General features: G+C 40.3%; 3 protein-coding genes across 5 annotated transcripts; all 3 read right to left on the reverse strand.

Moving 5' to 3' along the window:
* Nucleotides 1–2604: 2604 nt before the first annotated feature.
* Nucleotides 2605–48932, reverse strand: ZC3H13 (zinc finger CCCH-type containing 13; the record flags this gene model as incomplete). Its single annotated transcript, XM_079297960.1, has 20 exons — nucleotides 2605–3093; nucleotides 3644–3807; nucleotides 6826–7026; nucleotides 7622–7777; nucleotides 10864–11376; nucleotides 12345–13367; nucleotides 13777–13880; nucleotides 14555–15098; nucleotides 18188–18370; nucleotides 19336–19800; nucleotides 20805–21115; nucleotides 24153–24326; nucleotides 25684–25881; nucleotides 27165–27325; nucleotides 28039–28178; nucleotides 30367–30475; nucleotides 36596–36707; nucleotides 42068–42177; nucleotides 42614–42736; nucleotides 48579–48932. 20 exons carry the CDS (start codon nucleotides 48930–48932, stop codon nucleotides 2923–2925), a joined length of 5316 nt encoding a protein of 1771 aa, XP_079154086.1. The 3' UTR covers nucleotides 2605–2922.
* A 1114-nt stretch (nucleotides 48933–50046) lies between these two features.
* On the reverse strand, nucleotides 50047–62720 carry CPB2 (carboxypeptidase B2). Its single transcript, XM_079308192.1, has 11 exons — nucleotides 62592–62720; nucleotides 59259–59334; nucleotides 57590–57714; nucleotides 57390–57498; nucleotides 56775–56876; nucleotides 56125–56229; nucleotides 53486–53602; nucleotides 52951–53041; nucleotides 51538–51740; nucleotides 50437–50521; nucleotides 50047–50313 (listed from the first exon to the last, which is right to left on the reverse strand). Exons 1-11 carry the CDS (start codon nucleotides 62666–62668, stop codon nucleotides 50129–50131), a joined length of 1275 nt encoding a protein of 424 aa, XP_079164318.1. The 5' UTR covers nucleotides 62669–62720; the 3' UTR covers nucleotides 50047–50128.
* Nucleotides 62721–70863: 8143 nt separating this feature from the next.
* On the reverse strand, nucleotides 70864–118015 carry LCP1 (lymphocyte cytosolic protein 1). 3 transcript variants are annotated; one of them, XM_079308171.1, is made up of 17 exons: nucleotides 117911–117992; nucleotides 116863–117000; nucleotides 91072–91161; nucleotides 89120–89271; nucleotides 88296–88425; nucleotides 87315–87447; nucleotides 86612–86693; nucleotides 84432–84597; nucleotides 81307–81449; nucleotides 79136–79231; nucleotides 78482–78677; nucleotides 78243–78321; nucleotides 77929–78043; nucleotides 76954–77087; nucleotides 75859–75982; nucleotides 73708–73832; nucleotides 70864–72314 (listed from the first exon to the last, which is right to left on the reverse strand). In XM_079308171.1, exons 3-17 carry the CDS (start codon nucleotides 91136–91138, stop codon nucleotides 72182–72184), a joined length of 1875 nt encoding a protein of 624 aa, XP_079164297.1. In that variant the 5' UTR covers nucleotides 91139–91161; nucleotides 116863–117000; nucleotides 117911–117992; the 3' UTR covers nucleotides 70864–72181. The 3 variants fall into 3 exon arrangements, with proteins under 3 accessions (XP_079164297.1, XP_079164296.1, XP_079164295.1); XM_079308170.1 differs by lacking the exon at nucleotides 116863–117000 and having other exon boundaries at nucleotides 117911–118015; XM_079308169.1 differs by lacking the exons at nucleotides 116863–117000; nucleotides 117911–117992 and adding an exon at nucleotides 100497–100700.
* Nucleotides 118016–121414: the final 3399 nt, after the last annotated feature.

Genomic DNA, 121414 nt, shown 5'->3' on the forward strand with positions numbered 1-121414 from the left:
TTTAAAAGACTTTTTTTAGTAAGTGTATGTAAAATCATCAATGACACCACAAATAATAGTTAGCAAGCTAAAAATGTCCAGCAAGTGAAAAAAATAAAATGCAGTTTTGCCTGAGTCACATAGAATAAAAGAATAAAAAATGTAATGGCAGAGATTACTCACATCATTTATATTTGATATGAATACGATACACTGCTGTGTGGGCACTTAAAAAATAGAACTAAAAACAGAAATAAAAACTTCCTCATGTCTTCTTCAACAATTTTTTAAATGTAGCATAAGAACATTTTACTGAACCCTTACGTACTAGGTGCTACAGAAAGCATTATAGTAAGAAATTTCTGTATTTGAACTGCATTGCTGTTCATAGTTGAGCCTCTGCCTGAAACCAATACAACTGTCAGCAACCACAGGAGATGTGAGACAGACCTGCTGTTAGCACACTCAACATCCCACCACAGTGTGCTGGTTCCAAGTGGAGCAAAAAGGATAAGAAACTGATACAAACCAAGTTGTCAAAAAATTCAGTGGTTCCTAACTCATTTTCAACCTGAGTGAGAACAACAAAAGCAAGTTGCTCTGCAGCAACCCAGTATCAAGCTGTGGATTTCCTTTTTTGATCCTCTATGAGCTGAATTCAAAGAAACAGTTCAAGTTTAAAGCCAGGAAAAGTATAGAGGTGTACACAGAGACTTAGTCTGAGGTTTTAAAAGTCTTTCATATGGAGGACAACACAGACTACCTAAAGATACCTTACTGGTATGATCCAAAGATGTCTCACTGATTTTGTAACAAAACAATTCTTAAAAATTGAGCCCAGGCTTGACAAGTTCCAAATATGCCTCTGAAGTCTTAATAACCAGCAAAAACATCATTGGTCACTGCCTCTACAGCTGACATACAAAACCTCCTCAAACTCAGCAACTGTGAAACACCCTCAGGCTGCTGCATGAGATTAATCTACCCTGATAATTAACAGAATGTCAGATTCATCATAGAACCTCCTCAGTTGGAAGGAACTCACAGGAATCATCAGTCAGACCCCTGGCCCCACAGAGAACACCCCAGGATTCACACTATATGCCTGAAAACATTGTCCAAATGCTTCTTAAACTTTGTCATGCTAGTGCTGTGACCACTTCTCTGGGGAGCTGTTCAGTGCCCAGCCACCCTCTGGGTGAAGAACCTCTCCCTGATATCCAACCTATGCCTCTCCTGACTCACCTTTATATTGTTTCCTCTGCTCCTGAGAGATCAGTGCCTGCCCCTCCTCTTCCCCCGTGAGGATGTTGAAGACCACAATGAGGTCTCTGCTCTCCTCGAGGCTGAACAGACCAAGTGACCTCAGCTGCCCCTCCTATGGCTCCCCCTCAAGCCCCTTCACTATCCTCATTGCCCTCTTTTGGACACTCTCAAACAGTTAAATGTCTTGTTTATATTGTGGCACCCAAAACTGCCCCCAGCACTCGAGGTGCTCCAGCTCAGAGCAGAGCATAACAATCCCGTCCCTTGTCCAGCTGTGATGCTGTGTCCAAAGCAACCCAGGACAGGGCTGGCCCTCCTGGCTGCCAGGTCACTCATGTTCAATTTGCCATCGACCAGGACCCTCAGGTCCCTTTCCATGGGGCTCCTTTCCAACCTCTCATTCCTTAGTCTGTACATACATCCAGGGTTGTCCCATCCCAATTGCAGAATCTGGCACTTGCCCTTGTTGAACCTCATATGGGTGGTGACTGCCCATCTCTAATTTATAAAGGTCTCTCTTCAGGGCCCTCTGCCTTCCAGGGAATCAAGAGTTCCTCCCAATTTAGTATCATTAGCAAGCTTACTTAGCCCTTACTGAAGATGATGAAGAGCACAAGGCTGAGGATGGTGCCCTGTGGAACCCCACTAGTGAGAGGTCACCCCATTCACTGTAACCCTGTGTACCCAAAACAAGCCAGGTGCTCACCTATCGCATGATGTGCTTATGTGGATATCCTTTTTGTCCAGAAGGATATCTGAGAGACAGTATCAAAAACTTTACTGAAATTCAGGAAGATTACATCAAGTGGCCTCCCTTGGGTAAACCAGGTGGGTTACCTTGCTGTAAAAGAAAATCAGGTTTGAAAAGCAGGCTCTCACACAAAGCCCTGCTGGCTGCGACCAGTGACTGCACTGCTCTTCAGGTGTTTTTTTCAATAGGTACTATTTAGTCCTTTTTGAAAGCAGCCAGCATTTCTAAAATGCAGTTAGTCTCATAAATATAGGCACCTAAAACTGGTCATAAATAATTTCTTGAAGTGATTTTTTTTTTCTGGTTTGGTTTTATTTTTTTTTCTGTTTTTGTTGTTGTTTTTTAAACTTTCTCTTTAATCAACAAGAAAGGAAGCCTTAACTGACTGGACTAGGATTTTGTATTCAGAAATAACATTAAAGGAAATCTACGTTAAAGATGGAAAAGAGCTAGAGTTTGATCCAAATCTACACCACAGACTACTGTGATAAGAAAGGGATTTAGAAAAAAGAAGACAGACTCACAGCCATTTAACAAATTTCAGAAGTGTAATGAGGTACCAAGGTGGGGGTGGAAATACCCATTCAAAATAAGGAAAAAGATACATAGATGGTTTTCCTCAGTTTAATATCAGTTGATGTTATAAACTGCTAAACCCAAACATCTTCACATTATTACACTTGATGCACCATAAAACAGGTTTATGTTACAGCATAAGGTTCAATATTACAAAAGTTGCAGACCTCCACATAGAAGTCTTAATTTTTCATTCCTATTCACATCTAAAACAAATATTCTTAACTGTGTACAAATGGGAGTATTTCCTTTCATCTTCTAGAGCCGCTTTACAACCACCAAACAGCAACACCAACACTGGTAGCGAGAAATCAACTCAAAATCAAGGAAGTGCTACTGCAGCCATCTCCTCAAGTCACACACACTTCTTGCTGGAGAGCTGGCTGTGGAATTTTGCTGTCCTCTGTCTTTTCCTGCCCAGGAACTTGGCACACAGTCTTTCGTTTGAATAACCGTAGACTCAACCGTAACAAGTCACTGTCCATTGCTGCAGAATTTGTGTAAGTTTGTTTTGTTGCACCCTGTTGAAATTGGAAATGGAATTTTAAAAAGGAAGAACTGAAAACGATGTCTTTTAACATGCAAGGTGGGAAATTAACCTCAAGTACTTTCAGTAATTAGAGCTTTAATCATACTAATCATACCACTAAAAAAGACTTGGAGAATGATTTTTCTACTAGCATACAAAATTATAAAACCTACTGCAGAAGTTTTAGTTTTAACTTGGATTCTTACAATTCTTATAAAAGCACATGGAATCCTAAGCAGGAAAGTTATTTAACAGTTACCTTTGAAATAATATTTTACCTAATTATTTTTATTATGCATTGTCTAAATATAGAAAATGTATCTCCAGAATTTAAACCCCAAAATTGTAAGAAACAGGACCTAGCTCTGGTCTCAAAAATAAACACCCTACAACCTCTCTCAATAAAAGTCAGTTTGTTATTTGTAAAGGACCAGATCTGCCTCAGAAAAACAAACACAAAAATTATCTCCCAAGACAAAAGCTCTGCTTAGGGGCCTCTGTGTTTGCAGACTTTGACCCAGCACTGTAAGCAGACCACTTGCCTTTTCATTCTTCATGAGCTGCTTTCGGATTGCAGAATCCCTGCGGAAGCACAGCGCTTTGCAGCAAGGACCCAGATTGCTGAGAAGACCTGCTCTCTCCTCTTTCCGCCGAAGTGCTGCCATGTTCAGTGCTCCCAGCTCGTGCTCAAAAAGGTTTTCTGCATCTAGAAAGAATTGAGATTTGCAGAGATCAATATATACACTGCATTTTGGAACAGCAACATACAGTCATATGAATTTTCTTAACATTTTACTATTTGTATTTCTGCCTTCTAAACGTTATCTAGGTTTGGGGGGAAAAAAAGAGTATTTGAGTTTATAAAATAACATGAATAAATCCTTCACCATTCAATGAGAAGGATGGATACCCTTGCATTTAGTTTCAGCACTGGAAAGCAACATTGAGACAGCAATCACTGGGAAGCCTAAAAATCAAGTGACAGCTTTGGACAGAAGACAGGGTATGATTTATGGTCAGACGTGTGATGAACAAAAGGTGTTTGTTTACCACTTGCATTAATCATAAAGTAGCCCAAGTTTCACTTTGTTGCAAGAGATCAGGTAACCATGGTATGGTATGGCTATGCAGAAGTGAAATGCAGCTATGCAGAATAACTTTTTCATTTGTAGTGGATGAACCTGGAGAACAAGACAGCAGTTGCCAATGGACTACCCCTGCCTACTGGCTCACCTAAGAGATTTAACAGAATTCAAGGTGACAGGACCAGTCCTTCAATACATTTACCAGAAGAAACAGTAAGCAGAAAGAACACTTTTAGAAAAGATGGATTCTGAGGTGAATCTTGTTCTGCAACAAGTCTGTTTCTATGAAATACAAAGGCAAAAAGAGCACAGAGGGCTGGACCAGAACTCACTGATTTATAGCCCTCTTGCAATAAATAGAAAGATTATCCTGCAATAGAAAAAAAGCTGGAAAGAGATATGGCTGAGTTCAATCCAGCCACCTCTACATAGCAAAGCTAGGTGCTCAGCAGAGAATTTAACATCTCATTCAAGATGTGAAGAACCTTGGGGAAAACACAGCATTTGAAAGCAATGACTGCTCCAGAAGTTTGGCAGTATGAACACAGAAGAGGACAAAGATGCATTTTTTAAGCCACTCAGAACTTGGATGAAATTCAGTAGTTTTTAAACAATATGAAAAGACACAAGAAATTTACATGAAATGAAGGGCAGGTTAAAGAGAACTGCACTAAAGTCAAAGACAACCTCAATGGATAATCAAAAAATGGAAATAAGTGACAAGACACAAAAAGGCCACTTCAAAGGTAACATGGACAGCTTGCAGAGTTTTCTCAGGTGCCAGATGCTTGCTGAGCATATCTGGCAAGTAAGCAAGTTCCTCCTTAGAGGAACAATTGCATATAATAGAGGGCAAGTCAGCTAAAAATCTTAATACCATCACATACTACAGATTTTAGAAAGAAAAAATAATTTAAAAGAGCACACCCTGAAACAAGGTATCATTTCCCTCCTTTCTACATTTAATAGCATACCAGAAATATTTCTATTTGTTCCTCAGCAAGAACAAAGACTCGAACACCAACATCAAGACTAAGATAGAGAGACAAATTATACCACCATGAAGTCCAGAGTGAAAATGCTACTTTTTCACTATTACACACACTAAGCACATCTATCTCAGATTCATTCAGTTTTCATATTTGCATCTGTGCCTTTCTTTAGAATATATGTGCTGTGGCACAAATACAGAGAACATTCACCTGCCAGATTGCAGAGGAAGTGCATACACTTGAAAGCCTACTGGCAGTGTAGGAACTGCTGTGTGAGACAATTGTTAACACACACCAAAGGAAAATCAAGAGAGGAACTTCAAATCCCCTGTCACCTTTAGAGCAAGGTTCTGCTGAATCCAAGTTTACTTAAACTGTCCAGAGGCAGTGCTGGAGAGCCTCCTATTATCACTAAGACTTTATTTCTAGGGAAGCATGCAAGGAGTGCTGAGCTTATTTCAGGTATCATTTTACACAGCCAGGTGGAATGATCCTGCAGTGCAGTTACTGTTGCAAGGAATCCCTGGTAAGAATTGCTGAAGTATACAGCAAAATTAAAGCTTGCAGGGGGAGAGACACAGTTCACACCTTGACTGTATCAGTTTGTACTCGGGAATACTCAATATTTTATGTGACTCAAAAAAAAAAAAGTAAGAGCAGTAGTAACAGCTCACAATTCATACAGTTATACAATTGAAATGGCTCAAGCAAACAGAGACACTGATGGAGATTAGCACAACTAAAAGTAGTTCTGGAATATTTTTCTCCCCCACTTATCTGAGACTGTGAGGTTAACAAGACAGCTGCATAAAGAATAATGTAAAGTGAAATGTATTGTTTGAAATTAAGAACTAGAATTTACAGAGTAAAACAAAATGAGCTCCACAGATGCTATTATTCATAAGCCATAATTTTCTAACATTTGCATCCTGCAAAAATTTTGATAGATGTCTTAGAGAAAGCAAATGTTTCATAGTCCCAAAAGAATCATTCTACCACACAAGTTGTTACATGCAGTTCCACTGGATCCTGGGATGTGAAAGAGAAAAATTAGCATTCTTTCTCATGGAAAACCCTGCTAACACTCAGAACTGTAGTAAACAGCACAAGTACCAATGATGCCATTTATCATGCATGTCTTATGACATTTACTTTCTCCAAATTCCAAGACTGTAAATTATTGTATTTCCCACTTTTAATAGAGGTATAATATATATATTTCACTTAGTGCCTTCATTCTGATCCAAAACCCCTATCTATGAATTCTAGAAAGGATCCTTAGAATGAAAGTAAGAAATCTTATTTCTTTCTTGAAATACTACTTCTAGTTCACTGGAAAAGATGACTGGCTCTCTAAGAAACTGCTAATACATTTTAGGCTAGGAAAGCATGAATGGTTTCATCAAAAGAATATTCCACTAAGATAAAAGCAATTTCGTTTTGTTTATTAGTCTAGACCTCCTCACCATTGCTGGAATCAAAACACTAATCTGACTAACATGCTGCTGTATCACACTTTGTAACTTTCACACAATACTCTTTATACACTTCCTGTGGTCTTTGAAACATAAAACAATGAACTAATGCACATTTCTTAAGGACTTTTTTACTACACACAAAACATAGTTTAATCCTTGCACAAGTTACCTTTAGGTTTCTCTAACACTCTCTGGCATGTCTCTTTTATTTTGGTGAAGAGCTCTGGTCCTGCCAATCGCTTGGAAATGCCAACTCTCAACATAACAGCACCTGGTGTGAATTTTAAGAGTGCAGCCCCAGGCTCACGTGGTTCTTTTGGCTGCTTTGGCATAAGACTGGACCAGTCCACATCTATAACATCCACTGGATCTGCAAAAACATTGACAGAGAATGAGTTCTCACATCAGCACCCTCACACATCACATTACCATCACATCACACGGCTGTCTCCTGAAAGCAATATATATATATTAGACGAACATTGCTCTGCAATCCTCTTGGACCCTTCATGTAAGAATGTCAAAACTCACTTGGCTGGGTGGAAAACAGGAGAAATACAAAAATAAATAGAAATAAAAAGCTATATGGATTCTAAAAAAACAACCCATACTTAATATTCTGCTTTATTTTTATTGCAATCCCTTTGTGAAAGGTCCTGCTTAGCCAGGAGGTTTGGACATATTACTTACGCATTCAGAAAAGTCACAGTACAACTGAACATGCTAAGAGGGATTCAAATTAAATGCTCAGAAAGCCAGTTCACTAAGTTCAGATTACCCAACTGAACTTAGGACAATTAGGCAATTCCATTCTTCTCAATGCACTTGGAAAGCATTCAAGCACAGACAGAATCTGTCACAGACTGCACTCCTAATTCAGAAATACTGTTAACATCACAACAGCAATACAGCTGTAATCTAGATCTGATTTATATTCAAATAATCACAAAGGGGGGTTGATATACTTTTACCAGGCATCTTCTCATCCTCTTGTTGATCCTCACGCTTTTCAGCATCTCCTGCCAGAATCTCATCCAGTTCATCATCACTGATTGGCTCGTATTCTCCAGCACCAGACCCCAGTGACTGCACATCATTAGTCTTTGCTTCATCCTCTCCTCCTACAGAGACAGATACATACTGTAGCTTTAAAGCAATCATGTTTGTTTTCTAAACACGCTCTATACTGCCTAAAGACAAAATGGTTTAGCAAACCAAACTGTTAGCTTTTAAAAACAAGTATATTCAACATAAAAACTGGTATTAACCCAGAGAAACAGTGAAGTTATTCCACCTATACACAATGTGGCAGTTAGAATTTTACATACACTGGTCAATATTTTGGTGCAGTATTAGTCAAACTGCTCAGAGAAGGACATTTTCACAATATACACATTGATTATCTCATATCTGGCAGTTTATAATAATATATATAGTAATAATGCAATTTATAATAATAAATAGTTCATAAAAATCTAAGTTAGCGCCACAGAGTCTTTCAGATGCTTTAGCACATTAATCTAAAATCTGGATTCAGTCCAAAAGTCCTAAAAGAAGTAACAAAACTCCAAAATAGGAAAAGCTAACAGGTATCCTGAATGAAACAATTATGTACAGAATTCTAGACTCCCTGAAGCAGTCACAAGAAGAGCATTTAGAAAACCACACCAAGCTTCCCTAGTTGTTACCTCCGATCCACCCACATACTATCTGCATACACAAATCCATGTGCTGTATGTGTAAACATATTCCTTAGGACACAAGACAATCAAACACTGAATTTTGCAGCTCACAAAAGGGACAGCCTCTCACTTCCAAGACTGAAAGATTTGACTCAAGCATTTAAAAATTCCACTGCTCTAAACTCAGCCTTTTTTACGGCTCTCCACCATGAGTACTAGTAATGAGTTGTGTCACACAAAATGGAGAGAATTTACAGGGATCCTCCTCTGTGGATGACTACTCTGACGCATTCCAGCTCCTTCAGCAAGAGTGAAACTACTTCCATTTTAAGTTTCCCCCCTCTTCTTTTGGGTTTTTCTTTTGGCTTGCCTTTGTGGGGGAAGAAAAAGTAAACACCCTAAAGTAATCTAAAAATCAGCAAGGAAAAAGCAAGCAAAAGACAAGCCAGTAGAGCATTAACAAACTACTCAGACTATCTGGCAATGTTTTGGAGGAAGCATATAGCATCTTAGGCATCATTAAAGCCCACTCCTAAAGCAAACACATTACATTCAAAACATTAAGATAATTTAATAATATCCTGATATATTATGTTAAGACAATAAACAACAGTAATTTACCCAAGTAAATACCAGATACCACCCTAACATCATCACGTCTGGAAATTGTACTTAGTTTTCTAACACGTTTTTCCTTTTTAGAAAGGAGAATAGAGTGATCTGTACTAGATTTCATTTTGTGTCTTCCAACCTTAAATATTCACTGCCTGTAAGATCCATCTGCTGTATCCACAATGATGTACCAGATACATTAGTTCACCAGTACTCCGTGCCTGGACCCATTAAAATTTACTGTACTAAGAAATTTAAAATAATACAATTCCTAGTTCTCAATATATAATTTTTAAAAATTGCTTTATATTTTGAATTTAAAGTAAAAGTTTGATAATTTCTAGACTATCTTTTACCACTCTTATGTGGAAGTGTACTTTTATATTAATTCTGCTTTAAAAACTCAACACACTCATCAGCTGAATGGAGCAATGTAAAGAGGAGGTTACAAGCTAATGAAAGACAATGAAGTATACTAAACCTTAGAAAATCATAACCATGCTATATAGAATAATGCTTTAATATTCAATATCTAATATTTTACAAAATAGATTTTCCTAAAAAAATTCAGAAATCCTAAATATACCTTAACTCCCTACAGATGATAACCAGCAGAGAATTTATAACACAACCTCTGAAAAACAGACAAAAAAATACACATTAAAAACAAGTACGCTGAAATTCTAGACCTAAGAACACAATTAACATGCACAGTCTATATGGTTATAGGTGCCCTGACAGAAACAGGGAATGCACCCAAGAATGGCCTTTCATTATCTCTTTTCTCAAGTTACCACATGGTACTCTGAGATTTATCACACCATGCTTTTCCTATAGTTTAAAAATAGTTCATTCTGTCTACTGGAGCAAAAACAGACTTTTCCAGGTTCACTTCAAATACTATCTTTGTCAAGTGCTTCCACTTCACAGATAATCTCCTTAAATGAAACTTTCCCAATAGGATCTCTCAACTCTAAAAATCACTTTGTGAGTAGTCAGGTAGGAGATGTAAGTACTAAATATTCCTCACCACTCTCTTGAGACAGCATTTGATTTAGCTGCCCAAATTAACAATGAACACTACAGGTAATTCTTACTAAGAATGGCAAACACAGTGAGCATAACCATAACACACACCAGTTACTCTGGACTTAGACTCTTGTTCCTTTTATGTTGTTCATATAAAAGCACTTATCAATTCTACATTCTTGCAAAGATCAAGCTTCCAATCCATGTGACAAACTGTTAGGAGTTTGTCAGTGTTTGCCACTTACTGACTTTATCAACTCTAAGCACGCTTCCCCCATTAGGAGGGCACCATTAGGGCCAGAAAAATGAAGCTGGATTTTCAGCTGATACTACTGAGATCACCTCAGATAAGGTCATATCAGGAAAGACCCATAAGATTACCTCAGGAAAGCTATTTTTGGACTACTGTGCCAAGCCACACATATGTTACACCTACTAATCAGACAAACAGTTCTATGATAATTGGTCTCTGGCAGAAAAAAATCCCAAGAGACAGTTCCAAGTCTACACTCTTTTTTTTTTTTTTTTTTTTTCACTCATTACCTGTCACTCCCAAAATAAGAAATAGATCTTACAATGATATATAACAAGGCAATCTTTTAGTAACTGCCTATTCAGAAACACTGCATTTTGGTGAAATTATCTCAGATTAATTATGTTTCTTTGCCTCAAGACTTCTCTACAAATTAAGAAACAGCACTAACACAATTAACAATAAGGAAGATGCTCATCTGATTTCTCTCACTGTCTGTTTCCACAGCAGAGAAGCTGAAGCCAATAAACCTTTCAGTAAAAATTTACTCCAATACAGCTCAGTTCAGCATTATGCTACAAGAGAAAGAATAAAATACTTTCAGTCCAGGTTGTTTCCCAGAATAGCTCACCTTCTAAACTGTCTACCTTTTCGGCCTCATTTCCATCTTCAAAGCCTTGTAAAGGTCCTAAATCTTTGTCTGTTTTTTCCTTCTCTGATGCGGCTGAGTCCCGGCAAACACCATCCGAGTCCTTTTCGTGATCTCTGTCCAGTTTTGTTTCACTGTGCTTTGCTGATTCCTTTTGAGAGATGTCAAGAGCTCTCTCTCTGTCCCTCTCTCTCTCAGCAGTATCAGGCAGCTGTCGGTCTCTCTCTCTCTCCAGCTCCCGTCGTTTCTCCCGTTCCCTCTCCCGCTCCCGGAGTCTCTCCCGCTCCCGGCTCCTGGGCCAGTCCTTGTCCACATCTCGGTCCCAGTCTCTCTGCCTCCCCTCTCTCCTGTCTCTCTCTCGTTCTCGATCGTGTTCATGTCGATCTCTCTCCTGAAGCCTTTCCCTGCTGTCGAAGGACCCGGATCTGGAATGAACCTGACGATCGGACTCAGGGGAACTTCTTCTAGAACTGTGGCTTCTTGAATCTTGACGATCTGGATAGAAGATTACATATACGAGCATAATTATGACACATATGTAATACCATTTTATTAGACCAAGGCACTTTAAACATTCAGATATGAAAATATACTTCTCAAAAGCATCATCTTCAAATTAATAATGCTTTCAGATTACCTTAGAAAATCTAACCTTATTAAAAACACAAGGCAACTTTTCCCAGAAAAAGAATTTTAGTGGCTCCTTTCTACTATGAGAGAAACCAATTGAAGGTATACAAGCTTAACTCAGAAATTTAGGCATGGGGATAAAGAAAAAGTAAAAAGAATCACCACAAAATTCAAAATTTTTATAATGTGTCTTTTAAAAGCTAGGAATGCCTTAGCTAACAAATGATGAATTAAAAAAAATAATTTCAGGCATGTCACAACGAGGAGAACAGAGTCAAAATCCTCTTGGAAGAAGGTATTTTTGTATTGATGCTGTTTCAGTTTTAAAATATTTTGCCTATGAGTTTTTCCACATTAAAAAAATGTGACTATTCTGGTTTGCAATGATGATGATTTCCATGTGCATTAAAAGCACGCCCAACAGGACCATAAAAAATTTACCTTATTTTGCATAATTTCAGGAATTTCCATAGCAAAATTAACACTAATAATGAATTTAAGAACATTATTTAGATGATAAAAACTACCTCAATGTTCTGTTAGCTCAAGCATTTTCTCTATGAGGTTCTTCTGTCCTTCAAATTACTTTATTCCCCAGACAGCATGAACCAAATCCAACTGAATGATTTGTTGTAAGCAAAATGGAAATCTCACCCACTGGAAATCAGGTTTTCAAATATGTTAACACTTGCACGAATCTTAATTCATTCTAGTTTTACAATGAAAGGCAGAGAGCACCTCCCTCTCCTGCCACACTAATTAGAGCCATGAAGAACAATTTTGGACTTGTACACAGAATGATAGGTCAGTCACACTAAAATAGATCTTATTACCTGAAGAAGTGCTGCGACTGGGTTCCCCTCGTTTCAACTGATCAATTCGGGACTTCCTTTCAGTAATTTCCAAGCTTTTCTTCTCCCTGTCCCTGTCCCTATCCCTATCCCTGTCCCTAGAGCTGCTGTGCAGGATCCTCTTCCGCCCAGTCTGATCATCTCCACTGCGATGTGCTGAGTCATTGGAGGGGGATCTAAGCCTGCTGGAGGCATGGCTCCGGTTGCTACCGAGGCTGCTGCTGCGCTTCTGGTCCACAGGCTTACGGTGTGGTCCATCCTCTATAGTAACATGAGGGGCTTCCACCTTTTCTGCCCTCGTCCTGTGACTTTTTCTATGGGAATCCTCAGTGGCTCTTTCTGGAACAACAATGTCACCACGCTCAGGAACATCTTCATCTGACCAGTCACTAAACGTTGTATCTTCTCTTTTTGCGGGGACTTCTGCCACTGCTTTCTCAGGTGGTGCTTCAACCAATTCTTCTTTAGTTACAGGAGGGGTTCTTGGGCCTTTTTTCTTCTTATGATGTGGAACAATTTCTTCGTCAGAAACGTCAGAATCGCCCTTGGACCTCTTCCGCTTTTTCTCCACATTTTTCCTTTTCTGACCTTTCTTAGGGGAAAAGACCTGGCTTTCCTCAGTTGCTGGTTCATTAGTGTACCTTTCCACCCCAGTGTCATCATCCTTCTTCTTCTTCGTGGCCTTTTTCTGTATCTTAGATTTCTTTTTGTTGTCATCATGCATTCTATCAGAAGCATCTCTTTCTTCAGAAGGACGGTGTCCAAGATTTTCCTGAACTCTGGACCGGGAACTTTCTGAAGCCTCTGGTTGCTCTCTTTGCTTATCTGCTGAAGAAACCCTCTCTTTGAACTCTGGCTCTTCATAGCGCCGGGAGCTTTCCTTCCTGTCCGATTTTCGCTCTTCTTCCTTCCAGCGGCTCTGCCGCTCCTCCGTGACGTGAGAGGGGCTCAGTGACCGGGATTCCTGCGGCCGCACAACCTGGCTCAGGAGTCTGTGCTTTTCATCTGCAAAATGCAAAAAATAATTGTGTCTTTATTGTGTAGGAAGGGGAATGTGCGTGCATGCGCTGTCTTCTGCATGCTGAAAAAAGTGTCCACTGAAACACAGAACCCATTACTTCAGTTAGATTTCTTATGTTTTTCTGTTGCTGAAATAGCAAAAGACAATTTCCAGTCTAGTAAACATGCATCTTAAACAGGAGATGTGGAAGTCACCAGCACTTGGCAGATATAATACATAGTGATAAAACAAAGACAAACAAGAAATAAAGATGAAGAAAAACAGTAGTGCTCATAAAAATATGAAGAACACTTACAAAACTTTCCCCATGCTTTTTCTATTTAAAATTGCAAGTTATTTTCCATAGACAGGATAATTTGAGTCCAGCTGCAGAGAGAGCCCACTCCCACTCACTTTTGTCATCTCCACTGTTGTAAGCATCACTGTCAGGAGAATGATCACGGCGGCGTTTGGGTGACTGACGGGGACTTGGACTGCTTTCATTTCTGTGACGCTTCCTGCAAAAGGAACATGCACCATCGAATTTCTTCAGGATGCTTTGAGTTTATCATCAATACAATCCCTGAAGTCTAAGTCCTCATATAGAAGACATTTAAAGATGTCATGAAGTTCTGCAGTTTCCTAAGCTGCCATTCCAAGTAACAGCTATGCACTTAATGGAAGCACATACGCACTGGGATATTTTTCATGCCTTCACTGGTAGCCTTCTGGTGTTGGAAATTTGGTAGTGCAAAGGGTAATGCATGTTCCATAGAAATTTAATTTAAAAAGTCACAAACCCTGATCTAGATAGCTGCTATTTGAATTTCAGACTTCATAACGTACCACAGTTTTCTATTATGTTTCCATTAATGACTGGATTATTAAAGGCAAGACAATGCAAGCATACATAAAAGGGAAAATTACATCCTCTGACTCAACTCAGCTTATGAGTAGTTCCATGATTCAACACTAACAAAACACTGGAATAACTTCACCACCATAGACAAAATTTGGGAGCTACCAGCATGTACCACACAGATGCAGGGGAGACAGCCCCACACCAAGCCTATGTATAAACAGGATGTCTTCTTCCTTAGGATACTCCCCAGCCTACTAACTTAGCAAATTCAACAGTAAAAGACTCCCTTTTTTTTTCCCTTTGACTGAAGTAACATTTAGATCCACTCACTTGGATTTTCTTTCCTCATGGACATCTCTTGAGCCTCTTTCTTCTCGAACATCTTCTCTCTTATCCCGGCGGTCTTCCCTTCCTTTGTCTTTGTCATCCCAGTCTCTCTGGCGCTCTCTTTCTTTGTCTCTGTCCCGACCTCTCTCCCTTTCACGCTCCCGCTCCCGATCTCTCTCTCGTTCTCGCTCCCTTTCTCTCTCCTCCCGCTCTCGCTCCCGCTCCTTCTCCCTCTCCCTCTCTCGCTCCCTCTCCCTCTCATGGTCTCTGTCTCGGTCCCGCTCACGGTCCCTGTCTTTGTCCCGCTCTCTGTCCCTCTCCCGTTCCCGAGCGCGATCTCGTTCCAACTCTCTCTCTTTCTCTCTCTCTCTTTCCCGGTCTCTTTCTCTTTCTCTCTCTCGGTCCCTCTCCCTTTCCCGCTCTCTCTCCCGGGCCCTGTCATCTCTCCTGTCATCAGACCGATCCACCCTTCGCTCCTCTCTCCTCTCATCCCGCTCGAGATCATCACTCCGTCCTTGGTGGCGTACCGGTGAGCTTGCTCTCTGATCTGCAAACACAAGCAGGCTTGATTACCAATTGCTAAACGGACACACACCACTTCCACTACACCAATAAAAAAAAAGAGCCTTTATTTTGACAATCTAGATCTTGGTTTGCACTAAATGAAAAGCAACTCCCTGCAGAAACTTGAATATTCCCTTTGGGGAGAAACGAAGACAAAAAGCAGAACTAATTTTGAAAGAACTTTTCAACATTTAGGAAGTGGGCTTTCCTTACTTAACCAAAAGTTGCCAAAAAATTCTTTAATTTTCTACCAGATTTTTCTGAATGGCTTCAAAAGACAAATGTATGCCTCACAATGTAGCTATTACTATTGCATTACCCAGTGATTCCAAATCTGGTATAAGATCTTAAAAATCTGGGATTGGCATGCATAAAAAATGTTAAGATTTCTGTAGAAAGATTTTACTTCCTAAATCTATTAGGAGTCAAGTGCTTTACAAGGACTCAAGCTATTTAAAACACAGAGTAAAAGCTCATGCAAAATTAGAAATGCTGATTCCTGCACAGAAATATATAACCAAATCTACAGGACAGGGAGAAGAAAGGATGAGATAGAGGAAGCAGAGCTGCCAGAAGTTTTCATTTGTGTTCACTGCAGAGTTCACAGTCTAGAATCTGAGTTTGTTGTTATTGTTCAGACAGTGGATTAGAGACAGAGGGAAAACTAAACATGTAGAAAATTAATAACATAGAAGGACAGTGAAATCTGATTTATCCCATTATATTATATTTATTCTTTAATATTTATATATTATATATATATTATATTTATTCTCCACAGACTTATCTAAATATTCTTCATTGTATTTTGGATATTTTTTGAGTATTTACATGTTTTGACTACTTCATAGCAATTTCTATGCTCATGTTAGTAGTATCTGAGCCACAACAAATCAATAAAACTATTTTCCTACAACATATATATAAACATACTATACAAAAGAGAAAAAAATGGCATAAACAGAGGTTGGTATTTTTCAGTCCATTACTCTGAGGCTGAGTGCACTTGGCTGTAAATTGAGACAATGTCCACTAGGCAACAGCAGGCAGAATTTGGACAGAACTAAATCAATAAAACGTGCATTTCCATCAGTTTAATCAATTTTCATTTCTGAGTGAATTAACAATGATTTAGTGCTCCCCTGTTCCCATGTAAAATTAAAAGCAAAGCTGAGTGACATTTTTGCCTTTTTAAAAAGGTAAACCATCAATCCACACAATTGGTCTGTGAACAGGTTTCACATCCCTTTAATGGGGCCTGCAACACTGTAACATGATTTACTGTGCATACCAAGTATTAGATTTTATAAAGAAGTTCTGTAACTCCTATTTCAAATGTCAGTTTTGGTGACAAAACATCCACATGGAAGTCTTATGTAAATCAAATACTTCAAGTGTATTAGACAATTAAATGCAGATAGTCAGCATTTCTTGTGATTTCATTTTTTGAAGTACTGTTCCAGTGGTTGTTTGGAACACCCCCATATTTGCCTTAGTCGAATAAAGACAGCTCAAATTTGCAAGGTTGCATTCTAAAATCATACTTCTTGCATATCACAGCATCAAAATTTATCTCAATTTTTCTCTGAATGACATATATTAAAACTGTAGTCTAATTAGGGAAACCGTCTTGAATTGTAACTCTGAGGATTTACTATTACAAAAAAGTGATCTAAATTTTTAAGGAAAAAGACAATAAATTTTGAATTCACACTCTATATTTTCCCCCCAAAGGGAAACACAACCCATTCAAAGCAATTTCCCTCCTAGAAATTAATTTTGTTGTGATTACATGCTTTTATTTCCAAGGTTTTTTCTGTTGGTTTGGGGTTCTGCTTTGTTTTTTTTGGGGTGGATGTTTGATGTTTTTCTTAATAAATTCAGAACTTGCTAGGATATGAAGAGTACAAAATTATATTATATTGGATTTATTTGGGCTGGGGAATTGAAAGACATGAAAGCTAGACTGCAAAAGCCAACCTCTAGGACACATGCAGTCTTCAGGATTTTTCATCTGACATGAAAAAGGAAGCCTGGAGTTTAGGTTTGTTGAAATCCTGCCTTGAAGATGAGAAAGAACCCGAAGAAGCCTTTCACAAGAACAAGCAACAACAGATCTGTTTCAATAGACTAAAAAGTATCTTTCGAAGCAGTATACAAAATATCTTTTAGAAAAACTAAAATTACAGAGTAGCTAGAATGTATCTGTCACCAGTAAATCAAAACTCAGACAGAAAATAACCCACTGTAATTTTATGTTTAGTCTTCACAGCTTCTCTTTTAATTTTCATGCTATTTTCATCTCCCTGAGTCCTATTCTCTTAATTGGTGAGCAGTACAAATACATTTCAGAGTGTAAGCTGGTACTAAGTTCCTTCAAGCCACAGTACACTTTCTGGTACAGAAGTCTGATACCTTGCATGCTATGTCAAAATAAGTCTTGCATGCTATTTTCATAATCACTGGTATCTTATCAATGCTTACTTGTTAATTATTATTGACAATACCAAAGCATTTATCACTATTAAAATCCCCAGACAATAAATTTTTGAATTAAGCATAAATTTAAACTGTCACTCATTTTAGTGGCAGTCCATAACTGTCAGTCTAGTTTAGGCCTTCCCCAAAACACACTCAAGCAATTTACAGTACAAAAGTATGTTTCTACACAGACAAACAGAACCAGTAAAGAAACACAATCATGACTCTAAGCTTAACAGACTTATGTACCACAAAGTGGAGAAGGAGGCAAAAACATTTTACAATGAAGTTGACCAATAAAATCCCTTGAAGTTTAGCTTGTTTAAATAACACTTGGATGAATAAACAGAAGATGCCAGAACCCAGCCGTAGGGCTGGAGAAAAGCTGACAGCATCTGTGCATACAATGCCAACGAATGATCTTTCAACAGAAATTATTTTATATCAAGGATAGGAGTAGTGTCAGTGTGTGGTGTCAGATGAGCTATTTATGAATTGGCGTGGGGGCAGAAGAAGGTAGAAAAAGGAGGGAAACACACACATTCATGCATTTGAGTACAGATGTATGAATAAAAATAGACATTAAAGTACCTCTTTCTCTGTTGTCACGTCTATCCCGTTCACCATGTCTTCTTTCAAAGGAGGAATCCCTTGCTTGATCCCGACTGTCATAGCGGTCCCGATCAGCGTAGCTACTCCTTGATTCCCAGCTGTCATGGTAGTTTCCACTACTGCTGTGACCATCCACCTGGGATCCTCTAGTCCCTCGACTTCCTAATGGAAATGTAGCAACACAAAACATGAGCTACTATACACATGGAAACCCACTGATATTTTATACCAACTGATATATTAACATCTAATAAAAGTGAATTAGCTCTTCATGGACTTAAGACTGTAACATCGAACTCTACTTAACCAACAACTCAAATTTCATATGTTTTTAACTGTAAAGTCATTTATTATTTGCAAACTGCAAAATCAAGAGTTTCTAAATCCTCAGCTTCTGGTCATATTATGAGGTCTCCTGATTAGAAATATCAGTCCAAAAGCAGTTCATAACTGTTTTGAGTAGGCTGTAAGCTAACAAACAGCGCAGCAAGAACAGGCAGAGAAAGCATAGGATCATTCTCCCTGTAAAAACTGTATGTAATTTCCCTAACAAAAATGTCATAACAAGCCTGAAAAAGCAAAATAAATTACAGATTATTAAAAGTTATGTATTGTTATTATTGCATCAGACTTCAGAAACCACTTTAAAGATTAAAGTCACACTTTTTGGAAATCAGATGGAGTGGGGTGGTGAGGCAGGAAGAGATGGGTGTGTGTGAAAGATGGTTTTCAGGCACCTAATACTTGCAGTTGTTTTTGAAAGAGCAAAAGAAACGTGCTGCCTAGTGCTTTGAGACATACTACCCCCTATGAATTTTCCACTACACATCAGCCTCTTATTGTGTTTGTAGCAAATGGGAGAAACATTAGAGTGATGTAAGGGTTAGACTTTGTTTTAAAAAGGGATGGCAGAATACCAATGTTATGTCACTTTAATGAATGCAGAACACCAAAGTGCTATAAATTTCAACAACAGTTTTAATTTAATGACAACAGAATTGAACACAGCTTTAAAAGCATGAACTATTTGGCAGTACTTGCATATCAAATATCAAACAAGGCAGTATGAATGTAAATATTCTATCTTCAATGGTAAAGACACATGAATTTTTAAAATTACACAATACCTTTGTCAGATAATTCTGGACCTCTGCCTCGACTTCTGCCGGTTCTATCACTTCTGCTCTCATTTCTGGAGTCACTTCTGGAGTCATTCCTTGTTTCAGTACGAGAGCTCTCCTCTCTGCCATGGGACCTTCCATAGCTGCGCAAGTCATCCTGATACTGGTCATCCTTTTTATGGGTGTCACGACTCTCTCTGTCTCTGTAGTCATGGGAGTCCCGCGTGGAGCGTGAGTCTCTCTGGTCACGACTGTCCTTGGTATCCCTGCTATAATCCCGGGTGTCTCTGGAGTCTCGAGTATCTCTGGATTCCCGTGGCTCCCGCCGATCTCTGGTGTCTCTCGTGTCCCTCCGATCTCTTCCATCACGAGACTCTCTGTCATCCCTATGGTCCCTGGAGCTACTCTGCTCTTGGTCATAATCACGATCATCTCTTGTTTCTCTTTCTTTTTCTCTTTTCCCTCTTGTTTCTATAAAATGTTCACAAGAACGTTATATACCTGGCTTAATCAGAGCAAGCAAACATTTAGTACACAAGTAATACTAAAATAACATACCCAAAAAACACTTAGTGAATCAAAATTTATACATAAGTAGGACAAGATCATGTTGGGTTATCTATCTATACATTTTCTAAGTTTAAAGATATTATTCTGAGAACGAATCTCTACAGATATTCAGTTGTTCAAAACACCGTAAGTATAATAAAAATGTCAAACATACTAAAGAGCAAGCCCACTCCAATAATTTTAAGGTAGGGTCATTACTCCTCCAATCAGAGATTCCTCTTATTTTCTACACACACAGAGACACTTTCAAAACATCTGTGGTATACTTAGACCACTTGTCCCCACTGCCCTGCTAAAATTCTGTTGGTTTGAGTTTGGGGGTCTGTTTTGTTTTGAGGTTTTTCTATTACATATTTATAATATTACTGCTATGGATGGTAAGTTTACAGCCAGTCTAAAACAGAACGGACATATGTACTCCTTGTAATCTGTCTCTTGAGGCAAACAGCATGTTTGCTCATCACATACTGCCAAACAGAGGGAATGACTGTTTCTTTGCACACACCTCACTTAATGTCAATTACAAAGACAACAGACAGCAATCAGTGGGGACTGGATTTGGGCATCTCACAGGAAAGAGTAATAGTTACTTAGGTGTAGCCTGCTGTGAAAATCACTTTCCTCCTGACACCACCACTGCATTACACAAAAGAACACCTACACAGAAACCTACAAGCACCTTTCACAATCAGATGAGCCTACATAAGCAGTTCTGCCAGAGGTACTCTAATACACACTATCTGCAAACAGCACCACCAGCACAGGCAGAGTAAACACAGTCAGCACTTTCCTCACCACCAGCCACTGGGATGGGTGCACACAATGCCACAATTTGAAAATCAAGTTTCATAATGCAATTTGCAAAAAGAGTAAAAAGGATTCCCAGGTGCTATTTCCATTCATACCGTCCCGCCTCTCGTGGCGCCTGTCATGAGACTGTGAAGTGCGATCGCGATCGTGCCTTCCCTTGTCTCTTCCAGGAGATCGGTGTCTCGACGGACTTCGCTTCCTCTGAGCTGGAGAGGAAGAGTGTGGGGGATAGGGGGAAGATGACCGCCTCGCCGGCGGGGAAGCTGTCCTTGGATAGGATGGAGAAGGAGTTCTTTTGCGGTGTGGGGAAGGAGAATGTCTCTGAACAGAGGAGCCTGACTGCGAGGAGGAGGAGTGATGTCTGGAGGATATGGGAGAATGATGCTGACCTGATGGAGAAGCAGACCTGCAAGGAAGAGTTAAAACAGGCACATATGTAATAATTTGGCTTGGAAAGTTCTTAACATACCAGACAAAAAAGCAATTAAAATAATTGTTGTATTTTCTACCCGAGGACTGCTAAAAATATGTTCTGTTTCTATAAAGCATTAAACTTGGCTTCCCTCCAGGGTGCCAGGTATACGTTTTCAAAATACGCTTCTCTTTAAATGATTATAATTAATTTAAAGCCCAGGAATTTTTTTTTCTAATCAAAATTGCATTACATAGCTGTTGTAATCCAATACCAGAGGTATAAGGAAGGTCTTACCTGTCCCTCCTGTCCCTATCCTATTGGCAGACAGCCAGAAATCCCCTCCCTGACCTTTTCCTAGAAAAAGCCAAGACCTGAGATGCTCTCCCTCTTTTGCCCTGCCACCACCATGCAATAAAAAAAGGCAAGGAGTCTCTTTTGAACCTCGTGCTTGTCTCACATGCTAGATCTAGCTCCTTCTTATGGATACAATAGGAAGAAGTTATAGTTTGTAGCACATAGCTACCAAATGGTAGGGGAAGGGAAGGAGGAGTCAGAAAAACAATAAATTATTTTCTCTCCCATCCCCAAATGAGAACCATTGTTTTCTTCAATAAAAAATCATTTTTGGAGTTCACAATAAAATTACACAGATAATTTTTACAAGGTGTAACCAAGAGTTTTTTGTTTACAACAGCACTGAATTTTCTTACAAAGCAATAGTGTCTCCTTCTGATACACTTCTAACACCTATTATTCTAAGGATTGATCTTTAAACAATTCTTAGATCCAGAAAAACCATATGCATACCTACTTAAAATGTTAACAAGTATAAATGTTTACACAAACATGGAAAACTCACCTCTAAGAGAATAAGAAAATGTATACAAAATATTTCTGATCTTCAGAATTCTGTCACTAACTAAAGACAATTTACACAACAGTAAAAATGACATAATATGACTAATATGGAGAAGAACACACTTCAAGTCTTTAGTCTCAGTAGAGGGGTGTTTTTCCCCTTATCAGCATTAAAATAACTTGCAAGTATCTTTTTTCATTAAATATGTATTTTCCTTAACTCCCAACTCCCTTCTACTCCAGAAACTCCAGAGATGACAAGAAGAGTGGGAGTTAAAAAGCCACACTTGGACAAAATATCTTCAAAAATCTCACTGTTCCTGAGGAAACAAGCAGCCTGCATGTCTCTAAGATGACAATTCACACAGAAATGAAACAGATTACCTGGAATTACCAGCAAAATTTCCAAAGCAGTCAATGTAACATTCTGTCAGGGCTAGATATGAGTGACAGAATACAAAAGACTTTCGTGACTCTCTGTCTTTAAGCTAAGACTACATTTATTTTTCCCTGTGAAACCATTATTTTGAAACGCAGGGTTACCACATTGGCTTGCATGGAAGGCTATCAATGGAATGGAGACAAAAGATTTCAAATATCCTGCCCTGCTTCTAGTAGCAGGCCAATTTATCTTGCCTGCTTAACATTCTCTTGCACAACATTTGATACAAGCAGGCAATGATGACCAAAATACTGGATGCCATGGAACTAAATAGCTGACAGCTGCTTGCTTACCCTACACCCACCCCCAGCAGGGTGGGGAAGAGAATGGGAAAAAGTAAAGCCTGTGGGTGGAGATAAGAACAGTTTAAAAACTGAAATAAAGTATAATATAATCATGATGGCAACAACAATAGCAATGCAAAGGGAAATAAAAAGAGAGAGAAAAAGAAGAGAAATGGTGATGCACAACATACCTGCTCACCTCAACTAATGCCCAGCCTGTCCTGAGCAGCAACTGGATGCTCCTGGCCAGCTCTCCCAGTTTATACACTGAACATGATGTTCTATGGCATGGAATACCTTTCTGGCCAGTTCAGGTCAGCTGTCCTGAGGGAGCTGTCCCATGCTCCCTCCCAGAGTTTTGTGCACCTGCTCACTGGCAGGGTGTGGGAAACCACGGTAAACATTATGTAGCAATAACTAAAACATCTGTTTGTTATCAGTATTATTCATGCTAAATCCAAAACACAGCAATGCAGTAGGTACTAGAAAGAAAATTAACTCTATCCCAGGTGAAACCAGGACACTGGAGTAAGTTAAAAAGCAGGGAAGAGTACAGAAGAGGTATTTTGCAGACTCTGTACTACTGCTCCAGGAGGAACTCTCTTCCCTATGAAGAATCCAATACAGCAAAAATGTTCATCAATGACATCTACCATAAAACAATCCAATGTTGTTCCAGCTGAACTGAGTCATCACAAAAACCAAATGTTTTGCTTACAGCTCTTTGGATTGCTGAATGGATGGTGTTAATTTGCTTGTTTTATGAGCATGCAGAAATATGTATGACATCTGGAACTTCACCTACCCTTCAACAGAGGTGCAGAAAATAAGAATGACTTGCTTTCCATTATACAAATATGGGACTTACCTGAGCTTACACTCTTTCAGGCCAAAATAAGGAGCCTAATTCATTTCTAATGAGTGGTAAAACATTTTTTTCAAAGCCTCTAGAGCTAAGAGATATGATACCTTCCCTAAAGCTTCCTGCAAGAAGCTTTGTACAGCCTTCTTTAGCTAGTTGTGCTGCTTCTCAAGAAAGATGTGCAGAACCAGAACCTGTGTATGACTTTACTCATTCTAGAATAGAGAAACCTTGCCCTTTTACCATCTCAAATATAAAAGATTTTTCAATGTTCCACTTTCTAGAAAGGGGAAGGTTAGGGCAGAAGAAAGTTCCTGAAGGCTCACAGTCTGACTGCATCTCATACCAGACTTCTGAAGTTCTACTTGAAAAAACATTTGAGAGGAACTGATAAACAGAAACTTCTACTGTGACTTGTGTTCTTGATGTGACAGGTACCCTCAACGTTGTAACTTGGGAATAAAGAAGTCTCAGTGCCCAAGTGTTTGAGGCAGAAACATATTCACAACAGACACATAAACAAGTAGTCAATCCAAGAGAGGAAGTTTCCAAACTAGAACTATTGAAGAATTGCCCTCCCACCTGCGAGAGGGTGAGAAGTTATGTTTGTGAGTGGCTGACTTGGCTGGAGCTCGGGAGGTTTGCCTTCGCCTTGCGGCAGGCGGCGAGTACTCCCTGGAAGGGGAAGAGTTACTGCCAGAGTGATCTGCAGGGCTGGGAGAGCGTTTCTGTCTACGGGAGCTTTCCGATGGATCCCTAGGAAACACAAACAACAGCTTGTTTAACAGGGCTAAGATAGCACATTTCTAAGAAACTGCAAACACCTCCAAGACAGAATATGTGATTACTACATTAAGAGCTATGCCACACAATCATTTGTTCCACCTATGATTTCACATATGAAATTACCTTAAACTAGCAAAACTCAAGAATGCAAGATATACATTAATTTCTTGCTACACTAGACTGTAAAAACTAGAGCATGGTATAACAGTAGACCTTCTTGTAATTTTACCTAACATTTCATGTGGTGGTAAAACAGAATTCTTACCAATGGAGAAATATTTTGCTACCTTATAAAAAATTTCTGTAATATCAGAAGTTCATTTTAGCAGCTTCAAGCTCAGATACATTTTTAAAAGCTAATCCCAGAAGCAAGTGGATGAAAGTAATCTGTCAAAACCTTCAACTATTTCACTGACTGTACCTCACAAAGATTTGACATTACAACTTCATTTTTATTATGTAGAGAAAAAAAAGAAACAAAAATCCAATAGTGAAATATAAGGCTGTAGTCATGACAGCAATACCTGGTTATAGTACAATAAGACAAGTACTGTCTTGATCCTTTCAGCACTACCTAAAATGTTCTTTTCTGCTCCTTACAACTTCCTCCCAATAATGGAGTGTGCAACCATGAGGGAAATAAAATACTTTCAAGTTAGTATGGTAGAATTTATATAATCAGTTAAAAATTATTCATTGCGCTTCCAATCCTTAGTCTGCTATGCCAGTTACAAAGACATAACATGTACACTACTTTCATCAAGAAAATACAGGACATAAAAATGCATATCATGTATCTTTCAGCTCAAGTGGACATGTATGCTCCAGGAAATAATAGTCCCAGTAGTCCATCTTTTTTTAATGCATAAATATGTATATATGCAAAAGTGAAGCAATTCTAAAATGTCAGTAGTCTTTGACTACTTCAAAAATATTTTAACCTACTGAAAGTTGCAGAGAGTTTAAATGCACACTACCAACTTATAAAGACATTAGTCCTCTAAGCTTTCAAAAAAGCATGCAATCAGAGTAGTGAATGACTTCATTCAAGATTTTGGCAAACAATCTGTTCCACTGGTGAGGATCCAAATTCTTGAGAAGTAATCAATCTTTTCAAAGGGGCATTTTACAAACTTAATAAGTTATGTAATTAAAATCTACCAATCTATTATAGTCTATCAATCCATCTATATAAAACACCAAAAATACTTCATTAAGCACTGAAAAGGTTGTTGGCAAAGAAATACCACCCTTATTCTGTGTTCTATAAAAGATAACTTTTAAAAGCAAGGTTACACTTAAAAGCTAATACTACAACACAACTTACCTCTGCTTCTCTTTTTTCTCCTTGTGCCTTTCAAAGTCACGCCCTCTCTCTTTCACATCCCTTGCCTTTTCTTCTGAACGTTCTTTTGCTTTATGCTTTTCTTTGTGTTTTTTCCCTAGGGGAGTTTCCTCTTGTACTGGAGGAGGAGGGCTAGGGGTACGAGGACCTTTCTTTTTGCTCTGGTTACTTTTAGAACTCCTAGAGAGAAATTAACAGGGGGGAGGGAGGGGGAGGTATAAAAATTAAGAGTTGACAACCATCTCAAACAATGATTTCTCAGACGTTGTCAGGAAAGTCATAACATAAAAGGCCCTGAAGCTCTCAGGATGGGATTTACCAACTCCCTTAGAAAGCACCATTCAGTACCAGAACCTGACAGAAAGGTGAATAGAGATGGTAAAATTTTATGTTGAGCTCTTCAATTTATAGTCTTTTCTCTGAAGGAAGTGAACAAAAATAGGAATTCCTATTGTTCAGGCAGAACCATTTTCAAAGATAAAATGCCCTTACATGAACTGTGTACATCAGAAGACAAAAACCATAGAATACCTTGTCTGTTTAGGCTCCCATTTCTACAATGCAATACCTCAATCATAAACATGAAATTACTTGAACTACTCATGTTTTCAATTTAATATTAACTACCTGACAGGATGAAGCATGTAAACATTCCTGAATATGCATCTCACAATATGGAATAGTATGCATTTTCCACATAATTTATCACTAAGATAAATCAAATCAACTAGGTATCACTGCATATGTCAGCATACCAGCATATACTATACCATTTCTGTAGCAGAAACAATGTTGCTCTGCCCATATTTTAAAGGGGATTTTAACCAACAGGTTAAATAGGGGATTTATTTATATATTTATATTTATAAGCAAACACAGACGTGGCTGCCTACACTGCTGCTTTCCTATCCAAAAGCTGCAAACAACAATTCAAAATATCTTGTGACTTTGGTGGTACAGTACCCACACAGTTAAAATCCCATGATTTTTACAAATTTTTTCCTTAATTCTTCCCTACTCCCCACATCCCTCAATTCTTATTCTCTCCTGAATTCTGAGAAATTCCCTGCCTTGAAAGTCACGCATAATATCATGAACAGTAATATGCAACACCAATAGAATGTGCAGTTGGTCAAATTTTAAACACTTTAGAGAGGCTGCTTCACAGGCTGCAGCATTTCAAACCAAAGTGTTTTCCACTTTCCAATGGTTTGTATTTTCTTGCCACCTCACAAAGATCTGCTTGTAAACCATGAAAATACTCAACTTACAATTACATCCATATAATATTTTCTGCATAACATGATTCACAATGCACAATCTAGAGATCTTCTCCTAAATTTATATAATCAGGGGCACTGAATGGAAGGAAAATGAAAAACATTGTTTATGAAAACTCCAGAAATGAATACAAATGTGGTTCTCTGTTCTCACTCTCTTGCAAAATGCATCTACATACTGACCTCTGCTGCTCCAAAAGTGGTGAAGAAACAGTAGAAGCTTTCTTGTCTTTCTTACTAGCTGAAGATGATGATTTGGGACTGGATCTTCGTTTTGGAGATTTGCTAGACTTTCGTGGTGATGGCGATGGTGATAATTTAGATCTAACCACCTCTGGAGAAATCTTGAGGGAAAGAACATAATTAAACAGTAAGATTTCGATGCTCAAAAGTGTAACTCTATGCTGGTATGTGTGTCAAATAAGTAAATTCAACAAGTGAGAATGAGAACCATGCATATCTCTACTCATCACATTATTTGCAAAGAAAACCATAAAAGGAAGACAACAAATAAAGCGTGGAGGAAGAAAAGGTGATGCACTCTGCAATACATTACAAAAATCGTAACTTAAAGTTTAGAATCAGTATGCTCACAACTAACACTCACATTTGTCTAAAAGACATCCTTGGAGGATTTTTTTTAATCTTTCCCAAAATTTTAGAGTTTCTAACACCTAGAGCTTTGTCTCTGTCACTCTACTGTGTTACTACAAGGCAAGCTGAAAAATGAGATTGGGAAATGCCTTGTGTTTTCTTTTATGTGTCTTCTCTGCTACAGATATTACTAATTTTGTATCACTAAAATACATTAAATCCTACTAATTTAATAGGAGACTTCACAGAGGAGAAAACTTGGTCACTGTGCTGGATGACTGACCAGATATTCACTTCCAGTACTCAAGTCACATAGTAATTATATAGATGCCAGTTATTTACTATCATGTAACACAATGGTGCACTTGTAGCCCAAAAACTTTAAGTCTTCTGGGAAACAAATAGAAGTCTATGAAGTGGCAGATGACTTGTCATTTTTATTTCACATTTAAATAATACAAACCTCTTTTTTAATTACTATTTCTTCTCGTTTCTCCATGTTTTCCTGTTCCAATTTCATGAGTTCTCTCTGAATCTTTTGGCGCTTCATTTCCAAAGACAGCTCATGATCATAATCGTAATTAACATCTCCATTATCAGAGTCTTTATTTGAAGAAAAAAAAAATAAGTGGATTAGTAGACAATTTCTTATGAAAAATATAACAATAACATTTAGCACACTAGATGCCAACCACAAATATTTCCATTATTTTTAAGCAAAATTCCAAAGAGGGAATGAATGCCAAATCTCTTCTTCAATTATGTGTGCAAACCTGAAGCAATTTCAGTTAGTTCCTGAAGTTGAACCTGAAGCTCAACTCTTAAACCTTATTAAAATGAGCATCTTAACTTCTTTTGAGGACATTCATCCGAGGTAGTAAAGGAAACACTTATTGATATTTAAATAACAAAAGAAATTAAAACTGTGTGTCTTCAGAAGAAGCAAAAATATGCAGAGCACTACTTAACTGGGGAACTCACATGAAACAGATTGATATAGTGATGCACGATACTAGAGGGGTTCATTTAATACAGCATCTTACAAATCAATTTATACACTTAATCACATGTAAACAATGATTTTAAAATAAGAGTTCTGAATTAACCCTTTCATTGGATAAACATACACTTCAAGAGTTTACATCTGATTTTACAGCATTATCACTGTTTGGTTTTCACATTAGAAAAAGTGCCATTTCTCTCACTTTTTCATTAAGTCATGGACAGATAATATCTTAACCTCCCAACCTGGCATCTGAAATCTTACTGAGAATTGAGTTTACTTACTCTGTTTATACTAATTTCATTTATGGCTATTAAGTCTAATACTCAAAAGGCATTTTGGACAAATAATCTGTCAGAGAAAAGACAACTTCATTAAAAAGTTATTAGTTTACACTCCCTTCCTACATACAGGAACTATATAAAAGGCTTTGCAACAACTAAACTCAGTCTACAGATCGTCTTCATGAATGCATGGGAACAGTTCAGAGAAAGAAGCAGTTCCTAACAGCATAGGTTCTTTCCCAGTCTATCCATCTACTTATGGAGCAATGAGCGGAAATTAATAGACAGTAATTCTCCTTTATCCACATACTGACAATTGGCACTATCTTCAAGAAAAAAAACTGAATTCTTAAGATGAAAATCTCAGTGTCTAATACTTAAGGCATTCATACCGTATGTTTATATAGACCTTGTGGTTTCTATTCCAAACCTTTTTGAGTCAGGCTTTTTTTCCATGTATACATGACAATTTTCATGAACAATTTTTTAGAAGTGTGTAAAAAAAAAAATCTGTGAAAGAGTGAATATATGTAATGACTACTTTTCCACTCCACAATACATTCCATTTATTGTGCTTAAGATGCAGCATAAGAGAACCTGCAACACTTTCACCAAACAGTATTGAAAAACTCTGTAGTTACTGACATTTCCAAGGAGCTCCATCCTACAACTTGCAGTGAATGAACTTCACTGCAAATATGTTCATTATATCTGAATTCCCTCAGAGGGTATCAGAATTGCCATTTTTTTTCTTGCAACGTTGTGACTACTTCTGAAACATAGACGCTTAGAAAACTACAGAACCACCACAGTTCAGTAGAAGGCCCTGCAACACCACAATCAAGTGAACTTGGACTCCAATAAAAGTGAAACTCAGGAGAGAAGAAAATTGCCCACAGCAACAGTGAAACACTTAGTAAGTACTAAAGAAAAAAACCTCCAAACCCAAAAACTCCCACCCACTAACTCATACAGAAGTGACTACAGAAGTTATTGAGACACTTAGCATTTCAAGTATTTTTAGAACGTAAATATTTCACCAATATCCACCTTCAACTGCTGCTATTCAAATGGAGACCTTGTTAATGACAGTTTACACTATCACAAATTATTCAACAAAAATGGCTGACTTTTGAATTCAAAGGAGTTACACTTCCTTATCAGACTGACAAATTCCAAAATTACTTTAGATGCAACTTGGATTCATCTAGTGACCTTAATGTGAAAGATTCACCATGGAGTAGACTATACCTAAATTCCTTGTGGCCTGAGTAGTCAAAAAAGAAAATAAAAAGCCTGTGTTTTTAAAGCTAGTTGATTTAACCACTGTAGCAGTCTAACTCAGGTAACTTGTTAGCTCTCCTCAAAAAAAAATGAATGGCTACTGCATTCTAAGAAAGTATTCTGCTTAGAAACCAAATCTTGAAGCATTCCACTTGACACACAGCCCAGAAATCTCACAGTTCTTTGAGGCACCAGGGGACTGTCAGTACCTTATACGTACCTTCTCTATTTGTTTCCCAATCCCCATTTTCCTCTTCACTTTCTGGTGTTCGCTCCTTTGTAATTTTGATATCCTCTTTTTCTCTATGTCTTCCTCGTGAAGACTCTTTCTACAAAGGGAAAAATGCCACATTAGAGTAAACAACTTTATTTTAAAAGAAGCCTGAAGAAGCAGGTGTATTTTACATGGTATTTTGGCTGGGGTTTTTTCATAGCACAAAAAGCATTTTCCCCTTTAGCCTGTTAAACAAATACCTTCCTAAACAAGCAGAGATTCCACAGGCTGCATGTTCTAATGCAATTTCATATAATCAGAATGCAAATAGCAGATGAGGAAAAGAGAAGAAAGGATTCATAAAATGAGAAGGCTTAACGGCAGGGCAAGAGTCAAGCACACATCAGAGAATAAAGTTTAAAATAGGCACTATAAGAAGATATTAAGTTCTAAACACCAGAAGTTTAATGAACATTTAAAGAGTATAATTTTAACAGTCTGAGCAAGAATTCTCAGCTGTAAATAAGAATATTTATAAGCAAGGCAGATGAGCCTCAGAAGTGGAACCATTTAACTCGTCAGAGGATAAAGAATGTGGAGAGGGAGGAGATAGTAAAATGAATAAACCCAGAGTCCCCTGGCTGGCAGAAGGGAAAAAAATTCTAAAGCAACACAATCGAATTAAGTTCCATTAGCTTTGTATTTGACTTTCACTGTCTCCAAGACAAACCTAACTACTGCAGTAGCACCCATTTCCCATGTGACAGATGGTCCTGTGAACACTTAAGAAAGCCAGAGACATCTTTACAAGAAAAAAGATAATTTCAGGTCCATTGATGCTGCACTGCTCTTATGCCCCTGCTAAATTCCATTATAAGGCTAAATAGTTTCGCCTCTGCATCTACTCAAGAAACATTCACTAAATGATCTACCTGGGCTCAAGTGGAATACAGGACAAAGTTTCTTCCCTACTAGCAAAAGAAGAAAAATCAAGCTTAGAAATATCTGAGGTTAATTTATTAAACAGGAAAACAGAAAAGTCCATCCCATAGCCCTGTTGCTCTCACCTCACACAGCGCCCTCTTTAATTTTTCAGGGGATTCTTTCATGTGGGAAAAACACCAAGAAAAGGAGATGCCTTAGAATTTCATTAGCTATTCCTTATCAAGACCTACATCTTGATTTAATTTAAAACCTTAATATCACCTTAGAAACACTTTATGGAAGCAACATAAAATTGCAGACAGTTACCCAAAAATGAATGAAATTCAACTACTCTTTTTTATTCAGTAACAATGTTAAAAACTTATCTCTAGTTTAATGATGTAAATCTCTAAAATGATGCAGGTCATAATTTACTGAGTCATGTTGGTAGCTGACATTCACTGCAGACAAGTCTACATCCACTACACCATCGTCTCAACATGTACTAAAGGCATTCAGTCTAAGAGCCAGAATTCTGCTATGCCCCAAAGCAAATCACTTTAAAAGAAAATTACTCTAGTAAGTGTAACAAGCCTTCTCTGCAACCATTCTTTTCTTGGCCTCCATGAAGGCCACATCTGTTCCACTGAGCTGTATATTTCTGCTATATACTTCAGCTAAGTCCTACAACATAAACTAACAAAACCATAATCTCTCAAATAGTAGTTTAGAATAGAAACTAGAATACTATATTCTATTAATTCAACACTGCCTATTACTAGCAAACTGAAGTATGAACACTAGGACAACCTCTCTATGCCAATTACAAAAAACACACTCAAAGACAATTCATCAAAGAACGTGCTTCAAGGCCAATTTAATAACCACTTTAATAATACTACACAAACTGTGCCTACCTCCTCAAATTTACAAGCCAATACAAGCATCTTGAAATAGCATGCATTTTCTTCTTTCAGGGGAAAGATTCAGTAGTGAAAATCATATCTCTACAGAAGAACTGAGAACAAAAACAGCTATCAAACTGAAATATGGAATATGGGGGAAGTATGGTATTTTACACTAATGTTGTTTTGCTGTCAAAGAAAAAGATTTTGACAACATTGCAATTTGAAAAAAAAAATCAGTTTGGAAATTGAATATTATTTTTCCTGGGGCATGCAAATCAAGAATTTAAGTTATAATGGTTTAGAACACATACTTAATTTTTCTCACTGAAAAATCTTCAACATATTCCTTTTATTTTACTTGTTACACATGTGACACATTTGATTCCCTGATACTATGGGAATGAAGTACTTCCTTCATATCCTTACAGACTTTTTTTTGCCTCTCCCTTAACAAGCCAAGAATAAAGTAAGTTAAGTTCCTAAAAGCCAATAGCATGTCTTTCACTCAGACTTGAATATGCTGTATACCCAGTTAGGTCACTCATGTTAACTATGCCTCTGCAGATGCTGAAAAATGCCACTTACTAGATGAGAAACATTACACTTTCAGAATTACTTATTTATTTACTAAAAAAATTATTGTAGCTTGTCCTAAGAGGAAACAACTATTTAGTAGATTTTGTCTACACTGTTTTCAGGTACATGTTCACAGCTAAACATAGGTGTTGGACAGATGTTTAGTTCATGCTGATGTTCAGGAGAGATGTCACACAAGAAAAGGAAAAACAGATGACATTATTGCTGACTTCTGTGAGATTTTATTTAATGTCTATTCAACGTGAAGTTCTATATCCCATGTGATCAGCACTCTACAGCCCAAGACTTGATGCCTACTTGAATAAATTTCTCACTACTGCCAGAAAAGCCTGGCCAAGCACAAAATGACTCATCCAATCTGTAAAACACGCTTCTAGCCAAGAAGTGTTACTTTGTCAACACCAATGGAAAGAATAGAAGACTCATACAACCTAAAATTCTTGCATTGCAGAAGACTCGGTTTCAACCTTATCAGGTTGCACACATACATGCAGCAGCAAAATAAACCCGTTCCAAAGCACAGATTCCTTTAAACCTACAGTAATCTATGCATATTACAGCTACAACCTTCTGGGCAGGCACAGTACTACTGTGGTCTAGATACAATATCTTTATAGTGTAAACTACTACCATGCTACAGAAACATAAGAAAATTAATCTGAAGTTCCCCTGACATTAAGAGGTATTTGTTCCCATTTCAGAGATGGAAGACAATGCTGAGTCCTATTTCCAGTGGAAATAGTTAAAAACTACAGTGACAAAACCCACAAATATGAAACAAGTGATACATGTTCCTTACAAAAACCTTCCAAAATGTACATTAAGTTCCTCCCACTGTTTCTCCCAAATCATACACACCTTCCAGGTTAAGACTTCATGCACACCAATAACTATCTTCTCATAAAATGGTGAAAAATTCAAAATAAAAATTTCCAACTAAATACAGTAACAGCAGGAACCTCATCTAATTATTTGTATAATAATTCATACACTAACATACAGTGCTGAAGTAATTACAAAAACAAATCCAAGAAACACAAAAACAACTGAGTTCAATGTAGGTGTCCACATAACACAGCGTATCGTCTCTGCAAATAATAGTACAAAGCATGAAAAAATAAATAGGGATATAGTCTAAAAACTGCCCATATAGGAAGTTTCCTCCTGAAAACATACAGATTGTACTAGTTATGTCTCCAAAGAAAAAAAATATCTTCTGAAAAGATTTTATACTAGTTATACTGTCTTAGCTTCTTGTGGAACTTATTCAGCTTCATGTGTCTATTTTCTGGCAACCAGGTAGAATTGTTTTATATAATGTAAATAGCATTTCCCCTTGTCATTTTGAAATTTGTCACTCTTTCTACAGGGATAAAGTATGAATATGGCGCATCTAACTTACATTCTCTCAAACATACATTATATGCATTCATCCCATGTCCTTTCTTCTCTCCAGTTTATTTCTCACCTCTTTGCCCACTTCAAGAAGACCTTTGACTGTATTTTCTTGCATACAGGTGATGACAACCAAACAGCATTTCAAATGAATTTCTACAGTATATTATCGATCATTTTCTATTTCATTTTTATACACCTGAATGTTTCCTTCTATAACTGTGACTTCACTTTGAACACATGGTTTCATTGAGCTGTCCACAACAACTTATTTTTCTACTGCATGGTTTTATTTACTTAAAAAAAAAATCACTTTTTGTTTTAAATACTTTCTTCATTGTGCATTACCTTGCACTTGCCAACACGAAGTTTCATCTGCCATTGTACTGCCAAAAACTATCTTTCCCAACCTCTGTAGCATTCCTCAGACTTCAGTAATCTTAAGTACTGTTTTAAAATCTTCTGCAAAGTTTGACATTTGGGATGTCCAGCATTTTTTCTAGATTCTTTAAAGTTATAATTCCTTAAATGAATTACAATAGCATTCTGTATAATTCAATTTCAAATCAATCTAAAATTTTCCCCTTAGCTGGCTTCTAAACCTAAAATATTATATGTGCTATTATTTGACTATCTATACATATGCCTCAAAAGCCTTGTTTCAAAACAGGTTTGACTATGTCAGGGAGTTCTATCTTATCCACTACTCTCCATCAAAGTTTCAGTCTAGGAGTCTGGTGAAGCACAGATTTTGTCTGCAGGAATGTTTCTTTTCGGTCTCTTTTTTTTTTTAATTTTTAACCAAAATTATGAAACTTCTTCTGGAACAAACTACCTTTCTTTATTTCAAAGTTTTCTTATCGAGCTCTGCTGTTACCCCAAAAGCTTTAATAAAATATTGAAACATCACATATTAGATCTCCACATAACAGCAGCTCTACTGATGAAGCAAGATTTTTCTTAGCAGTTCAGTCACTTGAGTCTTCTGTCCTTTTAGATATCCTGGTTCTTTGCAAAGCAACTCTTGACGACTGTCCCACTTCATCTACTTGTTCCAGAATATTTTCTTTGATATCCTCTATTTTGAGAGTTGCCTCCATGGAACTAAAACGAAAGATCAGCTGTTTCCTCAATCTTCCATTTTATGAGACTGAAGCAGAGCAATTTTTACTCTGCTGTATGCTTAATCTATAAATAATTCTTTGATACTTTAACACTAATTCTCCAATTCCTTTAGATTCTTGTTTCCAGTTCACTTTCACTTGGGTTTTAGTTCTTTAAGAGTATTTTATTATTACATTAAGAGAACACTATAAAAAGCAAGGTTAACTAACCAGAAGTAAGAATTACATCAAAATTAGAGTTGCATCAGGACAGAAGTTACATCAAATTTTTAATGACGGTTGGAAAAAAAAAATTTTCCCACCAACCATGTACTCAATAACTGAACAGTTTATTCAAACTATTAGAAAATAAAAGAAACACATTTCAGTAAAAAGACTGAGAGTTTACACAAATTAACAGCAACTGAAAACATGATTGGAAGGTAAGCCATTCTGTTAAATTTAATGATAGCAGCTGCTGCTGATTTATTTACAGCTGACATAAAAAATTCATTTTACACAGCAAGTAGGAACAGACCAAGAGGAAATGATAGAACACTGTTAATACCTGCAGAAGCAAAACTGATTTATTTACAAATAAAGCCTTTAAAAAATATTCATATGAAGATGATCTTAAACATGGTGCAGGAACAAAGTGGTGCTGTTACTACACAGGGTCACACTACAAACTCTATCCCTATTTGTTTGTAACATTGAAATGGGTAACACAATTTAAAAATAATTATATTTTGGTATTTGAGGGCCACAGGGTTGAAAAAGATGTTTACAAAACAAGAACAATAATGAATTTTTTGCAAAATCCATAAAGTGAGGAGTTGGGGTGCCTGATGAGTATGTGAGGAGGAAGGCAAAATGAACCAGCACAATAGTAACTGCATGGTTTCATCAAAAGCAAATTTGGGGTGAACAACTTAAGTCGGGATGCATGTATACAAGGGATATGAATAAGTGTTGAGGAAAAACAGTGGATGACTGAAACAATGGTTAATATACTTTCTTTGTAATAATCAATTATGTTATTAATACCTGTTTATCAGTATTTATAACACATTTTAAATCTGTGGGATTTATAAAATCTTTGGGAACCAAAAGACCAGAAAGCACTATCAAATTGCAAAACAGTACAATTGTTAAGACACTTCATAACAAAAAATGTGATATGCTATGTACAAAATCATCAATTCCTGGAAACATTTTCAAAATTACAAGACACAACAATAAGGTTTCTAGGACACACTGCCCAATTGCTACTGAGGGATTCTGGAGTTCTGCAAACTCCACTCTTACCCTAACAGGAGAGGATGATTCCTCTGTACTTCGTTTCTGTGGCTCTGCCTCAACATCTTGACGTTTGTTCTTCATTCTTTCCCGAAGATCTCCTGTGGGTCTTTCTGGTGACCTGTGTAATACAGAAACATAATATAACCAGCTCTATGGGACTTTTTTAAAGGAATATTATCTGTCTTTAAATTATTATTTTATTAGTATATCCAGAAAAATCTAAACATCCCACCCTGAGGCAAGGTGGACAAGTAAGAAAATATTCCATTCTAAAGGGCTTAAGCATTACAAAAACCTCAATACTTTTAGAAAGCCAGGAAGTCTTGACTCTAAGAAGAAAATCTACTTCTATGTATATAAGGCATGACTCAGTTCCTACTCTACATCAGCTTCAGATAACCCCATCCAGAATAAATAACCTTTTTCTGACCATCATGCAAATGTGTTTCACAACCACTCCTACCAAATATTTCAAGGTAAGATGCAACAATTTTCATATATATTATATAAATATAAGTGCCTCTTTCTATATATTACATATATATATATATATTTAAAACCACAATTAATGCAGAATCAAACTACCATAGAGTAGCAATGACAGTCACAGAGAAGCAGAACTCTGAATGTGGATGAAATCTGCAAGCAGAGATAACATAACCTAGGCACCATCCTCCCATGGTCTGGGTGATGCTGCCACACAGGAAAACACTGCTGCAAGACCATGAACCAAAAATGAACTCTTGGAGGCATCTTCCATTTTTCATCTTGAATAAAATAAGTATTCCATTACCTAATTACAAAATTCTGGATGAACTCTACTAGTCATGCACCTTTACGATACAGTTTCTGCAAAAGATACTACTGTGATGTAGAATGAGAGGAACATCCTGTATTACTGTAATTTTGTCACCTCTTAGTATGAATTAATGAGTTCATTCACTCCTAGAGGGTTAAAAGAGAACAACCACTCCATCAGTGGGGCACTGGCACAAGTTGCCCAGAGAAGCTGTGGATACCCCATCCCAGGCAGTGTTCCAGGCCAGGCTGGATGGGGCTCTGAGCAACCTGGTGTAGTGGAAGATATCCCTGCCTATGGCAGGGGGGTTAGAACCTGATGGTCTTTAAGGTCCCTTCCAACCCAAAGCATTCTGTGATTCTATGATTTAAACAAATTCCTAAGCTAAGGAAATGTAGGAGCTGTTTCAGATGATTTTTCAGTTCAAGAAAACAAATTTTCTCTTCATATGCATTTGGCCTGATACTGAATTTAGTACTTCTGTGATGGCTGTTAGTTGTACTTAAAGACTCTTCTGTGAAATGGGTGTATTTAAGTACTACATCTGTGCCCATCAGTTGACACTAACGAATCATAAAGAGATACTAATGCTGTCTTTTGATTGAAAAACTTATACGCAATATATGAAAAATGAAATTGGCATTTCTCTTTTTTTCAGACTGAAACAGTTTCCATTGAGAAAGTAATTTCTCCCACTCTTCCTGTCACATTATACATAAAGGGTAAGACTGTCTTTCACAGTCAATGCATACAAAAATTTAATTTAATACCACTACATTTTCAATCTGCACGTATTCAAAAAAGGATTTTTTTTCCATTTTGTCCTCCGCAGTGTTTCCTATATTTAATTCTCTAAGCTGTATCATAGGGCTAAATGTATGAGGACCTACAGAGACAAAGACCAGTGACTGCTCTCATTTTTTAATGCATTTAATTCTCCATGAAATTATAAGTATACATCAATCTAAATCAGAGAAAAATGTACAGAAGAGTAGAGCTCTGTTTTTTTCATTGTTAAGGATCAAATAATAGCCAGCATGCAAATATAAATGTTATCTTCTTTGCATGCACGACTACATGATCTTTGAAGTGAGTGGATTTAGTAAAGGTTATGATTCAAAGTATTTTTCCCCTCCCCCATATTAAAAGGGTAATTCTTCACACTACCAAAACTCTCTGAAACATTCCAACCATCAGCTACCTCAACAAATAAACTTGTGTTTCAGCATTGAAGTGCAATTCCACACCTTAATTTTTAATAATATTTAAGCTACAAATACAAAGGACTTGGATTAGTGAAACTGAAAATTAAGTTAAAAGGCAGAAAGATTGTCAATAATGTATTTGCAGTATTGTTCCTTGAAAGGAACATTTTCAGGAAAAAATCCCAGTAGCTGAAGAAAGCAAGAGAACTTGCACTGAATGCAGCTCATTTACCTTACAGAGTGACACCTGATATTTTAATACTTCTTTTTTAAAGTCATAGGCTGGAGTAATAAATCCAAATTTCCAAGCCGTTTTACCTTCAATTTTTCCTTCCCTCCACACTGAGAAAAGGTATTTTGCTAAAGCAATATTCAAATCTACTTAAATATTATAAAAGTAATGAAAAAGCTACAGAAATTTAAAAGCTACACATTCAGGGCTGGGGTTTGTTGGCCAAGTTCTTCTTTAGTTTTGCTGTTACTGGGTCAGCTTTTTTCAGCTTTAGAAAAACACCAAAGCAAAGTCATGGTACTCACCCTATCTCTCCTTCCCCAAAGACATCATAACCCTCCAAAAACTCTTAACAAAATGAGACTGACAGTCAAATTTTAAGCAATGATTACTCAGGAAGCCATGACTATTTTCAGATGCTTTGGCTAAATGCACAGAAAAACAAGCTGATCTACTAGCTGATTTTTCCTTTACTTGTACCACAGCTTCATTTCTAAATGACTTTACCCCAGCCTTCTCCAAAAGGTATTTTTGGTTATACCAGATCATGCTCACTATTGAATTTCAACAGATCATGACAATTTACCCCTGCAATTTAAGATGATGTGGCTAAACTGCAACTGCCAGAACCTTTCAGCAAATGGCATTTTCCAATTTCTTTTTCTTTGAGTTGGGCTCATCTTCTAAATAAAGCCTAAAATGCAGAATTTCCTCCTTTCAAATTTGAAGGCAGTTAAGTGATTTTAAACAGCATTACTTTCTGCAACAGTTCAGTTCTCCATGTTCAACAGCATTTAAGAAATGCACATTTCTAATAGTGCCTTCATTTGCACCTGTACTTCTTTATAGTATCAGGAACAAGTATCCAGCAACAGGCACACCTTGCAACACACCTACCTGAGGATATCTCTGTGTACCTGTGTGAGAGCACATGTATGCACAGAGGCAGATGACCAGTATTTGTGTATTGTGTACACATTATAACTGCTCAAGAAACACTGTCCCATTTTCCAGTTTCCCATGCTACAATATTTGAAACTTTCAAAATCCACACATTGTTTCTTAATATGAGTGCTGACTTGGTTGGGTTTTTAAATGCAGTGTGATGATCCCAAATATAGAGGATCAGTCAGGCTAAGAAAAGGGCCCAACAATGGAATAAATTCTTACAATCACATGAAAGACTCAGACAGGAAGATGCCAGGCAGCTAACCAAAAAACTACAAGTGCAGAAAGAGCAAAATTCCTCAAGGGATAGCATGTTTACAGACAGCTCTTAGCTTCTCCTTAATTCTGATGCTGGGAAGACTGGCAGGCCTAATACTGAATTCTTAATGCTATCATCACCTAAGCTTTATGTAAAAACATGCTGGGTTTTATTTTTATAGCAAGATTCAAGTTCACGGTGTGAGAGGAAACATTAGTGCTAAAAATGGAACAACCTTTTTCACACTCTAGAGTCAAGTTTTCCTACTATCTGGTGGTGTTTTGAACTATGGGAGGCATTATGGTCAGATAAAACCATTAACAAGATTTACTGCAGACATGTATGGAACTTGAGGCAGAAGGTATGCAGACAGAAAAGCAGCAAGACATGCTATGTCCTACCCAACTCCTTGCAAAGCATATGAGACTTCCTTGGTAGGCATGGCTGAACATGTGCAGACACACTGCCATTTTGTTATCCCAGATATTTGAAAAAGAGAATTGTTTTAATTAAACTGATGTGGAAGCAGCATTAGTTTGGCTTGCCTGAAGCTACTAAAATTGCTTTTGAAGTGCTGGGATAACATTTGTGAAAAATTCTCTAATGTTAAATGCCATGAAAATGCCAACATTTTATTATGTACATATTATGTACCAGTTTTTTCTATGCCTGGCCAAGAGCTATTAGTAGGCACAGTTCTTTCATCTGTCTATTTTGGAGGGTGTGTGGGGGTGATGGGCTTCCTCCCCTGTTTTACTTTTAAGAATACCTTTATAAAATGCTGAATGTGCCAAGCAAATAAGCAGGAAGGTTTGTCCTTTGACTTTTCATATAGTCCTAGGAAAAAGTTATCAATAAGAAGAAAGAAATCAACGCTTTTCTTAAATGTCAAGTGGTGACAGTGAAGCAGAAACACAGCCTTAATCATTAAAAGAAATGTCACTTTGACCAAGCAGACCTACGCACTGAGTGTTCCAAACACTGAAAGCAAGGAGAAAGTGATATTATAACAGTTTTAAAATTTAATCCTTAACAGTAAATCACTTACTTTATTCATTTAGAACATTCAGTGCAGAACAGAGTAAAATCTTTAACACACCAAAAGAAACATTAAGCTCAGTGATGTATTTTGTATCCCAGCTGCTACCACCTTAGAAGCAATGGAAGATCAAACAAGCAAAGTCAAGATCATTCCAAGAGCATGTCACAAGAACAGACAAAGAACCCTAACCTCATGCCAACCTTCCTGTTGTTGCTTTACTCTTTGATTCTTCAGTGTGCCCATTCATAATCTATAGATAACATTGGCATCATGAAGGACCACTGTTTGTAAATTGTGAAGCCTTCACAGAAACAGATAATATGCTAAAACCATAACATCCTTCTGTCCTTTATAGAAAGAATACTACAAGAAGGACTGCTGAAAAAATAAATTAAATTTTACTAACATATAAAGAGAAATACAATAAAAAATATTATATTTTGAAAAATTAGGCAACTTTTTGCATCTCCCCCTGTGGAAAAGGACATTTTTCTATATCTGATAGATAAAGTCACAAAGCCATGTTCTGAGGAGAAGTGTTTTCTCACAACAGGAGAGAAAGGACAAACATTTATCAAGCAACACAGCAAAGGCAGAAGGGCTGTGAGTGTGAGCACTGCTGTAAGTAATTGCAAACCAGCATTTTAGTACAGGACAGAAAAGTATACCAGAAAGCTGCAGTGACACTATGCCAAAACAAAAAAAGTACTAAGGTACTTGAACTTCCCGTTTCAAGTAATATATATTTAATCTGCATCCAGTTGACTCTACTCATTTTTTAAAGCTATATACACACAAAAATCCTGCACATTGCCAAAATAATTGTTTTAAGTAGCTCCATAAGGCAATTGGTTATTGATACAACATACAACTAGGCACACCACAGCATTTCACTTAAAAAAAAAACCAAAAACAACCAACAAAACAAAAGACAGAGTTGCAAAAGCTATTTTCCTACAGCATGTGAAGAATTCAAAGTGATTCTTGATTTACCTTCTATAACTGCTGCTATAGCCTTTACCTCGTGGTGAAGGGCCATGTACGAATCTACATGTGTTCCCATAGAGGCAGTTGCCAGTCTTCAGCCAGTTACGGCACTGTGTCTAAGAGACAGACATTACTGGGTGAATTTCACACTCCTTTCTGGAAATACCATTGGTGTGAGTGTGGCAGAACAAACAAATGACTCCACATTAAGCCCCATTTATCTGTAATTTCTGTCCACCAGTAATATAATTGATTAAAAAAAATAATCAACAAAGAGCATCAGGCCTGGCAGAGAAAAATTTAGGTTGGTGGAAATATTATTAATATTCATAGTACTACTGCTCCATCCAGAAGCTGGCACAACACACGGTATTTGAAAATTCTAGTATTAGCATGTTGAACATCCATGCGTTAAAGAGTTCTTTTCACCTTTACTTAACCTCAATAACATCTGAGCATTTGGTGCTTGTGAACTACTCTTTCCCACCACATAAATCCTGGAAAAGAAGATACTGGGGTGGGGAGGAAAAGAAGAACACTTTTACAACTCACCTCTGCAGTACTTCCAGTGCTGGGTCCAAGCCTTTCAAACACACTGGGTCTTCTGGATGTGCTATCGGATATGGTCTTGGTATTTTCCACTGTGACCTTCCTTCTAATTTTTGACATTTTGTACTACTTCAACCAAAAAAAAAAGCAAAACTGTAAAATCCTTCAGTTTGGGGCTATTGACACTGAACTCACATGAATAAAATAGTATGATATACGTTGCAAGAGTTGCTGCAGAGGCGATGAAGAAAGAAAAAAAGTCATAAGTGAGTGAAATGTATCTAATAACACAGACTGCTTCTGACTTGAACTAGTCAGCTGAACACCAGTAATGATAAGTTTTCACTTTATTTCATGACCTGCTTTGGATTCTTCAGCTTCCCCTTGGGAAAGATCATATGACATGTTATTCATTTAGGCAGCAAACACCACACAGGACAGATGCTTTCTTTCATCATGTATTTTTGACGCACAAACTCAAGTGACTTAAAATGAACAGAACCTTTAATATTATTTCACCAACCTCTCAGAAATCAGTTCCAATCACTAAAAATGCCTCCCACTTTTGAAACAAATTTCAAGAAATGAGAGCTTTATCTTTTCCCCCCCTTGTTGTGTAAGACAACCTACTGAAAAACATCTTCCTGTCATCCACAGGCTGTGTTTGTTACCAGTCTGATTCCTACAACTATTTGGAACTACATGAGTTTAGGAGAAAAAAAACCCAAACAACTCCATAATGATGATGCACCTCCTAAACTGATCAAAAAGTAGTTCCTTCTCATTAAGAAAAACAGGTTTAAAAGGAAATACAGTATAACTTGGATAAACAAGAAGGCACAATTTATCTTACCTGAGAAAGGAAGGAGTTATAGAAAACAATAAAAACCTATTTAAAGAAAAAATATATATATTTGGCACTACAGATAGATTGTACAAAAAGGGGGAAATGGGCCTTAAAAACTATTGTCCATTCTTTACATTCTTTTACATTCTACTTGATCTGCACAAAAAAAAAAGTTTGGGAACATCTGCCAGGTGCTCAACAATTTATATACAGCTCAAAAACCACCTCTTTGTTGTACTGCAATGTGCCATCACCCTCATTAATCAGTAGATCATGATTAGCCAAACACTAATCTCCTACCCTTCTGCTGCTGTCTCTTCTGCTCCTAAGCATGTCACCGCATTTAAAACACACACACACTTAAACTATCTCACACACAAACAGGTTACAAATGACAAAGTTCGTCCATAAAGCCAGGATAATACACATTTAAACTAACATCCAACCAGAGAGGATTAATACATTTTCACCCTTTGATCAGTAATATGTTCCCACTGTATCCATATGGTAAGGTTACATTTCACAGAAACAAAATATTATAATGTATAGACATGGACACTTCATTATCTGAACCCTACAGTTATTTCCACAACAAGAGTTCCTAGGAGTCTGACACCCGTGCATTTTCTACAAACAAAATGTTGTGCTGAAGCTCCTGTGAAGCACTTTTGCTCCTTTATAAACAATGGAAGAAAGAAAGCTTACATTGTGTATTTGAGATTTCTCAGCAGACCTCTGCTGTACTGACTCCTTCTCCAAACCTCTGATTATCTGAAGAATTTTATCTCATAAATAAGGTTCAGATAATCAAGACATTAACCAAGATGTTCAGGGAGGGTAGAAGTTAACCATATGGTGTATACCAAACATTAAAAACAATGGTTAACATCAATTAGTGGAAGCAGACAGTCAAACAGTAGAATTTCCAGTAGTATGAAATTATTTGGGTTAGTGAGAACTGTGGAGAATAGAGGTTTCTAGAAAGATCTAATCGAGTTAAGAGAATTGAGTAATAATACAACAGCAGATGAAATGCAAATAAGTATAATGCAATGCACACAAGGAGAAATGATTTTGTCTAAATACTTGATGAGACCAAATTAGTCCAGTCTTCTGAGAAAAATAATTAGGAGTCATTGTGGACAGCTCAATGTGCAGCAATAGTTAAAAAGTCTGACAGGATAAACCATTAAAGTTAGAAAGCAAAACAATACCACATCTCACCTAGCTGAGCACCCTTTCATTTCAGGATTCTCACAGAATTTCAGAAAAAAAACTACTAAATTTCTACATTTTCACGCAGTCACACCCTTTCAATAGGAGATATAAAAATCAACTGACACATGCAAAAGCATTTTTAATAAGACGATAATAAAACAAATGCCTAATTTGGATTAAAGATTTACAGCTAAAAAGGCCATATCTGAAATAAAAAGGGTTAGATAAACAACACTGGCAATGGCAGAGGGTTCAACACATGAAGGACAGATGAGTCTATCTAATATGCAAGTACAGTACACACTGACACCATAGCAGCATACAGAAAAATCAGGTTCATTCTGCCTCAATTCCAATGTAGTTTTATTTTCAAGGAAACAGAGGCAAAACTTTCATTTTAAATGTTAATTTTTACCCAACACTTAGTACCTTTTTGGAATTAACTCGTATAGAAATTATGATGATGACTAGGTTTAAAAGGATAGTTATAAACATGGAGAGGATGAAGGCGGCAACATCATCATAACTGAACAGATAATTTAATTCCAACTGCCTTTTCCCCTGGATTTTGGCATAAGGAAATTAAGAATATCATTCAACCCTGAATTTTCTAAGGTTTGTAAAACCCCCCATTTAAAAAACCAAAACAACAACTTAAAATGAGAAACAAAAACCTGTGCTATTCAGGTAGCAATCCATCCTCATAGGCTGGCCCATATCTACCAGTTTGCAATCGAGAACAGATCCTTTATTAAAAGACATGATAAATTACCCCAAGGAAACAAACCCAGCATGTTATGAGTGCACAGCATATTACTTTCTGCATGCACATATAATCACGAGGGCCTTGCTCATTAACAAGGATTGCAAGACATTCCACTGCTAAGTGAAATGTTATATATATATATACATAAGTATGTATATATATGTATATGTATATGTTATCAAAAACCGCAGGATTAGAGTCCAGACACATTATTCTGAGGCAAACTGAGGAATTTCACTTTGTCCAACATTGCATTTGAGAGGCTGTGTTTGCATACACAGTCAGTCCCATTTTCATTCTTTGAGGACCAAGTCAGTTGGAAAAATAGACTATTAAAACAGTATCGAAAATCTCAGATGGATAATGGGCAGGTTTTGTGTTTCTAAGAAGGTTCCTTGCTCATAAACAAGTACCGTAAGGGGAAAAAGTTATGTGTTTTATTTCCAGATTTCTCAGACTGCACATTAATGGACAACCAAGAACAATTTAAACAGAATATCCCATAAAGATTCCCCTTCTCAAACATTTTCACCTTCTGCTGTTTTACCACTGATGACCACAGTCCTGCTATCAATCCCACACTGATGGCCAGTGCAGTGACTTTCCGTCAGATGTGTGTCCCTCTGAATTACCGTCTCCTTATCAAACACTAATGTGGGATTAGACAGCTGTGAGTACCAGTGTGGACTAAACCTTAGTACCCTTAACATTTCAAATAATTACTACCAGGATTTAAAAAAATCCTAAAATTTCTAAGTAGAATATTAAGCACTTCTCTTTTCCATATATATGACATTGAATTCCTGACTTTACTTAGGGGCACTGAGCTTTCTTCTACTTCTGAAACAGAATGAAGTTTCTGAAACTAAGCAAAGTTAACTTTATCCTCCTAAAATAAATTCTATAGCTAATATTTTAACTGTAAATTATCACTTTTCCATACATAAATAAGATTCATGGCAACCTTTACAATAAATTAGAAATATTATAACGCTAGTATAATGCATTCATGGATGCATCTACGTTATTCTTTAAATGGAGTAACTTTCCCAGGGTGAGAGACAATCTGTTAATGACATTGATTACACTAGCAGTTGAAGGAGAACATATTACAGAGTGTTATTTACATGAATCATCTAAAATGACAGACTTGAGAGAAGTGAGTGCACCTAGCATCACTGACCAATGAACTGAAATCAATGAGCCATGATATGATTGACACAGCATTTTTTTTATTACCAGCATTCTTATGTTTTGGTGTCAAGCACACTTAACGTTTTCTTCAAAATCAGTGTGATACTACAGAAGTCATAATAAAGAGATATCTGAAATGCCCGGTTTTCTGTTAGAAAAACCTAATCCAGCCCCCAGAAAAAAACGAATCCTGACGGATTCTACAGCAAAACTTGAAACTCAGATGTGACAGAACAAAAGCAAAAGTCAAAACCAAGGAAACATTAAAGGAGATAAAAATCTCTTTAGGAAGTCCAAGACATCACTCATGAGCATGTCAATGTCTGCGCATGCACACCACACACAAGCTAAGCATAACATCACTTCAGAAAATCCTACCTGTGAAGAGATAAATAATATGCCATTTCAAATAACAAGCGAAATAACTTCAAAGTCCTACAGAAGTTCAGATACAAACTCATTATTAACACTCCTTGATAAACTGAATACGTGTTGAAAACTAAACAACAGCTTTGTGAATGGTTCCCTGCACTTTTTAAAATGAAGATCTTTTACCTGAAAACATTTCGGGACCTAGTACAATGTTAACACCTCCATGTCACATTGCTAACAAAACAGCAATATCTGAAGAAGCTCCATGGGTTTACTGCCTAAAAATATTACTAGAAATTGTAAAATGCATTCATAATGAACCTTGCAAAAGAGCAGTCAAATACTCACACAGCCTGTCTGACACAAAACTAGAAATTAATCCAAATTTAAAAACTCCTTGTTGGTAACCCATCACCATAGCAACTTGAACCTATCTCTCTAATTTCACATATGGTATTTCTCCACTAGCAAGAAGCAACTGCTAATTATGTTTGCACTAGTACAAAATCATAGTTGGCTTTCTATGGGCGAATAAAAGCATCAGGCCCCAGAATGCTACCAGGAAGCATAGAGTATTCCATGCCTTCTCTAACAAAGTCTTCGTACTCAAAGATGATTCCCCAGACTAAGGGGCAGTCTGTGCAGACTGGCGTGGACAGGTCCAAGTTCACTCTGCCTTAGAGTGAACTCTAATTACCTCTAATCGGTGAGCTGGATCAGCACATTAGCGGCTGCCACTCTCAGCAAACACGCTGAGAAGCAGGGTGCATTATCTGGGGCACAGCCACGTAAAGCCACACTTCTTTAGTTTTCAGGGACACTGGCTGAGTCTGTCCACTCCCGTCTGCACAGAGGAACTCACGGTGTGGGTGTTTCAGCAGCAGCCCGAGATCCCTCAAAGCGCTGGTTGCTAACCACTGAGAGCAAAACATCTGATCTTCAAAGTCTTGCAAAGGGTTGACAAGAAATCAACGGTGGAGTGAGAATCCATGGAGAAGTCAAAGGCCTAAGCAGACCACCCACAGCACACTAGCCCAACCTGCCGGCTACAAGTTCTGGAAGGGATCGCAGTTAGCTTAGCTGCTACCTGAAGGAATGGTGATGAGTGAATTTATACCAGCGAAATTGGCAGTCCCTCTTGAGCGCATAAAGCAGAAACTATTCTACTGCCAGAAAATGGGAGAAGAGCACTACAGAAGTGGGAGGAAAAAAACCCAAACAAAACCAAAATATGCCCACGAGCAGGGAATATCCGAGTACACGGGAAGCAGACTCCAGCACGACCAGCGACCGACGGAACGGCACCCCGGGCACACGCCGGGATGGCGCCTCCGGGCTCACCCCCACCCCTCCTGGGGCACCCCCCGTGCGCCCCCGGCCGCGCACCGAGCCGGGCGGGAGCGGCCCTTCCCCGCCGCTGCGGCCCTTCCCCGCCGCTGCGGCCCTTCCCCGCCGCTGCGGCCCTTCCCCGCCGCTGCGCCCCGCAGGCCGAGTGCGCGGCACCGGGGCCGGCGGGGGAAAGGGAACGCGGCGGCCCGGCCCACCCTCCGCGGCCGCCCCGCCGCACTCACCTGCTCCTTGCGCTGCCGCGCCGCTCCCCGCCGCCTCCTCCGCCGCCGCCCGGGGCGGAGAGGGTGGGAGGGGGCGAGGGGGGGGTCCGTCCTCCCGGGCCTGAGCGCGGAGCGGCGCGGGCAGGAGGGGGAGGAGCGCGCGGAGCGGCGCGCGCCCCCGCGGACCCGCCGCTCCCGCCCCGCGCGCCGGGACAGCCGTCGTGGGAGCGCCGCCGCCGCCACCGCCTCCGCGCGCCCTTCCCGGCGGCCCTCGCGCCGCCCGTGCCGCCGCCGATGATGACGGCGATGACGGCGGCGGTGACGTCGCAGCTGGGAGGGCGGTGGCGGGAAGGGCGGAAGCGGCGGCGCCGCCATCTTGGGGAGGGCGGGGCAGGCGCCCGGCTCCGCCTCCCGGGAGGGGCAATGGGGCTGGCGGGGCTCTGGAGGAGAAATTCTGTGAGGGGTGGCTGACGGGGCTGGGGGTGTTCAGCCTGGAGGAGGCTCTGGGGTGACCTAATCGCTCCCTACAACCACCTGAAAGGACATTCAGCCTGGTGCGGCCCGCCTGTTCTCCCTGGCAACAGGACGAGAAGACCTTGTATCAAGCTGCACCAATAGAGGTTCAAGTTGAACATTAGGAAGAAATTCTTCACAGAAAGCATGATTGAACATTGGAACGGATGCCTAGTGGGGAGTGGAATCACTGTAGCTGGAGGTGTTTAAGGAATTACTGTACATGACACTCAGTGCCCTGGTCTAACTGACAGGGTGGTGTTGGGGTGTAGATTGGACTCAGTGATCCCAGAGGTCTTTTCTAAACTCAATGAATCTGTGTTTCCCTGATCTTCAACTCAACAAGGTTGCTCAGAGCCCCATCCAGCCCATCCATAAATGTTTCCAGAGATATTTCCATCCACCACCTCTCTGGGCACTCTGTACCAGAGCCGCACCACCCTTATTGTAAAATAACCTTCTTTCTTAATCTGAACCTGCCCAGTTTTGGTTTAAAACCATCGCCCCTTGTCCTGTCACCTTTCAAAGGTCTTACAGTCTCTTGAGGCCGGTGCTGTGCTGCAACAGGTGAATGGACTTGGCTGATAGTAGTGGAGCAGCCTCTGGCCGCTGACACTTGCTGCTTTGGCCACTCGTGTGTGCTCGCCTTGCTGGGAGCAGCCCTCCTATTTCACAGTAAACATGAAAAGTAGGGTTGCTTTCTCGTAACAAAATCCTGTAATAATGCAAATTACCTAAATGGTCAGTCTTTTCTATGAATGGATTGCAGTGTGTCAGTCAGAGACACTTTCACCTGGAGTTTCTACCATCTAGTGGGATGTGTGCTTTTTTCCCCTTTATACTCTCTATTATACTTGCAGTGCAATGAGCTACCACTCACTGTAGATATAGGTGTAAAAGTATGGCTGAAAAAAACCAATGTGCTCTAAAATGCAAGGGGTGCAGTCATTCTGGGGTTTTGCCTACGTGGAAAGAATTTTAATAAAGGAGCAAGGGGTTTTTATTACATTTTTTTAAGTTACTAAGTGCAGTCATGCTGGAATAAATTATATTCAACATCACAGATTTTGTAGAACGTGTTGAGCTATCTCTTTGACAGCAGAAAGTGCCTCTAAGCACGTTGGCTTGATTTCTCTAGGAGGAAGCAAAAATCCATGGGTTCCTGTGTCACGAAGCTCAAAGGTAAAGGAATACTTAATGCCAAGATCGTAAGCCCAGTCATCAGACCCTCCAGGAGCTAGATCTATGTGAGAAAGGAAAAATAGAAAAATTGCCTGAAACCAGAACATTTCCTCTTCAAAAGCTGTCTTCTGATGCTAGCAAGGATGTACTGTCATGCCTTTCATTGCAGTAAAGTCATACTTACAGATTGTTTGTGCACCAGCACCAGGTTTGTAAGTTTTCCAAGTTGTCATCTTTATAGCTTCAGCTGCTTTCTGTGCCAGACTTTCCTGAAATTAAACAAAACATTGTTCCCTTTAAGGCCTTGTGACTATGGGTAATATGTACACAGTTAGAATTTACTCACAGTGTGCTCAAAATTTCACTTTAGTTAAATAATTATATAAAAGGTTCTAGAAAACCCACTGAATGTGGTACAAGTTTTCAGCATATGCCCATACTACAGATTGCATTTCTGCTGTAGAGAGATAAAAAGTGTAGATGGGACCTTATCCCCACTTTTGGCAGTAAACTGTTGTTAAACCATTTATTCTCATTCATCTCATATTTTTTTCTTTTCTGCCACGGTATTTAAATTACTCTTTATTTGAATAATATTGACAAATATGGCAGGAAAATGTTTTAATTGAGAGAACACTAATCTTAAGCCATGAAGAAGGATGAAATGCCCAGAATCAGTGCACCTCTCTGCTTTACAAAGAGTAACTGTTCTGTTTAGAACTCTGCTCTTTTCACTGAGAGTTTGTACTGTGTCATTTGGTGGTTCAAGAAAGTAAAATTCTATATATGCAGGATATATTTTCCATCCTACCACTAACACAATTTTTAAAAAGTATCCCAAGCAAAAGCCTTAATAAAAGTAGAAAGTGTCCATCAGAATACCTCATTGCTTAGATATTTGACAGGGTGTTTACAAGAGTCACACATCCAATTAATTTCAGAGTTTATATAAACCATACAACATAATAAAGAATTTGCACATACATATCTTTTCAAGATGTTCAGAACAACAGGACTGCTCTTTTAGCAGCACCTTCAACACATTAGGTGTTTTGATGTATAATCAATCTGGAATAAATGCTTTCATTTTTCTGGAGCCTTCAGAAACAGCTTACTGACTTACACACTACTAGACCATCCCAGACTTTTAAAAGATGTTAAGAACATCAAGAAACATTTCCTAATTCTTGATCCTCACAGCACAGTGATTCCCTCATTATCACACTAACCAGGCTGGGTGAATATTTCTGAAATGTGTGAAACTTCAGGAGGTGGGAAGACTTACCAGCTCCTCATGGTCTTTGCTTTTGTTCATGGTGTAAGAGTATGGAAACAGCACCAACTGGGAGTAGGAGTGCATGGTTATGTAGGCTTTAATGGTGTCTTTGTGGTCCCTGACAAAGCGAGCCAGTGCTTTCACTTCAGGCTCAGACTCTGGGTAGGGTCCACAGTACGTCTCCTGACACTCAAAGTGAGATGCTCCTGGACCTTTAGCCAAAAAAAAGTGCACAGTTTTACTCCTTTACTTCTTTCCTTCTGCATTTCTGTTCGTGAAAAATGAAAGAGTATGAAATGGAAGAGCAGACTATGATGCTAATACAAAAGAAATCATGGATTCCACCATGCTATGGAAAGAACTTGCATGCTTGCAGAAATCTCTGCGAGCCTACCAGGATTTCTCACCTATTATACTCTTACAAACAATCAAGCAGTTGTAGAAAAAAAAGTATTCAAAAACTAGATAAGGAATCTTAGAGGAGAGGATGAATATGCTTCATTTAAAATCATCACATGATTGTGAGATCACATCTTAAAATCTAGAAGTACTACAGGAAAAAGGCAATTCTATATGATTTTTTAATCTTGTGGGAAAGCAAACTCCCAATGGGAAGCTGAGGAAACAAATCAAAATGAAATTTTTAAAGAAAAATTAACCCTGGAACAAATTATCAAGAAGTCAAATTGTCTCTTCAGAATAAGACCAAATAACTTTCTAGAAGCAGTCAAGATCTTTGGTGTTTATGAAAAAAAACAACCCAACAACATGTTTTTCATGCATGATGTCCATGATATAACAGCCATGGATGGTTTAGCAATGGGCTAGAATGACTGAAATCCATGTAGGACTTTAGTGTCTGCACTGAGTGAAGTCAGATTGATCTATAGGGTAACATTTTACGGCAGCTATTCTGCAGATATGAAAAAAAACTTGTCACGTACTAAAATGCCTGCAGTAATCAAGTATTGTATAGTCTTCATAAGAATCACTAAGGGCCAAAAAAATCTTTGTCAGCTAGGTATTGATGACTGAGCTGATCTGTTTGTACACCACAGTGGAACTTCTACTCAGCTGGATAGTGTACAACAGGCCTTGGGTGAAAGGGCAAGGGCCACCTCTTCCCTGTTTCTTTCTTTCTTCCCACCAACAGCCTCCCCCAGGTGTGTCATATTGTGATGTGAGGGGCTCTATTGTGCTGGGAAGAGATTATCCCATGGTGTGTCATCTGGGGATGAACAATCCTGAGTCCCACAAAGTTATCTAAAGCTGGGAAAGTTTTCACCAGTTCATAACACATACTCAGCTGCATTTGTCTTTGTATTAACTTTGCAGAACAGTAGATGAAAATGTTTTCAAAATAAAGAAATATAAAGGCCTAAAGTGAGTCAGGAGTAAAATAAGAAGAAAAGTATGCCCTACCACACCAGTGTGCATCAAAATTCCTGTTCATGTCAGTACCAATGCACTTGCTGTTACCATGTGAGGAACGGCTTTTTCTCCACATCCGATTCTGTGGAAAGAGACACACAGCCATGTTCAGGGAAAAATGCTGGAAAAGGCAATGTGCCACCTCCCTGGTTAGTTAAATGTGACATCCCACTTGTGCCTCTACAGTCCTCTACTAGTAAAGACCAAGGAAGATTCTAAAACCACAGTCTGCTTGCCAGCAAGGCTGGATGATAAGAGGAAATGTTGGGTAGGATCAGAAGTGATCACATTCTGATTTCAATGGAATTTGGACTGTGGAAGGAGGGGAGAAGACATACAGTTTGGATAGGTATGTGAGTTTAGGAGCACAAATCCACTTTCTGTGGGCAAAGATGCAGAAATTGCAAGCACATAAGAGTTTGGGGTGTGCAGTTCCAGGATGAAAACTATGTCCTAACCATGTACAATAATTCCCATAAATAGCAAATCAGTACCTTGCACAACCTGTCAAAAAAGGTCTACATACAGAGGGGTGGCTCCACGTGTACTCATAGCCATCCACGTTTATCACAGGCATGATGTAGAAATCAAAGTGCTCCAGAAGGGTTGTCATGATCTGGTCCCTCTCACGCACATGGATTGCCTATAAAGCACATGGGAAACATATTAAAAGCATTTGTAATGGTTATTTTTCTCACCTTCCTACAAAGGTACCTGGTGGTATGTGTAAAATAATTGTGCAATTGTCAGAGCAGTCTACCTGAGTCTGATAGGGTTCATTACAGAATGAAAATGGTTAAATAGCAAAGTAGCTCTCTGCTCAGAAGTGCCAGGAGGAGAAATTGATGCAGTCAGTCAGATACACTGCAGTCCTTTAGAGTTTGTGGGTAATCATGAGACAGAAATGAAGCCTATTAATAGGAAGGTTTGAGCTTTTGCTGCCTATGTAAGTAGTAGAAACCCTCCCTCCTGCTCAAAATACAGCAAGCCCCAAAATAAAAAGAAATAGTTCAAATGGCTGCTGTACATAACACTATTTATTCTGGTTGCTTTGTGAGTTTAATGCAACTGCATGACAAGAGTCAGTAAGATCTACATTGGTGATTTTGCCTCACAGCTCATTTTGAAGGCTTTAGTGATACCAAACATGGTTGTTAGTCCATGACAAAGAAATAAATTTTAATCTAGATAAGTGAGTTTGTTACTATTAGAATAGACTAAGTCCTTCATCATCCTTTTTTTTTTCTTTCATGCCTTACTTAGATCACCTTCTTTCATTGTAAATCCTTCCTAGTTGTCCTCAGGCGATAGATTTCCTTTGACTAAATGAGAAATGTCAATCTTTCTACAATCTTAATGACAAAATTAAATTATAAAAAGTGGACCCATTATAAAGAATGCCTAGGATTTGCTAGGAAGAGCTGATGATTTTAGTCTATCTGTGCAGATGTGTATTAATGTCAGATTTTTAAATGTTGCTTCATGAAGAGATGTAGAAACAAAATTTGAATTTAAACCATGTAGATTAGATCAAAGGGATGGAGAACCTAAATGTTCAGCTTGTTACTTCTGAAAAATGCTGCAGGGACTTGTCACTGGCAAAATGACAGCTCAGTTGGTAATTATTTGGAGCATCATGAAAAGGACAAATGCATTTCTATACAGTGGAACCTTGAAAGCTGGATTTATCAGTGGGTCACAAGGTAGATTCAGCTGTATTTGTCCCTAACTCCTGCAATATCCTTTCAAATGTTTTAGACATTGAGATTTTATGATTGTGACTGATGACAAAAATTAAATTTTTTTTATTGCTGTAATTATCACCATCATCATCCATATTATGTAGTTCCATCATGGCCAAATCACAATTCACATATCAAAGACTCCTCTATGTTGTTTCTCTGACTCGACCACTAGTGACTGTAAAGTCTCAGTGTCATCTAGTTTGTTTTTACTGTGAACTTTGCTTTTGTGGTAAAGTAATAATAAATAATGCCTCATAACATTAACTGAGCAAGATGGGCAACCTTGTCTGGGCTAAAAAGGCCTCAGAAACCTTTTCCTGGTCCATACCAAGGACTGGGTCAGCAGCTCAGCATAAGGAGTTAAGCAGAGATGCCTGAAGTTCAGAAAGACCAAGGAAATGTATTTTAAAATCCAGTTGTAAACTGTGGATGTTGCTTCTTTTGCTGCACCTTTGTTCCCTTTCCTGAGCAGTGTAGATAATAAAAATACTAAAGATAATGTCTGTTTGTCCATGGCTACACATCAAAGCTGGTTAATCTAAGCCCATCCCATCAGTGATTAATCTACAGGCTCAACCCATCAATGATTTTGTAGTTCCCATGAACTGGTATTACAGCTGGACCAGTTGTTGGCCATATTCTGGAGGGCTGACATGGGGGTGTCACTAGCAGGGACAATACCTTCAGAAGAAAGTGGCTTATGTGGCTTTATTCTCTGCAGATCCAGAAAAAAAGCCAGGAGCACAGATGTAAAACATGGAGGCAGGAGGAGTACTAACAACAGACATGGGAGTAGGTGACACCTCACAGCCAGTGGATTGCTGGTATGGAGCTGTGCCATATCTAGAGCAGGCAGGAGTGGGGTACCTATTGCTCTAGGAAGGCATGTAGGGAAGAGCCAAGGGTTGTAGGACAACTTGAGCTTACCCTGTGTGTCTTCTGACCTGCTCCAGCAGTGCCATTTGCAGTAATATGGACACAAGTCACCATGTGCTGTGTGACTCAGAGCCAAGACCACTCCTGGAATTCACGTGGCCGTGAAGACACAGCCCCAGCAGATTACCAAACACGTGCTTCTCCTGGCATGCCCTCTCCATCCCTGACCATTCATAACAATAAATGTCTCTGTTGAATTTGCTGCACATGCTTTGAGGTTTCTTTCATACATGATAATACATTTTAGCTCCTTTACATTCACTCCCAATGACGTTTGCTTTCTCTCACACACATACCCTTATCTACTGACATGCACACATACTGCTATGCTTGCAGCTTAGACACAAATATCATGTGCTGGTGTTGTGGGAGTAAATAAATTAAAGTTTTATGGATCCTAGAATGCAATTGGATGAAGGCAAATTGGCAGCAAGACTTTTTGCTTTGCTTTGAAAACAGTAATCAGATCTGATTATGTACTCACATGACCTACGAACCACAGGCAAAAGGCTGGAGAAATCCATTCTCTAGCGTGGATACCACAGTCAATCCATATGGCATTTTTTGATTTTTCCATGCTTTTAGAAATCTGACAAAAGAGAGAGTGCATTCAAATGTCACCATTGTAGAGGGTGCCATATAAAAGTGGAAGTGAAAAGGTAACCAAGATGGAAGAAGAAGCATCTGTTTTGTAAGGAGAGCTGAGATCCTGGGCCAGGATGCAGCCATTGGTGAGATTTGCATACAGCCAGAGAGCCACATTCAGGCTGCTAGCAAAGTCCTAACACAGGCACCAAGACTACAGCAAGATCTGAGTTCAGGTGAGTCTGCCATCAGCTGTGCAGGGCAACAAACTAGATTGGCTTCATTGTCAACAGAGGAGGGTATCCACTGTGCCAGTGTTTCATGCCTTTGGATGATGGCCTAGATGTGGTAACTCCCTTGTGACCCAGAAAAATGCCTAATCCTGTCAAATGCATTAGCAACAGGAGTGCATCTTACTAGAACAACTTAGGAAGCTTCTAGAAAGCACAAAAAATAAGAATGTATGTATAGATTCAAGAAAATGGCCAAACCCCATAATTTGCTTACAGTAATACTTGGCAAGTTTTTGCAGTAAGTCACAAGATGTACCTTCAGAACATAAAGTGGTCGTTTTTCATAGGATGATCCAATATATATTTTCTGGAGGAGATCAGAGTGGACTTTCACTACTTCCTCCATCCAACGATAGATCTGCAAGGGCAAAGTTAGCAAGTGGATCTTCTCTCTGTTGTTTTCCTTCATCCCTGAAAGTAGTCTAGACTTAAATTCATTCTACCTCCCAAAATTTTTATCTGATGGTAAAGAAAAACTAATAATACAACCCATTTATGACTTGCCTGACTAATTTTGTTAAACAGCAAGTCACAACACAGTTCAAATGTAGTCCTGAAAATCATGTTTAGTTCTATTTGTTTAAATTGTTATTGCTTTCATGTTCTAAATATTTACATGTTTGTTTTGTGAATTCATTTTGCTCTGTATTTGCTGCCTTTGAATGACAGTTTGAGGCAATACATGTATGAAAGATTTTGTCTGGTGCTTCTATCTCTATGAAAGCATTACAATAAATAGAACTCTTACTTGTTGAGCAATACAGTGGTAATTATTAACTGCTGATGATTTATTTCCCTTTATCCCCATTCTCAACCATGAGACAAATTTCACCCTTTGCATCTACAGATGTTCACAACAAAAGTAGCTTACTTCTTTCATTGAATGGTAGTTTTCATAGTATGAGGAGGACCCACGAGGATTGACTGTGTTATTGATAGTCTGTTTTTCAATAATTCCTTGAACATCTTCCATCAAGACTCTGAATAACAAAGGAAGAGCACAACCTCCTGTTAAATAAATGACAAACAACTTTACAGAATCATTAATGACAACAAATAAAAAATACATACTTGTGTTGGATGGTCAGTTGCCTTAACTGTTCTTTTATGCTATTTGTGTTGGATGCCCTGACATAGAAATGGACTTCTCTGTCCTTCTTGATGTTTTCAACCACAACAGGCTGCCAGAGAATGACCTACAAAATTTCCAAAAACTTTTTTTTTTTTTTTCTGAGGAAACAAAAATATTCTTACTAACATTTAATAAGCATTTTGAAAAAAATCAAAGCATATGTTTTCAATTTAAGAGACTGCTCGCAACAAGCAGTTTAATGTTCCTTGTGATATGTAGCATTCTGCTACTTCTGGAAATGAAATGTGTGTATTTAAGCAAGGCTTATAATGACTTCTGCACAGAAATTCATAAATCAAGATCAAAGACAAGAACATAACCTTTTCTGAGATAGTATTTCTAGTATAATAGATATATTTAGCTGGTTGTTATGTTACATGTTTTCAAGTCTGCTGAGAGTTATTTTCCCTGAGGGTATTTGGAGAATTAATGATGATCAGACCAGTCTTTGTAGTTATTGTACTCTCTGATGACTTTGATCAAGGAGGAAATAAGTGCCAGAAGGGGTTTGAATGTAAGTCAAATTGAAGAAGAAATACAGATATTAGAAATTTGGAGAAAAGTAAGAAAATAAGATTATTCTTGGTAAAATTAAATATTTTTCAATAGTAAAATCAGATGCCAACATATTCAATAAAAGACAACCTTCAGAACCAATAATACAAAAAGATCTAGGGGTGACAGTTAGCAGTAAATTAGGCATAAAATTAGAGAGTGAAAAAAGCCAGCATAATCCTTGGATACATACAGCATGAAGTCACCAGACAGTAGGGTTTTAGGTTGTTTTTTTTTTCTTTATGATTCAATTGCACAATGAATATTGTTTGAATGATAAATGGTAACCATTAAAATTGGTTGGGAGGTACTGCTTGTGTCTACCCTTCCCCTTCTCCTTTCCCTTTCCTATTGCCTTCCCTTTTGCAATTCCCATTCTGCTTTTTTCTTATAGCTTGCTCAATTGCCAGTATATAGCCCATGAAAAATGTTTGGTTTGCATATTCCCATAAATGGCTTGGAAAAAACCACCACAAGCCTCTTTGCATTAAATGTGCTACACTTCTTCCTGACTTCTTGGGGCTCCTGTGTACAAGAAAGTGAAGAATTACAGTGAAGAGGAAGAGAGGTCTCAATTTAGTTAAATACTCCTTTATCTAATAAAACATTGAAGCAATAATAATTCAAAGTATTGTTTAAGTCATTTTAATCTTCTAGATGCTACCTTAAAAAATACCACAAAATTCTAATCCTGATCTTCAAAAGTGTGCAAGCCATATAGGTCAAGATCACACTGGTCAAAAGTACTGAGGTTCCCTAGCAAATGTATTTCTACTTACTGTGTGTTGGTGTTCTGTCAGTTTTGCAGTGCCTTAATACACAAAACCAATTGCAGAAATATGAGCTCCAATATAATTAATTACTGAAGCATTATGGAGGGGTCTTCTCGTGTAAATCAGAAGGTAATGAGAAATGAAAACCAAGCATTTCCTGAGTTGATGTATTACAACAAATGAATGGAAGTGAGATAGATCTTTCTTGGGAGGGAGAAGCAGTATTAGGGCACTTGGGGAAAATTTGGCCTAAAATTCAGAGACAGAATAATCTGTTTACCTCAGTGGTGTTCAGTAAATCCTGAAGAGCTTCAACTTGTTCATCGGTTTGTGGGAGAGCCCACAGAACTTCATCCCTGAAAAACAAGGGTATTAGGTAAAGCACAGGTACATGGAGCAGCTCCAGTTCTTGCAAGAGTGAAGTAGGCTTGGCCTCTCATCTTCCCTGCCTTGGCTGCTGTGAACCCAAAGATGATCCAATAGTGAAGATGCTGAATCTGGTTCCAGCCTCTGCATCTGCCAGTCAGTAAAATCCATGAAAGAGATGGTGCAGGGCTTTGGTAGCCAGTATTTACTGCTGAACACTGCTGGTGCTGGACCAGCACCACAGCCATCAGCCCCATCTAATCCACAGTGCAGCAGCAGCAGCTGGAAACTAGCTGAGAACAGGAAGATGGCTCTCCTATTGTCCCCTGAGTTTCTCAGTCACCATTCAGCAGAGACATCAGCCTTTCTAGTCTGCCAAAAGATTTGGCAAAAGCCAAACATGATGTTCTGTAGATGTGCATTTCTACTTCAGTCAAGTTTTTCTGGTGTCCTCATTTGTGTCCTTCTGCTGGTATTGTTTCAGATGGTCTGCTCCACTATCCTCCCCATCTTTGCCCAGTAACTTATATTCCCCTTCTATTTGAAAACTGTGGTCTGGACATACTGTACATGACATGATTCTTCCCAGCTACTCCATGCCTGACCCCTCTGTTGGTGACAGAAGTGAAATTCACTTTCTGGAAAGAAAAATAGCACACTGCATTGAGTCCTGATCATCAGTGTCCAGCAAGTTATGTAGTTAAAAATTTCATTGGATGATAATTAAAATAATTAGTGTGTGTAGAAGAAGGAGACTCAGGAGAATGTCAGACCCCTCTTTCTATTTCCTGGGCTGGGGTGGCTCTCAGCCATCTAATAACGTGCTGGAACTGCTTGTACCATATAAAGCAGGCATGATCAAAGTCCCTGCCAGCCCTGTCTGCAAAGACTGTCCTGAAAAGGAAACAGGCAGGGCTCTCAAAACTAGGTTTTCAAGCAGCATAACATGATTGTCACAGCTTGTTGCTGTGACTGATTTCAAGCAGAAACCTGACAGTATCTGGCTACCAGGTGATTCATCTTTACTTTTAGTCAGGCTCCAAGCAATCATTGTTGTTTCTCATGCAGAACCAACAACATGCCAACCTTATTTTTGCCTCCACCATCATTTGACAGGACATCAAAAAGCAGCCTGGAATAGGCAAGGTGGGCAGTTTGCCTATTTCTTTAGGTAAGTGCACTCTGAAGTAAGTGTTTGAGGCTAATTATAAATGAATGTCTTCTCATAGCTGAGGGAGTCTTTTCACACAAGAGCCGAGAAAAGTCCATCTGCATCTGGTTTCATTGCATGATTCCCACAGCCTGAGAGCACCATAATAAGGAAGTTGATGTGGACTTGTACCCCACTGTTTGTTGCACAAATATTTCATCCAAGTGTGGGAAATACTGAACAGGTGTTAGGATTCCTCTCTAGCTGTCGTGATAGGACCTGAATCCACTGAATAAACTGATCAAAATTCTGCCCCTGTACTTCAGTGTGGTGAGTATTAACAGCCAGATCTGTAGTTGTTGCTCTTCTCAGTTCCCCTGCTTTGCTTTGGCATTATACCCTCTTTCATCTATCTTCTTCCCCACTCTTAGTAGAAAACATCCAGACAAAAACTTTAGTTATTACCCTTTTAGCAAGCTCAGAATCAGCCCTCTGCTCCCAGCTTCCTTGCCTGCTGCCCCTGTTCAGCTGGACCTGGTCATCCTAAACACACTTCTCTCTGTTCTCATGCCCTCCTTCCCTGTTTGCTTTCAGTTTGTCGTTGAAAAGATCCTTCTCATTCCCTTCTCCAGTCCCACTGGCTCTGTCCCTGTTTCCTGTATCTTTTCCCTTTTACCTCGTGGTAGAAGTCCAGCTGCCATCCTCACACTACAATACTCTGATCTTACCCTGTAAGCAAGTAAGATACATTTCAATTAATTTTAGATGGCTTTTATATCTTCACCTGAGCTAGGAACCATCTTACTAAAGAAACAGACACTTTAGGGGCCAGGTTAACCTGAGCTAATTTAGATGTGTATGCTAACCTGACATGAATTGCCTTCTAAATACACATATTTTTCCCCACTAGCCATACAGAAAGGTGAAGGGGACTTGTTCCTATGCAAAGCTGTGTAAAAATTCTATCTAGTCAGATAAATCTTATTATTTAACCATTTTTGTAACTGGGACTGGGGGGGTTAGGCTCTTGCTTTACAGTGGGAAACACCATATTATTCTTCAAGAGTCAGATATTCAGTTTTCTGTTTAAACATGAAATAAATTAAGTCTTCAAGTAGCACAGAGCAATATTGTTCCACTGAATTCACCTGAAACCACATTTGTTTCCCCTTACTTTAACCCTCCCACCTCAATAGCAATCCACAACAAAATATGATTGCTACACAAAGGGAGAGGAAAGATCCTCTTTTTAAGGCATGAGCTCAGTAGTGTTCAGCCAGAGGTCTGCAGAGTGGTGCAAATTCACAGAAGGGATACAAGAAATAATTCACATTTTATTTGTGCAGATATTTTAGTTCTGGGACCAGGTTATATTTAATCCTAGGTTGTTCAGCTTTGCTTAAAATCACCACATGAGGAACTTATCCTTTTGGTTCTACTTATTGAAACATTTAAGGTTTTTAAACCAGTGGTACTTGCAGAAAACAAAAGCATTTTGCCTGTCTTCATCTCTGACATATGTTCTCATGTTTTAAGAAAGCATTTGGTTTCAGGGCATTTGGGAAGTTTATCAATAGGTAACAATAAAGCTGTTTCTGAAACATTGTACAAATACCAAATGGTTATTCAAAAGTGATTTATGCCTGGAAAAACCATCATAAAAGCTGCTTTGGAAAGAAAACAGATTGTTAGCACTTTCTGAAATGGTTTCTCTTTCTACCTCAAGAAGTAATTCATTTAAGATCTTGTTTTTAGGCAAATGAAGCAAATTATTTTTTCCCATTAGGTTTCAAAATGCCCTTTATTGGCTTTCAAAAGTACTGAATGAACAGAATTGATTTGCACTTAGACCAAAAAGAGTAGTCTTAACATGATTAAAAACATAGGATTTATGGATGCAAAGAAGACTTAAAATAATTTCATTTCCCCCACCATCTTTATGTTAAATTGAACCATGTATCCAATTACAAGGGCAATAAATATATGTCAGCCTTTGACAAATGTTTTCTCATGCAACTTGGAATTATTTTGCATCAATACTTTCCCTGTCCCACACACCACACACTAGAACACCCAGCATCATCAGTAGATATTTACCTTGGAATAGTGAAGACATGCTTCTCTGGAACCAAGATAAAAAGGCTAAAAAAGAACAGGTAAAACTTCATCTTCATTGCATCCACAATAAAACCAAATGCAATAGGAAAGCCGAGGGTTCAGGACCCACGTTATTGATTTTAAAAATGTTATTTAAAGAGTAGTTAAAATTTAATACTGCCTCTCATTTCAACCCCTAGCTCCTGGTGGCTAAGTCAATATGACAGAGCTCCCTGGGGAGGTGCTGCTCATACTGATGTCGTCCATGTACAGAGGATAAAATACATTTTGGACATTTTCATATTGACAAATCACTTTGTCATCTCAGCCTTTTATTTTATTGCAGCTACGAATCACAGACATAAGAAAGGACAAGCACAAAGCTTTTTTAATCCTCTAATATTTGTTGACATCCAGCAGCATGCTGTGCATCCAGCTCTCTCATAAGACATCAGAGCCAAGCATGAATCTGATTCACTGCAGTGGGAATGAGGTTAAGTCCAAACAGAAAAATTCCAAAAAGGAAAGCTTATTTTTCTAGCAGAGAAAAAAAGGAACAAGTGAGACCTATATTTTTATCATGCTTTGACATCCATGTGTTTTCCTTAGTGTTGTCATAAGGATTACTTTTCAAGAAAAAGTACAAGTGGCTCTTCATCTCATTATCATTAATTTTTCCCAGTATGCTGGGGTTCATGTCCCTGTGAAAATACACCAACACTGAAAATCCCCAAACTGGAGCTGAGCACAGCCTGGACACCAAAAGGAAAGGCAAAGAAAGCTCATGAGAAGTGAAACCACTGATGCCTTATATAGATATTTTAGTTCTTATTTTGTCTTTTCTAGTTGTTGTTCAAACAAATAGGAAGTTCTGATGAGGTACAGAGGCCATTCTAGCAAGGGCAGTGTGCCAGAAGGGTTGATTTTTAAACCAATGGTTCAGATGTTCTTTCCTCACACAGGCAAAATGAAGCTGTCAAATAAAAATAAAATATAGGAGACGAAACTTGCTCATCCAGACACTCTTTCATGTGGAAATGTTTCATGCACAAATATAAAGAAAAATTTGATCTACTGAGCTGGGTGTAACAGAAGAGATTGAAAAGCTGATGGAGTTGGGTTGCTCTTATTGAAGGAAATGAAAGGATCCTATCTTTACATGTCTTAAGGTGTTAATTAAGTGGGAAAAGAGAACACCTTCTGCTGTCTACCCAAAAATAAAGTTTTAGACAAACAGTAGTTGTAAGACATTTTTTTGGTGTTGGTTGCTTTTCTAGTAGATTCTCCAGTTTATTGCAAAAAGACTGCTCACAGAATGTTTGAAAGCTACTGATTTCCTACTTGCTTTTGGTTTCTGGAATGCAGAGGAAATGTTTCATACAGAAAGGGGAAAAAAAAAGGTGTTTGAGGAAACTCTACCTGCTGCAGTTAATCTCTTAATGTCCTCCAAGGACTTCTGAGAACCTTGGGAATATTTCCCAGATTATCTGTGAAGAAAAATGCAGTCTAAAAAAATGCTGTGAAGGGCAACTATTAAAACAATTGAGTTAATAAAAATATTTCATTTTGAAAATTTTAACTGTTTCTTGATTTTTTTAAGGCGTTTTAATTATTTTATTGAAAATTAACTTGCATTTCTACACTCTGTTTTGAAAACCTGGAGGAAATAGGTTGAATTTAGAAACTGCTGCAAGATGAAGTTTTAGTTGAATTTGAGGAGATTTGAAATCCACTTTCTTTAACAAATTATTTTTTCTCTAATTGGGAAATTCATCAAAACTGATCATTTCCAGCAATCCTTTTCACTTCTGCTGAGTCAGCATTCCCTGGTGAAGAGCTGCTAGGACAAAAATTCTATCAGAGTTCAAAGATTTTGCGGCACTTGGATTAATTATTCCTTCTCCTTCCACTGGGTAGTCCATGGGCTATGCTGACCTAATACTTACAAGTGTTGCTATAGCAAATATCACCAGAGGCCTTGTACTTATGGGGGACAATTTCAGTTGTGTTGGTTTGTGTTAACTTTTAGGGCAGCTTTGGGAGATTCACAGGCCTTCATTTAAAGAGGAATGAGCAGGTCTTAGTTTCCAGAGCAGATAATTAACAAAGTATTCTCTTGATTTCTCTGTTGAAAATTATGCATCTGGGAATTAGGGCTGACAATATATATAGTCTCCTGATGCCATTATTACATTGCTTTTTAAAATATAATCACATTTTAAAGGCAGTTCTAAAGAGATGTCTTCACTCTTTTGGCTGAATGCTGTCTCTCCCTCTGCAGGTTCATGTCTAGTAACCCCAGTGTCCCCTGGACACAGACTGGGTGCTATACCTCAGCCAGATCAGGCTCTGGCACATCTTTGTGTGGTGGTTTAAGAAGCCAATCCCCAAAAGGTGGCAGCAGAAGAGACCAGCACCCGTGTCACTGCTAATTCTGGGTATCTGTCATTGCTCAAGACCCCTCAGCACACACTGGGATGCTGGACTGTGCCTGGTCATTGTTCTGGGCTCCTGCAGGCTGCTCTTTTTGGTGAAAGGGAGCCAGACCCTGGAAAGCTGTCAGATAAAACAAGTCAAAGGAGAAACTTCTTGAACTGCTTCAGCCAGATGGTCTGGAGCAGTTGCAGCAGTGCCACTGAGTTATCTCCAGTGACTCCCATAAGTGTCACCCCTGTTTTTAGTAGCCCAAGTGTCACGAGGTTTCCTTTATACTCAACTCTGACCTAAGTGTGGCTATCCTCTTTGATCCTGGGGCATGCACAGTATCCAGCAGCAAGATTTTAAATAACAAGTCTCATCAAGATTCTCAGATCTGAGTCTGTATTTCAGTGTGTGCTAAAGCCCATGCTAGGCTGGTGCTGTCTGTTTGTAACAGTAAACCTGTTAACAAGCACTCAGAAGGGCAGGAGGAGCAGAGGTCAGCTGTTATCAGCAGCCACATCCCTCAGATCCTTTTCCTTGTTTGGGATTAGCATAGTCTGTTATGGTTTTGATCCTCCAGAATCCTCTTGTTTCTAGTTAATCAGGGAGTCCCTCCAGGGATGGGTAATCATGCTGATGCATCTGTGTGACTGAAGCAGAACATAAAAGCCTAGTGAGACTGTGCTGTCCTTACTGGTTCTTTAAATTCAGATTCAAATGCAAAATAATCTCTTGAAAATTGCTGATAGGCTCTTGCCATTTTTTTTTGGTCCATTATCACTACTGATGAGGCCAAAGGTAACAAGTGAGCATCCTTCCCACATGAGGCAGAAGATGACTAAAATCTAACTAAACTCTGATCTCTGTTGCTCCCTGTGTGATGCAGCTGAGTGCTGTTGCTCATGAGCCACACAAGGATGCAATTAGTGTAACAGCTCTTTATTATGAATGTGGCAGAGCAGAATTAGAACTCAATTTACAAGTCCCCCTTTCAAACCCATTCAGCCGTTAAGGCTGCATCATCTTTCAGTTTTCCAAGGCATATAATTGATAAATGATTTCTCTCTGCACACCTCAGCTCCTCATCTTTATTCATGAACCAATTAATCTCTGTAGGACACTGTGATCATTTGCATACATGGCCAATGTCACCAACCTCTGTTATTTCATTCAGGGAACAATTTTGCAGCCCACGAAACCACCAGGAGGGGAAAATCTGGACTGTGTCTAAATTTCTGTGGTTCTGGCATTCCTTCCTCACATCATTCTCAAATATAAAAATTGGATGCTGCTTGTGCTAGAAAATGATGGATTAACCTGGGAGGGAACAGACCTCAGCAGTATGTTTCAATCATGGCTGATACGTATAAGCAGAGGCTGAAAATACATGTTTCCTTGGCATTTTCGAGGACTTGGTTGTGTCAGCCTATTTTATTTATTAATTCTTTTGTTTTACTCTCTTTGCTAGTCAGCTCTTCTGAGTTAGCAGAGAGAAAGCTGCTGTGGTGTTTGCAGGGTTTGGGCTAAGTGGGGAGGTATCTGTACTATTTAAACACTTTCTTCATGAGCTCTACTTCCTGAAGGTCTATTATGAACTACCACCCAAACAACACATTGTCCAAGTGACTCAAGTTTTCTTTTTGCCAGCACACATTGACTTATTTACTAGTGTCTTAACAAAGAGCACTTGCAAGGCAAATTTTATTTTGGTAAACAAAGGATTTCAAAGAGAGTCCCAGGAGCACTCCAAGCAGAACTTCTGAGCCCTGGAGGAAGGTTTCCAAGCCACCTGCAGAGAGCACACTTTGGCCAAGCTGCACGTGAATGGATGCACACCCACCTCCCTCTCTATGTACAAAGGTCATGTGTGCACATATCCAGATTGCAATTAGCCCTGGAGTAGTGATATGTTCTGCCTGTCTCTGGCTGGATCAATAGAATTTTCTTTCTTCTTTTCACTCCTTGCACTTGCTCACATTTCTTGCATGACATTTGGCAGAGATTAGAAGAGTGGACCCTTCCTTTGGGCTTTTGGAGAATTCTGGGACCTGTTTGAAAGATGCCAGAGATTGTCTGAGGATGCTGGTGAAGAAAAACCCCATAAATCTGAAGTTCTGCCCTCTTTCATTCACCCCTCTCAGCTGGTGTGTTCCCCACCACTATCAGTGCATGCAAGCAGATCCACCCTGCAGAGACACCCATCACTGCTCTAGAATCTGGCTCCTACCACAAATTTGGGGAGTTTCTACAAATTTAGAATTTTTCTAGAGGCATTTGACTCTATGCAAGATATACATAGGTATGCAAGATCTGATCATTGCATGAACAGCATCACCCCAGGTAGGTCTGAGAAGCATTATGGGACACTGAGGCCACGTTTTCCTAATGCCAATTGTGATTTGAGAGTGCAGCAAGCAGTGGATGTAGGACTGGTGGGCAGGGCCTGCATCCCTCCTCAGGAATCTCTGTTTTCCCTGCTGCTCTCTGTGCTTTATGCATTTACAGATACTCATTGGTGTATTTCCTTAGATCCTTAACAGGTGCACTAAATGAGTGCCTGTCCTGAGGGAGTTCAGAGTGTCTGGGTGGGATTGGTTATGTAGCTTTCTGCTACAAATTTCAGACATAGCCTTACCTGTGAGTGCATAGCCTGTGTGAATTCTGGCCTTTCTCAGCTTTGGAAAATATATCATGGATCTGGAATAGTAATTTGCACTCTGGGAACAAATTAGGTTTCCCATAAAGCATGGGTGCTTTTGAAAAGTTATTAGGGCATAAAAAGTAAATAAGGTGCTATGAAAAACAGTTCTTTATAAATATAGTAATTTTACTAGGTGAGAACTAAGAGCTATGTGTTACTTGCAAAGCAGCAAAGGAATTGTCAGGGGAATGACACTGTTTTCCTGGTGGCAGAAGAGAGCTGCTGCCAAGCACTGACTGACAATTATATAAAAAAAAAAAATTGAGAGCATTACAATGTGAGCTTGGCCCTAATTCACAGTTTTCTCACATTAAGTACAAAGTCCACAGATGTCACCTTACCAGTACACAGTGCTCTTCTGATTCATGTCCTGCTGAATGAATGAACAGCTTCTTAGGTTTGTGGATAAATTTTAGCTCCAAAATGGCTCACCATAACACAGGCAATGAGAGTCAGGCATGCAGTGGTGCTACTCTCTGCTGCTTGCCTTGTCTGCTTGCCTGAAAAGTACTGGGCCTAAGTGGCTGAGCAGCCTGAAAGAAAGTGCTCCCAAATTCTTGACAAGTCTGTTCTTCATATGGTGGATGAGGCTGCCAGAATGGGAGAAGACAGAGAGCTGACTCTAAGCAACTCAGCATGTGGGTTTGCAAGGTCACAGGCACCAGGATCCCTTTCTCCATCAAGCTGAAAGCAGCAAATGCTGGTACTTGCTGTGGGACCAGTGCTGCTCATGTGCTGTTTGCAGCCAGCTGACAGAGACAGGCTTCTGTTTTCCAAGCAGAAGCCAGGTCAAAGCTGCTGCTCATTTAGGCAGCAGTGAACAACCAAGACCTGAAGTTTGTGATTAGGCTCATAACAGAATTAAGTTGCACTTAGAAGGATGAGTGAGGTCAGGTTGGGGTTTTGTTTCAGTTCCAGTTCTGGAGGAAATAGAAACAACATTACCTCTACAAGAATACAGCAGCCAGCCATTCTGCTTGCTCTCCCTTTCTAAGGCTAGAACAGATGATTTCTAGCGAGGGTAGATGATTTACAAGAAGGTGTAAAATCCTCATCATACACCTAATTATGCTTTACAACTCTGTGGGGGGACATTTCCTTCTAAGTCCATCTGGTGATCAGACTGTACCCTGAGGCATGTGGATTGATTGCCCTCATGTTTTTTTCTCCTAGTTAGTCTAAATGCTGATGCTTTACTTTTATTCTTGTGAATGTCTAAGCCTTTCTGAAGCATTGAAAATTATGATTAATTGTGCAATGAAAATCAATAATGGAAGTGCTTACAAAGCCAGCTTGATTTGGGAGTGAATCCCAAAGACAGCTGCTTTCTCTAAGAGGGATGGAAAAAGTTTGAGGAAAGCAGCAGCAAAAAATTCCAGATCCTGGTTGGTATTTTTAGTGATGTTTGTCACAGGCTTAACCCCTTCAGCATCTGCTGAGAGAGATCCTTTTTACCAGTTCATGAAAGCGAAACCTCAAGTCCATCAAATAAGTAAGAATACTCGGATAAACAGAAATGCACTGAAAAATTAAAATATTTATACTCCTCTACCAGAATGCAGCTATTCCCACACTTTTGGGGCTGGGACAGACTCGTTTTTCAAGTGCGATTCCAGAGCCAGGGCTAAGATGTGGCCGGTGTTTGCTGTAGCATCCCTGCCAGCAGCGCTTACTCCCTTTCGCGCACTGGCTGCTGAGCGCTGGCTTTGTGCCGAGAGCTCATATCCAATTCTTTCTCGGTTTCTCAGAGGATGGCAGCGCTGGCGGTCTCAGAAACTGCGGGTGCAGTGAGTGCCATCTCGTGGTCAGCTGTGCCTGCTGCAGAGCTTCCCAAAATTCGGCCGCGGTGCTCCCAAAAGCAGCCCGCGGGCAGAGTGCCAGGTGCCCGGCTCCGGCGCTGGGATGCTGAGGAGCAGGAAAAGCATCCCCTGCCACAAATCATGGTTCAAATAACACCGTGCATCACCCAGCCCCTCTCCAGAGCCTGAGGCAGAGGCAGCTGTCAGTCTCCAGAGCCCCTCAGGTCCTATACCTTACCTAGTGGAAATGCATGATATATCCTCTCTCTGCCGATCTCAGGAGACTCCTCTAAAAATCCCACCCCTGTGCAAAAAGCTGGGTTGCTAAGAGCTGGCGAGTGGGAAATGGCTGAAAATCCCTTCTACCCTCTGGGGGTGGCAAATGTCTGCATTCATTTGGGGTCAAGGGAAAAGTCATCCTTCTCACCCTAGTTCTGCTGCCAATTCCAATCTGTCATCTACTTCATCCTTCACGACTGCCCCTGAGTCTGGGGTGAGAGCATCTCCCTGAAACAAGGAACCTGAAGCAGGGTTTACCTAATTCTTCAGGCAGGATTACCCAGTCCTTTCATATCTACATCATTTATCCAACAAAAAATGGCCCCTTCATTTTGCAAATGCATACACATGCATGTGACTCACACAATACATGATCATCCCATCTGAGAGAAGCTCTGCAGTCATAGTTTCCCCTCTCTGGTTTGCCTCTGAAGGACTCCCAAATCAATCACAAGGGGAGAGGAGCTGCCTTTCCAGTGCCACCTCTCTTTTCTGGCAACAACAGGTCCCACATCTGAAAAGAGGAGTGATGTGGGGCCTTGGTCCCATAACTTCCCCTTCCTGGGCAATAAGGTGGGGTGACATCTCCATTGTATAACACTTTGGATGTTCTCCTCTGCCAGCACTAGGAAATACTGGGACAAGCCAGAATGGGTTTTAGGATGCTGTATTTTTCCCATCCTGTATTAAATTCTTAAGAGGAACAGCGCAGTCAGATCTGATCAGGAACAGGATCTGGCCATTTCTTCAGAAACAAACCAGCAGATTTGCATTTCAGAATGCTCAAAGAAGCAAAATTTGTGGCTAGCTGGGCAGTGCACCAAATGGGGAAATCATACTGGAAGTCCAGCCAGAACAATGTCCCAGCTTTGGCATTGTCTCAAAGTGGAATTTTCAGAAATGGCCTAGGAAATAATTCATTCCATTCTCTGCAACCTGTGGCTTCAATAACAACACAGAAGACACATTCTCAGCCAGCCCACAGATTACTTTTACCTCTGTTCCCATTTCAGCTCTACAACACACACCAACTAGCATATCCACCACTAAAAGCAAGGACTACACATTTGGCTTTATAGAACATTTTATTTGGAGACACATCTTACATCACAGAATATTGGTTCTTTGTTAAGGCAGTTCTGAAGGGCTGGAGGAAGGGGAGAGGAAGAGAACTGAGACTGTGTCAATGGGATTGCATTAAGGCAAAATTCCCTCCTTCTGCATCTCACCACAGTCAAATCCGCACAAAGGCAAGTAAACGTCTCATGCCAACGAAGAGATTCAGTGCAAATATATCCCACTGACTATCCATAGACAGGGCTAGGTCCTCAACTGGGGCAAATTTACAGTGCCTTGTTAGCTGCAAAGCAAAGCTGATTTAGCTCTGTTGAGGATCCCAGCCTGGGTTCAGGGGAGCATTTCAGTATGTGTTTCTTAGGCAAGCACAGGTATAAATGCTCTCCTGAATCAGAGCCACAGCCCCTCGAGTGTAAGTCTGTGAAGTTAAGAGAATTTAATTTTTATTGTCTACATAAATATGTCATCCTGCATCCCTTTGTTCACTTCTCATTGTATTGCTACTAACTGGGTACATTCCCTTAGTTTCTTTAACATGGTTTTCATTTCTACCATGCTTTGCAATCTTTTTAAAGCGTATTATGACATAAAAATGAATTATCCCTTGAAGAATGTTCATTGCAAAGGTTCCAGAGTTTGGGTGTTTTTGGAGGACCAGGCTGCAATGTGTTTTTTTCAGTGAGCAGTGATGTAATCTGTGAGTAATGCCATGGATGGCAGAGGCACAACTTACAGGGAAAAGTACTGCTCAGTTTACACACCATATCACGGACACCAAACACTTCTTTCTTTCCACAACAATTTCCTCAGAGGATCTTACCATTCCAAAAATATAGTCACTACCTTGCATTGGCTTGAGGAAACCTGTTCTGTTATCCCAGGTGCAAACTGAAGGTAAGTATGGCAGAAATGCTGCAAAAAGCATGATGACATTTTCAGGCAGAAGCAGAATATAACATTTCATAGTCCTAAAAGCTGTCTGTCACTGGATGACTTCTCACAGGAAACTCTGGTATCTATTAATAAAAGGATATCCTTAGGCCCCAGTGTCAAAAACTTGTTTAGGAATATGAAATGATTGTAGCTAGCAAAGTGGAAAATAAGGCAAAGAAATCAGGCACACATTACTCTTCCAAACAAAATATTTCTTGGATACCTATGAATACACAACTTCTGTATGACCTGGAACCATGTATAAGATTCATGCCTTAAAAGCATGAGCACCCCTCATATTTCTTTGATACAGAGAAGTGTATCCAGTTTGAAGGAATCTAAAGGGAGAATAACAGGCATCAGTGCAAGTCTTTTGTGCTTTAAACTTTCTTCATGCCTTTTCCCATCAGGCAAGCAAACACTGTCATGACCATTTTGGGTTTTACTTCAACCAGATCTTCTGGGAGGGCATAGACTCTGGCTCCAATTTTTCTTGCCATAGAGATGGCGTATCTACATTGCAAAGGTGGGGGAAAAAAAGAAAAAATGAAGACAGAAGTTAGTGCAGTAGCATTATTTTTCCCTGTTAAGTGTTTCACATGATCAATAGCAGAATGGGTCTCACTGATTCATCAAAGTTAAACTTTTTTATAGGAATGTATGAGACAGGTTCATAAAGAGCTACATTTCTAATAAAAGGCAGAGTGAATTTCCTGATGGTTAGAGCACTGATTACCTGCAGGATGGGAGACTTCAGGTCAGATCCTGGAAACATTTAATCTTCCATCCCCTGAAAGATTACCCTCACAACCAGCCATTCTAGTCTTGCTCCCCCTCAATCTCTGAGACTCAGACTTTGCATATAAACAAACTTGCAAGGATGGAAGCAGAAGGCTGATATCAGTGGAGATCAGTGTTGTTTGAAATCAACATTTTGGGACTTGTTTCAGTCATACCCAGAATGTACAAGTTCATATTTCCATCTCCCTGCTCAGAGCCACTGATTCTTCTCTAGTGGGTTTTTTCTATTCTCTCTATTTTTTAATCTAAAAAGTTAGAAAATTCCAGGTTCTTCCTGCTTCAGAGCATACACATTTGTGAAATTTTCCCTAAAATGCAGAGAAACATTGGGAGCATGTGGGAATGTGGTAGGAAATGAGGAAAAGTACAGCAAAGGAATGAAGAAATAAAGTACAAAGAAAAGCACACATAGGATTGTAAGAAAAGAAAGAACAGATGGTAGGAAAGGAAGGGGAAGAATAATAGTGGGAAAAATCTTAAAAAAAAAAAAAAGGCAGCTCTGATTGCTTTACAGTCATCTTTTTCTCCTTTGTAGTTACTGCAAAGAAAAGGAGAAGTTAAACTGATGATCAGACCAGGAGGTGATCTGTGTAATTGTGAAAGGAGAGGGAGATGCCCCCAGAATTGACTCTCTGCTAGTAAAGCATTTGCATTCAGGCAAAAAAAATCAATATCCACATCTACAGAATCAGTTTTTCAGGCATGAATCTTATCCTCCCCTTTCTCTTTTAAATATGCCCTTGTTCCACCTGTAGGTGACTAAAGAGCTGTCATGACCTCTAATCCATTTTCCATGGCTCACTATTGTTGGCATTGTTTCCTGATCTATGAAAAAAAATTAAATTTAATATGAGAAAATAGGAGCTTGTGAAACCATGTGATTTCAGTCCTTTCAAGGGATTTATAAAGCAGGAACTACAACATTACACACTCCATTTGCATTGATAGTCTTTTTACTACCTGACTCCCACCCTCATGCTTCTAACTCAGGTGGTATTTCTCACATGAGGTTGTGCCAGATAAGAATGACAGAAGAGTAGTTTTTAAAGAGACAGGCAAGCCTGACCAGGTAATTAATGCTAAATGCCACTTGGCAGAAACATACTTAGCATTATTTAGTTTCTCCTCATCGTTCAGGTCCGTTGTTTTCAAGAGGTCATACTTGATTGACCCTGGTTGAATGGCATCAATGAGATCAAGGACTGGCATGCTGGTGCTGATTTTACTATCCTGCATAAATGGAAAAGAAAATTAAATCCAAGAACAGGATGACAGAACTCCTGCGAAACAAGATCTAAACTCACGATCAATGGACAGTTCAGTCAAATGCCATTTAGATCTTCACAAAGGGCTGCTTGGACTAAATTTTTATCTAAGGCAGACTGAGAACTCTTTCAAGGATTTTTTTTTACCCAAGGGATGAAACATCATAGAATTGTTTAGATTGGAAAAGACTTTTATGATCAAATCCACCCTTAATTTAGCAATTCCCAGTCCACCACTAAATCATGTCCCCAAGCACCACATCCATACATTTTTAAAATCCTTCAGTAATGGTGACTCACTTCACTATACAGCCTGTTCCTGGGCTTGAAAACCCTTTGAGAGAAGAAATTTCATCTAATATCCAATTTAACCTCTCCTGGCCATTTCCAAACTCAAGTCCATTTCCTCCTATGCTGTCACTTGTTACCTGGGAGAAGAGACTGGCCCCCACTTGACTACAACCCTCCTTTCAGGCAGTTGTAGAGAATGGCAAGGCATTCCTTGAGTCTCCTTTTCTCCAGGATCAGCACCCCCAGGTCCCTCAGCCACTCCTCATAGGATTTATTCCAGACTCCCTCCCAGCTTTGTTGCCTTTCAGACACACTCCAGCAGCTCAGTGGCCTCCTCATGGGGGGCCCATAACTGAACACAGGACTGATTCCAGTGTGGTCAAGCACAAGGGCACAATCCCTGCCCTGCTCCTGCTGGCCACAGCATTGCTGATCCAGGCCAGGATGCCCTTGGCCTTCTTGGCCACCTGGGCACAGCTGGCTCACGTTCAGCTGCTGCTGACCAGCACCCACAGGTCCTGTCTTGCTGGGCAGCTTTCCAGGCACTCTTCTCCAAGTTGTTAGCACTGCCAATGACACAAGTGCAGGACCTGGCACTCAGCCTCATTGAGCCGCATACAGCTGGCCTTGGCCCATCACTCCAGCCTGTCCAGATCCCTCTGCAGAGCCTTCCTGCCCTTCAGCAGACAACACTCCCACCCAGCTTGGTGTCCTCTGCAAACTAACTGAGGATGCACTTGATCCACTTGTGCAGACCATCAATAAAGGTGTTAAATGGCCCCTAAACTGAGCCTTGGAGCACCACTGGTGACAGGCTGCCAGCTGGATGTTCACCACCACTCTCTGGGCCCAGCCATCCAGATTTTACCCAGCAAACAGTGCACCTGTCCAAACCATGTGCAGCCAGGAGAATGTTGTGGTAAACAGTGTCAAAGGCTTCACTAAAATCTAGGTAGACAACATCCACAGCCTTTCCCTCATCCATGAAGCAGGTCACCTTGTCATAGAAGCATTAAAGCAAAAGATAGGATGCAGGGCTACAGCATTTGCTTCCAGTGGGGAGATGACACTGATAGACATCTACTGATGGGAGGTGTGAGGGAAACAGCTGTGTGACTCATGAACTCATTACATGAAGTGTGATGGATCTGTTCTCTCCTGGTAAAAACTGCTGATTTATATCCACTGAGTGTTCCCTAGCTTGGGAAGAGTCATAGATGCATTAGTGGAATTGGAAATGCTCTAGAGCGGGTCCATCTCTGTGTATATATGGTACCTTGCAAAATGGGTCAAGATACCCCTGGATGGTTCTACCAGGTTATGAATGTATTGCTATTGTTCATTTTAATACTGCCATTTTTAATTGCTGTTGATTCATAACCAACAGCACAGCAGTTCTTTCTTAATTCCAGTTATAATTCCTGTCTCCATTTTTTGATTTCCCATGCCAAACTGGAATTCAGGATGTTTTCTGTAGAGTTCATATCGTATTTCTATTACTTTTTCTCAATAAAGTTTCTTGAATAAAATCCATGTATTTGAGCAAGCTTTTAAAAGGGAATGAAAAATAACCAAGTTATGTAGTGAGTTATATCATAATATAGAGAGTGCATATATATGCATACACACATCTGTATATCATATACACAAGCACACTGAATAAGAGATTCCTGAGCACAGACTTCTGAAAAAACCTGTACCTTAAAACTGGAGATGGTTGAATCCTTCCCAGCTGCAGTGAGTGTTTCATTGACCCAGCTGACAATGATTTCATCATTGACCTTCTCTCCACCACCAATGTCTTCCAGGATGTTCAGGGTGTACCTTAAGAGGGAAGCCAAGATAGTTGTTTAAAGTGTGCTGTAACCTCAGAGCTGTCCTGTATGTGCACAGCTTCTCTGGGATCATCCCAACGATCTGATATTCCTCTGCCTCACACACACTCAACAGTGCATATGATTTATATTATAACATAATAATTAATCTAAGGAGTTTAATTCATCCCAAATTCCTTAATTACCATTTTGGGAATGTTAAAAGTTTTGGTTACTTAAAATTCCTGGAAGGTCCCTCTTAATGTATCTTATTATAAATTACTCATTCTCATAGTGGTTAAAAATTAATCACTGATTGTAGAGATAGAAGGGAACCCTTCTGCTCACCTAAGACTGACCTTCTGCATAAAAACAAGCCTGGAGTATTTTACTTATATATCAGCATACACCTTGGAAGGATATCCCAAACTCATGGTAGGTAATCACCTCATCCTTATTTTAAGTACCTTAATTACTTCCTCTATAGTAGAAATTTAATTTGTATTCAGTTCCTAACTACTGAGGCTCTTTACTCTCAGTTATGGCACTCTTAAACACAGAAACATGCAGAGAATTACATTAAAAGAGGGAGAGGTACTGAGTTGTGCCCACTTCAGGGAGCAGCTTACACAATTCTGCATCAATTCCTTGTTTCTGGGACACTGTCCTCATTCCCTGATACCGAGACCATTTAATTTCTTTTCCTCTCTTCTATGCAATAAACATTTATTCTTGCTATGCAGATAGTGACAATAATAATCTTCTGCATGAGCTGACTGTGATGGCCTTGCCTGCAGGATCTGCTCTGATCACATGCTTTACTAGGAGTGAGCAGAAGGTCACTGTGCCTGGCACTGAAGTGCAAACAGAGGAGTGAGAAGGCTGTAGCCTGCAGAGCCTTCTCAGTGAGAGCATCAGGAAACTATGCAATGCAAACTGAGCACACCAAAACTCTCTGAAGCTTGTGGCTGGCTGACCTACCTTCTCATCAGCTGCCAGACTAAGGCCAGCGTGAGTGTGCGGTTTCCTTCATTCAGATCTTGCCCAGCAATGCCAACAAGGGAAAATTTGGCTTGATTCTTTCCCAGTTCCACTGCGTAGTTGCAGTTTTCCAGCTGTTAATGGCAGGGTCAATTGGTGAGGTTCAAAAAGAAGAAAGAAGACAAGACAGTGTTACTTTAAATTCTTTGGATCACTCAGCCCAGATCTTCCTGGGCAAACAGGAACTTTGGGGCTCTGTGATAAAACAGATAATTGACTACCAGACTACCAGCAGGCAGATCCATCCCAAAAATACCATTCTAAACATTTGACACAGAAGAAAATGCTATACTTCATTATCAGGGCTTGAAAAGCAGATTATCCTGGAAAATAAAAGTGTATGGCTCATGGGTACCTCCAACATCATGGCATTGCACTGAGACAAAGGATTAATGTCCCAGCCAATATTTTAGATTGGTTGATTGCTCTGGTCTAACTGGATGCAATTACTCATCCCTATAGTGAGGAGAAAGCTTTGTATTTAGCAGCAACTGTGTGATAGGTTCTTGATGCATCTGATCAAGAATGCTTATCATCACTGTCTTCATTTGGTGGGGAGGGCAGTGATCCAGACAGCTGCAATTAAGCTGGTGCCAGGCATCTCACGATACAGATGCATTACAGTCAGTGCCTAAAGCAGTAGCCAAAGAGATCTGCAAATACAGCTTCTAAATACTGGTACAAAAGTTGTCTTTTTACTTTACAAATATATTTCACGTGTCAACAGAGCAAGTGAGTCTAATGTATGCTTCTTTTCCAGAATGAAAAATTATCCACTGACAAAGCAAAAAAATCATTTAAGGTGCTGTCCTTGGGACTGGAGAGCAATGTGTGTACCCATATTGTTGTTTGACATTATAAAAGCATTCACTGAGGATAAGGCATCACTACTGGAGCTGTTCTAGCTTGTTGTACCTTCTTCATGTTGCCACCCAGTTTGGGATATGGTGGTTTGTTCACTTTGTTCCAGTCTACTGGCACTTTGATCTTTTCATAGAGTTGGAAGATAACCAAGGCATCTGACAGGTCACTGAAACAACAGAAAGGATATATCATTATTCAAGGAACAGAGGAAGGAAACACAACTCAACTATTAGCAGAGGTAAACTTCGTTTCCTGGGAAACACAAAGCAGCATATATTCTTATAGTGCCCAAAAGTTTTTATGTTCTTACAAACAACTTGCTGTCTGTATTTACCATCTGAAGGAAGTGTAACCCCTCATCTTACCTATACAAGTGATTTACTCGTGGATTAACGCCAAGGGAGTTCATCCAGTTCCTAAATGTCCTTTCTTCCCTTGTCTCACCTAAAACAACAGATACACCAATCAAAGGCCTGCAGAACACCACACTTCAGCAGTGCAAGCGTTTTGGGAAGAAACCCAAACTGAATTTACAGTGCACTGAACCATGGACAGAAGGAGACGTGTGGGAAATATCACGGTGCCATATTTGCCTTTTGCTGACCTTCAATGGAGCTCCAGTCAATGTCCTGATTCTCTGGCTTGTGCAGGGCAGGGTATTTGTTGAACAAGTTGGCGATGAAGGCCAGGTTGAGCTTGGGGTTTCCACGGACCACGTCGGTGGCGGTGACGAACTGGCGGCAGCCGAGGCGCTCGGCCTGCTGCAGCATGCACTCGGCTCGCTGCACGTCGTCCTTCTCCTGCCCAGCACAGGGACATCAGCTCACCCTGCACCCACACCCGTGCCCACGGGGGATCTAGCTGCTAGGGCACCTCCTCGATGCATTTATTGATATCCCCATCCCCACTTTTACTAAGGCAAGTCTGTGTTTCCAAATGGGCTTTGCCAATGATTCAGCCACCTCACTGTATCCCATATAAAATGTGGTGGTTTGATGAAATTCACAGATAAATGTATTAAAATAGACTTGTTACATGCTAGTAGTTATCAGTGTGATTAAATGGTTGCTGAAGTTTCAGAGTTATTATCTACCAAAATTCAAACACATAATTTAATTCTTTGGAAGCTTTGATTCCCGTGTTGCAATGCAAGAAAGAATTTGCTGGGTCTGACATCCCAGTGCAGCCCTGTGCTGGCCAGCAATGCAAGTAATGGACAGAAAATATTGGCAATTACTCCAAACTTATCTCATCTTACCCTTAATCCTGACATGTCAATAGTAATAGCTGGAATGCCTTCTTCATCTCCTTTGGGGGCAACTTGGTTCAGCAAATGGTAATAAGCTCTTGAGTCCTGTGGCAGACAGAGAAATTAAAGGGAAGAAAAATTACATCTAAAGCTCAGCCTTTGCATGCCAGTGTTCCCCTGAACAATGCTCTTGCATGCTTCATTTTTATTACATCGATCATTGGGCTACATAATTAAATTAATTAAGCTGGAAGCACTTAGCAATTTCTACTTTATGCTGTGCTTGCCAGATCTATTTCTTCCCTGAGCCAATGTATGTGTGCTGCAGAATGCCCAACACGAGACAAAAATGCTGTGTATTGAACTTACAGCAAGGACAGCAACAACAAAAAGATATCAGAATTTACTCAATCTGAACATAAAATTAGAGGTAAGAAAATGCATACCTTTATAATGCTGTAGAAGTCAGGCTGCTGAGCATTTAATAAAAGAAAATGCAGAAGGAGAAAGCAGATGTTTAAAGTGGATTTCAAAGCAAGGCTGGAACAGTTATTGAAAAGAAAGCGTAGTTTTCAAGGACAAAAGTTAACACTAACATTTTTCAGGCAGAAGGTCAGGAGCAAGACAAGGACTTAACATGTTGTGTCTTTAATATTTTGTGAAATACAGTGCTGTTTCTGTATGTGGAAAATACTAACTCACTTCAAAAACAGCTCAAAGAACTGAAAATAAAGCTGCATGTTAATATCTAGGGACTTGTCTAACTAACCCAACTGATGCTCTTCATAATACAAAGCAGACTACCTGAATTATTTTAAATATTTTACATCTGCATTACTATGCACCATATCTAGAAAGTGATTATTTAGAACAAAATTGAGGTGAGGACACAGACTTAGGTAGAAAATTTCTTTAAACACTGAAGTCTTGTAAATGTCTGCCTTATTTTCCAACTGTAAACACTAGAATTGTGATTTAGCTTTCACTTGTAGATAGGATTTAATCAATTCCACCAGTCTTTTTGGCCACCACACAGAAAGATGGAAAAGATTATATTCCCTTCACTTTTCATGGATATTCTCCAGTCACCTCCACTCAGTCAACCAAAAATTGGTTACATAAAAATTGTATTATCAAATGTGACTCTTTACCTCTCCTAATGACTTTCCTGGTTTGTTTGGTTTTGGTTTTGTTGGGTTTTTTTGGGTTTTTTTTAGTTTGTTTGGGTTTTTTTGTTTGGTTTTGGTTTTTTTTCCCCTTGTATTTCAATTAAATATGTGCTCATGCTTCAGTCCCTAGTGAAGCCTACAACCAGGTACCTCTGTCACCAGATTTTTTCCTTGCTATTCTGGGAGCAGGCAAGTCAGATCGTGGCTTGTGGGGTTGGTGTGCTGGCCAACCCCTGGCTTTCTTGGAAGCCAGCTCAGATAACCTCCCTTGTACAACCTCTGCAGCTCTGGGATGCTCTCTGGGCTTCACACTGGGTTTTAGTGTCTGAAATTCATCAGTGGGGACCACTGAGGTTCAGATACATCTGTCTGGGAACAACAAAGGTCCTGCAGAGAAAGCTTTGCTGAAATCTGTACCCACAAACCCAAGAGGTCCTGAGAATATGAAATAATGGTGCCAAGACTCCAGACCCATGCTTGCAAGTGTCTCCCAGTCTAGCTGTAGTATCTTCAATATCCCAGTGAATTAAAACTCACATATAACAGCATTCATGGCTATAGCAAATGTTGGGACAGAGAAGCACATAGCCCAGGTGAAGGAAAGATCAGGTGAGAGGACTGGAAATACCCAATTATCTTTCTCTACATGTTTGAGTAAGGCTTTTCCAAACAAAAGTCAAGTCAGGAGTTATTTAGGGAGATTTGGAAGGGAGGAGAGCAATAGAGGCAAGGAACTGAAAATACAGTGTCCATATGCCCTGTCCAGAGCCAGCAGCCATTCTTTTCTCAGGTGTCTGGTGTGCAAGAGCTGGCAGGGATTACTGGGAGGTCAGGAGGAAGAGGAGGAATGCCACTGAGTGTGAAGGCAAACCCCAATTAAAGCACTTTATGTACTCAGCTCCATGTGCTTGACAGCTGCTTGGAGGGTTTCAGTGCACAATCCCTGTGTGCAGGGCAGGAATTTGGATGTAGAGATGCTGTTTTTCTTTTGTTGGTCAGTATTTCTCATACCTTGATGTCTGAGCTAAAGTTGTTGACTTTGTTGCATCCTGCATTTTCCAGGTGATAATTTGCCCATCTCAGCAGCAGGTCCTCTGGAGACAACTTCATCAGATCCTCCAGGCTCTCTCCATCTCTCAGAAGAGCAATCAAGGCTAAGCCAGAAAAAAACCCATTTAAAATAATTATATGAATACTTGTTGGAGAAAATGTATAATTGTTTTCTCTCTTTTACATTTTCCTGCCCTAGTTTTTAAATGTGAGTTGCCCAAATTGCCAAAACTCAAGCTGGGTTAGCATGACAGAGGATGAAAACAGAAAAATGGTCTCATCAGTAAAATGAGTACAAGGTTGTAATTTGCATATCTAGTAGTGGATCATATTCAAGTGGAAGATAATTTCAGTGTGGTCTAAGAACTGCCCACGAGCTATAAAGGTCTGGTCAACCCTATCTGTAAAGAACAGGGACATCTGCAACTAAATCAGTTTGCTCAGAGCCCCATTTGAGATTACTTTGAATGTTTCCAGTAATGGGGCATCTACCACCTCTCCAGGAAACCTCTGCCAGTGTTTCACCACCTTCACTGCAAAAAATTCCCTCCTCATATCCAGTCTAAATCTACCCTCTTTTGTTTGAAACAATTACCCCTTTGCTATTGCAGCAAAAATAGCTGAAGAAGCTTTTTTTTCTCATAAGCCCCTTCAGGTACTTGAAGGCTGCAATAAGGTCTCCCTGGAACCTTCCCTTCTCCAGGCTGAACAATCTCAGCTCTCTCAGCTCATTTTCACAGGAGTGCCCCAGTGCTCTGAGCCTTTCTGTGGCCTTCCTCTGGACCCCCTCCAACAGGTCCAAGTCCTTCCTGTGCTGAGAAGTGCAGAGCTGGACACAGTGATGCTGAGCACAGGGGCAAGCTTGGAATGAAAGTATGAGCACAGGCTTTTTGCAGCTTAGGTGAAAGAAATCTCAGTGACCTTCACACTGAAACTGGATTCACACAGGCATTCTGGAATACTTGGATATGACCTCATGAGCTTGTGGGCCAGCAGGGCTAACTCATCTGCCAATTGATGAGACACCCTATTTGGATAGAAAAATTGATATTACGTTCATAAGAGGAGAAACAGGCAGGATGGGAGGATTGACCCTTGAAAATGCAGGGTGTTCAGCTGATCTCTGGACCATGAAACTCATTAGAACCAGTTTTAAAAAGAAGAACTAACATGGAAACTAATTATTAATGTGGTAAAAAGGGAGAGTGTGTTACATTGCTCTGATTTTCTTCCAGTACCTTTTGTCAGTCTTTGAAAGAATTATGGATTGGCTACATGAAGGAAACAGTGGAGACATACCATAACTGGGGTTGCACAGATAATTTGATATAGGGTGCAATGGGGTTAAACTGGGGATAATAGAAGCATTTGAAAGTAGACAGAGGAGTTTATGAAGAGAGCAGTGTCAACAATGAGAAAAGGCTGGAAGAAGGATTCTTGTGGAGTTGATTGTGGATTGATTTTTGGATTAATGTTTTCTCCTTTTTTTTTGCATCAATTATCTTGGCACAAACACTTGCAATGTGCTAAAAATGTGAGGACGATAGTGACTAGGTGGCATAGTCAATACAGAGGATGATCAGGAAATCAGACAGAACGAGCTAGATGACAGTAATAACAATGGAATGCAATTTAATAGTGCCATGTTCAAAGGCATTCACTGGGGAATTAATATGAATAACTGCTACTAGCTAAAAGCTTATATGAACAAAGGATGAGAACTTGAGCATATCAGATGTCTTCCAAGCTACTCTGAGTCACCATTTGATATGACATGGGAAAATCCAACATGATATTAAGTGCATCCCAGGTAATTCCCATAGAGGATGTATTACTGCCTTGACATCAAGTGCTCATGAAAGCTCACTGGAAATACAGGGTTCCATGTTCAAGAAAGGGAACTTTACCTGAAACAGCTGTAGAGAAGGGCTATGAGGGAAAGAGAGAACCTGAAAATAAATCAGAATTTTGTTGGCTTTTCTAGTCTTACATGAGAAGTGAAGGAGAAAATACCAGAAAGGATAAAATAACAAATAAGCAGGGCAAGGCTACCTACAAAGGAATGAGAACTGATGGCTCTGGCAACAAAAGGGACAGAAATGTGAAAGGGGTGAGGCAATGAAAGTAACACTTCCACAGAAACTGGAGGAAAGAAGTGTCACTGTTGGGTGAGGGACTATCCAGAGGTATGGGGAACAAAGCAGTGAGATGAGGTGCTGTGTGCACTGAAGCTGCTTCATGGAGAATTTTGGCATTGGTGAGACACACCTGGAATCCTGTGTCCAGTTTCTGGCTACAAAAGAGACACTGACAAATTGAAGTGAGTTTAGTGGAAGGACACGAAAATGTTTGGATGGAAGTTTGTGATATAAGGGAAAAGGATGAGAAAGCTGGGATTGTTTAGCCTGGGAAGAGGTTTGAGAGGGGAGCAAGTATTGTCTTCAACCATTAAAGAGGGGCCAGATCTGCATTTTGCCAGTATGCACAGGAAAAGGATGAGGAGCTGTGGACATAAGGTGCCAGAATGGAAATTCCAACTTGATTCCAACTAGGAAAAAAAATTCAGAGCAGGAGTACCTGAGGTCTGGAACAGGCTGCCCAGAAAACACTGGCAAAGGCCCTGAGCAACCTCATCTGGCCTTAAGATGTTATACTCAAGATGTTGTACTGCTGAAAGCAGGTAGCTGGATGGCTGAGTCAGATCTCCAAGATGAACCCTCCTTCCAGCCTAAATTATTCTATGATTCTATAAGTATGATTTCACGAAGAAAGATGCAAGAACTAAGCAAGTTTTATGAATGCAGATTTCCTTATCCCAGATTTAGTGCTAAAACACCAATATACTTGAGTGTAGACCACCATTCCTGACCCAATGAGCATGAAAAAGCTCTGAACACACAGCTCTGCAGAAAGCCTTGGACTTTTGAGTTCTGAAGCTTATGGAAAGCAAAGAAAATTAGACCAGTCGAGAAAACAGACAACAAATACTTGAAAAAAATTAAAATCACGATTTTTTTTTTAAGAGCTTTGTCCTAAAGACCCTGCAGTGGTAGCAGTGGGGCACTGAAAGGAAGAGCCATACATACCTTCATTCCTGCTGATCTCTATGTCAGCAAAGAGTCCAATTTTGATGACTTGCCATAAAAGACCCAGAACCAGGTAAGGTTTCCCTTCTTTTAAGTCTTCAGCCCCAATGTTAACAACATGGCACCCAATGGCTGAAGCAGAGTTCAGGGCCAGGTTCAGATTTTCCTAGGGAAAGATGAGAACGTTTGAATGATGCAGAACTTGAGAGCTGAGGCTACAGGAAGGGAGAACAGCAAGCACGAGTGAAATCTGCAGGCAGCTTCACTGTAAATGCATTTAAGTACACAGAACTGTGACTTTCCTGAAGCAGTGCTCCAGGTGGATGCTCTGGGTGCTCACCAGAGTGGAATACAAGGACAGAACCACCTCCCTTGACCTGCTGGCCACAGTTCTTTGGATGCAGCCCAATATACGTCTGGCCACACGGAGCAGGGGAATGCAGACTCTGCTGGGGATTACAGGCAGATTCTGGGTCTCAGCACAAAGACAGAAAGGATCTCTTCTTGGCAGAGGTGGCAAATGTCCTGTCCCAAGGCACTGGAGCTCAGAGTACAAGTCTACATTCACAATGATGTCCTGGCTCAGTCCTGTTTGCCAGGACAGGCTCTCCCTAGAGCCAGTGCTCGAGCTCATGCTCTAGAACAGATGTAACTTCAGCAAACTCTCCTCTGCTCAGTCCTGCTCACATGGAGGAGAAAACCCATCAACTACTACAACCTCATCAACTGGCAGATATTCCAGGCTTGCCTCTCCCCAAGCACTCTGCAGAAGCCCTGATACCTAAGAGAGAATTAAGTTGCCAGCTGGCAGTGTTTGCAAAGAGCATGCTGTCCCAGGAATTGGGGTGAATAAACCCAATGAGTTTTTAGCCTTGCAGTTCAGCCAAGGTCAGAACTGGGAATATCTGGACATTTTTATTTTTTTTTTTAACTTTGGAATATGAACTCCTGGGTTGGGAGTGTGCAGAGGTAGCTGAAGGGTTCAGTGATTCACAGTGACAGGCAGAAATAAAAGTGGTATTTCAGGAACATTATGTTCCTTTGCCATTTTCTGTCCATTTAAAATTAAGGGAATAAGAAAATCTGATCTTCAGGTCTACAGAGGGCAAGTAAAGCAGGCAAAGAAGCCTGGAAAATATAATTTATCACACAGATTTGCAATTTTTCACATAAATTTCAGTACTGCTGTCATGACAGGGAGATCTGATTAGATACAAAATGCAGAGAGGGACATAGTGTAAATTCTCATAAGCTAGAAAAACTGGACCATTTCAAATTAATTACCTTCTCTCCAGCAGACAGCTGTAAAAGGGTTAAGTTAAAGTGGAAGCCATATTGATCAAATCATGTCTATGTGTGACAGGGATTGATCTGAGCTGCATCATTAAGTTATGCTGTGAACCAAAATGATTAGAACTGAAAAATGAGGTATACAGCATAAAAATCCAATTTAATGGATTCTGAGCTTACTTGAGTCTGGCTAATGTTCCATCAAATCAGAGTAGCTGAGGGCTAAACTGGGTTAGGTTCATATCTATTTATACTCTGTACCAGGTACATACATGTTGTTCATACAAAAATATCTCTCTACATACTGCTATGTGAGAAACACAATAAACTTTAAGTAGTGAAAATTGACACTCTTTTTATCCACTTAAAAAATCATATACATGTGCATGTGATAGAAATAAAGGAGGGATTCAGTATTCAAGGTGGAATACTGGCTTGTAAAAGGCATTCAACAGCAATGGTCTAATTTCAGGCATGTTGCACAGGTACTTCCAGGGTTACAGTTAATATTTTAGTGAGGACATCAGACTGCAACAACAGCAGTTTTGACTTCAAGTCCAGTGTCATGCCTTAAAAGAGGGTTTCAGCCTTCTGAGACCTACTCCAAATGAAAATGCTTACTGTACTATCTCCGTGCTCTTGCATTCCTATGGCATCTACCACAAAAAAACCCCTCTGATCTGGTGAACATTATTCATTGTGTTTTGTTAGTCAGGTTGCTCATATGTTTGGAAAGAAATGTAAATATGAGTTTTTGTGTTTTTATGACATGGACCTGAGTATCTCACTGTGCCACAAACAGCTTTGCCTGACTGTATTGGGCAGAATCTAAGTGATTACATGAAAGCATCCTAAGGGGAAAAGCAAAGAACTCTGAAGTGTTTTAGTACCTGTATTGTGAAGGGCGTGAGTTTCTTTTTGTTGATTGTTCTCTCGTCAATGGTATCTGGCACTGAAAAGTTGATCATCTTACTGGAAATAAAAGAAAAAACTTATCAAGACTTGTTATTTTTGTGCACACTAAGCTACATGTGCACAAAATACAGGTATAGGTTTTGTGTGTACATTGCAGGAGAAGTCTATGAACTGGAACAGTACTTAAAAAAAACAGATGATCACCCTCTGCTTCTGCATATATACACAGAGGCACACACTCAATGCTTAAGCAGTTATTTTGGGCTAATACAGAATGTACGATAGGTGTGAAGCCAAGAATGCCACAAGGTGAAGTTGTGTGAGAAGTTTATTGCTCAGGAAATGTCTGTGGAAGCACTCACTATTTTGTGCTCTTTGTGTGAAACACCAAAAGTCCTTGGGCAAAAGTAAAACCAAGCAGCTCCTCAAATTTCACTGACTTCATCTAATTGTAAGTGTCTAGAGGCAGGGAAAAATTCTCATTAAGAATGAAAAATGCTTTATATTTTTGAAGATAAAAGAAGCACAAACCCCCTAGTATTATCAAGGCCCTGAGTCTGCAAACACTCCTGAGATTAATGTAAATTCAGCAGGTTCTGAATTCAGCAGGTTTAAACAGAAATGTGAGTTTTTGCAGACTCATGGTTCCCATTTGTGAGAAAGAAAGGTATTATTTACCAAAGCACTATGCCATCACCGACTGCCTGGAAGAGGTCATCTGTTTCTGGATTCATTGGCACCACGTGCTTGCAGTCAGGGTCCTTCTCAAGGGCTTTGTTAATCCAGTTGACAAAGGCATATTTTTCTTCCTCTGTGAACACAACATCAGATCCATCAGTGTGCTGTGCAGTACCTCTACCATCATTTACCTACAAAGGCAGAACTGGGGGAGCCTTTCCCACCAGTGTGACTGATCAACACAAGCCCATGTGGAAGAGGCTCTCAGGAGAGAAGCAAATGAGCTGAGGACAGCAATGGGCTGGTTAATACCCCTTCAATACCCCTTCCCACTCACTGGGGTTGCCTGGGTCATGAGGGCAGACATATTACAGAGACTGGTAATGAAGCTCACGTGATTCAAATGTGTGGTGCAGATGCCAAGCTCTGCAAGCAGTAATTTGTGCTTTCACCGTAATTTGAATGCATCGTTGCACCACTCTGCTAAATAAGAATCCCACATAACTTCAAACAACTCTGTATTGGACATTACAGCCTCTTCATGGGGAATATCGAGAAAAGCCTGGCCAGGATTGGGCTCTGACAAGGAGCATTCAGAGGGTGATGATGTGCCTGTGTTGAATGGGGCTGAAGCACAACTGTCCTGTACCAGCAGCAGCCCACATGGCTCCCAGGAGCTCAGAGGAGCTGCCCTCTGGGATGAAGTCAGTCCCCCACTCTTGTCCTTGCAGAAGATAGCTAAGAGTAGGATCTCCTCCCTGTGGAACTGCTTCAGAGAGAGCTGTGGTCAGGAGGTAACAAAAGCTTGGAGAAAACCCCTGATGGGGCTGTGCCCTCCATGGGGAAAAGGAACTATCTGGAGTTTACAGAATGAGTGGCTGTCCAGGGCAGTGGGTTATCAGCAAAGGCAGCCGTGCCCTGTCTCCCTGGAGAGCAGGGCAGCAGTGGCAGTGCCGGTGCTAGTGCTGGCAGCTGCTGTACCCGAGTAGGAATGCTGCGTGCCGGCGCTGGACTGCTCCGAGGTGCCGCCGATAGCGCAGATCCCCTCCTTCTTGTTGATCTGCTTCCGGAACGACTTGGCCACATCATCGCTCTTCAGGTCTCGGAAAATCTTTCAGGCATGAGAGAGGATTTTAGAATTTTGGAGAATTACACCAAGCTAAAACAGTGAGCTCTCGGGCCAGGCGGCACATTCTCTCTGCTTCGTAAATAGGGAAGGGCAGCTGGAGTGTTTTCAGGGTTTCTGTGTACAATCTGTGGATCTGCTGAGGTACAACAGGACTATACTCAGCTTTTGTACTTTCAAATCAGGGAATGAAGATCAGCTAAGTAACAAAAATGCTACTTTGGAGCAGAGCAGTTTGGGTTTGAAGAAAGAGCAAGTAAAAACCTACTTATCCATCCCAAGAGAAGTTCCACTATTTTAGCATTTGCTTTTGACCCAGTCCAGACCAGAAAAAGAAGAAGTTTTTTGATTAAAAAATGCCCAATGAACTTTTCAATCTGCTTAAACTTTTTTGTAAACATCTAGCCAGAACACCATCTTTTTGCAGTATATAACTGAAAACCTTCATCTTGCTGCATCAACCAAACTGAAAGATACGACATCTATGCAATGAGCAGCTGTATTTACATAACTTGCCCCAGTTAATTGCAGAATTCCCAGCTTGGCTACTTTCTGCTTTCAACTTTTCTGATGAGGAGGCTCATTGGATTCATGAGGTGCCCACAAGACCCTGTGCTTGTGCCTCTGCTGTGCCCTGGGGATCACCTTGAGTGACTGAAATGAATAACATCTTACTTACTGAAATAAATTCATCAAAACTGATCCTGCCATTCCCCGTGCTTGTCAGACTCTGAATGAGCTCTCTGGCTTTATATCCTGGGAGAGGGAGATTGGCAGCCTTCAACACCTCTGTTAAATCATTGGTATCAATGAAGCCATTCCCGCTGATATCTGCAAAGATTAAAGCAAACTTTCACATTCTACATCAGCCCAATGACATTTTCTGCACTTAAAGGGTATTTTAATTTCACCCAGGGAAAGTTACATTATATACAAAGACTTGTTGCCTTGAAATCTGGTGTTTTCAATTTCTTTGGTGTTACTTACACCCAAGAAAGAATTACAATCACTTTTTAACAAACAAAAACTCACAGTGACAAATTTATATTTTTAGACATATATATATCTTAACAAAGCTAGGTTTAAATCGGTATAATTACCATTCCAAGGTTTACACACAGGCAAATGCCATCTACAGAGGAAGCATCCCCTCTACAGAATAGCTAAAGAAAATAAAGCTGACAAATTACACATATGCACTTATCCATAGGTATAATTTGTGACTTTGGTCTGTTTTCTGCATCTAATAACATTAGAAGTAAGCTGGAACTGCATATGGTCATCCTCAAAACAAAAATTTCTCAGTTTCTCTGTGATGGTGCTAACATGAATATTCCTGCTGAGCTTCCTGCAAGATCCTGGGTAGTATTTGATGAGATCACCAACACAGGCTCATAGTCCTTTATTCTCCACTTAGTGAAAAACTCCATAGATAAAAAAGCAAACTGAGCTTATCACGTGGAGAGTTTCTGTTAAAACACTATGGTTATGACATAGATAAATGTCTATATAGTTACATGTGGTTATTTATATTTGGCTTTTATCTGTGTCTCTTTTTCCACAGATTCCTTTTCCCCATCCTGGAGGCTGAGGTGATTTCACAGCAGTGTATGCTGATTTCCTGCATAGTAAGTTGCAATATGAGTCACTTGTTGCATGCTGCAAAAAGACACTCAGCTCTCAGCACCAGTAGCACAGATTAATATGGATTGCAAAGAGCATCCTGTCCATCCCACCATGGCATACAACAAAAGGATCTGGACTTGGAGGGGGAAATGTCTGGGAGAGGAATGAGAGCTTCCTTCCAGCATTTCAGGGAGCAATCAGATCTGGTGGAAGGTGCCCCTGCCATGGCAGTGGGGTAGGAACTAGATAATCTTTAAGGTCCCTTCCAAGCCAGGGCATGCTAGGATTCTGTGATTTGCCTTGTCACTGCATACAGGACACTCACAGGGACCAGATTTTTAAGACTGCCAGCCTAGACTATTGTGTGCTCAGAAATCAACACCTGAATCAGCAACGACAACTGATGAGTGCATAATCCAGTGAGGCTGATAGATCTGCTGGTAGAAGTTAAGTGAGCTGTGAGAAGCACAAGGACCTTTAGAATTTGGGCAGACAGTGATGGGTCTGTGTGACTTTAAAGGAGAAAAAATAGATGAGATGTCTAAAGGTTTGGAAAGAAAACACAGTAGAAATATGAGGTTTGAAAGGTCATTGTGAAGGGATTACAAATATTTTATTTTGCATATTTGTCCTCTCCACACTCTTGCTTCCCTCAATTCACATTAAAATAAGACCTTTTTGCCTTCCAAATAATTTGTGGTGAATAAACAAGATTCTTGGGCAAACCATGGAGAATATTTCCAACATGGTTTGCTGTACAGCTTTTGAGATTTTCTGTAAACCCTGCTGGAGCCCCAGCACCTCCCCTGTAAGAGGCCAATGAGCTGGTGTGGTTTCAACAGGGTGGCCTGCAGCAGCAGGAACAGGCTTTCTGTGGTTGCTGTGACAGAACAGAGCAGTGCTGTAGCAAACTCCATTTCCTTCTGGCTGGTCAGTCACACCATGAGAAATGAGCAGGCTGCAGTTTCACACTTCAGCAGTGCCTCTGCTGCTGGCTGCACTCACCAACTTTGCCGAAAGCCTCCCGGAGCTCTGCCATTTCCTCCTCGGAGAAGTGCGCTGCCGATGCCATCTCCTACCTCTGCGGTGGCAGCTCTGCAACAAGGAGACACTGGGTTTCATTTGCTGCTCTTGGTGATGAAACAGAGTTTATAAAGGGTTTATAAAAGTTCTGGAACCATGGCTGAACACCCAGCTCCTCTCTGTATCCTGAGATCAAGGGAAGGGATAAAATCCTGTGCAGATGAGACACAATTCCATGCCCCTCCTGTTGTTTTGCCAGGCCCTGCTCAAAATTACGACAGTTCTATTTGTACTAATTTAACTGGAATCAAATCCGACCTCTGCTGACTTTCACTTCTCATGATTAAATTGTGCTGGTTCTTGGAAACACAATTCACCAGTCATTTCTTCAGCAGTCTGGCAGAGGAGCAGCCCTGGGTGCTTCCTGGGCTGGAGACAGAGCCCCAGGGGGCATTTGAACCACTCACCTTTGGGTACCTGATGAGGAGGCTGCTCACCCTTACAAGGTGGAGGGATGGAGAGAAGCTCCTTCACAAGATGCTCAGAGCATCAGATCTGGCGTCCCAAAAGTCACCTATTTCTCCTCCTGGATATAATGGGGATTTAGGGATTTTCCTTCCAAGGTGTCTAAGTTAGTGCCTGAGGTTGGGTAGCTTTTGGAATGTGTGGCCAGAAGGAGTTTTCCTGCCCTTTCTCTCATCAAAGATATAAAACAGGAGTAAGGATTAGGCTTTCACTTTACAGGCACTTTTCTTAATAACCAGGAAGGGAAAGTTCACTTTATTTTATGCCATCATTAAATACTCTACCAGAAGACACACATTATCCCCATCTGCTTTTTCATACACCTACTGTCCCTTGCATCTATTCATGAGGAAGCTGTTCAGGAGACAGACTATCATTCTAAATTTGTGAGAATGACTATAGTGTTCTATGTCTCTTTAAGTATTAATTAACCAAACAATTATTTAAATAGAATAGAATTGAAACCTGAGTTGATCCTGGGAAGAGGTTGCTGCAGCTACAATAATCAAATGAGGGGAAAAAATCAGAAATATGGCATTCCCAAATTAAAATTCACACTGCATAATTTAAAAAAAAAAAAAACTAGATTTTTTTATAGCCCTCTGTAAAAACACAGAGTTATGTACAGCTTATCTGGGCTTCAGATTCAATGCTCTGCTGAACTCAGGCATTGATTCCTTGTGTCTGTAAAAACCACTATGGGCATGGCATTGAAATAGCTCAAAAGCAGTCTCATGTGGTTAACTTCTTGTCTACTGCCTCCCAGTAGTATCATGCACCCTATCCCTGCCTAATCACTGTGGTTTTAGGATGAGGACAGCAATAAAAACACCTGTTAACTCACTCCAACCTTCATAAATAGAGAAATGCAGCAGATTCCATAATGCCATTGCTCTTGCAGTTGGCTTCTAACCACCATACTTTCAAGGATTACCTTTAAAAACCCCTATGATCCACTACCAATCTGTATATTATTATATACAGATAATAATTATATAATTACGTATATTAGGGTAAAATTAGATCCATTGTCTTCCTCCAGGCTGCCCTGGTATCTTTCCTGCTTCTGACTCCTCACTGCCAATCTTTTTCTGTTGCCTGCTGTGTGTTTTTACAAATTATGGGTTAACTGCAATGCACCTGGCCACATGAAAATATTGCACTATCAGGCAGAAAATCCATATTCCACTGCAAGATCACTCCTTCTAGTCCAGTCACTTGATCAAGCAATATCATTTGTAACACAACTTTCAACAACATGAAGACTGTTCTAGGTTTAAGAGGTAGGAAACACTGCAGGTTTTTGCCTGTAACATTACTTTTGCAAAGGAACCTTCAGAAAAAAGTATCACCAACATAAAATGGCCTCTTCTAGATTGCATGAGAAGTTATGACCTCTGATACATAATTAAGTAATCTGTCAAATACTGAGAATCCTATTGGCAGTACATATATTTACACATGTGTACATTTATACTAATATATAGGATGAAGGGCTTTGCTGTAATGACCCCTTTAGACTTCTTTAGGTCAGAATTATCCATTGTTGTGAAGGTAACTACACTTATCTGAGCAATCAGACTCATCTCAGGTGCACACCAAGAATGAGGACTGGTCCTCCATCACCTGGGGGGTGGTGTCCTCAGAAGTGACAGAAGGATGGTCACTGCCTGCTCCAGCACACAACAGTTTCTCCTACAGTTTCACCCTCATAGCACCTCTTTCAGCCTGTCAGTTCCAGCATCTAAATCCACTGGGCGTTGCTGATTAACATCTCACTGTGGCTTCATGACAGTGAAATTCAGAAAGGCACCAGAATATCCAGATTAAAGGCTTCAGAGTTATTCAAAATGAAAAATCACTGTAATTTTTTTAAATTCTTCAAGTAGGAAAAACAAAGCATAAGGAAATCAAGTGAGTAGAAGTCCAAAGCCTCATCAACACATAGCAAAAAAGGATAAAATCCCCTTTCAAAAATCCACCTTTCAGTATTTAAAATGCTTATTTTGCTTAGATCATTAAATGATAATATTTAGGCACACAGAGGTGAAAAATGCTTCTGGATAGTAGTGGGAGAGGTCAGGCCTAGTATTTTCTTCTGATTTAACCAGCCTAGAGCAGTGACATTTGCTTCTAGGGTTCAACCCCTTTCAGCACTTCACCAACCCCAATGCAAACTGAAAATACCTTGAGCATCCCATCAAGAGGGCATCCAACAATCCTGGGTGAATACTCCAATTACTGGTAACTCACAAGGCATTGTAAGCACACAGTGCACTGCTCAGCTCCAAACTGTTTGCAAAATCATTATGACCAGGCAAATGCAGAGAAAAAAATGCAGAGGATGATAGAAGAGCAAAGGAGAATATGTGAATGAGCAATGATGATGAGCAATGTGAACAAGTTGAAAGAGCTCTTTTGGAGGGAACATTTGTTGAGAAGCTATCTGAGGGAGGAGCAAAGGGAAAACCAGCTGGCAAGAACCAGGCAATGGCTTTGAGCAAAGTGATGCATGGCCAGAAGCAAAGAAAAAGCTGGGCAGGGGAGAGGTTTGGCAGGACAGAAGGGAAGAGGGGAGTTTGGTACAGACTGAACACAAACAGCTTAGCTGTAAGCACAATTGAGATATTGAAGATCAGGAGCAGCTGGGAGGAAGGATCTTGGACTTGGTGTGATGGAAGATCAGTGAAAGAACTGAAGTGTCTTAGGGAGAATGAGGTCAAAGTCAGCACATGCTTAGATGCTGGGACAGGATGCTGAGGAGGGAAAGACAGCTCCCAGAGCAATAAAAGCAGTGGAACTAGAAATAAATAAATAAATAAATAAATAAATTGATAAACAAAGTGCCAACTAGAAATCAATGGAAGGATTTAAACATTCAGAAGGAAAATAGAAAACTCTGTGAGACAGTCTGAGATTGGGTGGCTTCAAGACATCCAGGTCACAGCACTGCCTGGAAGTGACACTTCATTCTTGTTTGGCAAGCAGCATAAGCCTGCTGTTGCAAAAGCAAAACATAAAGTTGTGCAAATACACTCTTTCCTCCTCAGAAGACTTCTGAGTTACCAGTTAGTGTAAAAAAGGGAAGAGGTTCTCACCTAAGCTGCTGATCTCTGCTAAGCATACTGATCCCAAAAGAGCCTCTAACAAAGCACTCCCCTCCCTGCCATCATTTCCAAACCAATATGTCACAGCTGTGCCCTAAAGCCTCCTTTTATTTGACCTTATCCTCAGAAGAACCTATGACCACATTGATGTTTTAAGAGATCTAATAACAAACTCTTTTTAGACTGGAATATAAAGGAAGAACTAAAATAATCTTAAACCTGAACATAATTGCTAAATTGAAACACGGTGATATTGATGTTCTTTAATTTTCTTTTAGATTTTGAAGCCATAGTCAGAGGAGCTGCCTGGTTATGCATTGCTTGGCAAAGTGTACACCCACCATGCACTATAAATAATACACAACAGAGCCATTAGAACCTCAAGGTTTCCAAAGCTTATATTAAATGGTTACCTTGTTTGATCTTTTCTCCAGTGCTGTGGTGTTTAAGCTTTGTTGCAAGCAAGGTAATGAAAAGCTTGAAGATGTGAAATGGCACTTTATAGACAGACATAGAGTTGTACCTTTCCCCTCAATAAAAGCACGTTTCGTGGGACAACACTACCTTTCATCAACACATTTACTCAGGAACAACATAACTGTGAACCTGGTGACAGGAAAGTCAAAGAAACTACTAAAATTTACTCACTTCCTACCATCAGGGCTTTGTTTTGTTAATGGACTAGTACTTTGCTAATTATATGATAACTTGTCTTGCTGTCTTGCTGCTTGTCTTGCTCTCTAACTTGGAGAGTTTCATGACTCCTGTTACCTGGCATATATAAATTTCCTGCTATCTTCTCTTCAAACTTGCTTATTTTTTTCTGGAAGTGATGAAATCAGAGGCACTCGATGTTGCAAAACACAGCTGTCAAAGATTCAGGGGGTAGTGAGGCTGTACCCCTGCACACACAAAACTCTGCCTTTTTCTTTACCACAGCTCATAGCTCTAGCTCCTTTTCTCTTCCTTATCTCATTCACAAACTCGATTTCCAAAGTCCAGCTATCTATAAGGACTGGGGAATACTCCCCCAGCTCGCTTCTGCATTAGGCTTTCCCTCCCAGCTGATATCAAAGGGGCACCCCAGCAATCCTCCCCCAAGGCACAGCCTGCCCTGGGCCATTCCACCAGCAGAGAAGATTGAGAGAAGAGGCCTCAGAATTGTGCAGAAACTCTTGTGATAAATCTGGAATGTCCTGAAGGCCAGAAAAAGTACAAGAGAAACCAAGAGTGTCTCATATATATTCCATCTTTGTCCCATATTTATTGCACCTTTGCATATCTGCCTATTCCTGGTCACTCCTCAGAATATCCCTGATAGGATATTCCTCCCCAGAAATATTTCCTTCTCTCTTTCTCTCATAAGATACTACACATAAGTCCATATATCCATATGCATTTCTGTTCAAATTATTTGTCTCAGTTTATTTCCTACAGTCTGGAAGGGCTGAGGAAGAGACGAGAAGATTTTTGAGTTAGGTTTTGATACTTTCCTTCTGGAGACAAGTTTTTGCCATTTTTATTGTCACTAAAGGGTGAGAAAAAGATAAACCACATGACAGATCTCATATTGAAAGAAGAATCAATGCTACAAAACTACAGCAGTGTGGCCTAGAAGTTCCTCAATTTGAAAGTTTCATCTTGTGCCCATCAGCAAAACTAAAATGTAGCAGGCAAACCCATCTTGTCGACGATGAACCAAACATGTTCTTTTGCATAATCTAGAATAGTTTATCTCTCAACTAAACTTCAGTCTTAGCATATTTGCTACTATCATGCTTTTCTCCTATATATTTATTTTTAGCTGTTATTTCTCTTACAGCTCTGATCAAAATAATGTATATATATCCCTGCACCAGGAGGGTGATCCATACTGCACCCACAGCAAAATAGGATAGTAGCTTTAATGCTAAATTAAAGTGAGCTGCCAGTGATCATTTGCAGTGATAGCTCTGGGGTATTCAGCCTTCTTAGACAAACAAACAATCCCATTGATGTCCTTTACTCTTGTTTGGTGTCACAGCTTCCAGGCACACTGAGTGGATATTTTTTTGTAACAGCTTTTTTTTCTGCTCATGATGCAAGATAAAAACCAGCATTCATACCTCTCTTCCATGCTGCTGAATTACTCAGACAGCTGTTCACCATGGCTGACAAAACAGGTTTGAGACTGCATGCCCAATTAGACACACTTCTTACACAAGGACTTTTCATTTTAGAAGCACAAATGGCAACATTTTCAAACACATGAAGTGTTTCATTAGAAAAAGTTTGTTTTTCATGTTGTGCATGTTAGGCTATGACATTTTCCCTACTGAAATAACTGCAGATGAATAAGAGTATTTTTTAAATTTCTTCAAAGATGCTGAGCTAAATATTAAATCCTAAAGTAGACAGAAACATACTTGGCTCTGTTAGCAATGGGTGACTTGGATCACAGTCTCTTCAGTTTGGGCGGGATCTTGCTGTTTAAATCAGCATTGAAGACACCAAGAGGAGTCTTTCTGAAGACATGGCAAATACTTCCTCCCTAGTACATTAAAAAGATTTATTATTTAGCCCACAATAAATTACAATCTTTGCCTCAAAGATTTTTTAAAAGAGTGGTGTCTGCAACAGCAAATGTTACCATGCATGTAGGCAGTGGGATTATTAAGATATTGCACTCTGTTTCTTTTTCTTATACAATTTGGAAAAAAATACAGAGAAAATATATTTATCACTGTTCAGAAAGAACACAGCGATGCCCATGAGTTATTTGTTAATGTTCCATTTTATAAAGGACCTTATTTGTCAATGTGATGCCTTAGTCCTAAATCAAATTCTTGTCAACAGGGCTTAGGAAGGGAAAATCCACAGGGTCTGTAAAGAGATGGAGATCTCTTTCCAATATACCACTCAGTGGCAGGAAGGGCTAATCCTTCAAGGAAATTAAGACATTGAAAAAGCAGAGCTCTGATGTGTCTTGTATCTGTCAGATATATTCTACTAGAGAGACAGCATACAGGTGCATATTATTTTTCAATCAGAGTCTGTAGAATATTTTTTTTTAAATAAAAGAAAGTAAAAGAAAAAATGATCCAGTACACTACATTTTTGGTTGGGTCACTTATTTTTTTCATCTCTTTATCAACACAGGCTAGCTAGCTTTAAAGTGAATACATTTTTCCATAGATAAAAGAGCATTTTGATTCTCAAACTGGCAAACAGTTCAGTCATTCAACAGGTGTCTCATTTGGCATGGAAAGCCCTGTCCCACCTGGTTCCATCTTCACTAGCAGAGGTGGGGGAAGAGGAGAGCATCTGCAGGATCTGCTTTGGATATAGGTATGAGAATCTATCCCAACTCTGCAGCATCACCACTGAGGTGGTAGATGGGCATAAAACCCTGGACAGACGGATAAAATCTTCTCTTCTTACTCCTGTGTGCTTCAGCCTGATGGCAAGAGGTTGGGTCACAAAGCACTGACCAAATGTGCTGTGAAAGCTGAGTAACTAATGCAAGAAAAGGGGAAGACAGCCTCTGCTTCCAGCTCGTTTGCAGAAAAAGTTCCTCTGTGCATGGAAAATATTAAAAACATATTCCAGCTGTAAAAAGGAGGTTTTTAGATACAAATACGTATTTGCATTTGACTGGTTCCACAAGGATTTACAGATCTGTTGCTGTTGTTCCCATCCCAGGAATTGAATTCTGTCCTCAGTCCTGCAGGACACCTCAGTGATTCCAGCAGTGACCAGGCCCTTTCCCCCACAAAATCAAACCAGAAAAAGGAGATCACATCTGAACACAGCCCTCCTTACCAGCCATGCTATTGCTTGGACCCCCATCCTGCAATGGTGCCATACTGGGAGCTGTAATGTGCAGTGGGAAGCCAAGCAGGATCTGGAGCAGCAGAAGGCACAGTCCTCCTGCTCCCCTTTCCTCTGAAGGAAGATTTGGCTTTATGGCGTGTCCCCAAGCCTGCTCACTGGGCATCCCTCTCATCCCTCTCACATGCCACTCTCCTACATGTTGGCACAGCCTCCATGTCCAGAACACCTTACTTGTTTCATCAAGGGGCAGGAATTTATTTCCCATCCTACAGCCTTCCCTTTGGATAACTTGGATAACTGCAAAAATGCACAGAGCGTCCAACAGACCATCCTGTACTCCATCCTGCAGTACCTGAATACTGTTCCAAAGTTCTTCTTAAATATCTTTCATTTTGATAAATATTTCACATTTTGTATCAGCATTTCATTGGAGTTTGCTTTTTTGCATGAAGGGGCTGGGTATGAAAATGAGCTACATTTCTGAATGCACTATACTCCCCTGATCTCCCCCATCTCCTTCCTTCCTCTTTACTCAATCTCTTCCTAGTCCTTTCAAGCTTTATAAAAACCATACAGTAATGACTTTTACAGTAGGTTTTCTATCAAGATAACTCTGCTCCAAGCTACACAGCTGTGTTTTAAGCTGCTCATGACTGAAATCAGAAAGAAACAGGGTCAAAAAAATTGATATTAAAATACAAGACATTGGAGTGTGTGGAGTCACTCCAGTTCAGTTGAGGAAGCAGATTCAAACCCAGTAATATAATACTTCCCTTTTTTTTGACCTATAGAGTGAACACTGTCTTCTGAGCTAGTTAAATCTGGCCCTTATGGCCAGGATGGAACCAGAAACTCCTGCTCACGTTACCAGCAAGCAGGCAGGTACTTCCCAGTCCCTCCTGGATCTAACATCACTTCTCAGTGGAGTTTCCCACCACAGAGGGGGTTTCCACATCTGTCTGTCTATTCATGAGATCTTCTTTCTCATCTCATCTCATCTCATCTCATCAGGCCAAACTCCTCCTGTGGGCAGGCAAAAGGGGAGGAAGGTAAAACATGCTGGCGTTTCTCTACAGGATGGGTTTCAGGGTGTGGTCTACTTTTAACAAGATGATTAAACCCCTGTGCTGAACAGCCAGCTGCATTTGCTAGAGATCATCTTCACCTGTAGCAGCATGAGATCAGTCAGCCAGCCTGGTCTGTGATTTTGGTTGTGATAACAAGGACCTGAAGTTTCATTTGGTCAATGTTCAAACCAAATCCATGTGCCAAGGAAATCACTATATGACAAAAACAGCAGAGAAGACACTGGAGGATTCTGTTCACAATACTACCACCTAAAATACCTGTAGATATTTGCAACTCAAAATTCATGTAGAGCATGAGCTGAATTCCCAAAGTGACAAGACTTACCAGATTCATCAGTCAAGATATCATAAGACAATTATAATATTAGGACCACTCCATATCACTATTTTTAAAGCAGAAGTCCCTACTGCGATCAGGCTCTATCATGAATCAGTTTTATTTATCCACTGGAAAGTAAAATTACATTTCTAAAAGCCTGATATAAATGTCCTAACACCCAGCAGATTACACTGCAAGCACTACAAGCCAAAATACATTATACTTATGAATCAGTGTTTCTCATCACTAGAATTAAAATTACCTTTTTACATGGAACCAGCCTGCAATCTAAATAATGGCTTCTTACTTTATCATGCCCTTCCAACCCAATGCCAACTCCAAGACTACTATTCTACTCAGCCAAAAACCACTCTGCCAAATTAAATCTGTCAAAGACTTTCCCGAAGGTCAGTGGAAATGCTGTGCACAAGACTACTGGAAAATGCTTCATACTAATACAGAAACTGCTGTTTTGTCAGTTTCCTGTGCAGTTAAACTGCTGGGGTCCTCAGCAAGAACAGCTTGCCAAAAAACCACCAGACGCTTTGATCTTACCTCCTGGGTTCAAGCAGTGGGTCCAAACTGTCAGAGCAATGAACAGCTCAAAAGCTGCAAATCCAATGGAAAGGGCAGAACTTCTTAACTAAACCCAACGCCTGTGGGGTGGAGGAGCTGCAAAGCAGTTGTCACTGCAGAAGGGAACTCTTCCTTTCCTGCCGCTCAGCTAGGCGAGCCCAAGAGTGCAAGCCCACGACTCAGCCCAGAGAGGGAAGTGAGCGGTGACAAAACCACATGGTGCACTACATGTTTTGTCTTTATAAGGAAACGCAGCAGTCTCTGGTCTCTAACTCTTCACCTCACTTCTCCTCCAATAGGGGCCATTTGTGCCACCCCGTCTCCCCACCGCCCTTGCTCACCGAGTGCCACACGATCAACATATTTCCTCTCCTCACTGCTGAGGGTGAAGCCACATGTGAGGCACAGCAAGGTCTGCAGTGACACCTCATCCACAAGGCAGGGCTAGCTGCCAAGCCAGGCTGGGGCAGTCACCAGGCATGGAAACTCCTCAGCATGGCCAACGTTTGACTGTCCTCCCTGTGAAAACTTCTTCCATGCAAGTGGTTGGAATTTCCTCTGATGCAACTTGTGACCTTTTCCTTATCACTGACAAGAGGCTGGCTCCATCTTCTCTATAAGCTCTGATTGGGTTGATGTAGATGCCAAGATCCCTCTCCAGGCTAAACATGCTGAGCCCCCTCTCCCTGTTCTCTGATCTGTTGTGCTCCATCCCAGCACCATCCTGGTGTCTCCCTACAGCTTGTCCAAGCCTTCATTGAACAGGAAAGCCTGAGAAAGACACAGCACTCCTCACATCACCCCACAAGTGACAGATTTCAAAGACACATTTCCCAATGCACTGAGGGTCACATGTAAAACTACTTGATGGATGCAAATATAAACCATCGCTCAAGCCCTGATGATGCAGCATTGCAAAGCCTTAGATCTGAAAACACAACATCAAGAGAGAAAAGTTATTAATCAACCCCACAGGAATTTTAAGAAATGTCCTGCCTTGACAAGATTCTTGCCACTTTCTGCAGGCTGAAGAATCATCCTTCAGCTTACCTCTGAAAACAGGAAGGTGAAAAGAAATTACCAAACTGTATGTCTTTAATGAAAAAGCTGTCATACACCAGACCAGCTGGACCATGAACTACATCCTGTTCTATGTATGTTGTTGTATGTTGTATTCAAGGGAGCCCTCTTATGAACAAATCTCCATAATTAAAATTCATCCAACATACATTTGCTCTATTCAAAAGTATATTGAAACAAGTTCCAGGCATTTTTGATTACTCACTTCTATTTAAAAAATACTTCCTCTGTGGTATTTGATTATTTGATAGGCTGTGCCACAGCTCCTCATCTTTGTTTTCTAGGATATTTTGCACCAGCCTGATGATTTGTCCCAGCTTTTTCCTTACAGACCTTTTCCAAATCATTAATTACTTTTGTTGGTCTCCATGACATCCCATTAAATGCTTCAATGTCTTTTCTGAGATAAGGAAGAGGGCACCAAAGGGATGTGTGCTCTAAATCTAACATCTTACTTGCACAGGAAAACTGGGGTGTGTGTTTCCTTACCAGATAAGTTTGCTTAACACTCTTAGTACCCTCTCTTGAGCTGTTACAGCTTAGGCAGAAGGTAGGGGAGCACCTCAGACTTTCCACCATGCTGTATGGTATTTTATATTCATGTGACTTAGGCTGAGCTCAACACTGTGTCCTCAACAGTGACTCAATACCAGCACATCCCATAGGCACCAGCTGTGTTAAAGCAGTGTTCAAACAAGCTTGGAAATACAAGGACAGAAAGGATGAGATTTGAAGTGTGATGGATTTATGAGGCAGATATAAACAAAAATATATTTGCCATGTGCATCATGAATCCCTATTTCTGCCTCATTTCAAGACCTGCTGGATTGTCACTGCATAGCTAATAATGCTGCCTCACCAAATATTATTCAACTTAGGTAGTCTTCACACACAACCCCAGCTGAAGTCCTGTTTAAACACTATTTAAACCCTGCACTGCACATCCTTGAAGCACCACACAAAAAACAAGTTTACTGGGTAGCACTGAAACACATTTAAGTGGGACAGTGTGATAGTCATCTCCTACCTGTACCTGGTAAACTGGTACCTGTGGGGTGGACATTTGTGTTATTGCTGACAATGTAGAATTCCATGAGAATGATGTCTTTATAGGAATTTCTTAAAGAGGACAGGATACTGCAGGCTATTACTATAGCACTGGTTTCCTGGAAGGGTATTGAATTGTAACTCTACCATATAAATAGCTTGAATTTTGCCACAAATATCCCTATGGCTAGGAACAGGCCAGCTGGTGTTAGGACAGGCTGTACTGTGGGACTGAGTTAAATGCCCATTACTGTCCCACCTCAGAAAAACAATACACTTGACCTGCAGCTTCAATCTCAGGGCCAAAATATCAATGCAGCTGCTTTGAGATATATGTGCATGAAAGGTAAAAAAGTTAAAGGAGAGGTGGTCCTCCAATTACAGGAAAAAACATTAGGAAATATTAAAGATACTTGTCTATAAATTAAGTACCATAAATTAGCATGCAGTGTATTCAACTTGCAGAGGGAGGACTATAAATGTTAACAGACCATGCCCTTGAGACACAGCTGAAAAGGTCAAAAACAATCTTTTCCCCCCTGTTGTCACCACTACAACACTTCAAAAGCCTTGCCCCTCATTGTCCCTGTGCCCAAAGGACCTTTCTTTCCAAGTATTTTCGCAGTGCTGACACTCCCGTCCTGCTGCCTGTGTAATGCAGTCACAGCTCACTTCAGATCAGCCAGACTGTGGCACCACAGGCTTCAAACCCTTCCAGGGCTCTCCTCCTCCTCCTCACCTCCACCCCTGAGTCACCCCACAGCTCTGAGTGACAGAGCACTTTCACTTCAGCCTCACCACCTACAGCTTCTCACCTTCCTCCCCTTCACCTCAAGTGCCTTGGGGAGCCTTGCCAAGGGCAGAAACTCCTGCCACGAGGCATGGATGTTTGTTAGCAAGGTGAGTAACAACCCAGAAAACATGCAGGAACCAGCAATCCCACTTCCACCAATGAATAGGAGTTGCCTTTGAAGGATCTGTGGCATCTGCCTGAGAAGAGGTCCAGCAGCTTCATCTGCCTTGGCAGAGCTGTGTTCAGGCAGCCAGGAGGGGTTTGCAGGGATCCCCAGCTGAGGAGGGAGCTGGGGTCTGCTGTAGATCAGTCATTTCCTTATGGACATCAGGGAAATGTATTCCTGTATTCCGGGGGGGGCTTTTCCTGACACACACCCACCTCTTGGCTCTTACATTTTTAACTGCCCACTGCAATCTCCCAAAAACTTTACCTTCCTGCAGGCTGCTTCTGCTTCAGAAAATTACTTCCCCCAAGAGCCATTGCTTTGCAAAATCACACTCATATAATGCAACATGTTCCTTGCCACAGCTGATGTGGTCTCAGGTTGTAGACCACGCTCTGGGATGGGAAAAGCATGGTAGGGAACAGAATGGGGACTGCAGCACAGATCTTCCAAGCTGAATGAAAACTTCCTGTGGACCTTGCAAAGTGTCTTTGAGTTAATGACAGATAAATTTTAAATGAACCCTTTGAGGGAAACATCCTGCTCCATGAAAAACTTGGGAAAATCAAAATAATGGAAATTATTTTTAAATTATCTCCTTTTAACAAATAATATCTTGTTCATATATAAGTGCTATCTGAATTGCACCTTTGTTTTGTGTGACTGTCTCTGTTCCTATGAAAGTCAGTTACACTTCCTGTAACCACTGGTGATTTAGGCACTGAACTGCCTCTGAATAGAGACCTGAGAACTTCAATGCTGTTGACAGGTAAATGAGTCTTTGTGAAGCAGGAGTCATTACTCTGATGGCATGTGCTCAGGTGCAAGCTGGTAATTTGACCCACTGCTGGGTCTGTGTTTGCCATGTACCCTGAAATGCCACCTGTCATCTCTGCAAGAGAGACAATACTACAGACTGGGGCATTGCAGAGTGCATGTGGAACTCAGACCTTCTACACTGTGTTCTTCCTGCATTATACATGCCAGACACAGCCTTGAGAATGCAAAGCAATGCTGGGTGATCCCACTGAACCTGTCCCACATGGATACTGGGGTCTGTTAGGGATGGAATCATGATACCATAAAATATCTCTTGGTGCAACAAGAGCATCTCATTCTTTGTCTAAATCTGTTCATGCAGGAAGGAGTGGGGCAGGTTTCCCCTGCCAGAGCTTTGCCTCCAGCTAGAGTCTGCCTCCTGAGAAACCTGGTCTCCAACCCCATTCTGCCACCACACTCCATGGCAGGACTCACCAAACCCCGTGGCCTCTTGTGTGGGCATTCCCAGGGACATCTTGCATGGCTGCTGTGTGGAGAGGAGGGACAGGTAGGGTGCAGGGTGATGGCTCATGCCATGCACACAGGTGTGAATGAAGGGAAGCCTGTGCCACACAGCAAATCTGGCAGCCTCCAGTGCCCAGCAGCAACAAGACATTTATGCTTGGTCAGAGAGGCAAGCATGGATGGAGAAAGAGGAATGTAGAAAGAGGTTCTGTCATACTGAAAAGCATTACTTTGGTATGCTAATTTTTAGATCAGCAGCTCTCCAAACCTCAGCCTTTCCCCTGGATCTGGGCACAGAAATGACCAGGAGGATAATGACCTATTAAAGATAACCTGGGAGACTGGTTTATGATTTCACATGCTCATGCAGCTTTCAGTTTTCAAGCCCTAAACTCTGAAATCTGTCTTAGAGTCTTCTGAGGAAATCTTTAATTCAATTTCACTACAATCTGTCTTATTTGTGAATCAAGATGAGCCACAGAAATCAAATAAGCTATGAGTAGACTGTTTTCACACAGGAAAGCAAAAGGCCACTTCTAACTAGGGGATACAACCTGCAGTCAGCCCAGAAAGATTTACACTCCCCAAAACCTGTGTGCAGGAGGTTTCCAATAGAACAGCCTCCCTGGCAAAGGAGAGGATAGGGCAACAACAGATGTCTTGTCTTGGAGCAGAAGTAGCCCAATATCCCTGTGAAACAAAAAGCAGAGAGCTCTGAGGCCATGGATGAGTGGTTAGATTTGTTGACAAATTCCCCGAGTCATTTGTTCCAAAGAGATTTTCTGCACTGAAGTGACTGAGTGGGTCTGAAAGTTTTCTTTGTGGCTCAGTCTCAGACTCTCGCAGAGAGCTCAGTCTTACTTAAAAGTCATAAGGCACAAGATTAATTTCCTGCAAGCAGGCTGAACTTTGAAGGAGAGGCATTTAAGCAAGTGAAAAATGAAATAGCAAGAGAAAAAAACACCCTGTCAAATAAAAGCAATGATAAATAAATAACAGGAAAGTGTACACCTCACTTCAAATTTAATAGGCTACGCCCAAGCATGAATAATTGATCAAAACCATCCATTTGCTGCAAAGGGGAGTACTAGTGAAATATTAATAACAGTGCATGAGCTAATCTTAGGTTTTACTTGGTGACAGAGTGACAAGAAGAGGTTGGAGAAGCCTGGCCACTGTCAGCTCCCAGGTCTGGCTGCACTGGGAGCAGGGCACACTCCAGGGCTCTCCCAGGAAAGTGTGCAAGTCCCACATTTCCAGCAGAGAAACTGGAAATGCAGCTTCCTCCCAGCGACTGGCAGTGACTCTTCCAGCTGATAAACCCATTCCCAGATGGATATGGGTCTGGAAGTGTCATTCATGGAGGCTGTTGTGACCACGCTGTCTATCCTCTTGTGGTAGTCCTTCAAAACAAAGCCAGGGTCTTGGTTAGACCCTAACCAAGTTCAAAGTTCCTGGGTTTCTTTCAGGAAATAATTCAACTTTGTGATGGGAGGAAATACATGAAAATATGACTTTGGTGGGTCAGCTGGCCAGAGGCTTAAAAGAGTAAAAAGCATGAGAAACAGATGGGGGAAAAAATATTTTATTTTTAATTACACCTGTTATGCCAGTCATTTTTACAAAACTGTGAGGAAACAAAGTAATGATTTTTGAGAATCTGATCTGGCAGAAGCTGACTCACGGTTCTTCTCGTACTTTCAGCCTCAATCTCACTCAGTTTTTGGTGAGTGAACCAGTCAGCTTTGACACAGTAGCAGAATGGGCTTTCCCAGGGCCCCTGCCCTGCACAGGGTGGCTGCCACAGTCAAGATAAAGCTGCTCTGCTGCAAACTCAGGCACTGCCAGAATTTCAAACACCTGTCTTCTGCTGCAAACCATGGCAGGAGGAAAAAAAACCAGGATTATAAATTACACTGCTCTCCTCAACAGTAGGCAGCTTTTTGCCAAGAAAAGAACAATTCAATTTCCTTTGGATCCAGATGAAAATTTGCACACAAATACCTGTAGGACTGAACAAAATGTCATGTCCACATGAGTTCACTTGCACATGCATCTTCTTGAACACTCTGACTTTATAGGGTTGGACTTCATAGATTTTTAAACATTAGAAATTTTACATCCTAGACTGTCTGCTCTGTGTTTAGCTTAGATTTCTTCTTTTCCTTCTCAGCTTTTTAAAATGCTATATTCTTTTGTATCTTCCTCTTTCTTTGGCATGTTTCCCTTTATTATTTCATTTTTCCTTTGCACATATTCTTTTTCCCTGCTTTTCCATCTACCTCTTGTCATTTCCTCACTCCTACCATGGCAGTTTCTGCTTGCTTGCTCTCAAGCTTTGAAGCCAGCATTCCTCAAAAAATTTGTAAGGGTTTTCAGATCAGAATCTCCACTACTTGTTTGCAGCCTCTCACACGCAAGCCTGGGGCCCAAGCTTTGCACTGAAATTGCTGCTCAGAAACACAAGCAGTTATTAGTTCCCTGTCAGGATGGGAAATTTTGCACAACACAGAAGGAACTTGCTGGGTTTCTACAGCACATCTGAAAAAAAAAAAAATTTCCCCTGCATCTCCAAACTGAAGGTGTTTTGTTTCCAGCCTTGCCATGGTTGTGTTTGCAGAGCCAGTTCTGCTTCTGGAGCTGCATCAGGGGACCTGCCATCCTCCTGCAGGTGAGGGTGGAAGCCAGCACTAGGCTGTTCATGCCCTGTGCTGGGTGTCAGCCTGTTGCTCAGAAGGAACACATCCTCCAGCTACTGCAGCTGCAGGAAGATTTAAAAAATTTGCATTTTTTTCAAAAAAGAGGGGTTTCACTGCGGAGGCATCATATGGGAATCAAACACAGGAGGGACCTCTCTACAGCTGTAGAGGCTGTAGTGAGGCTGGGGTCAATCTCTTCTCCCAAGTAACAAGTGACAGGAAGGAGTAAGTGGCCCCAGATTGTACCAGGGGAGGTTAATACTGGTTATTAGGAAAAATTTCTTGCCTAGGCAGGAACAGGCTGCCTAGGGAAGTGGTTGAGTCTCCATCCCTGGAGGTGTTTAAAAGATGTGTAGATGTGGCACTCAGGCACATGGTTTAGTGGTGGACTTGACAGTGCTTTGTTTACCATTGAACTTAATTTTATCTTAAGGGTCTTTTCCAATCTGTGACTCTACTATTCTACTGTTCTGTGATCTGAGTTAGGCTTTTCACAAAGGTCCTGAATCCAACAAACTCTCACCTGTTACATCTCTATTTTTGTAAAGGAATGTGAATTAATCTAGTCTTTGTAATGTTTTTACACAGTGATTAACGAGACTTCTGAGTCAGAGCTTGTATTGAGGATTAATCTCTTCCATGACACATATAAATTAAAAATACAAGAGGAAAAAGCTTTGGAAGGGGGAAACATTGCCCCTCTAGCAATGAGAAACACTGGTTACAGCTGGCACCATGAAAAGCCAGTTATGATTCCTCCATATTTTCAATATCAGCATAGTTTATCTCAAGTAAGCAAAAAGAAGCTTTTCCTTGATTTTTTTGGTTTATTTTTTTAAAATTCGTCTTCCTGGTAAAATATCTTCCTCTCCTAGTGGTCAGTGTTGATATTTCTTGGAAGATCCACTGAGATAAGGGTAGAAGAGATGTGAATACAAAATCCCTGCAAGGCAACTGAAGGGTTTCCACCCAAAGGCATGCTCCTATTCTCAAAGCCTCTCTCTCTAGAGCAGTAGCCAGGCTTTGGCAGTAACAGTGGCCAAGACACACCTGAACAAAAATTTGAGGCAGCCTGAACAAGTTTTAGCAAACAACATTTTTATCACCTGACTAAGAATATAGACAGGAAGACCCTTGATATTGGGATAGTTGTTAAGTTAGAAATCCTACAGAAGTCACATGTTATAAAAGAGAAGAGCAGACTTTAATTTTGCTCACTGCTAGCAGTGAAATATTTTTGAGGGAGCACAGAGAGATGGAAGATCCACCACTTTAAAGCAAATACCACAGTGAAGTGTCAGACGTGTGTCAGGTGCATGAGTCTGATCCCAGAGGTGCTGCCTGTGTTGCTCCCTATGGATATTATCCAGGAGCTGCCTGCACTGTGAGGAACAGGCAGAGCACATCCACAGACAAGCAGAGGAGTTCTTCCTTTCTGCACCCTCACTGCTCCATTTTCTGTGCTGCTGTGGCCAATGCCTATTGAAAGCTAATGAGGCAAAGACATCAGGTGTGTTTTCAAATGCCAGAGCACTCAAAGGAGCCCCTAAAGCACTGTTCTTGAAAAAGAGAATGAAATTTTATCTGGAGTATTATATAAAAGACAAACTTGAAACAAACATTAAGTGTTCTTTTGACAAAGCAATCAAGAGGCACAGGGGAAACTGAAATGTTAAACAATTCATAGCAAACAAAAACTCCACAACTGTATTGATTTTGTCTGTCTGTCTGTCTGGGTGGGTGGGTGGTGTCAGAAATTTAGAAACCAAGACCCCCCAGTAGAAAAGCCCTGTACTACCCAAGTGACATACACAGTAGTCACTTTGCCCTCTTTGCTGTCACAAAGCATGGAAAAAAAACCCAAGCTGTTCCCAAGAGCTGCCCAAAAGTCCCCTGTCTAAATAGCAAAAGGAAAAAGAGTTTGGCCTTATTCACATCTGCATCCCACTAAATAAATGTACAGACTATGACATCTCTGCAGGTCACCTCCAAGCCATCAGTGAGTTCCATTTCCCCAGGCACTCACTGACCAGAAGGGAACAGGCGCACACAACCCATCCCCTAAACCAAAACCCCAAAAGGGACAATGTCACTAGCCCCAGTTTCCATTCCTCATTGTACAGCTGAGTGAGTGAGCAATATCTTTTTGTCTTCTGTTTTCCTACAGCTGATTTCTACAAAAGATCCTGGAGACTCCAAGCACTGTGGTTGCAGGAACTGAAGAAAGAGGAGAAGAAAGATAGAGCTCCCAAAGGTCTTGCACTCTGATAGATGACAGAGAGACGAGGTAAGAGAATAGACAGAGAGAAGAATGGTTTGCTCTGCCACCATCATTCAGAGAGTTGCAAAGCATGAGGGAAAAGGAAGGAGATCTTTAATTTTTATTTCAAGCTACTTTGCTAGCCAGGGCTAAAGGTCAGGCACACAGGAGAGGTGAACTGAAAGATTAGCACAAATCATGAGATAGCTCAAGGCAAAGAGGGCTCAGTGTCATGAACAGTCTGCCTGCTGGTTAAACTTGTTTTTTCTCGTTTAATGCTCCTTCAGGCATTTCTGTGTCTTTGGCCCCCTGGTGAGTTATGAGCTTCACATGAGCAGCAGTGAGTTTCTGACAGGACAGGAACTGTAAGTCCTTTTCTAAGCATTACTCTGTAAAGTGTCTAAGGTTTAGGTTTGACTAGGTGTGTTCTTCAGCTCTTCCCAGCATAACATATTACATGACTGAGTAGTTGTGTCATGAAATATCTATTTAGCTGTCAGAAACACTGGACAGAAACTATAGCAGAGTCAGGCAAAGATCTCATAATGAAGAAAATCCCACAAATTTGCCTTGTTCCTCTCTCTTCTGTGCACGTGAGCTGTTCCTGCAACTGCAACAGGAAGAGGAAGAAAAACTGGGGTCTGGCTCTGATGGCTTGCAACAATCCCACACACCCCCATCTCTTCCTGACTCCTGCTCAGAGCAGTATGACCCACCACGCTCCTGAGCAGCACAGTGACGCTGTAATGGGGCACAGGGCACACTCTGGCTTGTAAACCACACTTAAACAAGAGGGTTTGCAGGTGCCTTTGAAAAGACTAGATTTAGTTTTTGTTCACATTTCCACACTCGTCTCAGCTGTATGTTGCAAGCTCTGTTTCCTCCATTGCTGAAGAGCTGTTGCCTTTAATCCTAAAAGTAAGTGTACTTCCATATCCCAGTGGGATTCCAGCACTGTGGGCTTTCTCTGCTTAAAGCTCAGGGACACCTTTGCCAAGTTAATTTCTGGACACAGAAATATGAGGACAGCAGTCAGCTACAGCTACTCTATGCCCAAGGGTACATTCCTCCAGTGAGTGCAAGAGATGTAGACTCATGAATCAGAAAGAAATTATTGTGCATTTACTAAGATCCCATGCACTAGCTGCTCTGCAGCCTTACATCAAAACTTCATGGCCTCCCTTCCCAGCACAGAGGTATCTGCATTCTCAAACCCCAGCTTTTACCAAAGGACATATTTTCACCAGGTCTTCCTACCTGCCCTTGCAAAAGAATTGGCATTTAAGCAAAGGCTGTGTGCTTGTGGCTTGCACCAAAAGAAACATCAGGGGAGATGATACTCTCCCTCTGCTCCACTGTTATGAGACCCCTAACTGTGCTGCTTCGGGAGCCAGGACCCCTACACTAGGGCATGAACCTGCAGGAACAAATCCAGAGGACAGTCACATGGAAAATCAGAGGGCTGCAGCACCTCTCTTATGAAGACAGGCTGAAAGAACTGAGGCTGTTCAGCCTGGAGAAGGCTCCAAGGAGACTTTCTAGCAGCCTCCCAGCACTTACAAGGGCATACAAGACAGCTGGAGAAGGAATTTTCACAAGGGCATGCTTTAAGATTAAAGAGGATGGGTTTAGAGTAGACATTAGTGAGGGTGGTGTGGCCCTGGCACAAGGTGCCCAGAGAAGCTGTGGATGCCTCGCCCCTGGAAGTTTTCAGGGCCAGACTGGATAAGGCTTTGAGCAACCTGGTCTAGTGGAAGGTGTCCCTGCCCATGGCAGAGGGAGCTGGAATGAGATTATATTTAAATGTCCCTTCCAACCCAGACTAATCCATGATTCTGTCCAAAATTTCTGGGACAATGCCACTGCACAGATTCTGTGCACCTGAGCCAACACAAGAGAAAAATGAAAACCAGTGTAAAATGACGGCTTTCATCTAATGGCTGCTTTTGAATTTGCTTGAAAAATTGATCTCTCATTTAAGTGTGTAGCATTCACACAAAATTACTGGGGCTCATTAGTATATCATAGTGTTAATACTACTCTACCTTTTCAATGGAATGAATGCCCAAAATGAAAAAAAGGAAGGAGTAGGATGTTACTTATTAAAAAAAAAAAAAAAAAGAAAAAAAATGTGATTAATATTAACAAATATTTTTATTCCTTCTGATAGTAGAAACCAGAAGTAAAAAGTTTCATTTATCCTGTTACTTAGAGGAGACTGAAGGTAGGTCTAAGGGATCTCTGGTAAGGACATTCTCTCTCTCTCTAATAGACTATAAATTTTTTCCTCATTTCCTGGGAAGTACCTCTCCTTTGGTATCTCTTTTCTGACGTAGCAATCTCTCTGAGGCAAACAGACAATATAAGAACTGAATTTGCAATATAATTATAATTTGCAATATATTTATATATTCAAATATAAATATAAGAATAAAGAAACTGATAACTGCCTCATCATAAAACACTTACCATTATCAAGAAGCAAACTGTGCAAAATAGTATTTTTCTCTGGCAGGAACTTTAAAATTATTTGTCCCAAATGGCCTGTGCATACTGACACCTCCAATACTACCCAAACCCCAGGCTTCCTACTGACAACACATTCAAAGACAGTTTATTTTTAAAGAAAAGCTTTTTGAAGGTAGATGATGGTCTGAGACACACTCTTGCACAAGCATGGGAGACCTTCAGTGGCCATCACCTTTTCCCCAGCAGGAGGGGAACAGCATGGTGGTTCTTTTTTTGCCCCATTTCCCCCTGGCATCATCTGTCCATGTGATTCCATGTTATTACTGCAAAACCTCCTAGGCAGCAGATGCCCCCAGGATTATCAATTGATGGCTCCTCAGGTATCTGACTGTTCCCAGTCAGAGGTGGCTTCTTTGGAGGGACAGCCCCACCAGACACCTGGAAAAGGCATTTGGCTTTGGGTACCTGGTGAGGGGGATACTTTCCTCTGATTCTTGTTCTTTTTGGCAAGAGCAGCCAGGAGTTATTCTGCCTAGCCTTACAATAGAGCAGTCAGTGAGGACTCCTCCTGATGAGCTGGTCCAAGATAAGAGCTGTTAAGGAAAACTAGGGGGTTTTCTTTAAGAACACATAGACTACTTCATTTTAATTCATAGGCAAAAAAAAAAAAACAAAACAAAAAAACAAAAACTAAAAAATCCCCCAAACTGATGCTGCTGCTCACTGCTGTCCCAGCTCACACTTCCTGTGTTAATCACAGTTCTGACTAACTTAGCTCATTAGAGCCAAGCAGATCAGGTCACTAACATGCAAATGGCCTCACTGTGTCTGCAAAATGCAATCCAAGCTATTTCCACTCATGCTGTGTTTCTTTGCTGCTTTCTCTAACCCTGGTTGAACTGAGATTCTAGAATGCCTGGATGCCTTAAACTGGGTAATCTGAAATCCAAGTTTTACTTTGAAAGCTCTGACCTGGATACACAGGTGAAGAAATGGAAGAGTGAATTTTTGGCACTGGCCTATACAAAAAGACAGCACACCTGTGGGGAGGGGAAGAAGAGAAAAAAACCTCCCTTTACAGAATGTCATGCAAACAAGGACTGTATAGAAAACAATATGGCAAAAATGCTAGAACAGTTTGCTGATGCTCAGTAGAGATGCTTCTGAATTTAAAAATTGAGTAAAAAATGTTTAGTCTATTATGTTTTGACTTGTCACTTTTTTTTTTTTTTTTGTAAATGCAGAGAAGAAAGAATTTGTCTGTAATATACACTGAAATCTCATCTTTGAAGTTCTTCCCATAAGCAAAAGAAAAATTACATTGACAACTTCCTAAAGTCAGTCACTCAGGACCCTTTCTATATAAAAATCAGAGAATATTCTCAAATTTCTTCACATAATCATAAAATAAAGAAGTTGCTCTAAAGATATTATTTTAAGATATTTTTTAGTGATTCAACTTGAAACTTCTGCTTAAGAGCAGACATTGGGTTTTATTTCCTTGTTACCTAAAACGATTACCATATAAAACTATTAAAACAAACAAAAAAAGGCAGTAACTGGCTTCTTTTTCAGATTTTTTTCCCATTCAGTTCCTCTTTAACCCAGCACATTGGGCTCCCTTTTACCAGTACATACAAAAACATGAAACTTCTTGGTTTTTTTCATCTGCCCTGAGAGGGATAGGCAATTCAATCCCAACAAGGCAATGAGCATTTGTAAAAAGTTAACAAAACTGCTTTCATTTCAAGGTTAGGCAGCATAACTGCACGGTGACAGGAACTATAATGAGGAAAGAAATTCCACTATTATAAGAAAATGGCTATTTCTGTCTGGAGGAACAAACACATTTTGTAAAGTACTCAGGTCTCGGAAACAAATATTTTTACCACTGCATTTACAGTGCTTTATCTTTGGGAAAATCAATTCCAGAATGATGCTGACCTCCTTTTCCAAAAGCATTTGGAGTTGCCAATTAAAATGTGACGTAGATGTTCAATGTGCTGCCACACAATTCTCCCCAAATATTTTGACACTAGAGTTCTAACCATGTATATTTCCATCCTGTGGTACAGAGTTTAAATATGCTGAGAAGAAAAGACTGTGTACATGTAGGTGGGATGGAAACTTTGGAGTTCATCTACCCAAACCTCATATGCAGTGAGTCACATTAAAATTCAATGCAAAGAGGAAGGAAACTTTTCTGATGTAAATGCATGCTTACTTGGCTCATTCCTACGAGTGTTCCCAGCTAAAGTGGTCCACTTTCTGCAGGAAAGTGTTTGCAAGAGCAAAATGAGACGCGTTGACCTTCTTTTGGGACTTTCTTTAAAGAAAAAGCCCTGCAAACAACTTCAGTGGCTTCCTGAAACAGTCAAGGGCATACAGTCACAATCTAATAAAGGACTATTAGTGCTAAAATGTCACAACAGGAAAGGAAGAGTAAATATTGAAGGTTCAATAATGAAAACCAACAAAGACACATTAGTTTTAAACTAGGGAAATATGTTAAATATTGATTCAGGGCAAAACCCTGGGGGAAAAATGTATAATGATGTTCACAATAGAAACATATTAAATACGAGTAAAGCAGACTAAAATACAAATTAGGGTTTATTTAAAACACCGATTAAGTAGCTTGCTTTCTTCCCATAAGAAATAAATGAATTAGAGGTCTCCTTGAAAGTGAAAAGGAAGTGAATGCACTGCAAGTACTGAGAGTCACCAGGTTACAAGGTAAGAGAGAAAGCAAAAGAGGAAGTCTACAGGCTGCAGATGTGTACATGAGGACTATTCCCCATTTCACTCAGACTTTAAAGCCTGCATGCAGTGGAACCAACATCAGGGCTCTTGGCTGGGTCGGGGCTCTGCCTACAGGCAGCACAAGGAGAGCCTGAAAAAAAGCAAAATACTGAGAGAAAAGAAGTATACTTTCTTTGCAGAGTCCACAATTAATTTAGAAATCCAACTCTTTAGTCCAAATTGTAATGCTGTTACCTGTTTGTCAGTCTTCCAGTTGTGTGCTCCCTATGTTGTCAATGCTAAAGGTCAGCAGGAAGACTAGCAGCATGGTCCTAGCTTCTGGGTGAAATTAATTCCATTTTGGTAAGGCACAGCATTACAACTGGTACTTATTTCATCCACCCCTCAAAACCAAAATGTGGATTTTCTAATAACAAGAAAGAGACCACAGTTTTGGATTAATTATTGTATTTTCCTGAGAAAAACCCACTGATTAATAAAATAAATTAATAAATAAATCTGATTATTTAGCAGTAGTACAGGTTGCACATCTTCACGATTGTTAGAGGAACACAGGGAGTCACTTTCATCCCACCAGTCACCCAAGACAGATCTCCAGTGGAGACCAATGACAGAGACTGCTGGGGACCAGGCCACAGACCCTCCCACGTGTCTTGTCACACCAGACTCCTGCTCTGGCAGTGCCATCATCCAGCTGCTCTCATGGCCCCTGCCATCACTGTGGGAAGGTTCTGGAAGAGAAAGTGGAAAAGGGCTCCTTTCCCACCAGGGAAAACACACAAGCCTTTGAGTGAGATGGTAGTTTAAGCGCAGCCCTTGTAATAATCTTTTATGCTGAAACAAAAAGAGATGGGCTTTGATCTTGCAAACACAAAGGCCACCTTATTCCTTTCATTCGAAAGGAAAAAAAACCCAATTCCATAGCAGCCTGGAGATGTTTGGCCAGAAATCCCTAAAAGAGCAAAATTTCATCCTCCTTGTAAAATACAGGGCGCAAAAGTTCCTCTGGAAAGGAAGTGTAAGTCACACTCCTGTATTCAGTTCTACATTTACCTCCAAGGGAAGCCTGCAATCCAGTATTTCACTGTCAATGGCAGGAACAAATGCAATATGTTTCAGCAGGAGGATTCTGGTATCCTTTGGGTATCCTCCTGAGTTTTCCCGAGGCACACACCTACATCTGACCAGCAGTGTGCCCAGGCTCCCAGGTTTGGATGCTCCCCCTAGCTGCACCCTAAGTCCAAACCCAAAGGCAAACAGCATGCCCCTGTTCCACCTCCCAGAGACAAGGGTGTCAGGGTGGACAGTGAGGTGTCCCACCAGCCCCAAGCACCACTCATGGGAGTGCAGCTCCATAATCCAGGCACAGCCATTGCTACTCCTGCCCAAAAGAGTTCACAGCCCAGCAGGGGAGAGCCCTCCACATGGCACACAGATAATGTGTTGTGTTTGTTTGTGGTGATGTTTCCTTTCAACTTTGCACTGCTAAGCACAAAAGCCAATGATGAAATAAATCACTAGGGCACTGTATTGATCCTTGAATGACGATTACATAAAGATAAATGTAAATGCTTTGGTGCATTAAATAATCCCTCTCTAGCACCTATTATGCATGTTGCAGCCATGCCCTTAATTTCATTTATGCAGCTTCTTTTGGAAAGACATCCAAATTTTCCCCTCAGCCTATTCCACTCATTTTACTCAGTGGAATACATGCAAAGGAAGGAGAGAAGCACAAGAGAGAGAAAAATTGATTGCTGCCAGCATGGTAGGGAAACGCTAACCTTGCAGGCAGGAGACAAACAGCAGAGTCATCTGCAACATGCAAACCAGCTTCTTCATTTCCATAGTGAGGCACAGGAAGTGCCCTTCAGAAATTTTAAAAACTATTACAGCTATAAAGAAGTTGTCCTTAGTAGACCCTGTGGACAAAAGCAAATTTAAAAAATAAATACTAAGATTAAATCTATGAGTGAGGCATTTTTTGACAGAGAAAACTGTGGTGGGTGGTCAGTGTTCACAGAACACAGATGCAGACTACTCATCAGTCCCTAAATGAAACTCAAGAGGCTTTTCTGTTATCAGAGATCCTAAAACTGCCTCCACCTCAGTGTCCCACCCTCACCTTTGCTCGTCCTGCCTCTTTCTCTGCCCTATCCCGCATTTGTAAGTCACTCTCAAAAGACTTTGTACCCAGCTAAAATTTCTATCACACTGTATCAAATGGGACTCGCTTGTATCAGGACTGCGGTGCCGGGACTATTTCTCAAAATAATTATATAGCCGGGGTTAATTTGAAAAGGTTTGGCTCAGCTCGACCTGGTTTGCACGAAGAAGCACCAGCTTGGCACCTGCTACCCCATCCAGCACAGTCAGCGGCACTGCTGCGCTAGGGCACAGTGTGACACCGACAGCAGAGCCCCGCTTCCCCCTCTTCCCCCGCTTCCTTCACTCCTCGGTACCCCCGCACCGCTCCCCGCAGCCGGCAGCATCATCCCGGTACCCCCGCACCGCTCCCCGCAGCATCATCCCGGTACCCCCGCACCGCTCCTCGCAGCATCATCCCGGGATATCCGCACCGCTCTCCCGGTCCCCACGGCTCCCGCACCGCCGCCGCTCCCCCCGACAGAGCGGTAACTGCTCCCGGAGGAGTCCGCTTCATAGTTACTTTAATTTCAATTTTTTTTTTCGTAAGCACCGAGGGGGAAATAATAGTAATAATAATAATAATAATAATAATAATAATAATAATAATAATAATAATAATAATAATAAGGACCACCATCCATCAGCACCTCGTCCATCCAGAAGCACATTACAGAGGATAGTTACCAGCCAGAGCGGCGCAGCAACAGGCGATGCCGGGCCGGGGGGCGGGCGCGCTCCCGCAGCCGCAGCCCCTCCGCGCGCTCCCGCCGGCGCCGCCGCCCGTGCCCCGCCCGTGCCCCGCCCGTGCCCCGCCCAGCCCCGCCCAGCCCCGCCCAGCCCCTGCGGACACGCCCCGGACACGCCCCTTCAGCGGGGACCGTCCCCAGAGCCAGCCGGGGTGCGAGCCTGGGCGGTCACTGCGTTGTAAAGAATGCCTCTGTAAGGAGTTCTGCTCCAAACTGATGCACAGCACAGGTGCTTTCTGCCCCAGTTCTGATACTCTGCAGCAGAAACTTCCTGGCGCTTGTGCGTGCTTAGAGCAGAATACAGCTGTATCCAGGTTTCTCCTGATCCACATATGTTTGTTGGGCATTGTTTTTCCCCCTTCTCCAGACCCAGACTTTGCTCTTCTCCCATAGTAAGGGTTCATCTCCTTTGCTCCTGCATCCTTCACCACACTCAATTCCCTCACTACATTTTTTTTTTACCCTTCTGCAGCACTGATGAGTCTTGGTGGCTCAGCTGCCTGGTGCTCTGGACTAGATTGCACCTACAGCAGTTACTGCAGACATGTTTTTGTGGCACCAAGGTCATGGGTGCAATCCCTGTATGGGCCCCTTTCAACTCAGATTATTCTATGACTCTCTTCTGATTTCATTTTGATTTTTACCTAAAAGCTCACCAAATATAATGGTCAGCTTTATCTCATGAGAAAATCATATTCCCTCTCCCTCTGACATGCTTTTATCCTTTCTGTCTCTAGCATCTTGAACACCTCTACTTTTCTTCTCTGCCAGAAGCAGAAGCACTGAGGTTTCTTGTTGACGTTGCATTTCCCCCACACCTCCCACTATGTCTCCTGCTTTCTTCTCATCAGCCTCTGTAATTTCAAGTTTCCTGTTGTGTTTTTACATCCTTCCCTGTCTCTGAGCTGTGCTGTGCTGAGAAATTAGCATTTCTCTATTTTACTCTTCCCCCTTTGACTCAGAGATTAAAAACTCTAATTGTCTCACCTTTTGTGACAGAGATTCATAGAACTATAGAATGATACTCACTTCTGCAATTCTTCCACCCCAGTTCCATCCTAGACCCTCATTTCTTTCCAGTCTGTTCTTCCTCCTGTTATTTTGCAGACAGTGCTCCTCAGGGCATTGATAACCAAATCTGCAACCATTTCTCATTATCTTTGATCTGTCAGCCAGTTTCAACAGAGGTTACCTATCCATGAGAGAAAACAAGCACACTTATCTTTAGATGTGTGCCCTAGCTGGGTGTGCACTCTGTGTCTTGGTTTTTATCAGTGTTGGAAGGAGACCCACAGGTTGCCCAGAAGGCTGTGGGATCTCCACCCTTGAGTATAGATCTGAGTAATCTGCTCAGAGCTTATAGCTCAACCCTGCTGTGAGCAGGAGCTTGGAGTAGAGACCTGAGATATCTTCCAAGCTGAATTACTCCCTGTGCAATATCCATGTGGCAGGTGCCAGAAATGTTATCCTGAAGAGGAAAAGACTGGAATGCTAAGCTGGAGTGTATCAAGTACAAACATGACTTTAGTGTTTTGTTCCTATTCCTCAAATTCAACTTCTTTGGCTCTTTAAGAGGTTTTGCATTGGGAGAGGGAGGAGAGTTATTGTTGTTATTGATTTGTTTGGTGTTTGTTGTTTTATTGTTTTATTTTTAAATATTATATATTCTTCCTCCTGTCCCTCCAGTCTATTGCAAGGGTACCATCCTCGGCCCCTGGTTAACATCAGGAACCATTTTTTGCCGTTTTGTACCTCATCTTGTTGAAATGTTTGTCCATTTATTCAAACTCAGCAGGGATATAATTAAACTCCAGGCTTCCTTCTTAAATTTTCCTCATTTCTTCCTTTCTCCAGCTCCTTCTTTAAGTGCCATTCAAGCCCAATAGCTGAGTGTCAAGTCTGAGCTCATTGTTTGCTTTGGGGCTTTTTTCTTTTCATCACAATATTTGTTTTTCTTTCCACCAAAGTTTTATATAATGCTGCACTTGATTTAAATTTATCTTGTCCACATGCAAAACTGCACCTAAGTCTCAAGTTATCTACTTTCTAATCAAATTACTGGGGGAAAAAATTGCCTAGAGGTGTCCTTGCTTCTAGGTGTCTGTGGCAGTTTTCTTAATCTTTGCAAATCTTTCTTTAAGCCACTAGCTTCCTGATAGCACTTTCAGTTTCTCTTCAAAGTCACCTTAATCAGCCCTCTCCCTTCTGTGTTTTCCTTCTGATTTCCAGTTCTTTAGGACTGAGTCTTTACACTGTACAATGTCTAAGATGTTTTCAGCCCTACAGAAGAAAATATATAACCAACAAACTCTGCAATTTAGGAAATAGATAATCTTGAAAATTACAGTGACTAAGAGATTTGCTAAAATTGGGTACTAGTAAGAGGATTTCTGAAACCAAATCAGAGATTCTTTGTTTGAAATCAGCCTCATTGTATTAATTCATAAACTAATAGAAAATTAGAAAGAAGCATAAAATTTCTACTTGCATGTTCAGCTCTTTCCCAGGGTTAATAGTTGCTCTTATTAGATCTGTTTGTCCAGCAGAAAACTGTTTCTGGGAATGGGTGGGATGGGGCATTTCTCTATTTTACTGTTCCTCCTTAGGCTCAGAGATTAAAAACACTAATTGCCTCACCTTTTGTGGCAGAGATCAGAGAACTATAGAATTATAAATCATAGAATTACAGGATATCCTGAGATGGAAGAGACACAAATGGATCATCAAAGTGTAGCCCATGGTCCTGCACAGGACCACCCCAAGTGCTGAATAACATTCTTTAATGCAAGCATTCAAAGTTAATAGAATAGCTTGGGGTTGTTGGAGTTTTTTTTTGTTTTGTTTTTAATTAGTGTCACTGATTTCCTGAAACACTAATGATAACTAGAAAAAATGTTAAATCTGTCACTAAGAGAAAAAATGCCCCTTTTGGCCACTTCTCATGTGTTGTGATTCCTTTATCACCTGTTTTATCTGAGCAGACATTCATAGCTCAGCACCTTAAGCTACAAGTGACTATTTATTTTGTTTTGTGAGATTTTTCTGATTTTTGAAATATCTTTATTTATCTGTCAGGAACAAAGGCTAAGCAGGAAATGGCTGAGCAACCAAAACTGCTCCATAGACCTCTGCCTCCTAAACTATCTACACCTAGGGAGAATGTTGACAAAGGTAAACTGCACAGACAGATTCTGTGGTGCACAGTTACAAATGCTATGCGTTTTTAAAAATTAACACAGAAGAAGATAGGTTGGCAGTGCAAAGCAATGTGAGTGAGGCTGCAGTATGACCAACATGACCTGCATCTCTTTGGGAGGCTCTTCTTGTGAACTGGGGAAGAGTCCCTTTGGCAGGTCCAGGAAGTTGAGCCTTCCACTGATCAGATTTGAACAATGCCCACTGGATAATAGAGGCATTCCACTTAGCTCATCAGAAAATACAA

The sequence above is a fragment of the Erithacus rubecula genome (assembly GCF_903797595.1).
Source record: "Erithacus rubecula genome assembly, chromosome: 1".
Taxonomy (NCBI): domain Eukaryota; kingdom Metazoa; phylum Chordata; class Aves; order Passeriformes; family Muscicapidae; genus Erithacus; species Erithacus rubecula.

Bases quoted from the DNA above. Each gene is read 5' to 3' on its own strand.
- LCP1 (XM_079308170.1), bottom strand. From the start codon at position 91,138: ATGGCATCGGCAGCGCACTTCTCCGAGGAGGAAATGGCAGAGCTCCGG. The intron at 78,322-78,481 runs GTCAGCAAAAGG...CTGTTGTTTTAG, and splicing joins TGACTGGAGCTCCATTGAAG to GTGAGACAAGGGAAGAAAGG. The intron at 78,044-78,242 runs GTAAGATGAGGG...CTGTTGTTTCAG, and splicing joins CGAGTAAATCACTTGTATAG to TGACCTGTCAGATGCCTTGG.
- CPB2 (XM_079308192.1), bottom strand. From the start codon at position 62,668: ATGAAGATGAAGTTTTACCTGTTCTTTTTTAGCCTTTTTATCTTGGTT. The intron at 57,499-57,589 runs GTATGTATTTTT...TTTGTTATTCAG, and splicing joins CAACTGACCATCCAACACAA to AGTCTTGATGGAAGATGTTC. The intron at 56,877-57,389 runs GTAAGCTACTTT...TTGCCCTTGCAG, and splicing joins ACTACCATTCAATGAAAGAA to ATCTATCGTTGGATGGAGGA.